Source organism: Orcinus orca, chromosome 14 (assembly GCF_937001465.1).
Source record: "Orcinus orca chromosome 14, mOrcOrc1.1, whole genome shotgun sequence".
In the NCBI taxonomy this organism is placed as follows: domain Eukaryota; kingdom Metazoa; phylum Chordata; class Mammalia; order Artiodactyla; family Delphinidae; genus Orcinus; species Orcinus orca.
The window spans coordinates 8,320,025-8,441,427 of NC_064572.1; the positions used below are offsets into that span (position 1 = coordinate 8,320,025).

At 47.2% G+C, this 121,403-nt stretch overlaps 2 protein-coding genes and 1 pseudogene across 8 annotated transcripts; 1 reads left to right on the forward strand and 2 right to left on the reverse strand.

Moving 5' to 3' along the window:
• The first annotated feature begins 31,961 nt into the window (after window positions 1–31,961).
• Window positions 31,962–75,231, forward strand: COG2 (component of oligomeric golgi complex 2). Of its 7 annotated transcripts, none has more exons than XM_033408932.2 (18): window positions 31,962–32,153; window positions 40,557–40,718; window positions 41,844–41,909; window positions 44,106–44,186; window positions 46,045–46,148; window positions 49,013–49,121; window positions 50,152–50,331; window positions 51,993–52,117; window positions 55,690–55,816; window positions 59,133–59,272; window positions 63,531–63,592; window positions 64,815–64,966; window positions 66,590–66,787; window positions 67,644–67,716; window positions 68,017–68,159; window positions 69,764–69,903; window positions 71,126–71,309; window positions 73,630–75,231. In XM_033408932.2, exons 1-18 carry the CDS (start codon window positions 32,082–32,084, stop codon window positions 73,864–73,866), a joined length of 2,355 nt encoding a protein of 784 aa, XP_033264823.1. In that variant the 5' UTR covers window positions 31,962–32,081; the 3' UTR covers window positions 73,867–75,231. The 7 variants fall into 7 exon arrangements, with proteins under 7 accessions (XP_033264823.1, XP_033264825.1, XP_004281614.1 ...); XM_033408934.2 differs by having other exon boundaries at window positions 68,020–68,159; XM_004281566.3 differs by lacking the exon at window positions 73,630–75,231 and adding an exon at window positions 72,855–73,534.
• Window positions 75,232–77,056: 1,825 nt separating this feature from the next.
• AGT (angiotensinogen) lies at window positions 77,057–89,065 on the reverse strand. The gene is made up of 5 exons (XM_004281588.3): window positions 88,856–89,065; window positions 83,331–84,188; window positions 80,035–80,302; window positions 78,267–78,411; window positions 77,057–77,601 (listed from the first exon to the last, which is right to left on the reverse strand). Exons 2-5 carry the CDS (start codon window positions 84,157–84,159, stop codon window positions 77,410–77,412), a joined length of 1,434 nt encoding a protein of 477 aa, XP_004281636.1. The 5' UTR covers window positions 84,160–84,188; window positions 88,856–89,065; the 3' UTR covers window positions 77,057–77,409.
• A 27,274-nt stretch (window positions 89,066–116,339) lies between these two features.
• Window positions 116,340–116,819, reverse strand: LOC101281195 (60S ribosomal protein L35-like; annotated as a pseudogene).
• Window positions 116,820–121,403: the final 4,584 nt, after the last annotated feature.

Consider the following 121,403-nt stretch of genomic DNA (forward strand, 5'->3'; position numbering starts at 1 on the left):
TTGGACTACATATGAGGTCTCAATGTCACAATCACCTTGCACTTTAAAAAAACTATGACAGTGTTCTCTTCCAGATACGTAAACTCAGTCTTCAAGACCTTTTGCTCTTGTAACTTGGTCATCTGTTCGCAACCTTCAAAAAATTAGAGGAGTGATTGGTTGCCAAGGTAACCCATCTATAACTGGGAAAAAAGTCGCCCTGCAGGAAACAGATGTGCAGGCCTGTGTGGATGAGTCATCCTTCTCCACGCCTTTTCCCTCACCGTAGAAGGGAACAGAGCTAATTCTGGGGAGCTGCGTGGACAACTACACAGAGAACCAGTTCTCCTTGAAAAAGTGGCTGGGAAAATTCTGACACGTGCTACAACACGGCTGGAGCTGGAGTGAATTAAGCCAGACAGGAAAGGACACACACTGTAGGAGTCCACTGATATGAGGCACCCGGAAGGGCCAAATGCACAGAAGCAGAAAGTAGAATGGTGGCTGCCAGGGGCTGGCAGGGAAATGGGAGTTGCTGGTGCATAGTTACAGTTTGGGAAGGTGAGAAAGTTCCGGAGATGGATGGTGGCGACGGCTGCACAGCAATGTAGATGTACTTCACGCCACCGAACTGCACACAAAAAGAGTTAAATTGGAAAATTTTGTCTTATATATTTACCACAATAAAACAAAAAAAGAGATGAATGAAGAAATCTTTCTAGTTAATCAGGAATTCAGAGGAAGCAATTGATGCTTTCTTGTTCAAATACTATAATCAAAGAAGTAGAAATTCTGTAAAGACACACAGTGGGAAAACATGGCCCATGAGCAACAGATAGGGGGTCTCCCTGTGACAGGTCGAGGACACCTTGGTCCCGTGCAGCAGTGGCTGAGGATCGAACGCACTCATGTTTATTTAATCCTGTCCCGTAAAGTGTGAGGGAAGAGTCCCTGCTTCCCTTGGAGCGGCTCTGTCAGTGTTCTGTAGGTCTCCAGGCCGTACATCGGGAAGACCAGTCGACATGGTGAGGAACGCTTTCCCAGATGCTGGAGAAGGGGAGTGGCACATGCACAGCACCTGCCCTGCACCTGCAGCCTCTTTGCTCTTCATTAATCCTCAGACACAGGAAGCACACCCGCGACCTATCTCAGGAAGGTTATGAGAGAGAAGGAACTGCCTGGAGGTTACATCTTCTAAGAGGCAGAGACAGATTTAAATCCACCTGATGCTCTCGAGGGCGGCCCCCTCTGAAACGGGCAGCACGGGTCTGGCTTCAGCTTTCCAGACTGAAGTGTGCTACAACCCCCTGGGGTCCCCTCCCCCACCGTGATTACGTCCCAGACACTCCCTCCGTGAAGGATGTTGGCCCTTTCCTTGGTTGGTGATGTGGGATCTGTGTAATCCTGGAGATTTCCAGCAAGAGGAACTCAAATGCTAAGAGGCTGGGCTGAATATCCCCAGTAAAAAGGGTTCACCGGGAGAAGCTAGAAGGGAACCCCCCAAAACAAACACGTTCAAGCAAAAGGCAAAGTTCCCAGCATTGCACCAAGCCCTCCCTTCTCTCCACCTAGAGTTCTCGCCAGGCTGCCCGGCAATGCAGGTGGTGACGGTGCTCAAAGTGAGCTGCCCTTTGGCAGGACATAAGGTGTGGCATTTGGGAGAAGCGGGCTTCCTCCTTCGCGCAGGGCCTACTTCAGAGCGCCTCTTCCGGCATCCAAACCCCAGGTGCAGTGAAGTCCACCCTGACAAGTGGCATCATACAATCCCCTCCGATTCTGGAGCCAGACGCGTCATCACCTTCCTTAAGTTACTCCAAGATCCCCAGAGGGCCACGACTTCCGGCAGAGGGGACCTGATATAAAGCGCCAGAGCCTCTATTTCTCCACCATTGCTCTCCAGAAAAACCCGTGCAGATGTTGTTTTTTTCCAAGCGAAAGAAAGGAGCTGATTTGACTAGACCGGGGAGAAACGTTGTGAAAACAAGTCCGGGAACTTCCTGTAACGCAGAGACTGGATGCTGCCTCCTGGAGGCTGAAGGCTGTCGGGTGGCAGCAGCTACAGTTCACGTTGTCTCGGCATCAGCAGGGACAGAAAGCAGGCGAGGAAAGAGGACCAGAGCCCTGGGCCGGGCGGCCGGGTCAGCGTGGGTGGTGGCTGCAGAGCGGTGGGTCATCAGTGAAGGGCTGAGATGGTCAGGAGTCAGGCCTGGGGCAGGCATCCGGGGACCCGAGGCGGGGTGGGGCCGGAGGGTCTGCGGGACGAGGCAGCGTGCTCGTGGTGAGGTGGGAGGGACTTGGGATCACGCAGAACTGGAAAGCTCTTTCGTTGTAAAACATAGCAAACGTGATAGATGCTCAATGTCAAAAATCCTAACAACAGAGAGGCGTGAGCGTGAAACTAAAAGTCCCTGCCTTCCTTTTCCAGCAATTTCCCTCCTCTCCCCGGGGATGACCACTGTGTAAATACGCCTCTCTGGTCTTTCTTCTAGGTATTTGGAAACACGTAGACGTCAGTCTTCCAAATCAGATGTCCTATGAAATGCTAGATTCCTTTATTAGTATTTTAATCAAGTCAAATCTGAATCCAAGCCCCCATCCTCCATCACCGGGGCTTTCCCACTCCAGAGTGGCACAAAGATCCCAGGGTCCTGTGCCAGCCGAGGAGTTACCAGCTGCTGTGTGAGCCCACAGGGTCCCTTGAGGTCCGGTGCCTCCCAGGGTCCTGTGCCTCGCTGGAGGCTGGGACACTGGCGTCTTTGACAAACAGATACCGGTTCCCTGGGTCCAGCCCCACAGGGCACATCAGGCTCTACCCTCACTGAGGTGTGCCATCCTGCGGGCCATATCAAGTTTCCCTCTGGGCCTAAACCCCTACCTCCTGCTGCTTTTTAGTTGGAGGGGTATCTCTGTCTTGTTCTTGCCTCTGAGGAGGCATTCTCTCTCTCTCTCTCTTTTCTTACCTTCAAACCGCGCCCTTGTATAATCTCTTCACTGAATGCGTTGCCTTCTAAGGACCTCTGTTTTCTACCTGCAAAAATCACTAAAGCAAGAAATTACCAACCGTCTAAGCACCTTGAGGAAGGGAGTAAACTGCGAACAATGCACAAAATAGCAGAACGCACACAAGTACTCCAGGATTACATAAAGGGCCCGCTGCACACGGTAGCCCACAGCTTGCTTCTTTCATTGAAGAATAGACGAGACGCATTTCTTTGCCGGTATATTTAGACCAACATCTCCTTTTCAAACAACTGAGCAGAATAGTATTCCACGATTTACTTAGCTATTTCACGCTTAATGGAGATGTCAGCTTCCCTTAAGAAAAACCCCACACTCTCAGTGCCATACTCATACACACACCTTTAAGTGCACATGCACGTTATTTCTCTAGAAGAGAAACTTCGAAGTGGAATTACCGGATTTACCGGATCGGCGGCATATACTCTTTATATTTAGATAAATATTGCCACTCCTTAAACATACCGAGCCAGTTTATACTTCCACAGGTTCTGAGCACACCTGTTTCTATATCTCCTCACTAATCCTGAGCCTTATTAGTCGTTTTCCTTTTTTGAAATCCATTTTGTGGGTGAAGAATTGCATCTCGTTATGATTTTGTTTTGCATTTCCCTAATTACTAGAGTAGTGGAGCATCTTTTGAAGCTTACTGGCCACGTCTATTTCTTCTTCATGATCTTCTCCTAGCTTTAATCTATTAGTTAAAAAAAATTCTTCTCTTATTGATTCTAAAGAGAATGCACTTTTCTAATTCATGAAATTAAACCTTTGTCTTAACGTAAGTTACAATTTTTTTAAATTCCAGTTTGTCATTTATCTGTCAGCTTTGTCTGTGGTTGTGATTCTGACTTAACTGGTAAAGGGTAGGAAAAGTCGGTAAACATTGCAAAACTGCATAAGGTAATTCCAATCAGCCAGGTTTGAGAAACACCAGTGCAGAGAGTAAAACACACAGGGACAGGGAACCAGAGAAAGCTTCCAGGTGTAGCTGACTTAGTGAGCAGTCTTAAGTCACTGAGCTATAAACATGAGGCCACTTTTATACCAGCCCTATAGCCTCCCTAGTTTTGCCTTACTTTCCATTTCATTCACCATACGGAAGCGAAAGGGAACGACCAAGTTTCTCTCCAGCCGGACACCCTTCAGTGGCACCGCATTGCCCTTATAATAAAACCCAAACTTCTTCCCCTGACTCCGTAGGTCCTGCATGATCTGGCCCCTGTCTATTCAACTTCATCCTAAGTCACCCCCCCCCCTTTGCTCTCATCAGCCATTTCTTCCTGCTCACTCAGGGCCTTTGCACCTGCTGCACCCTCCCTTCCCGACTCCCGCCCACCTCTCATTTGCACGGCGAGTGCCTTCTCCTTCTCTCTCCTTCACAACCCTTCAGAGATGTCTAAGAAGACTACCCCACCCCCTTCTCCACTCTGTGCCCTGTTTATTTCCTTCACAGCCTACCACGACTTGTCATTATTTAACGCACTTGTTTATTTTGTTTGGGAAGCAAGTATTCCCCCCGACATGGGGACTCCATGGGGGTGGCCACCAGGATATTCCACTGCCTGGCACATTTTGTGGCACGTAGAGGTCGCTCCATCGCTGTTTGTTGAGTGATGGAGTCACAGCACGGCCCCACCGGTGTTTCCTCCAACTCCAGCCCCTCCCCTTGGCATAGAACAACGGCTGAGGAGAAGAGGATGAGGAGCCCCTCCGGTCCCCTGGTGTAACTTGTGCTGACACTGTCCTCCCCTATGGACCGTGCCTCTTGGTCTCCCAGGTGACGGATGTGCTGGTGAATCTCGACAGCTGGTGGGCGCCGGGGCCTCTGCTCCTGCTTGGAAGTACCGGAGCCGGGCTCTGGCCCTCCCTGCCTGCCGCCCTTGACGCGGCAGCACCTGGACTCCTCTGTCTTGGACAAATAGCTCCTCTTCTGGCTCAACATGGCCTCCTTTCACCTTCTGCCCATCGAAATGTGGGGAGTGAAGGGAACGTTCCCCAGAGGCATTTTGTCTCCCTTCGGAAATGGACTTAAAGCCCCAATAGAAGGCAGGTATGGTCCCCCCTCGATTTTTCCATTTCCATCACCACATATCTAGGGAGACCCTAGGACAGTTCAAAGGATCCAGATGCCAGACCTTCACTCTGGTCTTTTCAGAAGCTTTAGACCCAGCAAGGGGAGGGGCGGGGCTCGTGGTCTCAGAGGGAGACACCCCACGGTGCTGTGTTATGGGCCCAGGGTCTGCTCGGTATTGGAGTGCTATCATCCTGTCACTTTAGGTGGTTTAACATGCCCGCCTTGACTGCAACAAGTTGTCACATCTCTTTACAGTGACAGCCTGCAGCCCGTCCGTCTGGAAAACGGGAATTTTACATCCCGGTGGATGCTGAGAAGATTGACCACCAAGTACTTGCTGGCCACACCTGGCCCGGCGGGAGTTCTTGACTAGGAGACGGCATTGGCGGGCGATTCTACACGCCGCTTCCAGGGGACCACAGACAAGGTTGTGGGTATGATGACTGGGAATTTGTCCCTTGACCTGAGGCTTCTCCTGTTCAATCCTGGGTCTTCTGAGAAGGGCATATATATGAGAGAGCCAAGGTTTGCCCTTTGGGATGTAACCTCTGAAACTTAATCATTCCCCTTTTACTGAAGCCCAGTAGATTTCCTGGTATAACCCACAAGGCTCCCTAGTCCCCAGGGGACAAGATGTTGATTGCCTGGAGAGGCCCTTGGGAATATGGCCTTTGTACAGCAGTGATTAGTATCAGTCACTTCAGCTTTTTTCCAATTCTAAACTGTCACACAGCCTTAGGGGAGCACAAAAGAAGTGTCACCAACACACCCTGTCCCTCCTACGCTCCTATACCACCACCTGCTTAAACCTCCCTTAGATTAGCTACTCTACAGCCCTTCACTGGGGCTCTGGAGAGGGTCCTAGCTCGACCTTCATTTATCCTGTGCCCCACTGTGAATGATGGCATCACTCCCAGGCCCCTGCCCCCCAATTCCTGGGCTCCAGCGGGTCATGGAATTTATTGTTTTAAGCCTAGATTCAGTGCTCTGGCTTAAGGCTGAAAAAAATTTTTTACATCCAAAATAAAAATAACTTTACTGAGCCTCCTAAAATGCATATCATTTCAATTGAATTACCTATCTTATTGAATAAAGGGATTGAAGGAGAAATCTGGGAATGCTCATTAGCCACTAAAATGTCAAAGTTCTGCTTTCCGTGAGAAGCAATAACGAGGAAGCAGTTTTTCTGGGTTTCGTACAGAAATTAGATCTGGACTCTCCCAACACTAGGCTGACTGGTGATAGCCCTTTACTGCTTTCCCTGTTCTCTCTTTTTTTTACTTGTATTCTTATAGTCTTTGCTTTTTATTTTTTTTACATCTTTATTGGAGTATAATTGCTTTACAATGGTGTGTTAGTTTCTGCTTTATACCAAAGTGAATCAGTTATACATATACATATATTCCCATATCTCTCCCCTCTTGCATCTCCCTCCCTCCCACCCTCCCTATCCCACCCCTCTAGGTGGTCACAAAGCACCGAGCTGATCTCCCTGTGCTATGTGGCTGCTTCCCACTAGCTATCCATTTTACATTTGGTAGCGTATATATGTCCATGCCTCTCTCTCGCTTTGTCACAGCTCACCCTTCCCCCTCCCCGTGTCCTCAAGTCCATTCTCTAGTAGGTCTGTGTCTTTATTCCTATCTTGCCGCTAGGTTCTTCATGACATTTTTTTTCTTAGATTCCATATATATGTGTTAACATGCGGTATTTGTCTTTCTCTTTCTGACTTACTTCACTTTCCCTGTTCTCTTGGCAATTACATCCACCCCCGTGGAGTCAGCTGTTAACTGACGATGACGGCTGTGATAACTCCAGTTCCTCAGCTTCAGCCCAAACCTTTCCAGATCTCCACGTGGATGTCCTGTGGAAACAACTGCTCAGCATGTCCAAGTGACCTCATCCCCTAAGCCTTTGGAATCTGCCACCATTACAGCTGCTGCCTGGGTTCAGACCCTCTACCCTGGCATCCTTAATATCTCTCTTACCCCCCCATACGGCATTCTAGCCCCTCGATTCCACAGCATGGTGGGTGTCTGTGTCCTCCCTGTTGTCTCCTCTTCTGCCAGGAGCCCCTCCAGGCTGCCCAGGACCCCCATGCTCCCACGTCTCTGCCCTGGGTCACAGTTCACTTGTCCAGGGTGGGCACACAAGGCAAGCTGGACCACCTGGACTCCTACTCCAGGATCCAAACTGGGTCACAGAAAGATGATTTCTGGTGGAGGGAGGTGTAAGGATGAAACTCTAGAGAATTTCGCTGCCATGAGGAGGAAATGAAGCCAACACACAGAGTCAGGAGGTGGAAAATCATCTTGGGGATAGTTGTATTTTTGAGGTTCAGATACATCCCCGCCCTTCCTTGGTGTTTGTAGGTTTGTGTGTTTGCTTGCTTTGGGGAGGAGAGTTTGTTGTTACAACAAAAAGAGGAGAGAAATGTCTTATTTGTCCCCCGTCTGCCCCCTGCCCCCGCACCTAACACAGAGCCTGGCACGTATTAAGTACTTGAGTAGCATTCTCAACTGCTTGTCTCTCCCTCTAGGATAAATCTTTGAAGACCTAAAGCCATGTCCTATTTGTACGCCCTGCACCAAGCACACTGCTTGATACATAGACAACGCTCAAGAATGTTTACTGCCCTTGTCTTAAGGGCAGGAAGAAACAGCTGATGTAGAGTAGCGGGGGGCCGTGATAGAAAAGAGGTTGACCTGGAGCAGTATTTGATGGTAGAATCAACCCACCCCAATGGGACAACATGGGTGGTCCGAACAGAGAAAAATCAGCAGATCTTCTGGTTTCTGGCTGCCTGGCTTTGGTAGCTGTGTGGATGGTAGCACCCTGCAGTGTGTAGAGAACACAGGGGAGAAGCATGTTTCTTCTTCTTCTCTCAAGGTCGCCTGTGCTTCTCTTTGAGCCCAAGGAATTTTCCAACACTTCCCACTGTGCCCCAGGGACGTAACTGCAGCCATCCTCGCAACAAACACCCATGAATATCTGCTGTTTACAACACAAGTAGCTATTTTTGGATTCCTGTTGGTTAAAAAATATAGCCCTCACATTCCAAATTATCAAAATTATAAAAATGAATAAAGTCTTCTTATTTAACTAAAATTTTTACTGGGAAATAATGGTTTTTAATGTGAAAGTTCAAAATTTTATCAAATGAATAAGTTCAATTAATTTCATGCACTTGAGATGCAGACTCAGTCCCTGAGAGACGGGGCTAGAGATGGGACTGCAGGCACGTGAGGGTGTGGACAAGTTCCTGCCACCGCATGGCTATGATTGAAACCCACAATTTTCCTGCTTTTAGAGAATAACGAATCTCCCTGGGTGTGTTTTCTATCTTTGTTTCCATCTGTCATTTGGGGTTCTTTGGAGATAAGTCAAGCTACCGTCTCATATGGACAGTATCAATGCTAAATTGAAAAATAATCATAGGCTGAAAGGAAATTAAGACTGTGTCAAGGTGTGTGTGTGTGTGTGCGTGCCTCTGTGTGGTGAGAAAGAAAGAGTGGACCAAGGAGAGACATCCTAAAGAGAGACTCCCATTTCCCAGCCACTTGTGGAAATCTACTTCAGGTCACCTGGGACCAGTTGTGAGTTATGGCCTTGGGCAAAATTCCTGTGTGCAGTCAACAAATGAATGGGTGGCACCTTGAGATGGGCTGGCCTTAGCTGAATCCATGTCTGATATGGCAATCTCTCCTCAGACCAAATTCCCACTGAGGTTCCTAGGTGGGACCTGACCGAAGGAATGGATGGATCCTTGAACGTCTCAGTCCTCTCATGTGTTCATTAAATGTTCATTTAGTTAAAGAAAAGACAATATTCTCACAGAGTAGCTCTTCGCATTATGATGGAAGTCTTGGTTTGTAGGTGTTTTCATATAAATACGAAATGGCTATGACTTTTTATTCCTGAAATGCATATTTAACATGCAAGCTACAAAAGTTAGAAAGAATATTAAAGTCATATTTGGGGGGGTTCATGCCATGCTTTGCTAAGGTTAAAGAGTAACTCTTTCCTTCCCTCCAATTTTGAGGCCATTTTTAAAACCCTCTATGGCATGTAGCTAAACTCAAGCTGCCCTTCTAAGACCTGGAGACCCAGAGGCTAGAAACCAAATTATTTTTACCTTAGAGAAATGAACGATCACATAGGTGCACAAGGAGCTTTGTATAAGGATGGTCTTTGCAGCATTTATTTACAGTAGCTAAAAACAAACAGCAACCTGAAAGCCACATAATTGTGGCTTTAGGGGAATGGCTAAATAAACTTTGACTTATCTATGCCATAGAACACAACAAAACAGTTAAGAAGAACGAGGTGGAGCTCAGGCACTTATTAATAAGGACCCACCTCTAAGACATAGCAGTAATAATAAAATAATAATAAAAAAACCCATACTGAACTCTTTTACACTATTGGTGGGAATGTGAATGATTCCTCCTTGTGCACCTATGTGATAAGGAAAACAGTATGGAGGTTCCTCAAAATATTAAGATCTACCATGCAATCCATCAACTCCACCTCTGGGTATACCCTCCAAAAAACGAAAGCAGGGTGTTGATGAGATGTGTGCATGACCGTGTTCATCACAGCACTATTCACAATGCCCAAGATATGGAAACAACCCAAATACCCATCATCGGATGAATGAATGAAAATGAGGTGGGTTATATATACAATGGAATGTTATTCAACCATGAGAAAGGAGGATATCCTTATGACAGCATGGATGGGCCTTGAGCGTATTATACAAAGAGAAATAAGCCAGATGGAGAAAGACAAGGAGTGGATGATATCACTCATATGTGGAATCTAAAACAGTTAAACCTGTAAAGAACCGAGAGTAAAATGCTGGATACCAGGAGATGGTGGGGAGAGGAATTAGAGTGATGCTGTTTAAGGTCACAAACTTATAACGAGCAGTAGATAAAACATAGAGATCTAATGCACAGTATAATAAACATAGTACTCTTGTACTATAATTATGTAATGTGATAAATACCCCTATATCAGCCACCATACTACAATATATAAATGTATCAAAGTAACACTGTACACCTTAACCTTACACAATGTTACATGTCAAATTTATTCAATAGTAAAAAATTAAAATAATGCATACTATTTACATTAAAAACACACTTACACACGTAAAACAATACTTTATAGTTTCTACGTAGAAGGTCTGTAAAGGAAACTTGATAAACTGATAAAAGACTCCCTTGGAAAAGGCAGGGGCAGAATTGGGATTGAGAATGGTGGTGACAGGGGAGCTTAGCCTTTTATGTAATGTTTTCGTTTTTCACAAAGAAACTGTATCCATATATTATTTATATAGTTCAAATTTAAGCCCTTGTAAACAATCACAGTATTACGAGGTTAAAACATTTATTTCCTGCCTTGGTCTATTTAGCCAACCCTTAATATTGTCCTAAAACTCAGCGAAGCTTCTCCCTGAGGCTTATTTACTCCAGAGGTTCTGTTCTAGCCCTGCAATGGGAGAGGAAGGGTAAGCAAACTAGAATCTGAACTAACTTTCCACGTGGAATAAAACAGTTCAGGAGGGCTTCCCTGGTGGCGCAGTGGTTGAGAGTCCGCCTGCCGATGCAGGGGACACGGGTTCGTGCCCGGGTCCGGAAAGATCCCACATGCCGCGGAGCGGCTGGGCGCGTGAGCCATGGCCGCTGAGCCTGCGCGTCCGGAGCCTGTGATCCGCAACGGGAGAGGCCACAACAGTGAGAGGCCCTCGTACCGCAAAAAAAAAAAAAAAAAAAAGCAGTTCAGGAGAAGCCAAGTCATCTTCAAGGCTGGGTCTTCCCTCCCACAAGACTTCCATAAGGTGACACGGGAGACAGCTTCTTCGTAGCAGGTAAACATTTCAAGTTCTGATCTTTTGTATATTTCAAATCTCCAGACGGAGGAACAATTGGCCACATTACAGCAGAATGGAAAATGCAGAGACATCCTCCTGGATGTGGGAAGCAAAGGAGGGAATGGAAGTGAGCTTTGCAGCACCGGGTGCCAAGCTGGGGGAACGCCCTCAAACACCTCGGGCCCCAGAACAAGGTGCCGATGTGTAAGCTTTCAATCCTCACCAAGAAGAGGGGGCCCCAAACCAAAGCCCCTTCTTTATGAGAAATCTGACCCCTTAAATATAACCCTATGTGACTTTTGAAGTAAACAGATCCGTTGGAAAAAGTTTCTCTGCTGGATTTGCGACTTTTCACCTTGTTTTCATCAGAGCTTGTCAGGAGAGTTCAAGAAATGCTGAGAAGGCAATAGAATTGAATTTTCTGTGACAAGCACAGAGGACAATACCTGTCTCAAAACCTTGAGTGACAGTAGGTGATGATATGGTGGAAGACAGGGCATTGCTGTTAGCCAGGCCACTGTACAGATGTGAAGGCTGAACTGGCTGGAGCAGGGCGTGCTTCGAGGAGAGGCAGAGGCAGCCATTGGTAGCCCTCCCCTCACTGCTTCAAGCTCCTCTCCATTTGGCTGAAGTGACCTCTAGGGGATTTTAAGGGCCCTTCCTTTTCTCCCTTCATTTTTCTCTATTTTCCCGTTTGGGAGCCATACATTAAAGACTAGGACATTCAAAAACAACTCCGTATCTGGGGGAAAAAAAAAGAAAGAAAGAGAAAAGAAAAGAAAACAAACAAAACTCAAGACAAATAATGAGAACAAAAACAACAAGTAAAAAACAAAGAAAGCAAAAAACAAGAAAACAACAAACCAAAAAAAGGCCCCCAAACCAAAACAAATAATAAAAACAAAACTAACAACAACAAAAAAAGAAAAACAAAAAATAAATGAAAAATAGCAAAAAGAACAGGAAGCAAACACACAAAAATGACAAAAAAAGAAGATAAAAATGAAATAAAACATCAAAGAAACCAAAACAAAAGATAACAGCAAAAAAGAAAATACAAAACAAAGAAACAAGCTAAAAAGAACACATGATAAAATAAAAATAGAAAAATAAAAATATATTTAAAACTAAAACAACAAAATAAAAAAAAAACACAACAACAACAAAAATTCCCTGGGGCCTCCACGGTCAGTGTCCTTGACCCCATGGTGAGCTACAGCTAACCACCACCTCCCCAAGAGGCCCTCCAAGGCCTCTACGTAGGTCTCTGGACCCTCTGTGTCAGCCCCACCTCTGTGTGCGTTCCTCCCACCATCGTCTGCTTCCGAAGCCATCCCGGAGTGCACGTGCCTGAGCAGGCGGCAGGGGCGCAGGCATTGCTGGGCATGGCTGCCGGGGCTGGAGCAGCTGGAGGAGGCTTTCATGGGGGCTGCTCATGGGCCTACCTGGGCTTGTGCAGAGGGAGCTTTGGTGGGGACAGTGCTCAGGCCCCCTGGGGCCTAGGTGGACAGGAGAGGCTTTGGCTTGAGGGGCAGGTGAGGCCGCTCAGGCACGCACCCCTGCTATTGCCCATGGGGGCCAGGGCTAGCGGGTTGGGAAGGGCATCACAATGGCGGCCCTGCCCCTCGCGCACCACTCAACCATGGCGCCTTGCTTCTATGGTGGCCCGGGCTTCCTCCACATACCTTCCTGGCTGTGGAGCTCCTCACTCCCGTTCTCTCAGGCTGTCTCTTCACCACCAGCAGCTGACCCCTCCCTGTGTCCACTCTCTAAACCCCACTTTCCAGAACCCAGCCCTCCTTCACACCAAGAGACACAAGAATCAGGCTGGGTGCACAGGGCTGCAGCAGGGACCATGCACATAGGTCTTATTCTGTCCTGCCTTCCACAGACCAGTTGCTGCATTCCCCTCTGATCCCCCAAAGGTCTCTCTCTGTCCCAGCTGATACTTGCACCATGAGGGGGCTTTTCTGAATGTGGAAACCTTTCCTCTCCTTCAGCTCCTCCCCAGAGGTGCTGGTTCCATCCCATTTCCCCTTTTCTTTTTTTTCTTTCTTTCTCCTACCTAGTTGCACGGGGATTTTTCTTGTCCTTTTAGGTGTCAGAGGTCTTCTGCTAGTGTTCAGTACGTGCTCTGTGACAATTGTTCCATTTGTAGATATATTCTTGATGTACGTGTGAGGAGAGGCAAACTGCATGTCCTCCTATTCTGCTACCTTGACTCCATGCATGAAGCATTAGCTGTAAATCCTCATTCCAAGTTTTGATCAAGATGTAGCAATGAGATTTTGGACCACATATTGCAACATGTGCAATCATTAAAGGTACTAGGATCAGCTCATTTTGAATTTAATAAATCTTTTAATAGTTCAGTGCCAGAGTTTTTCTACATGCAATGCCCACCCAATGTTACTCAGCAAGCAGAAGGCAAAGCCAGGATTCAAACTCAGGACCTCTGATTCTCCCCCTCGGGATTTTGCCATCAGCCTTTCCATGAAATATGTGACAGCAAAGATTTAGAGGCTAGGAAGTCCAAGAGCAGAGTGCCAGCATGGTCAGGTTCTGGTGAGAGCCCTCTTCCGGTTGCCGACCACTGACATGGTGGAAAGAGTCGTGTCTACTTTTTGTATCAGGGTAATGTTAGCCTTGTAAAATGAATTTGGAAGACTTCCCTCTTTTTCTATTTTTTGAAGAGCTCTAAAAGAATTGATATTAATTCTTCTTCAAATGTTTGGTAGAATTCACCTGTGAAACTGTTCCTGGACATTTGTTTGTTGGGAGGTTTTTGATTACTGACTCAATTTTCTTACTATTAATAGGTCTGTTCAGATTTTCTATTTCATCATGATTCAGTCTTGGTAGGTTCTATGTTTCTAGGAATTTTTCCATTTCTTCTAGGTTGTCCACTTTGTCAGGATATGATTGTTAATAGTAGTCTCATGATTCTTTATATTTCTATATTTCCATAGTATCCGTGTAACATCTCTTTTGTTTTGGACTTTGAGTCCTCTCTCTTTTTTTCTTGGTAAGTCTAGCTAAAGTTTTGTAAATTTTGTTTATCTTTTCAAAGAACCAGCTCTTAGTTTTATTGATCTTTTATGTTTCTAGTCTCTATTTCATTTATTTCTGCTCTAAATAATTTTTGTTATTTCCTTTTTTGTACTAACTTTGGGTTTCTGTATTTGAGACCTTTTTTGTTTCCTGAGGTAAACATTTACTGCTGTGAATTTCCCTCTTAGAACTGCTTTTGCTGCATTCTGTATATTTTGGTATGTCACATCTCTATTTTCATTTGTTTCAATGTATTTTTTAATTTCTATTTTGATTTCTTCTTTGAACCACTGGTTATTCAGTGGCGTGCTGTTTAATCTCCACATATTTATAAATTTTCCAGTTTTCTTCTTGTAATTGATTTCTAGTTTCATACCGTTGTGGTTGGAAAAGATGCCTGATAGATTTCAATCCTCCAGTTTAAATTTATTAAGACTTGTTTTGTGGTCTAACATATGGTCTATCTTGGAAAGTGTTGCATGTGTATCTGAGAAGAATGTTTATTCTGTTGCTTTTGGATGGAATGTTCTGTAAATATCTGTTAAGTCCACCTTGTCTAATGTATCATTTAAGGCCAAAGTTTCTTTGTTGATTTTCTGTCTGGATGATTTATCCATTGGTGTAAGTGGGGTACTAAAGTCCCCTACTATATTGCTGTATATCTCTCCCTTTAGGTCTATTAATATTTGCTTTTTATATTTAGGTGCTCCTCTGTTGGTTGCAAAATATTTATAAATGTCATATCCTTTTGCTGGATTGACCCCTTTACAACAAGTAATGCCCTTCTTTGTCTCTTATGACGGTTTTTATTTTAAAGTCATTTTGTCTGGTATAAGTATAGCTGCTCCAGCTTTCTTTTGGTTTCCATTTGCATGGAATAACTTTTTTCATCATTTCCCTTTCAGTCTTTGTGTGTCCTTTCATCTAAATGGGTTTCTTATAGGCAGCATATAGATGGGTTTTGGGCTATTCTTTCATATGTATTCTTGTTACTAATTAGCATCCTTTCTTTTCAGCTTAATGAAGGATCGTTAACATTTCTTTTAAGACCAGTTTAGTGGTGATGAACTCATTTAGCTTTTGCTTGTCTGGAAAACTATTTATCTATTCTTCATTTCTGAATGATAACTTTGCTGAGTAGAGTATTCTTTAATGGAATGTTTTCCTTTAGCACTTTGAATATTTCATGCTACTCCCTTCTAACCTACAAAGTTTTTACTGAAAAATATGCTTGTAGCCTGGCTGCTTTTAATCCTCTTTTCTTTTTCCTTGAATTTTGGAATTTTCATTATAATGTGTCTTGGTGTGGATATCCTTGGATTCCTCTTATTTGGAGCTCTGTGGGCTTTCTAGATCTGGATGTCCATTTCCTTTCCCAGCTTAGGGAGTATTTTCATCCATTTTTTCTTCAAATAAGATTTCTTCCCCTTTCTCTATCTCTTCTTTTTATGGGAGCCCTATGATGTGAATGTTAATCCATTTGATGTTGTTGCATAAATCCCTTTAGCTATCTTCATGTTTTTCTTTTTTTTTCTTTTTGCTGCTCTGAGTGAGTTCCACTGCCTCATCTTCAAGCTGACTGATCCTTTCTTCTGCTTCATCTAGTCTGTTGTTGAATCCCTCTAGTGTATTTTTCAGTTAAGTTATTGTATTCTTCAGCTCTGTGACTTCTATTAGATACTTTTTAAAATATTTTCCATACCTTTTTTGAAGTTCTTACTGTGTTCATCCATTCTTCTCCTCAGTTCAGTGAACAACATCTTTATGTCTGTTACTTTGAACTCTATCAGGTAAATTACTTATTTCTATTTCATTAAGGTTTTTTTCTGAGGTTTTATCTTATTCTTTCATTTGGAACATATTCCTCTATTTCTTCACTTTGTTTGACTCTCTGTGCTGGTTTCTATACAATAGATGAAACAGTTACTTCTCCTAGATGTGAAAGTGTGGCACCATTTAAGAGATGAACCTTGTTGTTCAACCTTGCCCCAGCTCTTGGTTGTCTCTCAAAGCTTTGTGTTTTTCCAACCAGCCTATTATATTTTTAATAGCTCCCAGTAGTTGAGGATGTGCTAAACCTGTCAGTGTCCTAAACGGGAGGACCTCAGCACCTAGTTTCAGGCTGACTAGAAAGCAGACTCTTAGGCATCAGCTTTTAAAGGTATGTAAGTATATACAGTCTTGTGGGACCACAAGCTTAAGCCCTATTGGCCACTGGAGCCAGGCAATCTGCCTTGGGCAGAAGTTACAGAAATTGGGGCTCTAGATGAGTATATAATCTCTTTTCTGGGTAATACTGGTGAGCTGGGGCAAGGCAGAGAGATGGCACCAAAAGAGCATCCACAGACTATGTTCCTGGAGAGCAGCTCCATATGTCCCTAAATGTGTGCCAAATCTGAAGCCTGCCCCTCCAGCTGAAGCTCCAAGATAAGCAAAGAGACCTCCTTCACAGAAAAACTGTGTAGTATGCTTCATTCCACTGTCTGTGCAGTACTCTGGGGGCATATCCTGCCAAGAGCTGTCTCTTCAATTGCCACAGTCTTGTGGGACCCCAAGGAATGCAAGCCCCACCTAACCACTATAGCCAGGTGATCAAGGGGTGTCATTTGGGCTGCAGCTACAAACACTGGGGCACCAGACACATAAAAACCAGGGCACTAGACACATAGAAAGCTTCTGCCCCATCCCCCAGAAGACAGTGGTGCTCTGGAGTGTGGCAGAGAATGAGTGCAAAGATAACACCCACCCCCCAAGGTTTCTGGAAAGGATTTCAGTAAGCCCCTAAATGTGTGTTTAATTATAATCCTGCCCCTCAGGCCACAGTCATGGTGATCAGCTAATAGACCTCCTTCAAAGAAAGACCCAGCTCCTGGGTCTGCTGCCTCTTGCTGTGCCCTGGGGATGATAGTTGTTTAAGAACTCTTTCTCCATTGGTTACAGCCCTGGTGACCCATTAGTACAAACCCTGCTATCCACTAGAGCTAGATGTACAGGTGTCCCCTGACAACAGTCATAAAATCAGGGCACCAGACAAGGGTATGAGTGCCTTTCAGGTGACACCAGTTATTAAAGTTCCATGGGACCAGGAACACAAGCACCCCCAGCCTCCAGAGCCAGGAAATAAAGTGGTGTCCCCTAGGACACAGCCACAAGAATTGGGGCACCAGATAATACAATAATAAACTATCAGAAAGAGAAATTAAGGAAACAATCCCATCTATAATTGCATCAAAAGTAATTAAATACGTAGGAATAAATTTAATAACTACATGACATTAACGAAAGAGACTGAAGAAGACACAAATAAATGGAAAGGTATTCCATGATCATGGGTTGGAAAATTAATATTGTTAAAATGTCCATGCTACCCAAAGCAATATACAGATTAAATGCAATCTTTTTTTTTTTTTTTTTGCAGTACACGGGCCTCTCACTGTTGTGGCCTCTCCCATTGCGGAGCACAGGCTCTGGACGCACAGGCTCAGCAGCCATGGCTCACAGGCCCAGCCACTCCGTGGCATGTGGGATCTTCCCGGACCGGGATACGAACCCATGTCCCCTGCATTGGCAGGCAGACTCTCAACAACTGCACCACCAGGGAAGCCCTAAATGCAATCTTTATCAAAATTTCAATGGCATTTTTCATGGAAATATAACCAAAAAATCCTAAAATTGTATGAAACCATAAAAGACCACTAATAGCAAAAGCAATCTTGAGAAAGAAGAACAAAGCTGGAGGTATTACACTCCCTGATTTCAAACTATATCACAAAGCTATAGTAATTAAAACAGTATGGTATTGACATAAAAACAGACACATAGATCAAGGGAAAAAGGTAGAGAGGCCAGAAATTAACACACACTTAAATGGTCAACTAATCTATGACGAAGGAGTCAAGAATATATAACAGGGAAAAGACAGCCTCTTCAATAAATGGTGCTGGGAAAACCAGACAACTACATGTGAAAGAATCACACTGGACCACTTTCTCTCACCCTATATAAAAATAAACTCAAAATGGATTAAAGACTTAAACATATGACCTGAAACCATTAAACTCCTAGAAGAAAACATAGGCAGTATGCTCTTCGACATCAGTCTTAGCAATATTTTTTGGATATGTCTCCTTAGGCAAGGGAAACAGAAGCAAAAATAAACAAATGGGACTACATCAAACTGAAAAGCTTTTGCACAATTAAGTATTGGGAAAATGAAAAGGCCATCTAATGAAAGGGAGAAGATATTTGCAAATCATATTCCTGATAAAGGGTTAATATTCAAAATACACATCAATACATACAAATAAACATCATAAAAACAAACAACCCCATTAAAAAATGGGCAGAGGACCTGATAAGCCACTTTTCCAAAGAAGATGTATGGATGGTGAACAGACACATGAAAAGATGCTCAACATCACTAATCATCAGGGGAATGCAAATCAAAACTACAATGAGATATCACCTCACACCTGTTGGAATGGTTATCGGCAAAAAGACAACAAATAACAGGTGTTGGTTAGGATGCGGAGAAAAGGAATACTTGTGCAGTGTTGGTGGGAATGTAAATTGGTGCAGCCACTGTGGAAAGCAGTATGGAGTTTCCCCAAAAAAGTTAAAAATAGAACTACCATATGATGCAACAATTCCACTTCTGGGTATTTTTCTGAAGAAAAAAGACCACTAATTCAAAAAGATATATACACCCCAATGTTCATTGCAACATTATTCACAATAGCCAGGACATGGAAGCAATCTAAGTGCCCATCAATAGATGAATGGATAAAGAAGATATATATATATGTATATCTTCTAGTTACAAAATTTCTAGTTACAAAATAAATGAGTCACAGGGATGAAGTGTAAGCATGGGGAATATAGTCAATTGTATAACATTTTATGATGACAGGTGATTACTAGACTTATCATGGTGATCATTTTGTAATTTATAGAAATATTGAATCACTATGTTGTACACCTGGAACTAATGAAATATTGTAGGTCAATTATACTTCAATTTTAAAAAACTGACAAAGTCACCTAAAGCAAGGAAAGTTTGAGAAACTGTCACAGCCAAAAGGAGGCCAAGGGGACATGACTACTAAATGCAATGTGGTGTCCTGGACGGGGTCCTGGAACAGAAGAGGGGCATTAGTCAAAACTAAGGAAATCTGAATAAAGCACGGAGTGAGGATTAAGGGTACAGGAGAGAGGTAAGAAATCTGAAGGGGACGGCTGGCCCCTGCAACCCAGGGACAGGTGTTCAGTCTTTATTCTTCAGTTTTCCTGCTAGTGAAGTGGATGTAGTACTACCTACTTCAAAGGATTTTTGTAAGGACTAAATAACATGAAAGTGCCGCGTACTCCACGAATATTAGTTTCTCTCCTCTCAGAATCTTGTTCAGTTAGTCCTTCTTTGTACCTCTCAGGCCTGATTTATTCGTATGAGAGTTTGGGATCAAGTCTTCATTTCATTCATTCATTCAGCATATTTGAGTGCTTACTGTTAGTTACTAGCCCTGTGCTCGGCTGTGGAGGTACAGGGGCAAGCGTCTGGAGGGCGTACAGACCCCAGTGGGATGTGCACTGCGCTGTAAGGGGGAACAGGGGGCTGGGGGAGCACCTGCACAGACCTCCACGTCTCGGACCCCACAGGACGGGAGAAGTGCACAGGCCAGGTGAGGGAGGCCAGCACAGCCAGAGTGGGAAGATGCTGGGTCCGGTGGAGGTGCAGAGGGAGGGGTCTGCGTCAGGCAGGGCCTCCGTGAGGCTTTTCAGGGAGGTCAGCCCCACGGTCCCCAGCTCAGCGGTGGTGTGGCCACACTGAGACAGCTCAGTGCACGCGGAGTCTGGGCTCTGTCCACAGGCCCTGGGGAGATGCTGCGGGTTTCTCAGCAGAACGTGTGTGATCATATTGGTGTGTGGTGGATGCAGTGTGAGGACTTGGTCACGCAGGCTGCGGCGGGGGCGAGCAGTCAGGACGCTACTGTAATGACCTCGGCGCGCTTCCACGTGACCTGCCCTGGGTGACAGCATGGAGGTGGAAGAGGAGGAGGAGGAGGCAGACTGGACAGGTGTGCGGAGGAGAGAAACACCAGCGGTTGTGATGGATTAGATGGGACAGACGAACACCGGGGAAGTGACCTGGGCTGCCAGGGTGGCCATGGATGAAAGAATGGATAAGGAATTGTGTCATATATTTATAAAACAATGGGATATTACTCAACCATAAAAAAAATGAAATCTTACCTTTTGCAACAACGTGGGTGGACCTTGAAGGCATTATGCTAAGTGAAATAGGTCAGACAAAGACAAATTACATACGACCTTTTATATGTGGAATATATATACATGTATATGTATGTGTGTATATATATGTGTGTGTGTACATATATGTGTATATATATATATATATATATATACATGAAAACCAAACTCATAGATACAGAGAACAGATGAACAGGTTGGTGGTTACCAGAAGCAGGGAGTAGGGGATGGGAAAATGGATAAGCTTTTGTTTTTTTTACTTTAAATAAATTGCATCTTAAAAGGGGGGAGGGGACGTTATCGACCACTTACTCTCATGGTTTTCACTGCAAATCTTGCAATTTTGGGTCCAGTTAGATAGATAGAGAGAGAGAGAGCTAGAGATAGAGACATTAATGCACACACATATATATTTACCAGAGAGAGACAGAGAGATTGATTTATTATAAGGAACTGAGTCATGCGAGTAGGGGGGCTGAGAAGTCCCAGGCTCTGCCATCTGCAGGCTAGAGACCAGGAGAGCTGGTGGTGTGATTCAGTCCGAGCCCAAAGGCTTTAGAACCAGGGGATTTACCACACTATGAATCCCAGTTTGAGGGCAGGAAAAAATGATGAGATGCCTTAGCTTGAGCAGTGAGGAGAAAAGGGGTGAATTCCTCCTTCCTCCACCTTTTGTTCCGTTCAGGCCCTCAACGGATTAGATGGTGCCCACTTGCACTGGGGAGGGCCATCTGCTTTACTGAGTCCACAGATTCAACTGCTCATCACATCCAGAAATACCCTCACAGACACACCCAGAAATAACGTTTGATCTGGGCACCCCATGGCCAGTCAAGTTGACACATGCAATTAGCTATTGCAGTATAAGTATATATGTATATGTGTAAAAATATATATATACCTATCTCTACCTACATGTACACACACAATATGAATACATGTACTGGGTCTCAAAGTAAAACTTATTTCTTACTGTGGATCGAGTTAAAAAACAGAAAGCCGAGGAAATCCTGACATAGCCCCAGACAAGAGGGGCCAGGTTTTTCTGTAGCTCCCATGACACGAAGTCCACAGCCTGGACTAGGTAGCACCCTCTTGTGTCCCTTGGGGAGGGAATAAAGAAGAAAAGAAAGGTCATGGAAAGGGTTTACACTGGGTCAGTGGATGGTGGTAAGATACATTTCACATTTTAAAAGATCCCTTTGGTTGCTATGTAGAGAACAAATAGAAGGAAGGCAAAAATAGAAACAAATTATTCTTCAGTATTTATGCAACACCTGCCCTGTGCCAGGAGATGGAATAAAGAAGAAAAAGTTGCTGCCCCCCGTGAAGTTCCATTTTAAGAGGAGAGCCAGACAATGAGCAAAGCAATGTACACATCTATCAGAGAAGGTGTGTTAGGGAGCATTCTAAGACAGCCTTGTGACAACTCTCCCCTTCTGTTATAGGTCTTTTGAGAGTGGACAGAATCTAGGACTTCCTTCTAACCAGTAGAATTTGGCAAGGTAAGGGGCTGTCACTTCTGTGATTACATTCTATTATATAAGACTGTGTTTTTGCTGATTGGAGGGAGAGGCCCTCTTGCTGGACTTGAAGAAGCAAAGAGATGTGTTTCAAACCACCTGTGGAGTGAGCTGTGTGGCAGAGAACTGCAGGCAGCCTCTAGGAGCTGAGGACGGCCTCCACTTAAGAGCCAGAAGAAGGCCCCCTCCGCCTCAAATCATACAGGTCCAAGGAAATGAATTCTACCAACACCCCAAGTGAGTTTGGAAGAAGGCTCTTCCCTAGTCGAGCCTTCAAATGAGAATGCAGTCTGGTCAACATCTCCATTTCTGCCTTGAGTGAGACCCTGAGCTGAGGACCCAGTTAAGTGTGCCCTGACTCCTGGCATACAGAAATTATGAGACGCTACACGTCTGCTGTTCAAAGCTACGAAGCTTGTAGTCATTTGTTATGAAGTAACTGTTAAAAACAGGACAGTAGGCCCCCAATGGAGTCGCTTATGCTAAGCCCCATGTCACCAAACCAAAACAACGGAATTACAACTTCTGCTCTCCCTGAAACGGAATCTTAAACCAGTCAGTCAGGAATCACGTGGTCAGCACTAGTGAGGTCATCTGTCCGATAGACCCCTGCCCTCCCCTAAAGGAAAGCCACCTTGCAATAACCGATCTCATTTTTACTTAGAATAACTTCCTTGTTCCTGCTCCCTTCTGCCTATAAAAGTCTTTTACTTTGTACAGCTCCTCGGAGCTCCTTTCTATCTGCCTGGTTGGATGCTGTCCGACTCGCAAATTGTTGAATAAAGCCAATAAGAGCTCTAAAACTTACTCCGTTGAATTTTGTTTTTTAACACCACAGAAAACTAAACCTGAAGGCCCTCATCCAGGGCACACCGATGTTTAAAGACAAGGAAGACCAACAAAGAAGACTGAAAGGGACAAAGTGGACACAAAGGGAGGGTCAGAAGCGCCAGGTGCACACAATATAATCACATATAGCAAGTTTAAATGAATGGACTGCCTGTCGTTTAGGACCGACAGGTGGAGTCATATGAGACCTGAGAATTAGATCCAGGGCCACTGGATTTGGCCCTGTGGTGGTTATTAGTGACCTTGTGAAACACCTGTGTAAGCGTGGTAGCAGGGCCAGAGCCTGACGGCAGTAAATGAATTTAAAAAATATTTGAACGGGAGCAGTGGCTGTGAAGAGCAGTGGCAGAGTCTGAGTTCTGTTTTGGAGGCAAGATCAAGATAAGGGAAAGGGAGGAATCGTCCCGGGGGCTGGGGCTTTGGCCCCTAAGCAGGTGGGGGTACCAGGGAGACTGGGAGAGGGCCAGGAGGAGGAGGAAGCAGGTTAGAAATTATGTTGAAAGTAAGATGGCTATTGTGTATTCACATGGAGCCGTGCTGTGGGCAGTGGGGCATACGGGTCTCAGCTCCAAGGAAAGGCTAGGGTTTGAAGTACTAACTTCAGTTTATAGAAAGTACTTCAATCAACGACACTGGGTGGAATCGTCTAGAGCTCAACGACACTGGATGGAATCATCTAGAGCAGCGGTTCTTAAACTGGGGGCTGAGGGTAGGGGGCTTGTTGCAGGGCACGTGCAGAGACACTTTGGGATGTCATAGCTGAGGGAAAAGGTGCTAGAGGCATCTGGTGGGTGGAGGCCAGGGACGTTGCTCAACACCCTACAGGGCACAGGACAGCCCCACAACAAAGAACAATCCAGTCCCAGGTGTCAACAGTGCCCAGGTTGTGCAACCCTGATCCAGAGAGAGCACGGCTACAGGAGAAGACCCAGGATCAAGCTCTAGGGTATTTAGGAGTGTAGAGGCCAGTTAGAGAAGAAGGGTGAGAATGAAGGTCCAGATGGTGGGAAGAGAAACCCAGGACAAGAGGGCACTAAGGAGAGAAGGGGACGTGAGTGCCTGGAGCCCCGAGTGCCTCCCTGTGCTTGCTAAGAGACTCTGTGCACCACTGCAAACAGTTCTAGGTTGACGCCTGAAATTTTCATCACAAATTTTTCATCGTAAGTTTACATATTCTTATTGATTAGAGGTTGAAATAGTAAACATTAAAAAATGAAATAGGAAAGGATTGACTTAATTGAAATAAAATTTTCCTGTTACAATTTGAGTTTTTAAAAATACCAACAACCTAGTTTTCTACTGTATCATGTACTAAGCCACACTGAATCTGAAAGAAATCAGTTGAAATGCTTGTTTGTGTTTTTTCCTATTGTATCTGGAAACATCTTAATCCCTCAAAATAATAGAGTTGAAAAGAATCAGTGTCACTGACCCAAACTGATTCTGCTTTTCTGATTTCACAGCCTTTCAACATCGGCCCAAATGCCCTTTTTCTAATGCTAGCTTTCAACCTTAACTAGAAGGAGAGGAAGCCCTAAGGGTGGGAGTCACCAAGATTAACCACTGAAGGAGGTTAGTTGAGATGAAACCAATATTTCAAATTTGGGGTCACCCCAAGGCACACGCTGTAATGAGATTTGGAAGGAAGGGGGTGTACTGCTCTCTTGTAAAGTGAGAGAAGAATTGTGATGCCTGACTTGGGCATATCAGGTTTACTAAAGAGCATTAGAGGAGTAGAGGATCTGGAAATGGACTCCCTTAAAATGATCTGTGCACAGGATTCTTTCTTTTTCAGTTGAAGTATAGTTGATTTACAATGTCGTATAAGTTTCAGGTGTACAACACAGTGATTCAGTTATACACACACGCACACACACTTATATATTACATATACATTCTTTTTCAGATTCTTTTTCCTTATAGGTTATTACAAAATATTGAGTATAGTTCTCTGTGCCATACAGTAGGTCCTTGCTGGTTATCTATGTTATACATAGTAGTGGGTATGTGTTCATCCCAAACTCCTAATATATCCACCCCCCCTTTTCCCCTTTGTTAACCATAAGTTTTTTTTTTTCTATGTCTGTAGGTCTATTTCTGTTTTGTAAATAAGTTCATTTATCAGATGCCACATATAAGCGATATCATATCATATGATATTTGCGTTTCTCTGTCTGACTTCACTTAGTACGATAATCTCTAGGTCCATCCATGTTGCTGCAAGTGGCATTATTTCTTTTTTATGGCTGAGTAGTATTTCATTGTATATATGTACCACATCTTTTTTTCTTTTTGTCTGCCCTAGGTCTCAGCTGCAGCACGTGGGATCTTTGTTGCCATGTACAGGATCTTCAGTTGCGGCATGTGGGATCTTTAGTTGTGGCATGCGAACTCTTAGTTGCAGCACATGGGATCTAGTTCCCTGACCAGGGATCGAACTCGGGCCCCCTGCATTGGGAGCACAGATAGCCACTGGACCACCAGGGAAGTCCCTGTACCACATCTTCTTTATCCATTCCTCTGGCGATGGGCGCTTAGGTTACTTCCATGTCTTGGCTATTGTAAATAGTGCTGCTATGAACATTGGGGTGCAAGTATCTTTTTGAATTGTAGTTTTCTCTGAACATATGCCCAGGAGTGGGATTGCAGGATCATATGGTAGCTCTAATTTTAGTTTTTAAAAGAACATCCATACTGTTCTCCATAGTGGCTGTACATTCCCACCAACGGTGTAGGAGGGTTCCTTTTTCTCCACACCCTCTTAGCATTTATTAATTGTAGGCTTTTTAATGATGGCCGTTCTGTCTGGAGTGAGGTGATACCTCTTGTAGCTCTGATTTGCATTTCTCTAATACTTAGCAATGTTGAGCATTTTTTTCATGTGCCTGTTGGCCATCTGTATGTCTTCTTTGGAGAAATGTCTATTTAGATCTTCTGCCCATTTTTATTAGGTTGTTTGTGTTTTTTGCTATTGAGACTGTATGAGCTTTTCCTATATTTTGGAAATTAATCCCTTGTCAGTTGCATCGTTTGCAAATATTTTTTCCCAGTCTGTAGGTTGTCTTTTTGTTTTGTTGATAGTTTCCTTTGCTGTGTTCACAGGATTCTTTAGAGAGTTTTCAAGTGCATGTTACCCTAGTTGGGCAACCACAGGTATAGGCAAACATTTTAGAAGTTATACTGCGAATGAGAAGATGTTGGGTCAAAGGAAGCTTTTTGTTTTTTTTTAAAGATGGAAGCTGGTTTGTATGCTGATGGGAATGCTCCCTTAGAAAGGAGATGTTGATGTTAACTCTGGGCGTGGAAGCCTTGAAAGGGTTGGAAGGAATGAATCCTAAACACAAGGAGGGCCCCCCTGGTGAGAGCTGGGAAACATGCTCCCCCATAATAGTCTATCACGGCTCTTCTCCATCAACCTGCTTTATCTTTAGCAAACACCCTCTTTTTCTTTGTTTATGATACATTTCTCTGATTACAACGTAAGGACTTTTCCGTATTGTTCATCCCTGAATTACCAACACTCAGGGCAGTACCCAGCACACAGTGGGTGCTTAATAAATATTTCTTGAATAAATGTTAAAAAAACAGATTAAAATGGGTACAGATGCCGCTATAGATTTTATCTGATGGTGAGGATAAGGGAATTCCTGCCTAATTTGCTTTTATTTTCTCAAAGTTGACAGTAGGCATGAGCTGAGAGTGAGGGGGTGTTGTTCAGAAGGGGCGGGGTTAGGTGTTGAGGCAAACCCCTAGGTGGGAAATGGTCATTTCCATTGGAAAGGAAGCAAACCACTGGAGAGACAGGGGAGTCTACAGTCAGGGCTGAGCATCCGTTTGAGGTCGTGGTACAGCAGGTTGGCTCAGTTGTGTGAATGATTCCTGGGTGTCTGGCCTATGCAGCTGGCATCTGGTGAAGCCATTTATCAAGAAACAAAATGAAGGAGGATAAGCAGGTCTTTCTGAAAAGATGATGAATCAAGGTTTGAACGTGCTGAGTGTGAGGCACCGGTGGGACATCACCGTGAAATAGCACAAGTAGGTGGTCCGTTACTTGGCCATGGTGGGGAAGAAAGAAGTGGATAGTGGGGAGGCAATAGGAGAGGAGCTGCCTTGTGGGTGGGAGCTGAAACCAAAGGCATAGTTAAGATCACTACAGGAGAGGGTAGCACAGAAGAGGAAGGTTAACTGAGCCTGGAGGAACTCTGGTGGGAAAGTCACATCATTGGTCATGCACGACAATGACAAAGCAGGTCACAGCTTCCCAGGGCCAGATGCCAGGTCTGGAGCCTCATTCATTCCCCACCTCTGGCGTAGTGCTGGCCACACAGAAGTTAATTCTAAAATTCACCCTGATTTGATTTCTCCGCACTTTCATTTACTAGAATCCTATCACAGCTTATTATTTGAAATGCTGCTAGGGGAAAATTTTTTTGAAGGTAAAATTATGACTTTCACACAAATATAAAATGAACACTTGTAAAGATATTATTTAATTCATTAATTAACAAGGAAGTCAGTAAGGCATTACCACCACTCCAAGGGAGAATCCAAAGAGTAGACACATAAACAAACAGGAATGCTTAAAAGAATTTGCTTTTATAGATGCAAATAGATGCAAAACTGGATTCCTCCAAAGGAAAGAGGGGGTCAGTTGTACTTCCCATGGACAAAATTCATTTGTATAGCTGCAGATAAGAATAATTTGCATTGATATCAATTATCTACAGTTTACAGGATTGTCCATAGCTCAAAGACAAGAAAGGCACACAACACTCCCACAGAATCGGCCCAGAAGGGTGTGCTAGAAAACACCTATGTTTCCTTTGAAGACTCTATTTTCTTTCATGTTTATTTCAAAGTCTTTCATGTTTTTCCCTATAATGTTAAAAAAAAAAAAAAGAGTTATCCTTACCACTTTTATTAGTTGGGTCTCTTATAAAATACACATGGAAGAATACTCCAGTACTACCATACCCAAACATGGGTACTAACTGATTAGGGAGATGAGGCTAAATTTGAGATACCTTAGGATTAATCTGTCTCTTAGTTAGAATGGGAAATTCTAAGATTCAAACCAAACCACCTCAAATCTACTCTGCAACATAGTGGGATATCAGTCAAATACAGAAGATGTTGAAATGGTCCTGTGAGCTCACTGCGAGCTTGCCAAGTTGGTTGGAGGCCTGGAGCGTGATGCTGGTTCCACCCCCGCCCCTGCCCCAGCCCATGCCTGCCTTCCTCTTGGAATGAAAGAGTGTCAGACTATATATGTAGCCTTCAGTTCAAGCGTATGATCCATATAAAAATGGAAACCCTCCTCTCCTGAGGTAGCGAACAAGGATGACTCCGGTTGCTGTTGGAAGCTTTTGCTGCTCTAGCACAACAGTTCAGGAGGGATCAGAAAGAAAGCACGTGATGATTACTGGAGAAAATGCTCATATGAATTCCCTGAGCACAGTATTTCTCTTTGCAAGTTTTAAGTGTTCCATGGCAAGTCTGCCAAAAGTGTGAGAAGTATAAATAGGGAAGAGTGGGAAGGAAAAATGGGGACCTGTCACGACGCCACTGAAAATAGGGAACTAAGAACTTTCCTGAGATCCAAAGTCAAAGGGGGCTAATATTTACTTAGAAATGGAGTAGCAGGCATGAGCTTTAGCATGAAATGAAAGGCAGAAGAGTGAAATTAGGGAATAGAAGAGAGAAACTTGAAGATAGAAAAATGTGTCAAATTGAAGTCCTGCTCTTACGAAAAGTACAGATCAAAGAATGAGGGAAAAGGGGACTTCCCTGGTGGCACAGTGGTTAAGACTCCATTCTCCCGAGGCAGGGGGCCCGGGTTTGATCTCTGGTCAGGGAACTAGATCCCACATGCATGCCGCAACTAAGAGTTCATGTGCCACAACTAAGGAGCCCTCGAGCCGCAACTAAAGAGCCTGCCTGCTGCAACTAAGACCCAGTGCAACCAAATAAATAAATAAATATTTTTAAATAAAGGAGAATGAGAGAAGAAAATTAGGATACGCTGACTGCTTATTATGTCTTGCACTGATTAGGAACTTTATATCTACTTTTAATTTAATCTTTCAGTTCCTATTTCCTATGAAATAGCTATCTCACTAAAGACGATATTCAAATGTTTAGCAGCACAGACAATGAACCAATCAGAAGCTGGCCAGAGGACCCCTGCTGAGCTAGGCCTTAACCCTTCATCAATCGGCTCCCCAGGCCACAGTAGGGATCTTGGGAAGGGCTCAAGGCAGCAAGGGGACAGGAAGCAGGCTCTAGACAAAGGCCACGCACCAACATTTGCGTGAGTGAAATGATGTGTACCAACTGAACATCAGCTCTGAGTGACACCTGTCCTCTGGGCAGGTTCAGGCTTAATCTCCGTCTTCACTTTGTCCTTTCCATGATGCTCCACTAGCATCAGGGGTCTTCCCTGCCGCTACTGCAGAGGCCGGAGATAGATGGGCTCCAGACTAGACATTTACAACCGGCCTCCAGGTCACACCTCCTGGGGTGAGAAGAAGATGGGCCGCAGGCCTACTGTTCACTACCAGCCTCTTATTTACATTTCCTGAGACAAGAGACAAATGGGCTCCTGGCTACGTATTTATGACCAGGCTCCTGTCTGCATTTAAAGATCTGCACTTTGATATAAGAAACAACAACAGGAATAGGGTAGGTAACTGGACATTGGACACTTTTATGGCAGGAGGAGAGAGGGGCTAAAGCCTGTTAAGAGATCAAGAGATCACACATTTCCCATCCTTGAGGCAAGGGAGACACTACCCATGCCCTAACGGCCTCATGGGGTCAAAAAGGCAGGGGTGCCAGACCGTAATAAGTGTTGCCTTTGCCCATGCCAGACGCCTGTGCGATGAAATCCTCTTGACTGAGGGGTGCATGCTCACCTAGGGGAGGGTCCCAGGACAAAGTAGCCATGGGGTCAAAGCAAGATGATTAGCCAAGAAGGCAAAGACCCAGAAGACTGACACCTTAGAAAGGATTTAAACTTCCCAAAGGCATGACTCTCCTGACTCTCTCGCTGAGTTCGCCCGTGCGTCTTTCCGCATGTACTCTGCTTTTCTAATAAACGCTTTACTTTCCTCTATACCTTCCGTCTCCTTGTCAGATTCTTCCTTTCAAGGTAGACAAGGACCGGGGGTTTAAATTCTAGCCGCTGGCCCCCGTGGTCTAGCGCTTAGGATTCCTGGTTTCCACCCAGGCGACCAGGGTTCAATCCCCTGGTCAGGGAACTAAGGTCTCGCTTCAAGCCGCTGCTCGCTCACTGCTGCATGCGTCCAGAATCACGGCGGGCAGCAGCAGGGACCCTTGTTCTCCTTTACCCCCTAATCCCTTCAGCATCCCCATGATTAGCATGCCAGACTGTATAAATTTAGGTACATTTCTTTACTAAAGGCCTGGGAACAATTTCAGAAGGCAATTATAATGAAGGAAGGAAAGAGTTCAAGTTCTAGTTCATTTAGACTTCTAGAAAAGGCAGGGTTTCCCAGACATTTTTACTTGGTCTACCCAGCACCTTCCCCGCAACCCCCCATCTTGGCGCCTTGGTTAAGGGTGGGCTTTGCAGTCTGCGCTTTCTGGGTTTGCAACTGTCACTCAGTAACCTCGTGGCATTGGGCTAAAAGTCACACCTCTCAGAGACAGTATTAGAACTGGTGATTTTTATTAGGTGTGATGATGGCATTGGGGGCTTGTAAGGAAGTATCTTTTTTCTTCTTTTTCTTTGATGTGTAAACAGAGGTATTTGGGGAGCAGGAAATGATGTGGTGTTTGCAATTTGTCTCAAAATACATTCCAGATGAAAAAACGGGAGTGGTAGTGCTGTGGTAGGAGAAGACAGATGATTGTTGAAGCAAGGTGGTGAATACGTGGAAGAGGGTGAGGTATCCTGTGCTCTCCAGACTTTTGTGTGCGCTTGAAAATTTTCATAATAAGAGTAAACAAACCAAAAACAAATAATGAGCCTTTCTGGCTCCACATTTTAAAAAGAATAGCAGGATGTACTTTTCATGATTGTAATTTATTTTGATTTTCCAGATAGATCCCACCTCTCATCCTATCCATCAGCTTCTCTAGACATTAGCAGGGAACATTCCCTTTGACAAGACTTGCCAGTCCCAGTGGTAGGGAGTATATTGTTTTGGATTCTATACCTACATTTTAAAAATGTCGCCAGTTTCCTATTTGGAGTAACTTGAATGCAAGTGTCTTATCTTAAGGTGTTGCTTTCCTCTGTCCCACTCCTTTTTTTTTTTTTTTCCCGTTAGGCTTGCCATTTCTTTTTTTTCATTTTCATACACCTTTATTGGAGTATAATTGCTTTACAATGTTGTGTTAGTTTCTGCTGTATAACGAAGTGAATCAGCTATATGTATACACACATCCCCATATCCCCTCCCTCTGGAGCCTCCCTCCCACCCTCCCTATCCCACCCCGCTAGGTGGTCACGAAGCACTGAGCTGATCTCCTTTTTAAGGACTCTTAGGGGTTAGCGTTATCTCCAAGGAGAAAATAGCCTTGGGAGGAACAGCCTACACCCTGGTGTATAAAGGCAACGGGCTGCAGGAAGGAAAGACGTGGCAGGGTGAAGAGTGTTTACTGAGGTTCGTGGTTAGGGTTATCAGGGTCTTAAGGAGAAAAAAAGAGAAATGAATCATCATCATTTGATCATGGTATTCACAGCCAGAGGGAGGGACAATGGGAAAAAGAGAAACACAAAGAAACCGTCAAAATAAAAGTAGGTTGTACGAGGGCAGGAGGAGGGAGAAAGTCTGAGGAATGGGGGGGGGGATGTAATCGCACCGATACTGGCCACAAACACAAAAATTTGCCCATTCCTGGTTTACATTAAAAATGAATATGTATGCACATGTATTTGTCGGCTGTGTCCCGACTAGGCAGGTGATGAGGCGCTCCTTTAAGAACCTTGAAGACCCAAAGTTGCACTCAGACAGCCCACCTGGATCTGAGCCCAACCCTGGACCTGAGAACCGAATGGCCGACTGCGGCCGTGGCTGTTCCCTCCGCCCTGGAAGAGCTTGCAGGTCGATTTTTGCCAGCGGGTCGAGAGGGAGCCCCGGAGTCCTCCAGCCCGTGCTCTTAGCGCTCAGCACCCGCCTGGACCGCCCGGTCGGAGCCGGCCCGAGCTGCAGGGCCTCCCTCCACCGCACGGGGGCAGCAGCACCTGCAGCGCGGCGGCGGCGGCGGCGGCCGTCCCGGCGCCCCTCTTGGCGGCGGCGGGCGGAGGCCGGCCCGCGGCGCGCTCGCTGATTGGCCGCGGCGCGGGCTCTGCCATGTTGGCGGAAGCGGCGTCTTCTGTACCTTGGCTGCGGCCGCCGAGTCCGTGCGCGCGGCGTCCTGCTTCCTCGCCTCGTCCGGGTCTCGGCGCTGAGAGGCGGCGGCGGCCGGCGGGATGGAGAAAAGTAGGATGAACCTACCTAAGGGGCCGGACACGCTCTGCTTCGACAAGGACGAGTTCATGAAGGTGCGCGCTGGGGCTCCGCTTCCCGAGCCGGCGGCGGGGGGCCTGCCCTCCTTTCGCTCCGGGGCCTCCTCGGGCCGCGCCCGTTCCGGGCCGGCCCCCGGCGGGACCTCGCTGCTCCTCGCAGTGGGTCTCTTGGCCTCAGGTGTGGCCGGGGCAGCCTGGAGAAAGCACCACTGTGAAATCGTGCGTAGTGAGCGAAAAGGCCTCGAAGTTGTGTGCAAGTGGTTTTGAGCTAAGTATAATAAGCCCCTGTTATTACCCGACCCCGTTAGCATGCAGTGCAGTCGGATTGCCAGTCCCCTGGCCAGACAGAAGCTTGTTGACCAGCGCCTTGCACCTAAAAGCTCAGTACTGATGCATTGACCAGATCTCTGAACCCACGCCCATACCGAGGGATCAGGTGGGGGGAAAAGGCACTAAATCGAAAGTTTTTCCTTAACGTTCATCTAAAGCTTCTGAATGAGATATTTAAAAGATGAGAATCTTCTCATTTTGTTGCGATACAACAAAGCAAGCTATTCTCCTTTTCTAAAGTTGCCCTACTGCTCTTTATAAGGTGACCTCGAAGTTGGTCTGCAGGTCATTGTAGGACATAAACTTACATAAGCAGAATAGCAATATAAACCGAAAACATTTTATGGATAATAAAGGTTCATCAGGCACAGCCTTGAAAATATCCAAGATTTGAATCAGAGCTAGGAGGAACTTTGCATATTTGGTGTAACCCTCTCGGTCTGTACTTAAACTACCAAGAAACATATTTATGTTTTATATCTAAGGATTGGGGGTTTTGATACCACTAAGTGGCTGTTTTCAGTGTTAAAAAGGTAAACGTTTTGGCTCAGTAGACGCTAAACTTTTAAGGAAGTGAGTGTAAGTCCCTTACTGTTCTTTTTTGATGACTTTAAGTCATACTATGCTTTTTCTTATTTTAGGTTCATCAGTCTCTCTCTCTTTTTGATATTTGCATTCAGATCACATCTCTGGTTTTTAAAAGTATTTATATCTCTTTTCTTTATGGCTGAGTAATATTCCATTGTATATATGTACCACACCTTCTTTGTCCATTCCTGTGTTGATGGACATTTAGGTTGCTTCCATGTCCTGGCTATTGTAAATAGTGCTGCAGCGAACATTGGGGTGCACATAACTTTTCAAATTATGGTTTTCTTCAGATACATGCCCAGGAGTGGGATTGCTGGATCATATAGTAGTTCTATATTCAGCTTTTTAAGGCATCTCTATACTGTTCCTAAAAAAGAACGAAATAATGCCATTTGTAGCAACACGGATGGACCTAGAGATTATCATACTAAGTGAAGTAAGTCAGACAGAGAAACACAAATATCATATGAATCACTTATATGTGGAATCTAATTTTAAAAAATGATACAAATGAACTTATTTACAAAACAGAAACAGACTCACAGATCTTAAAAGCCTACTTATGGTTACCAAAGGGGAAACGTGCCGGGGAAGTGATAAGATGGGAGATTGGGATTGACATATACTCACTACTGTGTATAAAATAGGTAACTAATAAGGACCTACTGTATAGCACAGGGAACTCTACTCAATATTCTGTAATAAACTATATGGGAAAAGAATCCAAAAAAGAGTGGATATAAGTATAACTGATTCACTTTGCTGTACACCTGAAACTAACACAACATTGTAAGTCAACTATACTTCAATAAAAATTTTTTTTTTAATGTGGTAAAAAAAAACAGTATTTCCATCTGGATTCTCTCCAGTGTTGCCGTATCATTTTTAGTATGCGGGGCTGTCTAGACCCAGGAATAACGTACTCTTGTTCTCGTACAGTGGTGTTTCTGCTAAACCACGGCAAGGAAGAGCGTAACTTGTCAGGGATGTGTGAAAGGGACCGCGGAGTGAACTTGCTGATCCAGGAACGCTTTGTTCCACGCCCTGGCTGAGAGCTGCCCTGGAGCGAGGGTAGAAAGAAAGACCATGATGAGAAGAGGCGCACTGGAAGAAGAAAAGGCACAAGCAGAGATCAGGGGCTTTGTTCTGACTTCTGATTTCAGGAGTCTCAGAATACAGAAAATGTAACTTGTCCAACTTTTGCCTTCTTCAAGGCTTCCTTCAGGCTCAGTACCAGCATTCTTTCGGACTTGCTAGCCCCACCATGTTTCTTGCTCTGAGACGGCAGAATGCCTTTGGCAAGAGCAGCTGCAGAAAGCGGAAACCTCAAAATATAAGTTCCAAAGTAGAACCTGCAGTAAGGAGAGGGCAGACTGGGAAGGTGGCTGGAATGGCCCTATTCTTTCACGGCTCCTAAGCCTCTGAACGTGCCCTACAGTTTGTAGTGCTAATAAATGTGACCACTTCACACGTAGAAGAAAAATACCTAGGACAGCTATCCTGTGTTAAACGTTGATTTTCTAGGTGAGACCTGGAGATAAAGGTTATTTGCAATTTGTGTTTCCTTCAAAGAGACATTTTATAAGTTTTAGTTCCATGGCAGAAATGGTGGGTGGAGAGCTTGCTGTCGGGGTTATATTTCTACCTCTGTGTCTCATTCAGCACATTTTGTAATTTGTTCCTGTGGGAAAGTTAGGGAATGTCCTATTTGCATTAGGAGAGTTGAGATTACTTGAAATCCAGCCGTTGGGTTGGAAACTGTGTCATTAGTCTGCCAGACATGACGAGGGCCTGTTAGGACAGTGGTAGCAGTTGCTCACTTAATAAACAGTCATTCATTGATCACCTGCTTTGTGTCAACCAGCAATCTAGACGGGATAGTACAAGGGTACATAAGATATGGTTTGGGCTGTTGAGTATGGTCACAGGAAGACCACCGTGTGTGCTGAGAAACTGGACCTAGTCCAGAGAGGCTGGAAGGCTGGCCAGGAGTGAGACCGCAAAGGTAGGAGGGCAGCTGGGAGGGTTGCAAGTTGGACGGGGCCTTGTGTGCTACACCGAGGGCCTTGTGCTCCATGAGCTGCCCTCACGGTTAAAGCAGATGACGTGGGCATGTCTGTTGCATTGGAGCAGCGTTAGAGGGCGCTGTGCCACTGGTTCCTTCAGGTGGATATCGGGTTCCAGCTCAAGGGAAAATTGTGTTGGATTTGAACTGATGAGCTAATATTTTGATACGGACCGTTCTTGCACATGTGTTTCAGTCCTAACTCGGTGTCTTAGTGGTACCTCAGACCTTTAGGAAAGTATTTAATAAATTCTTAATAAATAGCAAACTACCTTTCTGAACACAGAAAAAAAAAAGAGGCTACTAAAAAGTTATTTCAGTGGTCCTTGTGAGATCTAATGAGAAAGAGGAGGGGACAGATTTGTGGAAGATGGAGGTGATCAAAAGACAGGAGTGGCAGTGGAAGAATCACTTGGGGCAGAGGTGGTGGTGACATCATACCGTTAGCTTCGTCACCTTGCAGAAATCTTTAGCGCGCGTTGATAGCCAGCCATCAGATGAAATAGGACCTAAGATCTTGGTATCAGGGAGAGAAAGCGGCCTGCTAACAAAGATAAATTAGATCCCTTTACCTAGGAGTGCTGTTGGAATCGTAGCTTTCCCCTTCTAGCCCAGCGTACGACTTCGCTTCCTGTTTTATAGCAAAAATAGTGCCATCGAATGGGAACTCCTTCATCTTGCTGACGATGACGGCTCATTCTTGTATTTGTGCCCGTTCTCTTTCTCCTCCTCGCCTGTTATGTAGAGGGGTTTTCCTTCCTTCCTTCCTTCCGCCCGTGCTTGGAGCCCAGGCCCTCCTGCACTCTCCCCACTGGCTTTCAGACACTCTTGCTTTGGTCTCTTCCCCTTGACCCTCCTGCCTCTAGTCTGTCCTGTCACACTCTTCCACATTACAGCCAAATGGTCCAGTTGTTATTACTTCCTTCTGGGCTTTTTGGCCATTTGTGTGTCTTCTTTGGAGAAGTGTCTGTTCAGATCCTTCGCTCATTTTTTAATTGGGTTGTTTGTCTTTTTATTGTTGAGTTGTAAGAGTTTTTGTATATTCTGGATATTAGACCCTCATCACATATATGACTTGCAGATATTTTCTCCCATTCAGTGGGTTGTCTTTTCACTTTTTTAGTAGTGTCTTTTGACACATAAAAGTTCTTATTTTGATTGCATTCAATTTTTCTATTATCTTGATGCTTTTTGTGTCATATCTAAGAAATGACTGTCTAATTCAAGGTCACACGGACTTTCACCTGTTTTCTTCTAAGAGTTTTATAGTTTTAGCTCTTCTGTTGAAGTCTTTTGATCTATCTTGACTTAAATTTTCGTTTATGGTGTGAGGTTGGTGTCCAAATTCATTCTCTTCCATGTAGATATTCTCTTGTCTTAACGTCAGTTGTTGAAGAGACTCTTCTTTCCCCATTGAATGGTCTTGGCGCCCTTGTAAGAAATCAGTTGACTGTAAATGTATGGGTTTTAAGTTCTTTCTTTTTAAATGTTTAGGAAATCTACAGTGTAAAGTAAAACTATTTCTGAGAAATGAAATGTGGCAGTTGTTACATACCACTGAGTTTGGGGTTGTTTGCTGTCATAGCAAAAGCTTCCTCATCCAGTATTCACAGATGTTCTAAGTAATTTAGTCTTGTGCAGTGCAACGCTTGTTTAAGAACAAATATATAAATGGCAAGTTGAGCGCTAATATTACCTAATAGCATTTGTTTGTGAGAGTTGAGTTATATGATTTAGAATGTCACCATGAAGTTCACACCTGAACTTCATCCATCTGAATTTCATACCTTCAAAGATTATGTACCTGAGGCAAGCAGAGTGCTCTGCACAGTCATACAGCTGGTTAATAGCAAGGCCAGGATGTCAGGCTGAGGCCTGCCCACACGTTCTTGCTGCGATTGCTGTGTAACTATGAATGTAAGGTGTTACCTGGGGTCGTCTCAAGCAGCAAGATGTCTGGGCTAATTCTGGCTCTAGGTAAAGAAGCAGATGGTTTTCACTAAGTGGCTGTGAAATTACAGTTTGGTAAGAAATCCTCTTATCTGACACTATCAGAGCAGGTGTTTGGGTGATTAATTAAGAAAGTCAGTTTTTACAAGTACTCAAGGGATGGTGCTCGAGTCCTTAACGTTTTATTTTCAGTCATACGTGTGTACATTTATTCTCCATTGATGTGGCGCCAAGCTCTATTCTCTGAAAATGCGTCGCTGATTCGATTTCTAGATTGTCCTTTAAGTCGGAGGAGAACCCTAAGGCGTCTGCAAGGAATCCGGTATAGAGTCCTTCAGGGTTTGTGTGGCCCTCCTCCCAGCTGCCCTGCCTGGTTCATGGTCATGTGGTACATAATTGAGGAAGAGTCGGCTTACCAGCTTCTCGGTATCGGGTCTTCACGGAGCGCCATAGTTTTCATGAGAGCAGTTATCTTCTTGCACTTACATTTGGTTGGTTTATATAATGTGTAATAAAATTCTGTAATTTTGATGATAAGTACAAGTGACCTTAACAAGTTTGGGAATCATCACATCTGATTCTTGATGACTAAACAGCTCAGCTAGTAGCAGAGTCATAGGTGCAATAGACAGTAACCTGCTGGCTGTAGGCATGTCTGCCTACCAGGGGCATCAGAATGTTATAAAGGGAGACGGCATAGCGAACCTGTGAGACCAGTACTTGGAAGTTGGTTTTGAAAGATTCTGAACATCTGTTCAGTGGAATACTCACATCCATATAAAATGTCAGTACAAATTTATATGTATTATGGAAAGACATTGAAGTTATATTTCTATATGGGGAAAAGTAGCTTAGAAGAGGCTTATTAAGATTGTGTGTGTGTGTGTGTGTGTGTGTGTGTGTGTGTGTGTGTGTGTGTGAACACAGGAAGAGGTCTGGGGTTTCGCTGAAGATGGTGACGTAGGAGGATCCTGAACTCACCTCCTCGCATGGACACACGAAATCGACGGCTACTTAATGGAACAACCTCCTCTGAGAAAACCCCCCAAAACTAGCTGAGCAACTCCTGCACATCTGGCAAACAAGAAAAAACCCACATCAGAGTGGGTAGGAGAGGCTGAGACACAGTCTCACCATACACCCCTCCGCCAGTGTGGTGACCCACAATCGGGGAACTCCCATCCCAGGCTGCTCCCCAAGGAGCGAAGGGTGTGAACCCCACCCCTGGCACCCCTACTTTCAAGACTTGCACCTGGGAGATGAGCCCCCAAAACATCTAGCTTTGAAAGTCGATGGAGCTGGCATCTGGAAGACCCATGAGGCTACAGTGACCTGAGAAACAGTTCTTGAAGGGGCAGCATGAACTTACCCTCCCCAGGACCTGACACAGACACAGCAACTGAAAAGGGCCCAGACTTGCTGTGAAAGAAGCTTGTTTATCTTAAAGCATCGGCCTGAGGGGCAGGCTTCTAACCTCGCCCACGTCTGGGGTCTGGGGGCTTGGAGGCCGGCAGGGCCATCTGTGCTCTCTCTCTCCTTGCTCCGCTCAACAGTATCTCCTGGAAAGGAACGTGTGTACTTGGTCTGGCGCCCTGATTTTTGCAGCTGCTGCCTGGGGACACCTCTTAGGTCACCTGGCTCTGGTGGCCAGTGAGGTTTACGCTTGTAGGTCCCCAGTGTTCATTGCAGTATTATCTGCAATAGTCAAGACGTGGAAGCAGCCTAAGTGTCCATGGATGGATGAATGGATAAAGAAACTGATACACACACCACACACTGGGATTTATTCAGCCACGAAAAAGAAAGAACTCTTGCCCTCTGTGGTGGCAACGTGGATGGACCTTGAGGGCATTAGTGCTCAGTGACTTAAGTTAGAGAAAAGATGATCATGGTCTCACTTGTGTGTGGGATCTAAAAAGCAAAGCAAGAAAAAATGGACCCACAGGTACTGTTCACATGGGTGGTTACCAGAGGCAGCCGGTGGGGAGTGGGCAAAATGGGCGAAGGGGGGCAGATGGTACAGACTTGCAGTTAATTAGGTAAGTAAGCCTGGGCATGTGGTGTACAGCATGGTGACTGTAGTTAATACCGTGTTGTGTATTTGAAAGTTGAAGGGAGTGAACCTTTTTTTTTTTTCAGTCTGTTTAGAAAAGTTATTAAACAATAACAACTACGATAAGCAGCAACAGCAACAAATCCTAGGCAGTGGAGAGTTGGTACAATTATTATCACCCAAAGTGCATAATTTACATTAAGATTCATTCCTGGTGTTGTACATTCTATGAGTTTTGACAATGGATAGTGACCTGTATGTACAGTCACAGTGTTGTGTGTAATAGCCCTAAAGCCCCTCTGTGCTCTGCCTGTCCATCCTTTTCTCCCTCCGACCCCAGGCAGCCGCTCATCTTTTTACTGCGTCCATAGTCTTGCCTTTTCCAGAATGCCATATAGTTGGAATCCTATAGGATATACCCTTGCCAGGTTAGCTTTTTTTCACTTTGTAATCTTAAAAGTTCTCATAGCAAGAAAAGGAAATGTGTAATGGTGTGTGATGGATTTTAACTGCACTTACTGTGGTGATCATTTTATAATAGATACAAATGTGGAATCATTATGTTGTGCACCTAAAAGCCATATAATGTTATATGTCAACTGTATCTCAATTTAAAATATAATTTATATTTTAAAGAGAAAGTCAAAAAAATTCTGGAAGGATGTGAATCATGATGTTAAATAGTGAGAAAAACATTAATAGTGCCTATCTGTAGAGCATCAGGACTGAGTGATTTTTTTTTTTTTTTACTCTCTGTCTTTGGTGTCATTATAGCCCACCCTCCTTCTCCTCGGGTTCCACATCTGTGGATTCGACCAACCATGCATCAGAAATATTTGGGAAAAAAAATTCCAGAAAGTTTCAAAATGCAAAACTTGAATTTGCTGAATTAGCAACTATTTACATAGTATTAACATTGTATTTACAATTATCTGCATAACATTTACATCTTATTAGGTATTATGTAACCTAGAGATGATTTAAAGTATACGCAAATACTGCGCCATTTTATGTTAGGGACTTGGGCATCCCCGGATTTTGGTGTCCTAGGGGGTCCTGGAACCAGGCCCCCGTGGATGCTGCGGGATGGCTGTATTTCTTTGTTGGTTGAAAGTTTCACAGTGAACATTTGTTACTTTTAAAACTAAGGGAAAAGGAGCAATTTCTGTTTTGTGAGGAGCCTATTTAACGTGTGTAGTTAAAAAAAATTAAATCCCTTGTAGAATGTAGGCAACAGGAGAGAATGCTCTTGGTCAGGGGCCACCCTCTTGGCGCCTTGATAGTGCACAAGCACCTTTATGTCACGTGTACTGAAAAGGACTTTCTCGCAACGGCAGTAGCCTTTCAAATGAGTAGAATGGCGTTTATCTCTTATTCTTTCTCTCCTTTTATTTCTGTGTGTAAAATGTGATATCGTTGCAGTAATTCTTTTTTCTGGTTTTATTTTCAGGAAGACTTCGATGTCGATCACTTTGTGTCCGACTGTCGGAAGCGGGTCCAGCTGGAAGCACTGAGAGATGACCTGGAGCTCTACTATAAGCTGCTTAAAACGGCCATGGTCGAGCTCATCAACAAGGACTATGCAGACTTCGTCAACCTGTCAACGAACCTGGTAAACTTTAAATCCAGAGTTCCTACCAGTCAGTGTATTTACATACGTACTACACACTCTCTTTCTCACTCATGTTTATTCTTAAAAGTGCTGAGTGTTTTTAGAAACCTTTTAGTTGATTTTCCCCCAGAAACTTGGAGAGATTACTAATCTTATTAATAAAAGAACTAAACTTTCTTGATACACATTTTTTGTTTTGAGTTTAGTTTGATTATATTTTGAATGACTTATTAAGAAGTAGTGAAAAGTAAAGGATAACAATCTCAAGAGTGGTTGTTTTTGTTAGTTGCTAAGTGATTACCATGAAATCTCACTGGTTTAGACTAATTTGCTAGAGCAGATACCAATTATTCTTAAGGAAGTGCTTAATTTACTTTCAGGTACTGTGCTAGCCAGACATAGGTTGAGGAAACGTTGGCCAATATTGACCTTTAGGTGGCCTGGTTTTATAAAAACATAGGAATGGTTTGTGAGAAGCGCATCAGTTACTTGGAAAAGTTGTTTAGAAATGCTTGAGTTTTAATACTTGGAAAAGTCTTCTTGTTCATACTTTATTTTTTGTTAAATCTGTTTATCCAAAGAAGTATAGAAAGTCGCCATCTCCATGGGAATTTCAGGAAGCACTAAGAATAACGAGCTGTGTTTGCTTTTGGGAAGTACACCAGTAAGATAAATGTTCCAGTAGGATTAGAAACCCTGAAAATTTTATTTCCATTCTATTTAATTTGTATTTTTCTCAAAGGCTCTAATAATACTTAGGAGAGATATAGCTCATCAGACTTTCACATCAGCTGGCTGAACATCATAAGTACAGAGAGAGCTATTTTTCCTGTTAAAGTTTTTTTAGTTCATTTAAAATTTCATCCAGAGGCAAACTGTACACGAGGAATCTTTGATTTATTACGACTTTCCCTATTTGCATAGTTTCATGTATATCAACAGATTTTTTCACTTTCTGTGAGCAATATTTGTGGTAAGATAGCATTTCTGTTATTTATCTAGTTATTAGCAATATGTGATTGTACGGAAAGAATAACCTAAGTCTAGTACTGCTTTGCTCGTTAAACAGAAGCTTCAGTGTCACTCCTGACTGACGTGCTTGTGCCAACATGATTTTGCCTTTAGGTTGGCATGGACAGAGCCCTCAGCCAGCTTTCTGTGCCTTTGGGACAGTTACGAGAAGAGGTTCTGGTAAGTCCCCAGGTGCCGGTAAACAGTCTATATGTATAAAGCACGTTACGCTCGTTTGCCTTCTCCAAGAAGAACTCCTTTAATGTGTTAGGTTGTTGTGGTGGTGGTTTAATGGTCCATGATTATAGTACTCACCTTCAAAACTGGTGAAAATGATTCTCTACTTTTTGCATGTGATATTACAGACTAAAAACGTGTTTGGTTTGAAGACGACAGATCGTCAAAGAGTAGACACTTTTAAATGTCAGGGCGGAAAAGAAGGGTATTTCAAAATTTAACTTGTTAATACCACCTCCCCCATCTGTAAGTGGTCTCCAACTTAGAACTGGCTGACGTATAGTTTAAAATTTGTAATTTTACAAGTGTTTTCCCAGACAGTGTTTTACATGTGGTTAGGTTCCTGGACCAGTCTACAAAAGCTGTTCAACCCCTGTATGTAACTGAAGGATAATATAAATATCATGTAACGCCTAATTTCTGGGAGAAACTCTCTCCCGTGGGAATGGGAGTGTCTGCCTGTAAGCCTTGAGGACAGGGACCCCATCTGGATGAACAGTGGAGCGGGAGTTTTGGCATCACCTCTGACAGGAGACCGTGTGGCCTGCCCTCCCCTCACCCACTCGTCTGTGCTAGGCACCCCGGCCTCCATTGTCCCTTAGTTGTGATGCACTGCACCATCGCTTCCTGTGTGTGTCACCACTGGACCACGCCAGACCAAGTGGCCTCATGCACCTTGCCCCCGAGACCGCGCCTGGCATGTGCGAGGCTCTCAGTAGGTAACGTAGGTAAAGAGGCCCTGCCTGGGTAGAACTGAAGGAAATGCAGGGTAATGGGAGTGTCAGAGCTGAGAAGTCCCGAGGAGGGGAGGGGTAGGCGGGAAAGACTTCATAAGAGAGATAAGTGTTGAGCTGTGCCTTGAACTAGCAGATGTGTTTGAAAGTGTATGTTTTTGAATTTTACAAAAGCTCATTACAGTGCTTTTCCTTGGAGTGGAAGGAAAGGGGTTTGTGGCCCGCTGCTGGGCTGCGCGGCAGCTTCTGCGTGGCTCTCCTGCCTCCTCCTCGGTGCTCCCTCACCTCCCAGCCTCGTGGCTGGCGTCTCCTGGGCCTCAGCCTGTGGTAACCTCCCACTCTTCTCTGTGCGCTCTCCCCGCTCTGCTGACCTGTGCTTTGAACTTCCTGGGCTGCTCTCGCACCTCCGGGCTCTAGTCCTGCCCTGCCACCTGCCAGTACCACGTCACCTCCCTTATTCTGCAGCTGTCTTTATAGCCACGTTTCTCCTCACCAGCCACAGACCTCACCTGCCTTTTTGACCTCAACTCACGACGCTGCTCTGAGATTCTACGATCATTGAGGGATAAGACTGTTTCTGTCTAATTCATCATTGTAGCCTCACTGGCTACCACGGTAGCTGACATTTAATAGACATTTCATAATGTTTATTGAATGAATGAATTCACCTCTCTATAAAGCTTTTGTGATTTATCTAGTTTATTCTGATCGTTTCCGTTACCTTCATTTGGGCCTCAATTCTTCATACTTGGCTTAATTTATTAGCTTCTGGACGTGTTTCTCCACCTATGACCTCTGGCTTTTCCTGGCCATTCTGTTCCTTACTTCTTGATTCCTACCATCCCCCAAACAGCATTTCATCGGGAAATATCAGTGCTTCGGGATTCTCTAGTTCCCTAAAATGTGTAGAATCTAAAGTCCTCCTAAATCAACCCCTCCCTGTTTATTTCTACTCCTGCAAAATGAAGCCTGCAGTGCACCCGGGTGCATGCCTCACCCACCCTGAGTGTGCACCGTCAGTTGTGTCTTCCCACCTTTGTCTTCTGATAACCTCCTCTCCACCATCGTCAGCTTCCACAGGTTCTCAGGGTCAGACTCAAGTCCCATCCCCTGTGCCAGACTCTCCTATCCTTTGATTCAGATGATTTCTTGAACGACATTGACGGTACATGTATTATTATTCCTTCGGCCGTTAATCCTCCATAACCTTGGCTTTATATGTCATTTTGCCCCCAAACCATGAGTGCCCTCGACAGCAGTTGTATCTGATATTATGTATTTTTGTCAATATCTGCATAATACCGGCCCGAAGATAAAATTAAGTTCTGTGGAATTTAATTAAATGTGTAAGTTTCGTAATGTCACAAAACAGTTTCTGCTGTATGTTTTCTTTATTCTTTTAAAGAGTCTTAGATCATCTGTCAGTGAAGGAATTCGGGCAGTAGATGAACGAATGTCTAAACAAGAGGACATTAGGAGAAAAAAGGTAGGTTGCACATGGCTTCATGGTAGCACCTTGGAGTTAACGGCACTTCCGCGCATGTGGTCTGATTTATTTCTCTTGGTACCTTGGCAGAGAGGACGTGTGGGGTCTCTCCTTATTTTTAGGCATCAGTGTTCAGCAAAGTTTGCGAGGGGTCGAGCCAGAGCTGGAGCCCAGGTCTTCTCACTCCTGGGCTGATTAAGGTCCTGTTAATAAGAGAGGTGTGCTAAAGTAACTAATAGAAGAAAAAGACAGAGAAAATCGCGTATTCTTCTCGTGCGTTAATTTATTCATGACGGCATTAAAACTTTTAAAGAAAACTGTAGATTTCTTACGCTGCATGCCAGCTAAAAGCCCTTCCCTCATGTCTTCTCACACTTTTCAGTACTATGAAAGTGGTTTTTCTCAAAGCCTTTTTCTATGTATCTATATATACTTACACTTATAATGTCATGTCAACTGTTTGAAATAGTAAGACAGAATTTTAGATGTACCCAAGTGGTCACAAAATTAACATTCCTCAATTTTTCCAAAAGAAGAAACAGTAATAACTGGTATCTGTGAAACACTTTACAGTTTAACAGGCATATAACTAATTTCTCAGCACCCCTATAAAGAAAATATTAAAATTTTAGACATTAGGGAGTAAGTGGGCTTTCTAAGACCAACTCTTCCAGTGTTCTACTGCAGGTTGAAAAACTAGTGTGTTGCTCCCATTCTGCCGCGTTTATTTCTTCTTTTGTTTCCACTTGTTAACTGTACCTCTGCATGCACTGCTTTTACATTTTACTGGTCCTGTGTTTTAATTTTATTATCTGACTTTAAGGATGTAATGGCAGAGTTAGGATTAGAATTTGAGACTTCTGATTCTAGCCTGGTGCTCGGTCAGTGTTTTCTAAATTTATTAGCATATTTTCAAAATCTCAAGGGAAAGAAGCCTATTTTGAAACCTTCTGTTTAATTCTCCTTTAAATATCAGCTTTCGTCCAAAGATTTCAAGAATGCAGTGCCTTTCTAGAAAAGATTGTAAGCTTTGTGAGAGCAGGGAATTTTTGCCTGTTTTATTCACCCGTGTCCTCACTGTCTGGAAGAATGTCTGGTGCACAATAGGTGCTCAGGAACTATTTGTTTAATTTTTTTTGTCTTTTTTTAAAATTAATTTTTATTGGAGTATAGTTGCTTTACAGTGTAGTGTTAGTTTCTGCTGTGCAGCAGAGTGAATTAGTTATACATATATCCACTCTTCTTTCGATTTCCTTCCCATTTAGGTCACCACAGAGCATTGAGTAGAGTTCCCTGTGCTGTACAGTAGCTTCTAGTAACTGTTTGTTTAACGAATGACCTCCTTTTTGTTCTTTTAAGGATGAGAGTTTTTATAATATTCCTCAACCTCTTTGATAATATTTATTGTGTAATAATGTCTTTAATGAATTGACGCTTAGGCATATAATTGTGTCGTATACATGTAAATAGGATAAAGATGATCGGAAACTAAAATTAAAACATGAGAAAAGGGTCATAAGGAAATAAATGTAGTGCCTATACAGGGGTTCATTTAAGATGGGGAAAAGAAAGAAGAAATAAAAATGCAGGAAATGAGAAAACAAAAAAAGTCTAGTTTTTTTTTTTTTAACTATTAACTCGTAATAGAATATTGAAATACGCTTCTTCTGGGCAGCTAACATTAAGTTTTACGTTCTTGGGAATTCAGTGTTATGTAGAAGTATTCAAACTGTAGAGTGCTCCACACACTTTAAGGTGACTTTTGGCTTTGTATTTCCCTGCATTTAGAAGGGGAAATAAGATAATTAAGATTAAACATCATGATAACTTCTTTTTGGCTTCATTTTTATTTTTATAGATATGTGTGTTGAGGCTTATACAGGTTATTCGATCAGTTGAGAAAATTGAAAAAATCTTAAATTCTCAACATTCTAAAGAAACATCTGCACTAGAAGCAAGCAGGTAAGTATTTTTTACTAAATATCACATAAATTAGTACTTCACACCCAGGCTACTTTTTTTTTTTAGTTAAAACGCATTTCTGATAAAGAAGAAAAGCCAAGTCTATGGCTCAGTGTTTTTGAACGTAGCTTATGAAAAGTGGAGGGCATGAGATGGTCAAGTTTATAATACATCCTTCTAAAACCTTTGTGGTGATGGACCACTGTTCCAACACGTCACCTTACAGGGAGTCAGAGGAGTGTGCTTTCAGTGGAAGATTTTTATCTTTGGAATCGCCTTATGTAAGCACTGGCAAAATCCTTTGATCTTCCAGGTATGGAATGGCTTTTATCTTTCATAAATTTATGTAGACATGCCCAGAGTATCACCATTCATGTATCTTGCACTAGCATTGTAGCGTTAAGAAACAGTACAGGACACATTTAGTTAAAATTTATAAACGGGGAAAGAAACCTTGTGAAATTAGAAAAAAATGACCATTTCCTTTGTTACACTGTGACCGTCTTATTACCTTCCTAGTGTGAATTCTAAATCAGCCAGGTAGATGAGTGGCTCAGAAAATGAGTAGGTCACACCAGCGCCATGGTGCCTTGGGAGGAGCACAAGTTTGTGCTGCGTCTACCATTGGGCAGCCTGAGTCATGGCACCTCAGCTCCCTGTGTCACGGGCAGCGTAAGGCTAATAGGAACTCCGCTGGCAGGGCTGCCTGACAGCTTGGCAGCCCGCACCCGGCATGTCGTAGGCCTTCACACATCTAATTTGGGTCTGACAAGAGCTTCTCCTAAAGTCACGTGGACAGCCATAACATTTTTCCCTGAGTAATATTGGATAATCTGCTGCAAAGCCAACCAAAGCCAAATTGAATATACCTATACCAAAGTCTTACCACACGATAAAGGCATGTTGGATTTCTTAATTTTAGGGATCAAAATGTTAGATTTGGGAGCACCTTAAAGGCAGTACGCTCCATCTCTCTCAGTGTATAGACTGAGGAATGTGGCATCCAAGAAGGAAGTGATTCTCCTGTCCTGGGTCTCTACTTCCTTTCATAATCAAGATGTACAAACAAGTGGTCAGCACTTGCTGTCTCTGTCCCTTCAGCGCCCCCGTCCTCGCGCTCCTGCCCTTACCTCCGCTGGCCAGGGTCTCCGCTGCCGTCCTTTCTGACCCGTCCCTTCTGACCCGTCCGGTGGAGCCGTTTGTCTTGAGCTGCTCCGCGTCTCTCTCACCCTCAGCAGCATTGGCAGCTCCGGCCAACTTGTGTGCACTCGACATCCGCCATACCTGCCTCCCTGTTTTCTTTCCACTTGGGTCCGTTCCTACTCCCTTCCTCACTGATGTCTTTTTCTATGATACTATTCCTTTGCGATGTTCCATCTTTTTTTTTTTTTTTCTCCTTTTTGGCCGCACCGCATGGCATGTGGTATCTCAGTTCCCCAACCAGGGATCGAACTGTGGCCCCCTGCAGTGGAAGCGCAGAGTCTTAACTGCTGGACCGCCAGGGAAGTCCCTCAATGTTCCATCTTCAATGTAATAGATATTATGCTGTTTCTTGCTCAGAATCACCTTTGAGTACTTTTTAAAATTCAGATCAGCAACTTTGAGCTGTAGAGAGAGGAAAACCAGGGCAGTGTAAGTGAATGGTAACTACAGCATGCTTCTTAGTACAAGAAACGTTTAGATAATTTATAATTAATAGATCCACACTAGGTTACTCAGGAAAGAGGGATTAACCTTTTGGGTTGGTCTTGCAGGGGAATTGCTCTCCCTCTAAACTAGTTTTTTGTGTGTTTTTTTTTTTTTTTTTTTTTGCGGTACGCAGGCCTCTCACTGTTGTGGCCTCTCCCGTTGTGGAGCACAGGCTCCGGACGCGCAGGCTCAGCGGCCATGGCTCACGGGCCCAGCCGCTCCGCGGCATGTGGAATCTTCCCAGACTGGGCCACGAACCCGTGTCCCTTGCATTGGCAGGTGGACTCTCAACCACTGCGCCACCAGGGAAGCCCTAAACTAGTTTGAATGCTACAGATACAGGACTGGATAGACCTGAAATGGATAGCATTTCATTTCCTTGTGATGTGGACTTTTTCCCCTCACTCACTGATAGATCACCATTAGATATAGGATGCCTCAAGAGAAACCCAGCAGACGCTTCAGTGCCTTTACATTTTTCTTCTTTTGCTGTTTAGCTTCCTTTTGAGTGGTATTGTTGCAGTGTATTTTAGAGGAAAGAAGTGCATTTATTACACTTGTGGCAGATACACAATGAATGTCCTTCCACTAGGACCCAGAGAATACAGGTCGACTGCTCTTTCAGCTCTTTGGTACATGAAAATGTAGAGCTCTTCTGACTTACTTGATGTATTGCCGCTAGAGGGCCGCTTTTATTTTATCAAGGAGACAGCAGTGTTTGGTATTTTAGAAGTACTGGAGGTATTTTAGAGGAAGAGAGAATGAGACAGAGCAGTAGAAGGGGATTCAGGTGTAAATAATAGGATAGGGCAAGAGAGGGAAGGGAGGTTAAAGATGAAGAAGGCCATGGACAGGAGAGCCTGGGGGAGGAGGTGGAAACACCCGTCACACCCACAGTGGCCTGGTCCAGCTCCTGCTTCTTGCTTGGACCCTGTGGCTGAGGCCAGGCAGCGTCAGTGGCTTATACTGAAGTAGTTGCCCACTGTCCTAGAACATGCTGTGCATGTGACTTGTGAAAGCTGATGGCACGAAGGATGCTTTAGCTTCTACCTTGTAACAGGGGGCTGTGGAAAAACACAGTGGGTGCTAAAGCATCAGCATTGCTAATCATGTGATGTGTTCTCTCGGAAATTTAAAACCTTTAGGAGTTAAATTTCTCTAATTGTCTCTACTAGCCCACTTCTGACTGGACAGATTTTGGAGAGAATTGCCACAGAATTTAACCAGTTACAGTTTCATGCTGTTCAAAGCAAAGGCATGCCTCTTTTGGACAAAATAAGACCAGTAAGTGTTGTTTTAGATTTCCACACTTTGGTATTTAGGAATTTGCTAAATAATTTTGGTTTTACCTGATACAGGCATACCTCATTTTATTGCCCTTCACTTTATTGCACTTCACAGATATGTTTTTGTTTTTTGTTTTTTTTTTAACAAATTGAAGGTTTATGGCAGCTCTGCATCAAGCAAGTCTGTCAGCCTACCAGTGCCATTCCAACAGCATTTGCTCACTTCATGTCTTTGTATCACATTCTGGCAATTTTCACAGTATTTCAAACCCTCCACCAGCAAAATGATTACAGCTCACTGAAGGCTCAGATTATGATTAACATCTTTTAGCAATAAAGTATTTTTTAATTGTTTTTTTAGACATAATGCTATTGCAGACTTAACGTACTGCAGTATGGTGTAAACATTTCTCTTACGTGCACTGAGAGACCAGGAAGTCCCAGTGCCCCGCTTCACTGTGGTCCTGCTCGGTTTACTGTGGCCTGGAGCCACACTCGCAGCGTCTCCAAGGCATGCCTGTCATGCCTGTGATAATTGTTGATCTGCGGGATTCTGAAACTAGCTTTGAATTTTTTCCTTCGGTTTTTGTTTTTTGGACCCCTGCCCCCTAAGTGTCACACATTGTAGATTTTGTGTAAAGACACAGGCATATTCTCCGAATTATAAGGGTAAAATTAATTCTAAACTTCATGTAACTTGACACACTGCATGACGTAGTCAGAGTTAGTTTATCCGCAACTCTCGACTGGGCTTTAGATTCATGATGTTTGTCAGATTTACTCTGTAGCTTAAGAGGAAAATAACTTTTTTTCTCATTCTGCAATTCTGTCTAAGTCCTCCTTTGATATAGCAAAGATTTACTTATAAAGAGATGTGGGGTGGAGGAAAGATTCATTGTTACGCTCCAGAAAATGTTAATATTTTAATTTTACACATATTCTCTTCTAGTGCCGCCAGAGATTTGTTATGTATATATTTGAGTCTTTAGAAATTGTTCCAGCTGCTTTCTTACCTGTTTTTCTTGCAGCGTATAGCTGGCATTACAGCCATGTTACAGCAGTCACTGGAAGGCCTCCTTTTGGAAGGTCTGCGGACTTCCAGTGTCGATGTAATCCGGCACTGCTTACGGACTTACGCCACGATTGACAAGGCACGGGACGCGGAGGCGTTAGTTGGTCAAGTCCTCGTGAAACCATACGTGGATGAGGTTTGTGCACCCCCAGGCCTCCATTCAGCAGGCGTTCAGAGAGCGTCTGCTGTGTCCTGGATGCTTCACTGGGCGTGAGGGTGGATCAGAGGTCCTTCTGTGAAGATTCTCATAGTTACTGCAGCATCAGTTGTAAGAAAAGATTGGTCCCTGGTGGTTACAGCCAGCATGCAGGAGTCAGGCACCCTCTCTCGTATTTTCTAGTGATGCCGTAGCCCAGGGATTATCTTAATTTAGTAGGGTGCAGGTCTTCCCTAGGGAGAAGGTGTGTATCAGAACATTTTTAGGTCAGTTTTATGCTATGTAAATTATTTGCCAATAAAGTTTTTAAAACGAATCTTTTAACTACTGGTCTGGTGGGTAGAATGGAACAAGTAAAGCAGATGCCAGCACCGCAGCTCAAGTGCCTCGTGGTGGGACAGCGGGCCAAGAGCCCTGAGCGTGGAAGGTCTGCGTGGAGGGCTGTCTTCACAGACTGCTGAGGAGTGTGTGGGCCAGGAAGGTGAGAGGGAGGGAATATTCACAGATGAAGGGCTTTCATAGGCAAATTAGCAGCGTAATACCTTAAATCCAGAACTTGGCTATCCAGTGTCCTTCACCTACGAGGACACAGTTAAAATTTGGGAAGTAAGCACGTTCTGCCTTTGAGCAGCCAGAATATATTACAGATTGTACCATGTGAAGTTGCCAATACTCAGCATTTTCCGACGCGCAAAAATGGCAGCTTTGTCTGGTTCAAACTGGTGGAAGTCACAGGCCCGTCCTCAGTGTTTGCAGACTTTCTTCAGTGCCACATCAGTGTGGACGCTCTTTCTGTCCAGTAAGTACAAAGCCCTACTCACCATGACTTTGGGGTGAAAGTCTCCCATTTATAAATGGGGAAAATTGAATGTCATTGATAAAAATGAAACTTAAGGATTAATTTCAATAGTCCAGTCAGCTTCCATTAGGATTACTAAAAATAAATGATCTGTCAACTTCCTCTGTTTGTATCCTGTTGTATTTCATAGCTGTCTCTCTATAGGAGTGAAAAAGACAAATTACCTACACTATTTCTTTATCACTAAGTGAAAATGGTTACTAATTTATGCCTTTGTTTTTCATTGAACTGAACCTAATGTGCTAAATTAAAGAAACGTTTGACGTTTCAGTGGCATATTAAATAAACTGTGGCCACATTTTAATTTTATTTAAATTCGTATGTTTGTCATTCGCCTCTTGATTCTCAACCTTAACACAAAAGATAAAATAATAATAAAGTAAAATAAAATATACTCCCTTCCATCTTTCTCTGTCTCAAACCTTCCCCTAATCTGAATAATGATATTTAGAAGAAAAGGCCACGGTCAAGACAGCAAGGAGCTGTTGTCATGGGAAATCATTGTTTTATTTCGTTTTCAAGCTCAGGAGGGAAACAGGCGAATGTGTCTGGCTTTTCAGCTTCAGGCCAGTCTCTGGCACCCAGCCTGTGTCTCCCCCAGGTCAGAGCTATGCACCCGAATCCTGGAACTAGCTCTGAGTGAGGCTGTTGCTGTTAGGAAACATGTCAGCTGGGGAGGAGGGGGGCGAGAGGAAACACACTTTTCAGGTTTTCTTTGTTCTTTTCCCTGTGGTATGTAACTCATACTTGTCCTTTTTAAAAATGATGCTCCTTTTACTAGGTGATTGTAGAGCAGATTGCCGATGCTCATCCGAGTGATCTTCAGCTCATGTACAGGAAGCTCCTGGAGTTCGTTCCCCACCACTGCCGCCTCCTTCGAGAGGTCACGGGAGGAGCCACCTCAAGGTAGTCTGAGCAGCTGTTCTCAGAGCTCCCGCGGTCCGGGGCTGCGCCTGGGAGCCACTCGTGCCCTGCTGGTTGTTGCTGTCTCGTGTGGACCGGGTTCAGATGCCCTTTCCTGTCTGTGTGTGAGCACAGTGCTCCGAGTCTTACAGAGAAGGAAACTGTAGTGGGTGGAACGGAGGAGAATGGTGTGTCTCTCTTGAATCCACAGCCCATGCTTTGCCCTTTCCTACACTGTCAGTTCCCTAAACTAGGTTTGAAATAAAAGTTGGTTTCCTTCCATTATCCTAATGTCATAATCTGTTAATAAATATCAATTCAGTTTAATTCAACAAGTTTTATAAGATGTTAATTGTGGTTAAAGTCATCTTCAGTTTTCCCTCCTTTTGTCTGATTTCCATGGTTTTCAGTTCTGTTTTGTAAATACCCCACTGCCTTCCACCACTGCCACTGTCCTGGTCCAGGCCTTTGTCATTTCTCTGTCCACAGTAACAGGTTTTCCCCACCTGCTCGCGCGTCTCAGTCTGCCCCTCTGCTGGCACGTTTACCCACAGTGCTGAGATTCATGCCCTGTCTTCCTGAGTCTTTAGTGGCTTCCTATTGCTCATTGTGGAAAATGCAGGCTTCTTGATCAGCGCACAAGGCCCCTTGTGCTCTGGCCCCGGTGGTCCTTGGGTGGGGCACTCTGCTCTGTGGTACCCTCGCCCTGCAGTTTTCCAGCACACAGCTGCACTTGCCCACCCCAGCACACGCTGGGCGGGTCTGTGTTTTTCCTCGGAGTCCCCTCCGCCTTTCCTGATCCCTCTTTTTGTTGACCTGTCACTCCACGTGAAGCCCCAGCTCAGATGCCACTTCCTTCAAGAGACCATCTTTTACCCTGATGTCTACCTTTAATCCTGTTCTCTGCAGGCCATTGCACGTCACTCTCACTTTTTCCATCTCAACAGTGTGCTCCCCTCCCGCACGGCCCACACCTCCCTCCTGGCACAGTGTCTTGAAGGCAGTAACTACCCAGTGTTTGCAGGATGAAAGACTTAACCTATTTACAGCATTAGAAAGGCAAATGAGGTCCCTGTCTTCATGGAGTGAACATTATATTTGGTCTTGAATTTTTGTTCTTTGAAAAGAAAAAAAAATCTGGGGAACAAATACGCTGCTTGACTTGTGAAGTACCCTATTTCCAGTACACGATTTCAGATGAAGCCTTGTTTTGCCACTTTTGCTTAGTAATCATGAAGATTTAGTTGGATTTGGATTTGGGGTAAGAATTTAATAGAGGTCATGGGGTAAATTTAAAGAAGCCACAGTTATGAAACAACCAGTCATTAGATTTGACAGGCCTAGTCTTGGTCCTGAAATGTCAAGTTACAGAGCCTCACGTGCTCTTTTCCATGGTTTTCAGTGTGGCAGAATTCATGCAGACGCCTCAGAAATCTGAGGAATCTAAACTGTACCTTGGTGGGCCATCTGCATTTGCTTGAGGCCCCGTCGTCCCACCACTCCTCACCTTCCCTTGCTCAGCTTCTGCCTCCAGGTGCCCTTTAGAGCTGGGGACACCAGCGACGTTCAAGATTTATCTTCCGAAGAATGTGGGTTAGCTTTTCTAACTGTTGATCTCACAGATTTAAGTTTTCTCTTTGGGGCTTTAGTTAGACATTTACTTTGGGAATGAGGTGATCTTGTCCTTCAGTGTTGTTCAGATTATGTGCATTTGTATTTTAAAATCTTCAATTCTGTTCCTTCTTTCTTCCGATACCTTAATAGAGCTACTTCTTATTATGATTAAAAGTATATGATATGATACATGGAATTGGGTATGTGGGACACAGGCATCTTCTTTCCCTCCTGGACCCTCCTCCAATCCCACCAGTAATTTCTCATCAATTCCTACCTATTATAGAATGAGATTATCTGATAGCTCTTTCTGAACAGTAAAGCTGAATAAGCTATTTGTCTTGATAGTTTTTGCTAAGCAGGAAAATTATGAAAACTTTTTACTGTTTATTTTTAATACTTATCAGAATGTTAAATGCCAATTTGTTATCCCCACTTAGCTACACAACTCCCCGTTTTGCTAAAAAAATAAGACCGTATATTGCATGGATGATCAATTTTAAAGACAGTTATCTTAATATAGAGCATATCAATAACGGAGCAGTCAAAGTGGGTCGATCAGTGAGATGGTGTTGCTTAAAGCTACTTACAGGTCTTTAAGTTCAAGAGAAACTTAAGGAACCTGCTTTTTTTGTTTATGTACTTGTGTATTTAACCACTATTAACATAGCACTCATTGTATGCTAGGCACCATCCTAAATGCTTTACAAATATTAATCCATATAATGACCCTGTGAGGTACGTATCATTATCATCCCTGTTTTGAAGATGAAGAAACCAAAACAGGGGCAGACTGAGAAGTTAAATGACCCAAGATTTGAACTCACGTACTCTGACTCCCAAGTGCATGCTTTTATCTCAGTGTTGTCTGTCATCTACGTTTGTGAATTAGAAACCCAGAGTCCAGCCTTTTGGCTAAAAATGCAGAATAAAGCATGCACACGCAAAAAACATTACCGTTATCAGTTTTTTGTATTAAGATTTGTGATCGAGATTTTACGTAAAATAGTCATAGAACTTTAGAACTGAGGGTAATCTTAGGGATAGCTGAAGTTGTTAGTAATTGGGCAATTAGCGTGATTTATAGTGCTTTAGAGTTGAGTGGTGTTAAGGTTGAATACAAGACTGCTTTTCTTTTTTTTTTAAATATATGTGCTGTCCTGTAGGCATTATTGTTCCATTTACAGAGCACAGGCAGAGTAGATGTAACATAATTCTTCTTTTTTTAAAAAAATTTATTTATTTTTGTCTGCGTTCGGTCTTTGTTACTGCGTGCGGGCTTTCTCTAGTTGCGGCAAGCGGGGGCTACTCTTTGTTGCGGTGCGCGGGCTTCTCATTGAGGTGGCTTCTCTTGTTGCCGAGCACGGGCTCTAGGCGCGCGGGCTTCAGTAGTTGCGGCGCACAGGCTCGGTAGTTGTGGCTCGTGGGCTCTAGAGCGCAGGCTCAGGTGCTGTGGCGCACGGGCTTAGTTGCTCCACGGCGTGTGGGATCTTCCTGGACCAGGGCTCGCACCCGCGTCTCCTGCATTGGCAGGCGGATTCTTAACCACTGCGCCACCAGGGAAGTCCCACAAAGACTGCTTTTCCTGTGGTATTAAACTGCTTCTTTTTCAAGACAGAGTATAAACATGGTAGCCCATTTTAGGGGAGAAAATTGTGCCAAGTTAAGTCGATGTAGTTTTCCATTACCCTTGACCCCAGCTTGCTTACTACTTGATAGATAGATGTAGGAGTCAGGACACAGAGGATGTGTCAGGTTCAAGGTGAGAATGAGATCAAGGAGTGAAATAGAAGTTTGGGTCTAAGAACAAACTAATTGACAGATACCGTTTTTTTAAAAAGGTTGAAATAAATTTTAGCCTGAGGAACTTTTATTTTAATAAAAGCACCACAGTGGAATTTTGCTTTTTGGAAGTAGAAGATTCTGGTGTATTTGACTGAAATTTTCCTCTTATCTTACAGTGAAAAAGGCAATACTGTTCCCGGATATGATTTTTTGGTGAATTCTGTCTGGCCAGAAATAGTACGAGGATTAGAAGAAAAATTGCCCTCACTTTTTAATGCTGGGAATCCCGATGCCTTTCACCAGGTACCTTTTCCTCCATCGTCTTGATTCTTGAAGATGTTAACCTGAGACTTTAGGATAATCGTATCTTTTCTGCACAGTCTTGGTTCTGTGGTTTTAGGAAAAACCACAGTCTGAGTTACGTAGCAAGCATTTACCTTAAAACACGCACTGTTTTATTCAAGTCATAGATAGTCTCTGATAACTTCAAGGACTAAGAATATTTTTTAGAATGTAAAGTAAAATTCAGTCTAGATGCAATTGGGACTAGATCTGAATATTCTAGTTTTTAAAAAGATCCTAAGGACCATTAAAAACAAGGCTGTTTGCAGTTGTTTTCCATGAAAAATTAAGTTTGTAGATATCTACTGTATCGTTTTGAAGGAAAACGAAGTATTGGATTGGATTTTAAAATGCAATATGTAAGTGTCCTCTATAATTTGAAAGATTAGGAGGCCTCGATATTTTCATTTAAAAAAAAAAAAAATCATTTAAAAGACTTCATGGTTGATATTTCAGTAGACTCGTATGTTAATTTTCCGTTGTACCATTTTTTAAAGATAGTACGTAGTGTCCTGGAGAAGAATAAAGGCTCTCGGCCAGGTGGCCTGAGTCCGTGCCCAGCTCCCCTGCTCAGTACTCGTGTTGCTCAGCCCCTCGGTGCCTCTCCTCTCCTTCCTGCTCTGGATTTTGATTTTTGGGTTTTTGATTGTTTTATTCAACATGACAATCTTTGTCTTTCGCTTAGGTAATTTGTTAAATTTACAATGATCGTAGTGACTGATATATTTGGGGTTTCTTTGGTTCTTCCTATTTGTCCCATTTTTCTTCCTTCTTTTCCTTTCTCCCTTCTTTTTTTCATTCCTTTTCCGCCTTCTCTGTATTTTGGACTTTTGGGGATTTGTTTTCCTCATTTATTCTGTTTTTCCCCTCTACTAATTTGGAAGTTCTACCCTTTATTTCTTTATGTATTAAGTAACCTTAGTGGTTACTTAACAGAATCTAAAGCTCACTGGTATTCTTCAGCCCCCCAAACAGCACAGGGATCTTCGAGGACTTTGATGCCAGTCACCCCATTCCATAGTATCTATTACTGTTTCCAGGGTCTTATTTCTATTTTGATTTTTTTTATCCCCCAAATTGGGCGTTATTTTTATTGTTTTACGTGGTCATCGTTCTCCTCTCAGAATTATTCCACGTGTTTATCATTTCCTTTGCTTCCTGTTCCTTCTTGGATGTTAGACCTTTTTTCTTGGATCATTTTCCTTCTTCCTGAAATTCATCTATTAGCAGGGCCTGTTGATAATAAGTTTCACTTTTCTGTGATAAACCCTCAGTTTGTATGTCTGACAATAACTTTATACCTTTTGTGTTTGAAAGGTAGTTTTGATGGAAGTAGAATTCTCTGCACTTTGAACATTGTCTCTTGACTTCCGTTATGAAAATAGTTACTGTTGTTTCTTTGTAGTTATCATGCCGTCTCTCCCAAATCTTGCCTGCGACTCTAGTGTGCTGTTTCATTATGTGAATCTAGTGTGGGCTTCTTTTTCTTTATCGTATTTAGGATTTGTTGGCTTTCCTGGATCTGAGGATTGGTGGTTTTTTAATCAGCTCTGTCTCATTTTTATTCATTAACTCTTCAGTTGTGCTTTTCTCTCATTCCTCTATTATTTTCTTCTAGAACTTTTGATTAGACTTCCTCACTTTATCCTTTGTGTTTCCTGAATTCACTTTTTAATTTTTTGTCTCTTTGTGCTCATTCTGGGTAATTTCTTGGGACTTTTCTCCTAGTTCACTGATTCCTTCTTCAGATTTGTCTAAACTCCTTTTCACCTGTTTCCAATTTACCCTTATTTTCGTTTCTAGAAGTTCTGTTTGCTTCTTTTTCTAACTCTGCTTGGTCAAATTGCTTATTAATTTTTAAAGTGTAGAGAGGCACAAGGTGAGTGTGGTGAGCCTGGGGCCTGGTAGACTTCAAAACAGGGAAGACAACAAACTGGGAGCTTTATTATCCCAGAAATACCACCGATCTGTTCTCCTGGCCCATGGTACAGTGTACTGAACAATATGAGGTCTTGAGCATTAGCAGTTTAAGACCCTTTTCATTCCTCTTTAGAGAATCATTTTGATCGTGTTAGGCTCAGGAGATTTTTCAGCTCAGAAACGAAGCTTTCTGCTAGAGTGTCGACTTTAGAATTCTAAACCAATACTTAACGTTTGCGGGTACAAACATTTCTTGCAAGAAATGCTTTCAGCTTTCAGTTTTAATGGGACATGCTTTTGTGAAGAGAAAAATATTTTTGTATTTTTTCAACACCCATTGCAGGGGTATAGTTTTATCCCAAAAGGGATGAGTAATACCTTTCTTTGTCTCAACTCCACACATGTAGACCACACTCAGGGGATTCAGTAAGTGTAGCTCAAAACCAGTTGAAAGAAATTGAACACCTGTGGTAGTGTTACTGCACTAAAATTCCCACATAAGCACAGACATCATCATATTCAGGTGATTGGTTTGGTGACCCAGAACAGAGTCCCTCTTAATGAGAAGTACATGGGAAGTCCTGCAGTGTCCTCCCCAGAGCCTGGGGACTGGGGAATAGAGCCCTTGCCGAAGGAATGTGCAACTGCAGTTTTGCACTGCTGACTGGCGAGGGTTCTGTTTCCCCCATTTCCTTGCTTTGTTTCTGGGTAAATTCTCTCTGAGCCTAAGCAGAAGAGGAAGCGTCATTTATAAAATAGGGGATGATATAAAAGTAGTTACCGGGTAGGGCAGTTTTCTGGGTTAAAGTAAGAAAGACAATTTTAAGCACTGTGTGAGGATGATAAATATTAAGTAAGTGTTAGCTTCTGCTCTTAATGGTGTTTTTAGATTCCTCCTGTCAATCTTCACGCTGTGCCATCTATAAAAAGGATGTAATTACTCACATGGTTTGAGTCTGTCTTTCCTTTTTAAAATTTTCTACTTCTTCTTCTTCTGGAGAGGCAATGAAAATTATACCACTTAATCTGCAATCTCTTGTGATTCCAATGGACTGGGTTAGGGGTGCCCTAGAAGATGGGGGAGAGCTGTCGCTTAAAGACCACTGGACTTAGGATGCCTGGGTCTCCTGACGGGCTTGCCACCTAGGACCTTGAGCACGTCACAGAACCACTTCGGGCATTACTTGATCTTTAAGCGGGGACCTTGGAAGGAAGATCCCATAAGGTCCTTATCAGATCCAGAAACTATGATTCTGTGTGTTGATCTTTATCTTGATTACAGCTTTTTTCGCTATATGATCCCAGTTCTGGTTAGTTCACTTAAAATGAAAATGCCACCTGTTTGTTCTTATTTTAGAAATATACCATAAGTATGGATTTTGTAAGAACATTTGAACGGCAATGTGGATCACAGGCCAGTGTAAAAAGATTAAGAGCACATCCCGCCTATCACAGCTTCAATAATAAGTGGAACTTGCCTGTGTATTTTCAAATAAGGTCAGTAATTTACCCCCCACCCCACCTCCACCCTTCTAAAACAGAATTTGAGCACCAGTTAAGTATGTTGGCTCCAGCTAACAGCCCCTTCTTGATCATCATACTGTTCTTTGGGAAACAAAATGTAGAGTGGAAGTGCACAGAAGTATCGTGATTGCCAAAGTTCTGGCTTGTATGACAGAAAGATAAGTCTTACTCCTTGGTCATTAGACAACTGAGAACACTAGACTCAGAGTGAGCTAGACCAGGCCTGGCTTCATTCCCACGTGCTACGTCCTTGTTCGTCCTGAAGAGACAGAAAGAGCGGGTCACCTAGCAGCTCTTTCTCCCCGTTTTCCTCTCTCATCACCTGCTTCAAATAGCAGACCTACCCTGCATTTGTTGTTTTGCTCATCTGGGACATTTTTTGTCCTCAGAGGGAGTCGGGAGAAGTATTCTCTCTTAAAGTAGTCTCTGTAGCTGATTCCGTCTTAGCAATTGGTAGTAATTCTACCTATTGTTTTGGATTCCTTTATAATACTTTGTGACATTTTTTCTCTCTATTCTGGAAAACGCTGACACGTTTCTTCCAGATGTCATAATGATATCACCTGTGTCAGTAAGTGGTTCTGTAGACTGTTTGGGGAAATTTAGGATAAATTCTTAACAATATGTGTTCCCTTAGAAGAATAGGTGATAATAGCCATTTCTGCAGATTCTCTTGAGTGAGATCACAGTAAGCTCCTCCGTAGAACGGCGTTAACGAGAGCATTTGAGCTAGAATGCTCTTTCAAGACTCAGGCTTTTTGTTTAAATTGTTGGATGTTTTCATTAATTATGATGCAGTCCTTCCCCAGGGTTCTAAGGAATAATTACAGAGGGAGATATACTAAGAACTAGATACCTTGATTTGTAATTACTCGCCATGATTGAGAATGTATGTAATCATCTTTTGATAGTGAAATCGTAGCTGTCAGACTGTTAGTAAGATGCCCTTTTACACACAATACTGGGTTTTATGCTTAATTTTTCAAGGTTACATTATCCTGTAGGTAGGAAATTAAGGATTTTTTTTGTGTAAGATACTCATGGACTGCATGGGAAGTAGTCGTTACGTGATGATCAAAACTAAGCCAGGGCAAGAAGCCCTTTTGGTTTGTGAGAAGAATTTAAAATGGTGAAGCATCATTTTATAGCATAAGACTGCAGTAGAGAAATAATGTTTCAACTGTCCCATGTCTTTTGTAGTCCAGGTTCAAAGTTAGATTGCTTTAGATATCCAATGCCATCAGCCCATACTCCAGTCTACTGCCTCCGAACCCCTCTTTTCTAGTCGTTTTCCCCAGACCCCAGGGCCCCATGCTTGGTAATCTTGCACTGTCACCTTGCTTCCTGGAGCTCTGGGCCCCGCAGGGGCGGCACAGCCCGGCCTCGGCAGGTTCTCCTCTCATTATATGTTCTCTCAAAGCTGGAGATTGAGTCTTAAACTCTGTCGGAACTCAGCCAGTTCCCTGAAAGACGTTTTCACCTTCAGCAGATTTTAGCCATAGCATTCAAAGGGATTGGTTAACTTTTCTTTGTAAACAGTTTTATTTAAAATGTATAAAATTAAAAAAAAATTATGCTTGAGTTATGAAGTGTGGAACTTCATAACTTTCAATACATCTGCTTTTCCGTTTAAGAAATAAATTCAAGTAATACTTTATGGGACACCGTTCTGTTGATTTTTATCAGGCATTAGATTGTTTATTCTGAGGGATGACAGAATGTTTTGCGAACACCGCTGGGGTCAGAGTTGTAGTGTTACCTGATTCACCTCAGGGTCATTTAAAGTAAGCCTAAAGCCAGTGGGGTGATGATGTGTTGACATGTTTCTAGGAAGAAGTATTAATATTGCACCCTCAGTAACAGGTGGATGCTCCCGGGTCTGACTCTATGCCTGCATCCCCGTCACCTTCAGGAAAAAGGCAGCCCTGGCCCACACACACCGTTCTGTGAGCACTTGTGCACCCCTCCTGCCCCTGGTACCCTACTGTGTCTGCGCTTCATTTGTTCTTACAGGAGTATCGGAAAGTAGGGTTAGGACTCCGTTTCTCATAGGAAGAGATTAAATGTACACGTGCGCAGAACAGTCTCAAATGGTAGCGAATCAGTGGCTGCCTGGAGACTGGGCTGGTCGCCCTTTAAATGCCACAGGCAAAGCGTTAGGTCTTTTTTAATTGAAATCTCGCTAGAATGTTATATGCTCCCAGGACGGTCACATGTGTGTTCTGTGACTGTCACATTCAGCACGCGCTGAGCATGGTGTAGCTCCTTTATGACATGGAGTCCGTGTGGCACTAACGTACCTTCCTTTCCCTCCACCCTCCGCAAGTGTGTGCCTGCGCGAAGTAGAGACATGCGTTGGGAAGTGCGTCTCCAGACCCTCCCCAAACCCAAATGTAAGAATTTGGGAGTGTTTGTATTTGGGGTTGCCTTTCTTACAAATCTCCTATCAAGAGTAGAATAGCATCCCATATACACATGAAGACTACAGCACAACTTTTCAAATTCCACCAAAGTAACATCTCACTTTGTTTCTTTTCTAAGAAATATAACGTATCACTTCAATCCTGGAAGTTACTGCTCAGCAAGGTTGTGTCAGGGGCTGGTGCTGGGCTCCTGGCCCTTGGGGGCTAAGGGGACAGCTGGGTCACGTGACATAGACAGCTTTCCTTTCAAGGGTCCAACAGCTGGTCCCACGCAGTCAGCACGTCTGTGTGAAATGCACTGGTGTCGGGTCTGCTGCATTTTTCTTGCACTTTCTCATTTGTGTGTTCATCAGAATTGTCACAGACGTACATGTAATTTTATCCCGTGTCTTTACTTAACACTGAACTATACCTGCTCTTCTCATGGCTGCAGAGCTTCGAGCTGACCTCTCTTCATGCTGCGCTCAGCATGGATGTGCTGCGCGTTTACAGGCCCTTCCCTTCCTTGGGGCCTGGTGTTCCCGTTGTAAATGGTGCTGTGTTAGCTGTCAGGCCTTTTCCGTGTTTTGCGGATTTGGAGGAAAGGTGGGCTGAGGGTCTGAGGCTGACGCAGGTGCTGGTTTGCTCCCTCCACTGCGGGGCAGCCCCTCCCCGTCCTCACTGTGCTTGGGGCCACCGCCTCCTTCGCTGGGCCCCGGCGCTCTCTTCTGTTCCCCGCTTGCCTTCTATCACTTGCTCTCTCTCTGCCTCTCCCTGCTGCTTGGAGAGACTAGCCTTTCGCAGGCTTCGCGGGGCAGAGGGTGAGTCCTTTCCCTCCCTGTGGTGTAGGGACGCTGCAGGCACCGGCCAGCTCCAGTGGCCAGGGCGGTCCAGAGTCCTCCGCTGTCAGCCACTCGCACCTTTGTGGCGGACAGGGTGGCTGCTCCTTGTGTGAAGTGCTTTTACTCCTGAAAACCAGTCTCTGAACTGCTTTTAAAAAGCACGTGAGTGCTATCCAAAAACCAGAATTACGACTTCAGTAAATTGAAGCATGTGTCAGAATTTATTGCTAGCAAAGGAACTAGCAGGTGACAGAAGAGTGTATGGTAAAGAAAGTATGAAGATGGAAGAGCTATATAGTTGGGAAGAAAGATGCTATGTAAGCAGCTAGTTGAGGAAATACACACGCACACACACACAAAGTTTTCATTTCAGAGTCATAAAAATGTGTCCACACTAGTCATTAAAATAGAAGTCTGTGACAGGATGGTATGAGGGCACAAGTGGGCCAGCAGAGGAAAAAGAAAACCCATCAGGAAGCAGATCTTTAGCCTCGGGCCGGCGGGCCAGTTACCATGACAACGTGAGAGACCGGCAGCAGGGCAGCAGATGTTCGAGGAGCGCCAGGCAGAGAGCTGTTCTGGTGTAACTGCCTCTACCTTCCGTGATCTTTCTCAAGCTGCGATCAAAGACACAGAATACAGCTTTCCCATTTCTTAGTTTGGGGGACATTCACTTTCTTCTGATAGGGCTGATGTAAGGGGATTGGAAAAACCAGTCTTACGGCCTTGAAGTGATTACCTGATTATAGCTGGTGGGACTTGCCAGAAATGGCTTCCTAGTGGATTAATTGAGACACGTTTATTTCCTGCTCGGTAAAAAAAAGTCTGGAGAACAGGCATCAGGGCTGGTGCGGCATCTCTGACAGTGCTGGCCTCACCAACAAGCCAGTGGAGGAAGGTCCTGTTTCGTGGGGAGAGGGGAGGATGGGTGGGACAGCCGCCTGCAGCAGAGAAAACAACAGTTTACACCTCTTGTTTTTCTCTCAGATTTAGAGAAATAGCGGGATCCTTAGAAGCAGCACTTACAGATGTCCTGGAAGACGCACCAGGTAACTTCCTCAAAGTGACAAATGACAGGCTGTCACTGAGTTAAGTAGGCTCACCAAGTCATCTTGGGGATCTCAGTACCCTGGGGCACTTTCACCTTTTCCTGTCTTCCAGTAAGTTAGACCCAAAGGTGTACTTTAACTTCTTTTTTTAAAAAGGGTTTATAGGGCTTCCCTGGTGGCGCAGTGGTTGAGAGTCCGCCTGCCGATGCAGGGGACACGGGTTCGTGCCCCGTGAGCCATGGCCGCTGAGCCTGCGCTTCCGGAGCCTGTGCTCCGCAACGGGAGAGGCCACGGCAGTGAGAGGCCCGCGTACCGCAAAGAAAAAAAAAAAAAGGTTTATAGAGCTTCTTGCTGTACAGAGATGATAAAAACGCTGCTTTAAGAACACAGGAAGGAGACCTCATTTTCATTCCTCAGTATAACATGTCAAGGGGATATAACCGCTGCTGTGCTTAAGGGAGCAGCCCTTTTTGTAGCCAAGTGGCCACGCTCCAGTTCTCTCCGAAGCTGAGGTGAAGGACCAGGGTGGCCTTCCCTCTGGGCGGGGTGGGCGGGGGGGGGGGGGGGGGATGGCTCACAGCGGGGGCTCCTTGCCCCGGGCCTCCAGAGCCCTTGGGCCAGTCCTGGGACAGTGCGCAGGTGACCGGGGTTAGGATACACTTCGCAGACACGTTTGCATCATTTGCATCCCTACAGCCTCGTTCACCTGTGTCACGTTGTAGCCATGCCCGGTGGCCACTCACCTAGTAGGTGGCTGTTCCTATAGCCGCAAGGGTCTTGGGGCAGCTCCACTCCGCTTTCTGCTCCCTTTCGTGCAGCCAAGTTCCATCTAAACTGCACTCTTTTAGCCTCAAAGTTAGTTTCCAGCTGTTTTTGCCCAAAATGGCCATATGTAATCGACATCCTGTGTTGAAATAGCGTATTCAGGAGGGAAGGAGAAGACAGGACAAATTCAGAACCGAAGGTGAATCCCTTGCCAGTGGCTGCCTCTCCAGCTTGTGCTTGTTGATCTGGTACGAAGTGTCTGCTGGCTGGCGATTCTGAACGCCGCTTATGTCTAAGGCTTGTCAGATGCCTGGGAGGGGAGCCATGTAAAAGTAGAAGGACCTCCCTAGAGCTTTGCTGACAAGAAGGCCGCTGCCTTCACCCTTGGGGTGTACGTGGAAGATTTTAGCCGTTGGCCCTTCAGCTGAGATTCCTTAACCGTGTGTTTTTTGTCTAGCTGGAAGTTCGTATTGCCTCTTGGCTTCTCACAGGACGTGGAGCAGCCTGCAAAGGTGTTGGTCTGACCAGATGTTCTTGCCGTTGCTGGTGCATCGTCTGTGGAGACTCACTCTGCAGATTCTCGCGCGGTACTCCATGTTTGTCAAGGAGGTGAGGGCTGGCGGGTGGCTCATCCCTAATCGAGGCTGAAACGAATTAAAGATGGGTGAAGCCGAACGTGCTGAGAGTCTTAAAGGCCGTGTTGTCATGAGAGGTTGATGCGGGGACTGCAGGCCAGCTTCTCAGTTGCTACCCAATTCCGCTTCTGGGTTTCCTTTTCACTCGTGCGTGTGGCCTCGAGGGGCGTCTGCTGTCACGTGGTCAGTGCTTTGTCGTTTGGAAAAGCCCTCCCCGGCCACCTCATTTTTCCCTTCTGAAAACCAGGATCTTTGTCTCCAGACTAAAACAGAAATGAAAATTTCTAATGAAATGATTCTAATGAAAATGATTTTTAAAATGCGTACTTTAGTACCTAGTCTTTGGAAGTATAAAAACTCCAAGTGGTTGAGATTAAAAGGTAGTAAAATTAATTAACCTTCCCTCCATTTCAGAAGTAGTAGTTGGATGCATTAAGCGTCCGCACGCCTCTGATGGTTCATTAGATATTGTGCGTAAAGCCACGGGAGTACTCGTGTGGTCCCCTGCTGAGCCCCCAGCCCCGCCAGGCCCTGCGCCCGCGTCTCAGAGATGCCTGCTGCACGGACAGCTCAGTGACGGACGCACCCCCCGGCCACGGCAAGGTGATGAGTATAAAAGAGATGTGAGCAGAAGCTTAGGGAAGACGACACGAGGAAGGCCTCATCCATGGAGAGGAAAGCACTCTGTCATCTGGAGCAGAGGGTCTCAGCGGAAAGAGCGCAGGCTTGTGACAGCGTCAGACCTTGGCTCTGCCACTCCTTATCTAATTTCGTGGTCTTAGGGAAATTGAGTCTCAGATTCTTCATCTGTAAAGGAGGAAAACAGCTTCTATCTGTGCTTGTCGTGAGGAGTAGAGAGAGGTTTGACCAGCAAACTGATAACCCAGGGGCCTGGCAGACAGGGGCGCTCCACGGCAGTTCCTTTCCTCCTCCGCCTTAGCCTCTCTCTGCTCAGAGGGGTCTCAGGAGACCACCGTGCTCCATGAAACTGTTCACGAAGACCGTGCAGTTCCTGGGCACGGTCGGGTTGGTACACTTCTGTTAGGCCTGGGCCTGCTACGCCACGCCCAAGCAAGATGCTAGCCAGCAGTTCTTCTCACATCCAGAATATTCCGTTCTTTTCTCGATCCCAGTGCACGTCTCGTAGGCTTTTTCCCTTGTAGCAAAAATCCGTTATGCAAAGAACACTTCTGTCGTTTGTGTTATTTGAAGCATAATTAAGGTTTAGATTTTGATTTTTTTACCCTTATGATGATGATAAATTTATTAAGCAGATACCGTACATTATTTACCTTAAGCAGTTAATTAATTTTTTAAAACCTATGATGTTCCACATCTTAATTTTCCTTTAGTTTAGGGGCCTGTGGTTTCATTTCTGCCTGTTACTTAAGGAGGGGAAATGCACATGGGGTTGCAGTTTGTCTTGTTTCTCTTTTCCACACCTGCCTGGGGAGAGGGCTGTGGTGTTTGTCATGAGTAAACTTTCACGGAATCCTTTGTAGACAGCTGACATTTTATGGTGAGTCACTGACCTGTATAAATGCGCATGTATCTTGCTGGTGGAAACACATTTAATCGTTGAAACCCTTTTGTTCAGCTTTTACTCAGGCCCATCTCTAATGAAAGTGCCAAGGATGTTAAAAAGCCTTCGGGAACTGGCAGCAAAGATCCTTCCGTCGCCCAAGGAAACTGCGAAGACCGAGGAAGCGGCCCTTCCGAGACGAAGCCCGTCGTCCCCGTCTCCAGCACTCAGCTTGTTTACGTGGTCGCAGACCTGGACAGGCTTCAGGAGCAGGTGAGCCTGTGTCCCGGCGGAGTTCTAAGTACCGGCTTCAGTGGTTGCAGCGGCTGGCCTCACGGGGCTTAGAACTGTGGGCCCAGGGCACCCTGAGAGCACGTCCGTTCACCTCGCTTCTGGGTGTTGCTCTCGTTTCCCTGCCCAGCGTGCTCGCTCCCCCGTGCTTGCCAGTCCCGCCTAGGATGTGCTAGCCCGGAGCCTCGGCTTCCCTTCAGCAGTGACGCCACGGTCTAGCAGCACGCCAGGCACCGCCGTTTTTTGCATTAGCTCTGCTTACTCTGTGCAGGCATGACCTTTAGTGGTTGGATTTTAATCGTTTCTAATTCACTTACCCAGTATTTCAGGGTAATATGTAATCTTCAGTTATACTTTGAAAGTGCTGACCTATTAACACTTCTTCCTGTTTTCTCCAAATAGAGTCCATGTTCTTGCTTTTACCATTAACAGAACTTTGTGGGATGAATGTGTTTAAGCGCTGTGATATGCAATTCTGCTTTTCTCAAGTTTGAATATTTTGTGGTGCTTGGACAGATATTGTATGTTTGGAGCAAAAACGTGGTCTTTACCATGTGTTTTTTTGGTACTGGGGAGAGCTGCAGAATAGAAAAGGATTTCGCATGTTTTCTGGGTCTGTTAATAGCCGTGAAAATGCTATTTTCCATGCTGTTGGATTCTTTCATAGTGAAAGCATTAATTAGGAATTTTGTTTTCTTCTGATGAAAACCACTGGAAGTTCTGAGTTTAGTTTTATCGTTCATTAATAATATTCTAGAGTTCGTAGATGCATAAAGAATTGACTCTTCCTTTGATTTATAAAAAGTAACTGAATATATAAAGTGCATATTTATTTCAGCTTCCAGAGCTCTTGGAAACAATCAGGCCAAAACTTGAAGTGATTGGCTTTAAGAATTTTTCTTCTATCTCAGGTAAAAATGAATCTTTAGATTCAGCAAATCTTTGAATAAGAAATAATTTACAATAGAATTTTAGAGACCGTAGGATAAATTTTAACTAACCATTTTCTTCTCTAGTTGTAAGTCCTTGGTGGTTTCTGTATTCTGTTCTGTGTTTATAACTTCCTTGAATGAGATATTGTGTTTAATTCTAATGATTTGATTTGATTTGGTTTGTTGTAGTATGCTCTCTAAATATGTTGACGGTGTTTAAAATAGAATTCACCCCTGGGCCTGGATAGTGTGATTAAACACATGCTTCTGTCTGTGCAGCAGCCCTGGAGGACTCCCGGCTATCTCTGTCTGCCTGTGTGCCTGCCTTGAGTGACAGAGTCACCCAGGACTTGAGTGAGTCTTGCTTCAGTCACCTGAAAAGTGCCCTGGAGGTTCCCAGGCTGTACCGAAGAACCAACAAGGTCAGTGCCCTCACTGAAAAGGGTTTCGAGGTTGGGAAATGTATATCAGGAAGGCCAGAGAGGGAGGAACTGGTTAGGCGAGGGACAGAAATAGGTGCTCGGGGGGAGAATCCGTCTCCTGGAGAGAAACCCTATTCGTGAGAAGGGGGCTCCTCAGTAGACGTGGCACAGACACAACTGAGGTAGTTGGACTGGCACAGCACGGACTTCTGGCCTTAAGGAAAAACCGTATCTTCAAAGGAAGCATTTTAATAGAATACTTTTAAGTCCGACCCTTCTTTTGGTCTTCGTATCTTATACTTGAAAAGATTTGAATTTACCTTATTTCTTTTATATTGTCATTGGAAGTACCTGCTTTCTCCTGTCTTTTACTAGGTAAGGTATAAAAAAAAGCTGCATTAAAAAATATTAAAGGCATTTATAAGGTGAAAAATTAAGCTCACACTGGTGTTCAGAGTCGAGTTCTGTGTCCTCACTTTGTAGAATGGGGATTTGGGGGGATTTGTTTTTACCAGCGTTTTAATTTTCCCTCTTGAACTCCCATTTTCATGCGTTTATTTATGCTCATTTCATTCTTGTCAGTTCTCACTTATTTTCCCTCTAGATTTTCTTTTCTCCCAGTTGGATAGTTGGATTTTAGGCCATTTACAACTGAAATTATTCTCAGGAACTGTGAGAATCTCCTGCAGCATTGTGCTCCTTTGGAATATCCCGGAGTTCCTACAGACACGCCTGGGCGGGGCCGCGTCTTTGTTGTGCGCTGAGCCTGCGGCCTAGTCTGCTGCTGTCTGGTCTGCTGCTGTCTGGGTTACTCGTCCCGCCCTGCCCGTGTTCTGGGTGCAGCGAGCGGCTGGGCTGAGTGCTGAGTGCTGAGCTGAGACCCAGCTCACCTCCGCTGGGGCTGTTCTCCTTTTCCTTTTAAAATCTGGGACACTCCAGCAGAATTCCCATTTCTAGCAAGAGTACCTTATCTCCCGATTTTCTGGTCTGAAGTGGGAGAGACCTATTTTATTTTGCCAAATTCATTACTTTTCCTTTAGGAATCTAGCAACTTTTCCTTTTCTCTTCAACGGGGTGTTACATTTACCGAGCGCTTGCATCTTAGGTCAGACACCGTGCTAAAGACTTTATACCCTCATTAGTCCTACAGAGTGAGCGTCCGTGTCCTTACTCACGGATGAAGAAACCAAAACTAAGAAAAGTCAGACACCCTAGATCCTAAGCTCTCACGTGGTGGTCTGTTGGCCAGCAGCGGACGGTCGCTGGTGGGAGCTTGTTAGAAATGTGCCATCTCAAAACTTGGCCCCGTTCCCCTCCCTGCAACACACACCGAATCAGACCTGGAATTAACGGGGTGGCCAGGTGATCTGTGTGGACAGCAGGTTAGGGAGCCTGAGTCCAGTCGCTCCGGGCATCATCCTCCCCGGCTGTCTCTCCACGGCTCCCTCTTGGTCTCCAGGGGTCTTTCTGTGGACAACGCTTGTATGTGTCTCAAAACTGGTACCTGCGTAATGCCCTTTTGAACGTGAGGTTTGGGTAACTTACTCTCTTTCTTCTTTTTTTTTTTTTCTGTTCATCTTTAACCCCTACCAACGTTATTCCAGGAGGTGCCAACGACAGCCTCCTCTTATGTGGACAGTGCTCTGAAGCCGTTGCACCAGCTTCAGAGCGGGCACAAGGATAAGCTCAAACAAGCCATAATTCAGCAGTGGTTAGAAGGCGCTCTCTCTGACAGCACGCATAAGTAAGTAACTTAAAAGCGGACTATTCTGGACTTGCTTAGAAAAGCCCTAAGTCAGACATCACTGGGACCATCACAGGCTGCTTGTAGATAAGGTAGTAAGAACATCCAGTGGCCTCATCGCTGGACAAGGCAGGGTGCGGGCACTCAGTCCCTCCCCGACTGTGCTCGCTCCACCCCACCCAAGGCTCTGCCTGGCCTCTCCCAGCTCACACACCTTTCAGGGCCCAGGCATATTGCACAATCCCCCCGGCACACTGCCTTGGACTGTCCTTAACGTCGCTTCATGCAGGAATGTTCTGCGAGTCCAGGCACGCTTTCTCCTTTCAGGTCCTTTCTCTTCAGCTCTGTCAGTCCATGATGGCTCCAGTCATGCCACGTAATCAGCAGACTTGCGCTGGGGAGACCCATGTAATCAAGGAAGCGGAAACACTCATTGTGCAGTGTAATTACAACTGCTGAAGGATGGGTGTCAAAATCCTAAAACTAATGAGAACAGGGGAGGTGTTCAGTATCACTGTGGTCGAGCATCTCTTCATTTCCGATTCCCCCTACTTTTCCCCAAATCCAGCACTGAGTTATGTCAGAAAGTATATTATTTGATTTTATTGTTGGATTTTTTTTAATTATTAATTTTGCAGTACTATTTTGTTTCTTTCGACCAGTTATGAGTTAAGCAGCATTTGTGAGTTAACTTAGAACATAACAATGAGTTATAATACTGTTTCTGTGGGGAAATATATTCCAAATAACCAGCTTGTAAACAAAATTTTGAAATATAACTCATTAATAATTTGGAAATCATATTGAAAATATTTAAAGGCAATTAGTTTTATTTAAAAGTTCTGAAATACTTTTTAAAAGATGAGCTGTTCCTAGAACTGATGGTAAATGAGTTTGTTCCTTGCATTGGGGAACGAGCTGAAGCTGTTCACCCTTGATATGAGAAAGACAGTTTGGCCTGTGATTCTCGCTTAGTGTTCAGGACTGAAATTTTAGACAGAATTCATGTACATAGTTGTTATGTTCCGAGAGGATGCAGTGCTAGACAGTCAAGACCCTGTTTTTCTTTCAGTCTTGAGAAACAGTATTTACCATGGCTGGTTGTTTTTTTTTTTTACTGGAATTGAATTTTTATCTTAAAAATCCCTGTTTTGGTCCACAAAGCTCGCGGGCATGTTTGGCGTTGTGTCTCTTTCACCAGTCTGTGTGTCTCGTGCTCAAGGTACTATGAGACCGTGTCGGACGTCCTGAACTCCGTGAGGAAGATGGAGGAGAGCCTGAAGAGGCTGAAACAAGCCAGGAGGACCGCTCCCGCCACCCCCGCCGGGCCCAGTGGCGGCGGCATGAGTGACGACGACAAGATCAGGCTGCAGTTGGCCTTGGACGTCGCATATTTAGGAGAGCAGGTGACCCGAGCGCCGCCGTCCTTCCAGGGGGCCTGATTCCACATTCCGAGGGCCTGGCAGCCAGCTGGTGGTGCACCTGAGCCCAGAGATGCTGGGAGGAGCCGGGAGCCCATTCCCGGTGCTGGAAAAGAGGGCTAGGGCCCCAGACGCTTGAAGGAAGAGGATGGGCCCCTAGGGAACATGAGAAAGAAAAGACAGGCTTTTTGAGGTCCAGGGAATTGACATCCTCTTGGCTCGCTGGCATTCATGTTCCCGAAGCCACTGGGGCTGTGCCCATGGGCAGAGATGGTGTCCTTTTGGTCCACTGCCTGGAACGTGCCTGATACGTCACGGGTGCCAGATGAGGGTCTTTTGAGATATTTGTTAGTTTGACTTTAGGAGAAGAGTTAGGCCATTGACTTCTCAGTGCGGTGCTTGAAAAATATCGCAGCACAGCTTCTTTGCTTCCCTGCCTGCGTTTTGTAGGTTTTCTATAAAACACAGATTTTTGTGTCACGGCGTGTGGACATTCACGTAGGTACCATCACGTAGGGGCAGGTGTGGATTCCGCGCACGGCCTTCTGTCCTCACAGACTGTCAGAGCTTTGGGGTGTTCAGAAACTGGCTTTGTCAACTGCTTAGGTTTTCTATAGCAGTAGATCCTCAAGGAAGACCTTTTTGCTAGAGAAAAAGTGGGATCATAACATTCCCATCAGAAGATGCCTTGTTTTCTAGTCACTCTTTCATACGGTTCAGGGTCATCACTAAAAATCTAAATTTTCCCCTTTCGGGTGAATTTAGAGATGCATTCTGGCAGAAGTCCATTGCCTTGTTTCTTTATTTCTCAAGAGAAACTTAGAAGTCTTTTGACAGGCAGGAAAGTTGGTTATAGACACATGAAGAGCAAACAAGCAAAAGAGTTGTGGGCCGGGGAGGGAAGGAAAAGGCAGTCCTCGACCCCAGCCCCCAGACGAGCCACAGCACGTCGGCAGAGACTCGATACTCCGTCTGGGTTTTTCCAGGTCCGCTTGTGCACGCGTGCGCGTGTAGTTCCTGACAGCTGTTGGGTTAAGGTGGGAGGGACGCTGCATGCTGCGTCTCTGGCACTGAAATAATCCACAGCAGCTGCTGTGCAAAGCTGTCTGACTGCATCAGCTTCTAAGAAAGGCTTGTGGATGACACACTAAGAAATGAAGGTCTTAGGCCAGTTGTTTTTTGAAAATGCTTCAGTTAAAAAATCACTTTATTATTTCTCTTAGTGTGAATTTTCTCTTCCAGTCCGCAAAAGAGGCTCTTATCCTGGTGAGAGTCTGATTTAATGAACTGAGATAACTTAACACTGGCTTCTTAGAATGACCCCCCGAAATAAATTCTACAATAAGGAAATTTTTTTTTACTGCATTTATTTGAAAGGAAGAAATATCCTACCAGTCACTAGGGAGCTGCCCTTTTCTGGTTCCGTGGAGGGTGAGGTGAGGGTGCGTGTTTTGTTTCCTTCTTTGTAAGGGTCTTCTCCACGTTCAGCTCACATCGCAGTAACTTGATTCATCCCCGTGGCCTTTGCAGATCGAAAAGATAGGCCTGCGGACAAAGGACATAAGAAGCTTTCCAGCTCTTACAGAGCTTGTTGCTGCTGCGAAGGACCAGGCAACGGCGGGGCAGCCTTAAGCATCTTGGAAGAGCCCAGGGGAGAGGAAGTCGGGCCTCGCGCCTGCACGGAAGAAAGCGGCTCTGTTCTCTCATGGCCTGCAGCCAAGAAGCGCTTGCACGGGGTCCCAGCAACGCGCCAGGACGGCCTCCCACCGCAGCATATTTGGGTTTTCTTTCACCCAAAAAGAATACAAAAGCCTTTTTCCGTTGTATGGAAGATAGTTTTTAACTAAGACATTTGAAACTTTCTACTATAGTTTACAGAGCAAATTATTTTATTTTTATTGTAAATCTTAGCGTGGCAGAGCTGATTTCTAAAATATGATTGAAGGAAATATATATATGAATATAAAAAGTCGTCTCCCTGATCCTGCAGTTAGAAGTGGCCAGCTGCAGAGGGGTGACCATACTGTGTGCAAACGCCCTTCTCCACAATGCAAGTAACTGCCCACTTGCTGACTTTCTGGAAGACGCAGTCCTGGTGGCTCCCCCTCCCCCGTTAGGCGTTCAGGAAGAGTGCAGGTCACCCAGGCCTCTGTCAGGAGCAAGAACCAGCGGGGGGATTGGTCTCCAAAATAAAAGAAGAGTCTGCCAAAGCCTGTGTACCTCTAATGTGTGAATTCCGCACAAGTCAGATGCTCCTCCGCAGTCATGCCTCTGACGACACGTCCCCTCTTCTTGGCACCTGCAGGGTCCTGTCCACCCAGAGCCTCCCTTCAGGCGCGTGGCAGTTCTGGTCCAGGGGAGGGTGACCCGACGCACCTTCCCGGCAACCAACGCCTGCGTGTCGGGGAGGGAGAAGAGTTGGGAGTGCTGGAAAGAGGTACTGAAAGTGCGTGGCTGGTTCGTCGGTTCGCAGGTTCACACGCGCGTGCGAGCGCTCGTGCCGGGCCGTGGCATGGGCCCCTTCAGCCCGACGACGATGTGAGAGCAGGTACGCCTCCTGCTCTGCCTTTGCGTTTCCTCGTGGCTCAGTCTGGTCGAAGGTTAGCTCTGTGGGGGAGAAGGGTGACCGGGAGTTAAGGGAGCAGACCTGGGAGGCATCAGCGGGGATTGGGCGGTGGAGCCAGAGCAGGGGCGGGGGAGGGGAGGGGAGCCCCCGGGAGGGCAGCGGGCGCAGCTGGGCAGCGCTCTGGCCTCCTCCGCTCCCCGCAGGGAGGGCCCCGCCCTTGGACGGATGGGCGTCCTAACTCTGCGCAACATTAGGAAGCTGGCCAGAGGCGCAGGAGGGCGAGTGAGACCGTGGGAGGGACTGGTGCGAAGGGGCTGAGCCCGCTTGGCCGGGGGCGCCGGCGCCCCATTGTGCGCTGCTGGGCCCGTGGGCAGCAGGGGCCGGGGCGGGGAGAGCCGGCCCCTTGGCGCCGCCCCGGAGCTGCACGCACACCTGGGAGTTGGGGCGCGGCCTCGTGCCAGGAGGCGAGCCTGCAGCTCGGCGTGACGGGGTGCGCTGCACGCGCTGCATCACTGCCTCCGCATCGCGCGGGCTCCCTCGGGGCCTCGGCAGCCATGTGGCCCGGTCTCAGTCAGCGATAGGCTCTGGCGCTGTCCCCATCTCCCTGGCTGCTTTGCCTTTATCGGTTGTTTCAGGACGTGGTGGACAGGGATACAGTTTATCAGCCCCTCCAACTCCAGCACTGTTGTTCCCAGTTTGCAGGTGAGGAAACAGAAATTAAGGAGTTGAGTCGGTAACAGGTTTGGGATCCGATGACATCCCTCGGGGGCCGTGAGGCGCGTTCCCTGGCCGTCCTTGGGCCGGGGCTCGTGCCCAGCTGGAATGTCAGATTGAAGGGACCTATAGTTGTCAGGTGATGACCTTGTCACTGGATAAGCACTTCGCAACCCCAGGAAGACTCACGGTTGGCTGCAGAAATGTGTAAGAGAAACCAACCCCTACCGTTAACCCGTTAATCCTTTGTGTCAAGTGGTGCACAAGACGTCGGTCCTGAGTATCCTTGCAGCGTCCTGAGCCTTCTGCGCATCTGAGAAAGAGCTCCAGAGCGGAGAGCGGCGAGTCCGTTAGTGTCCTGCCGGAGCGGAGAGCGGCGAGTCCGTTAGTGTCCTGCCGGTTGCTTTTGGAAGTGAGGCCAGAGCACAAGCATCCTCGTCCTCTGGCTGCCGTGGTGCGGCTGCCCCAGGTCTATCCAGGCGACTTCAGCCAAAGCTGGGCACCCAGCCCCCTCACAGATACTGGTCAGATGCAGGAAGGCATGTGCTGGGAGGATTGTTTTGAAAGGCAGCTCTGAATCCAGTAGCCAGCACCTGTTTTGAAAATAAAAACCCTTTTTCATCTGAAGTTGTTTTAGGAATTACAGAAGACACCATGATGGTTGTGGTTCTGATTTGCAGATGCTTCTGTCCCCTCGAGACCCTAACTCCAAGTGGTGGGTCCTGACGGGTGGTGGCCACGTTCCCGTCTAGAAGCATGTGCTTGGAGGGGAGGTTTTGAGCATCGCTTAAAGCAGTGCTAAATTCTAGGTGATCCCCGGGCCTCCTGCAAAGATACAGATTCCGACTCAGGAGGTCTGGGCGGGGCCTGTGGGCCTGCCTTTCTCCTAGGCTCCCAGGGCAGTGCTCCCCCGGACGCTAGCGGAAGACCCTGCCCTTCCTGTGCAGCTCCGCGGGGCTGTCCTCACTCCTTGCCCCGTGGCCCCGTGTCACATCTCCCTTCTCCTCCTCCAGTCTCTCTGTTCCTCCCTCTTACAAGGAGGCCTGTGACTGCACCCAGGGCCCACGCAGATAATCCAGGATCACCTTCTCGCCTGAAGACCTTTAATCACATCTGCAAAGCCCCCTTTGCCATCTAAGGTCACATTCAGAGGTTCTAGGGATTGGGACCTGGGCGTCTTTGGGTGCCATTATTTAGCCTGCCACAGCTGCCCACAGATAGGCACCCCCTTCCTGCCGTACTTTTGCGGAGCAGGACTTCCAGACAGGGAGGTCGTGGCCTTTGTGTGGACTGAGAGCCATTGACGTATTGGTGGTGGTTATTCAGTTATTCATTCAGGTGTTTCCCATTTTACAAATAAAGGCAGGGAGGCCCAGAGAGGCAAAGTAACTGGATCTGAGGCACACAGCAGTTCGTAAGTGTTGGAGCTGGGCTTCCTGCCCAGCCGCCCATCTCTGGGATGCCTCTCATGTGCCCGGCGCAGCAGACTAGACGGCTGGGAAGGACAGCGGTCTCCCCTGACATTGAAACTGGGGAGAGGTGTTTAGACTACAGAGGGGGGCTTGGGCGTGTGGGGAGAGAAGCTGAGCTGCTGTCCCCTGCCGGCCTCGGTGGTCGGAGGAGCAGACGCCCACCCCGTTGCCACAGTTCCGTCCGGAAGAGCCGGGCCCTTGGAGCGGATGCAGGGGCCCAGTCTGGGGTGGGCGGGGCAGCTCCTACAAGCAGAGCAAAGACGCCGTCCACTCCCAGCCCTCGAGCCTCCGGCTCCTTCCCCTGCTCCTTGGCCCTTATGGGTAGTGGCCACACTTCAAGACAGCTTAGTCCTTTCAGTGTTCATGGAAGGCAGGGACTGAAGGTGCTCTGCGTGCATTTCACAGTTCGGGGCGAGCAGCGTGGGCCAGCCTGCGAGGGCCCACCTCCCTCTCGGGCTCTGCCTGAGACTTAGAAAGTGGGGCACAGGCAGGCACTCAGCAGACGGAGAGGGATGTGCCCACGTTCACGGGTGAAGGTTTCTCTCTCCACCTTCCGAGCCCAGCCTCTGTAAGCAGCAATCCCGGGACGTGTCCGGGAGGAAGGGCCTGGCTGTCTGCCACCCGGTGCTTCCCAGCGGGCTCCGCGCAGCTGGTCTGCACACCTGGAACTTGTCCAGATGAGGCGAGGACAGCCTGTGCCTTCCACGAAAGCCCCATCCAGACACGGCTCCAAGGCCGAAAAGGCCCTTTTGTCGGTACAGCCTGTCAGTTGCCTTGCACACATTAGTCCCGCTGCTGCTGCTGAGTGAAAGAGGTTTTCATTTTTGCTTACTGTTGCAAGACATTTATTAACACCGCAGTGATAGCCAGCCATGGGATTACAGTCTAACGTACATTCAGACGCTTGTGTTGTTTTTCGTAATGTGTTTTTCAAAAACCACAAGTATCAGGGGAAAGAAAAGCTGAGAAACCCAGAGAAAGGAACGCATCATGGACCACTTGCAGGTCATCGTCACACTCAATAAGCCAAAGGTGAGCCTGGGGCAATGAGAAAGGGATGTTTTAATTTTAAAGCCCAATTTCTGTCCTCGATGAAAAAGGAAACCATTTTGGGTTTCAAAAACAAGCTGGCGTGTTCAAGCTCTTTCAGGAGCAGTGGCCTGTACTGAACACGGGCTCATGGCCCTGCATCCCCCCAGCCGCCTGAGAAGGATGCTCATTGTACACAGCGCGCGTTTCCCAGGAGGAACGGCCGCTCGCGGCCCCAGGTGGACTCCATGGAAGAGAACGGGGACGGGTGGTGACACCGGCGGTGACACACGGGCAGCGGGCCTCACGCAGCGCTCAGCGGATTGGACACGCGGCCCAGGAAGTGCAGGGCAGCCGAGTCTCGCTCCAAGACGGCCAACAGGAATGGGCTGTTCAGGGTCACCTCCAAGACCTCGGGCCCAGCTGGCTGTGGTGCAGACTCCGTGGGCTGCTCTCCCTCGTCTGCTTTTAGCTCAAAGAGAACGCTGTTCAGCACCTGCAAAGCAGCAAGCCTGGGGGTTGCTCCTGAAGGCCCGGGCCTGGGGGAGGACCGCTCTCCAGCCTGCCCGCCCTCCCTCTGCCTGACTCACACGATGTGATGGCTCCTCCCCAAAGTGTCCCCCAAACCCGCCCGTCTCCACCTTCCCCTGCTGTCCCGGGCAGGTGCTTCTCTCTGCGAACTCAGCGCAGAGGGCTCCGGGCCCAGGACTGTGAGCCACCCGGCCTCCCCTCCCTCCCAGCGTGCAGGCATTTCTCAGTTGCGGGCGTCCATCGCCCCCTGTGCCCCAGGACCGTCCATCTGCTGCTAAGTGCGTCCCTGAAGCCAGGAGCCGTGTGGCAGGGCCAGCAGCCGGCCTAGAGGCACTAGTCTCCGGGTCCCCGTCCCGACCCTGCTGTAGGATCTGGGGAGGACCCGAGGCTGGGCAGGTGGGACAGAGCCCAGAGCACGTGGTGGGGAGAGGTTTGCCGCTCTCCAGCTGTCCCTGGCAAGCCCCAGAGAGCGCCGGTCACTTCTCTTGCCACCCTGGGCCCCCAGCCGCCCGGCCACGCCCTCCTCTCTCTCCTCCTGCCCCCGGGCCGCCTCTGTGTCCCTCCCACCCGTGCCTCCTGACTCCGGGAACACAGAGCCCACGTCAGGCACAGACGCCAGCGGCACGGTACCTTTCCAACTCTGAGGTTGGCATCGCTGATTTTGCCCAGGTTTGCCTCGGCGCCCAGCAGGGCGGGCAGCTTGGTCTGGGCAAGCAGGTCCTGCAGGTCGTAGGACCCTTTCAGTGTCAGCTGGGGCATGGTCAGGCGGATGGCCCTGGGGAGATGACACACGGTTACCAAGCTCCAGCTGTGAGGCCCCAGGCCACACCGGACTCACGGAAAACCCGGGAAGCCGGGTGGCATGTGTCCCCGAATGAGGGGGCGTTTGCTAGCCTCACCCAGCTAGGGTGTCTCGGGAAAATTTTCAGCAACAAATACAATTTAAAAAACCTTCATTTTCTTTGAAATTCTGTGGGAGGGATGTACAGTATTTAACAACAGTGCTCTCTGGGGGTTGATGTGAATAGTTGTCTATTCTTTTTTCTACTCCTTTTTTAGCTTGGCTGCATTGAAAGCATACTCGTTGGTTAACTTTAAAACGCTGTCCTCTAAAATAACGTGTCGTGTCTTACTCCCTTTCAGTGGTGAGCTCCCCGTGGGAGGGGGAGAAGGTACGATGTCAGCCTCTGTGCTGGGCATGTCACTTAGGTCAAGTCAGTTCACCTCCATGTACTACCTCTGCCTTCCTTGGGCAACCCTGAGAGCCCATAGATGTTTCCAGCGATGCACCAGACCCTTACAGGGTTGACAGTACACCCATGTCCAGAGCAGCGCTATTCACAACAGCCAAAAGGTGGAAGTGACCCAGGTGTCCATCAGCGGATGGCTGGATAAACAGACCGTGGCAGATACCACACTGGAATACTACCCAGCCCCAAAGAGGAAGGACATTCTGACACGTGATACAACATGCATGAGGCTTGAGGACGTTATGCTCCGTGAAATAAGCCCAACACAAAAGGACAAATACTACGTGATACCACTTATAGGAGGTACGCAGAGGAGTCGAGTTCACAGAGACCAAGTAGAAGGGTGGTCGCCAGGGGCTGCAGCGAGGGGAAATGAGTTGTTAGTGATTAATGGGGACAGAGCTTCAGTTTGGGAAGATGAAAAGTTTCTGGAGACATGGTTGGTAGCACAAAAACGTGAAGGTATTGATGCCACAGAGATATACACTATAAAATGGCTGGGGTGGTAAATTCTATGTTATGTGTTTACCACAGTTTTCAAAAAATGACTTAAAAAGAGTTGACCTCAGGAGGCCCTCTGTGCCCCTTGGTGCCTGTCTCAGAATCTGGACCCGCTGCTCTGGGCCTGATACGTAAGCAAGTCTGATGCCCCAGTCGCAGTGGGAAAGAGGAACAGATGACCCAGGCAGCAAACTAGGGGAGTCCTGGAGTCAAGAGCAGCACCCCAAGAAAGCCCGCCTACTCCCAGGGCTCTTGAAGGGGTCCCAGGGCTCCAGGAAAGTCAGCCCCCAGGAAGCTGTTGGAATGCAGCGGGTCACACACGGCAAAGGTCCCCTCTCAGAGGGAGTACTGACCGTGGGCCGCCCAAGCCTGCGGGTAAACGGAAGCATGGGGAAAAGCGGGTCTCCTCCCCTACCTCTCCTGCACCCAGAGGGGGACCCAGAGAGCTGGGTCCACGGATGGAGGGTGCACTGGTGGGGGGAGGGTGCTCAGGCACCATCGCCACCCTACCTGCTGGGCGCCCAGGGCTCGGCCCACACCGCGCCCGTGGCCACCCATGCCCCCCACCGCCCGGGCAGAGCCGTCATGCAGCTCCCCACTCCAGGGGCACAGCCCAGGAGGGTCCAAGCAGTTTCCCGGAGCCGTACCGGGGAGAGAGATTCTTCATCAGGGTCAGGAAGTTGTGCTGGAAGGTGAGGGCCTCCACCTGCCGCAAGTCGGGAGCGTGGTGCGGCCGGATGAGCAGCAGGCAGGCATTGGCGCTGAGGGGCACGCGGGTCACGGAGAGGTTGTTCTGGGTGTCGCTCCAGTAGTGGAAGGTGCCGATGCCCGAGAGCATAGGGACCGACACGGAGGTGGTGTTGTCCACCCAGAACTCCTGGAGCCCCGGCAGCAGGGAGAACCCCTTCATCTTTCCTGGGGACCCGGCAGGAGACAGGAAGGGAAGAGTCAGGAGAGGGAAGGCGTGGGGCAGGGCTGGGCCGCAGACCCCCTTCCCCTCCCCTCCCCTCCCCCTCCCTTTCCCCAGCCCAGGCTGCTCTGCACTTTCCTGGCCCCCGAAGTTCAGCCCCAGGACCCCTGACCATCAATTCTTCCTCCAGCAAAATCCACCAACTGCCACTGTTGAAGGCGTAGTCCACACCAGGCCCCAACCTGAGGCCCACAAAGGAACTGAGCTCGAGGACCCTACTGCGCTAATAACCAGGTAAACTCAGACCCAGAGCTGTCCTGGCCCCAAGCCTGGGCTCTGCCATGCTCACTTTAAAAAACAAACAACAAACCAGAGGAACCACTTTATTTCTTAGAGCCGTTTAGGTTCACGGCAAAATTACCAGAAAAGTGCAGGTCTTTCCTGTATGTCCGCTACTCCCCCCTCCCCAGCACACAGCCCCCCTACAACCAGCATCCCCGCTAGACGGTACGTTGGGTAACACTGAGGAACCGATGTGGCCACATCATCGTCACCCAGAGTTCCAGAGTTCACACAGTTCACGCCTGGTGCTGGACATTTTACAGGTTTGGACAGACGCTCAAGGCGTGTGCACCGTTCCACCAGCGTACGGAATCGTTTCACGTTTCTCGGTGCTGCTGGGGACGGACAGATGATCCGGTGACCAGTGGATGTGAGCAGAAGTGCTACGTGCTACCTGTGTGCTGCGCCCTGAGGGGGCCGAGCCCTCCCTGCCCCCTGCCACCCCCAGGGGCGGGCTGTGGCATGGGGCTTGCTGAGCTGAGCTGTTGCTGAGCAGCTCGCTGAAGGCGCTGGCACCTGGGGGCGCACCAGCACATCCCTCCCTCTGCGGTCATCCCAGTGCCCTTGAACGGCCCAGTGTGGTTGTCCCTGGGAGAACAGGTGAGGTTGAGAGATGAGCCCATCGCAGAGTGGCCCTGGGACACCTGGCACTTGGGAGATCTGAGCAGAGGTGACTTAAATGAGTCAGGGGTCCCTTCTTATTGAGCCCGAGGTCTCCAAGGAAAGAGGGGTGAGGGAGCTGGGGACAGGGAGCCTGGGTCTTGTGAGGAGGGAGTGGCCAGGGCACCCAGCCTCTGCCCTGTCCTCCATCCTCGGAGCCCTGTGTGTACAGACAAGCTCGGCTTCGGGAGGGCTGCTCACGAGGAGCTGCAGTGTCTGTCCTCTGGCTCCCCAGGGCACCTCCACGCCGGCCCACAGACATGGCAGGCGGCTGGTTAGTGTATAGGGAAAGAAGGACTAAATTTTTTCCACCAACAAACTAAAAGGGAAAGAAGGATGCTGCCTCCAAAAAAGATACGGGAGTCTGAAACGAAGGTGGCTGCCCGCTACTCTCTGCTCGACTGAAGAACACAGCACCCTGTTCTCATCCAGAGATTAAGGACGTCTCGCCAGGTTAGGAAAACTGGTGAGGCCCTTTCTGGCGCCAGTGGCTCTCTGGCTCTGCCTTTTGGGGGGCAGGCCTTTCGCATTAAGCTCTCCTCCCGGGCTCCTCTTAGGGACGGCGGGCCGAGCTCACAGGCCCCCTCCACCCTCCATGGGGTGCGGCCACCCCTGGCTGCATGGCCCCTGCCTGGACTCTGCTCCCGGGACCTGTCAGCGCGGGGACCTGCGCCCTCCTGGGGTTAGCACCTTCCCCCTGCTCCCAAAGGCAGGCTGGAGGCCTTTTCTTTGTAGATTTTCAGCCTTCCAGGATATTGTCAGAGTAAGGAAAGGACCGCGCTCTGTTCAGCCTTCGCCTGTCCCCACAGCCCTGCCCTCCGACCGCCTTCCTTGTCTCTCGGCTCTGCTAGGTTGCACGTCCCGACAGCACCTCACGCGCAGCCCTCCTCAGCCCGCCCCTCCGTTCACAGAGCCGAGACCTCAGGGCCTGCTCCCAGGAGAGTTTGCCGGGCGATTGCGTAACCTTCCAACCACTCTCCCAGCCTCCAGTCCCCACAGTGCAGGCCAGGGATGACCTCTGCGCAGAAAGTCTGCCACTCAGCTCCCAGACACCCACAGCTCCAAACTCCCAGCATCACATCCAAAGTCTCAAAGTCTGGCCCTGACCCATCTTTGTGGCCTTGCCTAACACTGTCCCATTCTCTCCTTCTGAGCTCGGGCCAAACAAAGCCACTCCTGTTCTGGTTCCTCGCCCTGACCTTGGCAGCCTTGTGCCACTTTCCAGGCCTTCCTTCTGTCCTCTCCCAGGTGACGCCTCTCGCCGAGTACGCTGAGCCCCGGGCCACCTTCCCAGAGCGCCTTACCTGCAGCTCTGGGGCTGAGGCACTGGTCCGGGGGATCCAGCTTTCTGGTAAACCACAGTCAGCAAGCTGGGGGCGGGGCCTGTGCAGCCTCCCTGCTTGTCCCCTCTGAGGCGCCAGCTCAGAGTCCTACAAGTACTACATCCTCAACGATTGTTTTCGAATGAATGAACAGCCTGTGTCTTAGGCATTTTTTTTGGTGATAACCTCTCTCAATATGAAAGTGATGTAAGCAAACTGGTTATTTTTGCATGGGACAGTGACCTTCTCAAGGACGAGAGCCCTTGATCTTCTCAACAGACAGGAACCCGTCCCTTCTGAGCGTGGAGCTGGGCCACGGCCACGAGACGTGAGTTTAGAACCTGGGACCAGTCCCTTTGTTTCTCTGAGTCTGTTTCCTCACTGGTAAACGAAGGCAAATCACACCTCTCACTGCATCACGAGGGGATTCAGTGATGAAAGTAAAAGGATGCAGTGCAGTAGCTGCACATAGTAGGGCAGCAACGGGGGAGGCGGAGGCTCGGCCAGTGCCCATCCACGGAGCCCAGTGGGGCAGCCACTGCGTCCTCCGTGAGGGCGGCCCCAGGTACTTCTCCACATCTGCTACCCTGCCCCTCTCCAGGCCCAGCCCTGCTCAGCTGAACTGAGACGTCGGACACGAAGTCCGTACAAAGACCTGCCACCCTCCTGCACCGGCCGGGGGCAGAGCCCCCCCGAGGGCTGGCCTTACCTTGGAAGTGGATGTAAGTGTTGAAGAGCAGGGTGCTGTCTGGGTTGACCCCTGTCAGGGGCCTGCCCATCTCCCACCCCGTCACAGCCTGCATGAACCTGTTGATCTTCTCAGCAGCGAGATCTGGGTCCGTGGACAAGTCTAGCGAGCGGGAGAGGGTGACAGGGGAGATGAAAGACAGGCCCTGCACGAATGGCTGCTTCAGGCGCAGGCCAGGGGCCGTGAACAGCCCGACCACCGTGGACAGGAGCAGCCTGGCCTGGCTGCCGGCCCCGCCCTGGGCCACCAGGAGGCCCTGGATGGTCTGCAGGGCGGAGAGGACCTTGTGACCATCCAGCCGGGAGGTGCAGCCCTGATCGTCCCCCGGGACGCCCAGGAACGCCTGTAGTCTGCTGGCCGTGGGGTCCAAGGCCCCCAGGTAGAAAGAGGTCAGGGTGCCAAAGAGAGCCACCGGGGAGAGCACAGCCCCGCTGGCCGCGCTCCGTGTCTCGCTCAGCATCTTGTACATGTGGAAGCCCATGAAGTTGAGCAACACCCCGACCTTCACGGCCCGCAGCCGCTCTTCGGCCTCCAGCTGCTGGGTGGCTCGAACCAGCTGCTCCCGCAGGGCCTGCTCGTCCACGGCGGACGACTTGGCCTGAATCGGGACAGGTGTGAAGGTTGGGTCTGGGGGCGACTCCGCCCTGGGTTTCTCCAGCTGGTCACAGCTGCTCTTGCTGTAAACAAGGAGGTGGAAGGGGTGTATATACACCCGGTCTGCAGGGGCCAGGCGAGCCCAGGCCAAGAGGCAAAGGACGGAGGCCCCCAGGCTCAGGCCAGCAGGAACCATCTCTGACGGGGTGCTCACTTCTGCAGACCCTGAAATATTTTGTGAAGGGTGAAAGAGGATTATTGAATGCCCTCTAGCCATATTCCCTACAACCAGTCAGCACAGGAGAAATCCCTCCATGTCTTAACAAATGTCGAGAGGAAGTGGTTCAGAGCTCTGCGGAAAATATCTATGTATATGATCCCGGTGCAAACCGCACTGTCGTGGGCTGAGTCGTGCTTTCGTGGGGTTTTATTTGGGGGCTGGGTTTGGGTTTTGTTTTGTTTACATTTTAGAGTGGTGAGGATGCCTGAATATGAAGACATTTGTAGATTTTAAAGAAAAAATATGAAATGGCTCATGAAGTCAAGTAAAAAATGTAAACAAATGTTTTCACAAAATATCGCAAGAATATGTGAGTGGCTTGTATTATTTTTACCTCGTGCTAATTAGTGATATGATGCTTTGGTCAATAATTACATGTCTAACAGAAGAGTAATCTGGAAACATTTTAACTTATTTTTAAAGGAACACTTTGAGTAAAAAAGTATCATGATATTTATGCAAACATTTAAAAATCCAAATGTTGAAGTTGATGGGAGACATGTTTACATACTGAGGTATGGGGAAGTCATTCTGGCTTATCCAAAGTGGAGCTGGGTGGCCACTGCAGTGGTGGTTTCAGACATGTTCCTGCATCACTGGACCTTGAATTTTCTGAACTCTATCAGACTCAAGGACACCACCAGCCATTCTCAAAATCCTATCAGCTAGCAGGGGCCAGCTGCAGCGTTATGGTCTCAAGGTCTCCCCTTGTAACTGTGCAACCTTTTTGGACCCCAACCGATCCTTGCTAAACAAACCCCCTTACTTCTTGCCAGTGCCCATCCTAATTCTTGACCAACAGCTTATGTAATTTTGCAGTGTTTGCCTTTACAATCCTCCTCTATTTTGTTGCCTGGTGGAGCCCAATTCAAGTGCTTCCTGTGTCCTTGTCTCCCTGCTATAGTCCCCAGTTTGGCTCAAATCAAAGAGTTTTCTATTCCTAATATAGATTGTTTATTGCTTATTTTCGTGAACAAAGTCCTGACCCCCAGTGTCTCAAAGTGTGACTATATTTAGGGACTTCCCTGGTGGTCCAGTGGTTAAGAATCCGACTCTCAGTGCAGGGGACGCAGGTTCGATCCCTGCTCGGGGAACTAAGATCCCACGTGCTGCGGGGCAACTAAGCCCACGCACCGTGACTAGAGAGAAGCCCGCTCGCCGCAACGAAAGATCCCACGTGCCGCAACTCAGACCCGACGCGGCCAAAACAAAAAAATAAATAAATATTTTAAAAAATATATTTTAAAGTGACTATATTTGGAGACAGAGTCTTTAAAGAAGTAGTGTAGGTTAAATGAGGCCATCAGGGTGGCCCTAATCCAATCTGACTGGTGTCCTTATACGAAGAGGAGATTAAAACACAGACAGGGAGGACTGCTCGAAAATACCAGGAGAAGACAGCCAGGAAACCGTCCTGCAGGCCAAGGAGAGAGGCCTCAGAAGAAGCCACCCCTGCCAACATCTTGATCTCGGACTTCCAGCCTCCAGAATCAGGAGAAAATAGATTTCCGTTGTTTAAGACCCCAGCGTGTGGTACTCGTGGCAGCCCACGGCACTAATATGCCCACATGGTTATGGCTATCAGTTTTCCCCAGAGAACAGAACGTGGGGCAGACAGCAGGTCTTTGTGGGCCTTCAAGCCCCAGGGTAGGTGGTACACCAGCTTGGAGTACAAGACTAACACACACAGAGGTTCTTCCTGTGCTATAAATCGGCCTGGCAAGAGCAATCCAGCTGTGTAGTATCCCTGGGGAATGTTCCCCTCGTTTCCCAGCTCTGGTGTATAATCTAAGAAAGGAGACCTTATATTTGGTACGTGACAGTTCACCAAAGCCCTTTCCCATAGATCATCCTATCTAACCATTCCACGATCGCGTAAGGAAGGAATTGTTTCCCTCCTTTGCAGACACACAAAGGGGAGTTCTAAGGTGTGGAGAAATGTTCCCCAGGTCGTACAGCAAGGATGGAACAGACAACCGATTCCAACCTACTTTACTCTACCCCGGTTCTCAGGGGACTCACCCGGGAAGCCTTAGAGAGTATGAAGCCCTGGGCCTCCCCACCAGAGATGCTAGCTAAGTGGCCCTGGGGAGGGGTCTGGGGAGGGGATTTTAGTCTCCCAGTGGTCTCAACACGCAGCTGGGACAAAGCACCGTGGGCTCAGCCCGGGGAAGCCCAGGCATCCCTCACCTGCGTCAACCCCACACCAGCTCCCTCTTCCCTGCGAGTGGAATCCCCGAGGAGCTCTGTCACCCCGCCAAGCCCCACCCACCAACAGCCCGATTTCACTGGTCTGGGTTGCGTTCTCCCAGGCGACACAGATGTGCCGCAATGGTTTAGAGCCTCTCCCTAGACACGGGTCACCCGGGGCGGGCGGGACAGTCTCCAGCACCCTTTGGGCTCAAGAGCCCTGCGACCCTGCCCCAGCCTCACCTCTGGCCAAGAGCACGGCAGTGGGCCGAACCCCTGGGAGAGGAGGCCCCTGGGCCGCTCTGCCCGTTTATTCTGTGATGGTTCTCACTGACAGGGTGAATGCCGCCTGTACGGCTTCATTCAGTTCTAGCCATTTTTACCGACACCTCCCTCGTGGTTCTGAAGGGGTGTGCTGTGCTACCAGGCTACTGCTCAGCTTCCCCACCCCCCCCCCGCCACCCCGCTGCCCTCCCAGAGCTGGCCTGGGCCTCCTTGGAGCTGTGGGACATCGCCTCCGCCTCCAGGTCACCTCGAGGCCTGGAAGCTTCCTGCACACCCATGCACGGCCGGTCAGCGTGCTTTCCTGCCCCAGGCGTGCTGACTGCACCTGCCCTCGGCATCCAGCCCCCACGCGTTGTGTGCTCGCCCTGCTCTAGGCGCCGGGTTGCCAAGGGAACTTTGACCTCTGGTCTCAGCCCCTGCCTCCCCTCCTTCCAAGGCATTTGACACAACCCACTGTTCTCACGACACGGAAACAAGGGACAGAAGATTCTCCCCTCTTCATAGGCCCTCCTGGTACGGCGGCCCAAGTTGCCGGGTGACGTCTCGTGTAAAAGGATGTAAAAGGCCACAGCAAGTCAGGTCGCCGGGGAAAGCACTGGGGCCTGAGCGTGCGGCACCCTTTCAGCGACCGGCCTGAGGGTCCCGGGTGGGGGCCAGGCAGGTGATCGCAGCCCCCTGCTGGCGTCCTGGAGGCACAGCACCGTTCCAGGTGACTTCCGAGCCTGCCGCTGGCTCTCACTTGTGGTCCGTGGCCGCAGCCCCCGTTCTAAGTTGGCACCCGGCCGGCCTGGCCTGACGCCCTCTCCTTGGGTTCCATTCTCTTCCACCCACCCATCCTTGGCCTCCCCCTTCACCAGCCCCTCCTTCTAGGCTTCCCTACTTCTCAGGGCCCCGTGCGTAAGGGTAATGGTGAGGACGGCAGCTAAGGCATGTGTAAGGAGGATCACTGTTGTAGCGATTTCAAGGATCGTCCTCCGACCCTCACAGCAGCCCTACCTTCCTGCCCACGCCTCGCCGCCGCCAGATCTCATGCTGCGACTGGCCCCGGCACGCCAGGCACTCTGGACTCACTCCCCCTGCCCTCCTTTCCCTTCCCCATGCCCCTGGTCACCTGCCACACTCTGTATCACTCAGTTATTCTTTTATTTCTTCTGTTTAGCGTGTACTGCGACGCTAAACAATGAATGCAAATCCCACAGGAGTGAGGCTCTTGCTCTGTTTTGTTCACGTATGTGTCCCACATTCCCCAAAATGTGTCAACAAGTACTCAGCAAGTAGTGGCTAAATGAATGGGTTAGTGCTGTTTTGCAGAGGAACAGAGAGGTTCAGAGACTTGCTCAAGGTCACACAGCCAGTAAGAGACAGACCTAGTATTCAAACCCAGAGCCCCTGACTCCACAGTCCACACTCTTAAGCACTAATCTATACTACACGTGAGCCAAAATAATAAGACCGGGTCTTTTTCGTTTATTCTAAAGTTTAGGAAGCACTTTCAGGTTGTATTAGCACTCTTAATTTATCGCACAGTCCCTGAGCAAGGGAGGCCAGGCGTTGCCATTGGTTCCATTTTATAGATAGGCAAACCAAGGCTCAGGGAGCCCGGGACCAGAGCCAGCACTGCCTCAACAGAGCTGCAGGAGACGAGGCCACCACTCCCCTGAGCCCTGTGCGGACGCAGCCCGGGCTCACTGAGCCTGCCCTTCCCCCCAGCTCCACTGCCTGCACAAGCCTTGCTGCCCCTCTGGCCAGAAGAGGACCCAGTGGACTGTTGACCACAGTGAGTCTTCTCCCAGGCCAGCCCCGCAGGACCCAGCCCTGCTCAGAGGGACCGGAGGACCCAGCCAGCCTGCCTGTCGCTGACGGGAGCAGGTCCCCTGGTGAGACCCAGGGTGGGCTCAGAGGAAGGACTGCCTAGGCCTGGGGGAAGAGACAGCCTCAGCGTCTTCAGCGGTAATGTCCGCCGCAGCCCAGGTTACCACTGGCCCCTGGCGCCTGTGTCCTGGGTGCTGTTTAGCGGTGGCCTTCCAGCAGCTCTTCCCCTGCCCCCAGCAGAGCCCCCAGCTTTCTTCCCACAGCGACAAGCCCCCCGCAGGGAGAGAGCTGGGGAGGGGTAGGTGTGGAGAAGGCTCCCGCTTACCTTCTGCTCTCGTCCCCAAGACAGGGGTGGCCTCTTCCTCTGGCTGGGCCACTGAGGCCCTATTTATGTCTGAAGGGTGGGGACCGTGCCGTTCCCAGGCTGCCCTGTGCTCAGGCTCGGGGGAGGGGTTGCATCACGGCGCTGGGCCATGGGGGTGGGAGCCTCAGGCAGCTGCCCGCCTGGGGGGACAGACCCCAGGCCAGGCGACTCTCATGCTGGGCCTCCGTCCAGGAGGCCAGGGAGATCGATGCGCGCTGTTGCCTCTGACAGACTGAGCCGGTACACAGTCGAGTTACACATTTACTGAAGTTGTCCCGAGCAGAGGCTGTTGCTGTGGGACACAGGAGTGTCCCGTGTGGTGGTGTGATGCGTCTCGGCCCCCAGATGTGATGGCCCGAGGCCAGCCCCCCAAGCCTTGGGCCGGAGTCCACTTGGGGTGTGCTTCTGAGAGGCCCCAAAAATGTGCGGGCTCATGGGCGCAGCGGGAAGGGGAAAGCCCTGCTCAGGTGGCCTGGGGGTGGCCTGACCAGACGGCCTTGAGCGGCCCAGCCGTTGTCCAAATAGCCACTGGGCGCCCACTCCACGCGAGGACCTCTGACAGGCACAGGGAGAAACACACAACCAAGCAAAAACATCTTCTAGAAGCTTGTGATTTACCTGGGGGACTATTAGACGCTAACTAGACTCAGACAGGTGGGAAGGTGCCCACAAAATGCTTTCAGATCAATCCCTCAAAGCTGGGGAAGGTCTCAGGGTTCTCCCTGTCACCTGAGTCAAACCTTGAAGGATAAATAAGTTGGGCTTGGAGGTTAAAGAAGCGCTTTTCAACGGTAGAGACAGATATGACAGTAACAGAGGTGGGGAAGCATGGGGCTTGTCTGGGGGTCACCAGCCAGCCCAGGGGCTGGAAGCGGGGGACAGTGATGGCAACCAAACTACTGCTGCTCCTGGGCTGCGCCCCCCACCCCCCGGGGATGGCGAGAATTCCCCAGACACAGTTTCAGGCCAAAGTCTGCAGGAACTGGAGTTGACACACAAGATGCCAGCCTGGGTCTGGGCTGTGTAAAGTGAGTGACAGGGAAGGAAGGATGCTGGTTAGAGCCCGAAGACCACTTCGGAGGGTAGAGGCGATGCCCGGAGGGGAGGGATCGAAGACCTCTGAGCACAGCGGGGGGCATGAGGCTGGACCTCTGCTTCGAAAAATTCACTCTAACAGCGATACCGTCACAGGAGGTCTGGAGGAAAGACGAAGAACGTACAGGCATCACGTTTCCAAGCTGAGGCTCCTGAGAGAATGATGAAACCAATAACCCCCGAGTGGGACATGGGAGGTACAAGAGCTCTGGGGAAGGACTGCTCAGAGTTTGAGTTTGGATGGGTTTCTTCTGAGGTTTCTATCGGAACCCAGTGCTGAGCACTTGGGGAGACGGTTCTGACGCTCCAGAGGGCGGTCCAGGCTGGGGACACAGACGCGGGAGACAAGTGCACCACCAGCGCGTAATCCAAGGCCAGTGGGAGGAGGTGTTTTACCCAGGGAGAGTCAAAGTGAGGAGAGGAGCGGCTAGGGAAATCCAGGGGGAGAGGGAATGGGATAGGAGTCAGCCAGCCTAGGAGGGGTCCAAGGGGGCAGTGCAAGAAGCTTGAGGTGGAGTTCCAGAGGCCAGGGGGCAGTTCTGATAAGTGAGGAGTTACAGCCTGAAAGAGGTCTTCTGAGCAGGGTGTCACATGGCTTAGAGTCATTGGGACTGAGATGTGTCCACACAAAGCATTTTTGATCAATCATTTACTAACCCTTTAGCGCTCGTCAAAGGCCAAGAGGAGGTGGGTTGAGGCCATGGGCAAGTTGGAGAGTGGCCTCAGGGAAAGATGAGGGAGGGACGAGGCTCAGATGGTTTGAGAAGACAGTGGAAGGAGAAGTGGGCAGATTGAACTGTGAGCTCCTTTTTTTTTTTTTTCTTCTTTTAGATTTTTTTTTTGATGTGGACCATTTTTAAAGTCTTTATTGAATTTGTTACAATATTGCTTCTGTTTGATGTTTTGGTTTTCTTGGCCGCGAGGCACGTGGGATCTTAGCTCCCTGACCAGGGATCGAACCCACACCCCCTGCACTGGAAGGTGAAGTCTTAACCACTGGACCTCCAGGGAAGTCCAGTGAGCTCCTCTTTTATTGAAATGTGATAATGAAAGAAGAGGCATTATTCTGTATTCTCAACTCTAAAAGAGAAGGAAGAAAGAATTAATATTTATGGAGCAGTTGCTGCATGCCAGGTTTATAAATCTTTCAACATGGCTGCAGTATAAATTTTACTCTACTCACCACCTAGGGAGAGAAAACTGAGGTCCAAAGAGGCTCAGCTATTTGCTAAACGTCACCCAGAAGGAATCCAGGTCTGTCTGACCCCAACGCCCATTCTTTTTGTACCACTTTTGTTCATTTGCCCAACAACAATTTATGGAAAACCTATTAGAATACATGCCAAGAATGGAACTCATCTCTGAGGTGACAACTGGAAACAACTCATGCACAGTCGCCACCCTCATGAAACCTACAGTTTTGCAAAGTGTCAAAATTAATCCGTAATTGCATAAATAATGATTTATTTGCAGTTGGGATAAATGTTAGGAAGAAGAAGAGTCGTGTGCAACCTGAGGATAGAACAGGAAGCCTGGTCTAGGCTGTACGGTCAGGCAGACTCACTTTGAGAAAGGAGAAGGCAGGGCAAGGCCTTGAGGATGAGTGGGAGTGGCCCCGGGGGGCAGTGCTGGTGGGGCCCGGACCTGCACTGGCCGGGGTCAACCTGGACCCACGTCTAACAGTCTACGACTCTCTCAGAGACAGGACGGACCAAGGGACAACATAGTCCTCTGGGCAGGTCTCTGTCCTGCTGGGCTGGGAGCTGCCCCTCACTCCTCTCTCTGCCCTGAGGGACCACAAGCACCCTTCTAGCCCTAGGAGTCCCTTATCTACCTGTCAACTCACCTGGCCGCACAGATTTCCCTGCCCTGAGAGAAAGATGCACCAGCCCAGGGGAGGGTCTGGGCTGAGAAGAGTGCTCTCCCACTGGGCAGCCCACTTGCCCCTCAGCACTTAGTTTGGGTGTTACAGATAAAATCTAGATTGTGCTTGTTGATGGCGCATTGCAATGGGTCCTAGCCCAGCTCTCAAAAGGACCACAAGTGTTTCACAAAAATGACAGTACCAAGAGGTGGTGGGAGACATCCGCTATCTAGACAAATCGTCATGCACAGGTTTTTATTAAACTAGTGAATTTGGGGGAGGGGCCCTGAACCCCAAATATGTGTGTAAGTAGGTTTTACTGCATCATCTGGAAATGGCCCAACAGCAGTGGGAAAACTGAGGTGTGAAGAGTTGACTCTTGGGACCACAGAACTAGAAGGGGCCTCCCGACAGTGCCGCCCTTAGATCCCACAAGCCATGCTCCAGGGCACCTTCCTCTAAGTGTTCCAAGCTCTCGGTGCCTGGGACCGGCAGGGTGGCAGGACCATGACCTGTGTGGCCCCTGGCGGCTGCTTTTCCCCTTCAGGGCACTCATCCCCCAAGTGGCACCAGGGGTTGACCAGATGTCCAAGTAGCTCCAGGACCCTTGCCTACGGAGTATCCCAGGTCTAGGAAGGCCATCTAGTAACGGGGTCACTCTTGCTGCCCGGCACAAGGTTTCCTCACTGTATGTGTGTAGCAGGATGTGGGGTGTGTGTGTGTGTACATGTATGATGTGTGTACATATGAGTGGTGTGTGGGTGTGGTGTGACGCGTGTGTATACGTTTGGGTGCGGGTGGGGTGTGGTGTGTGATGGTCTGTGTGTGTGATGTGGTACGTGATGTGTGTGGTGGGGTGTGTGTGTGTGCACTGTATGTACGTGTACGGTGTAGTGTGGCGTGTGTATGTATGTGTGTGGTGTTTGTATGTGTGTGGTGTGGTGTGTATATGTATGTGTGGTGCTTGTATGTTTTTGTGTGTACGCACGTGTGCAGTAGGGTGTGTGTGTGTGGTGTGGTGTGTGTAGTGGTGGGGAGCTGGGCATATTGACTGGTGTTTGCCCATGCCGTGTCTCTTCTGTGCACATGTCGCCTCCCTGGGTCACCCAGAATTTTGTCTCCCGGCCTGTTCCCCAGCTTCTCTGTCAGCTGGAGGGGAATAGACACCACGTTGCCCAGTTCCTTCCTCTCTTCTCCAGGCTTTCCCTGGGTCCAGGCTCTGCTGGTCTTGCCCCCTCTATCCATCTTATTGTTTGTGGACTCACCGGTTTCCCAGTTCAAGCCTGGACCAGCTCCTGCCTGTGCTGGGCGGCCAGTCCTCTGAGCCCTCAGACCAAATGCTCTCCTCCCCATCTCTAGCCTCAGCCGTGCCCACCCACCCCCCAGACCCAGGTCACCTCCAGCTGCTCCGGGAGCTTCTGTAAACCCTGCCCTGGTGTAGCTCCACTTGGCAAGGGCCCCCCTCAGCCCTGAGGGAGCCTGCCACGCGATCATACATCTTTTAGTATATTTGAAGCAGCTTCTCAGGGATCGCAACCCATGTCAAAGTTCATTTCAGCCTTGTCCTGAGGAGTGGGGCTCTAAAACAGGGCAGAAAATTCTCTCTTGGTGATGACATGTTACAGGGGAAAAATAAGGAAATAATCGTTGTTGGGTTGGACGCAATAAAAGGACGTCTGCCTACATTTTCTGCAGGATTGGTTCAAGGCCCTTCATCAACTTTCAAGGGTGACTATCAGATGGGTGGGTTTTCTAAGTGAGGCTTTTAAGCTCATTAAAATAAATTAGAAAATTGCTAGAGCATTTTATCAAGAATGTAAATTATCCCTGGAAAGAGCAGCCACTTCCAACGAACCACAGACTTCTGACCCAGTCAGATTTAGGACAACTTCTGTGCAATAGGTGCTATTTCTTGTGCTTTCATCCCAGCAGTGGATGTTGGGGACAGTTTATCTGTGGCTAAATAAAGACTTGAATGAAAGTGAGCGCTGGCTGTGGAGGAGGCTTCTCTCAGAGTTGGACCGGGAACCCAGCCTGGATACAGTTGGCAGACGCGGTGACATACTGGTCAGAAGGTGCCCCTCGGGCTGACGTCTGTGTGGCTCAAGTCTATTCTGTGGTTGTGAGATGAAGCTTGATCTAAACCAGAATCCCCACCTTCCCAGCTCCTGACCAACCAGCCAGTCACGGGACAAACACACACAGACTCCTACTGTGAAGTAAGACAGAGCCAAACCAGGAGAGAAGGAGGTGCTTTCTTTATATATGTGAGGCAATCCTGCTTGAACCAGCTAGCACGAGGTAAGGAAACAAGGAGGGGTCAACACAGGAACTGGGTTTCCAGTTTTGCGTCTAGGAAGAAACATTGTTTCACAGGGGATTTGTTTCTGCCTGGACCAGACTGTTTTACCATGAACGTGCCTTGTGCAAGACCCATGGCCACGAAACTCATCATTTACTGGAACCAGAGGATGGGGAGGGGCTCGCTGTCCTACGTCCAGGGTTTTCCGTTTATGACAAGGACAGTTTCCACTCCTCCTGAGTCCTCATTGCTTCTCCCTTGCATCAGGAGAGCCGGGGCAGACCAGAGGGCTCTGCGTTTGTAACATGGGCTCTTTAGGGGAAAGTCCACTTCTTTCTAATAAACACTCACATACAAAGAGTTTTCTCAGTTGGCTCAAATGAGCTTTAGATTTCTGGTAAATACAACAAAACAGTCCCAGCTCCCCCATTTCCCCAGGAGGAATCTGCTCCCCTGTGTAGCCCTTTTAGACCTCTCAGAATGCTCCGGGCCGTGCCCTGCAGACTGCTGCAGGCCGCCTTTGTCTGGCAGAAGTGTGGCTGCCACTTCAGACACAGCAAAGCATGGAGTGGAGAAGATGGTGATTTGGGATAATGAGATCTGGGAAATTTTGTGATTGGACCATAGCCAAACTGATGGCTTTTCTTGGTCGCCAATTACAGTTTTATAAATAAGAAGTGGGTTGTTTGTCCCTATCAATTTTAACATGAGGCGATACAATTAGTGAATTCAGTTGGATGTTCTTTTGAAAAGTAGTAATAAAGTTGTTGTTTTTTTTAAATTGGGGTATAGTTGTTTTACAATGTTGTGTTAGTTTCTACTGTACGGCGATGTGGAGTTTCCTGTGCAATACAGTGGGTTCTCATTAGTTCTCTGTTTTATACATATTAGTGTATATATGTCAATCCCAATCTCCCAATTCATCCTACCCCCTCCCCCGCTTTCCCCCCTTGGTGTCCATACATCTGTTCTCTACATCTGTGTCTCTATTTCTGCCTTGCAAAGTGGTTCACCTGTACCATTTTTCTAGACTCCACATATATGCGTTTATATACAATATTTGTTTTTCTCTTTCTTACTTCACTCTGTATGACAGTCTCTAGGTCCATCCACATCTCTACAAATGACCCAATCTCATTCCTTTTTATGGCTAAGTAATATTCCATTGTATATATGTACCACATCTTCTTTATCCATTCGTCTGTTGATGGACATTTAGGTTGCTTCCATGACCTGGCTATTGTAAATAGTGCTTGGCATAAACTTTATTACCACTTTTCAGAGAAAACCATAATTCAAAAAAACACATGCACCCCAAAAACACATTCTCCCCCTACACATTTCTCCTTTGTCCACATCCATGTAGAAATTGAGAAAAGTAAATACTCACTTTCTTAGCCTCCTCTGTAACCGTTAGTGACCAAATAAAAGAGTTCTGGCCAGTGGGACATAAACAGAAATCTGTTGAGGGCTTCTGGAAGTGCTTTTGCTTTCCTTTTATTGGCAGAGTCACTGGCTCAGACTCTACCCCTTCTTCCTCCCTCAAATGTTGATGTAATGTCTGGAGACAAAGCAGCCATCCTGCAACCATGAAACAACAAACGTAAGAACCAAAGGCCAACAAGTCAAGAATGATTGAGTGGAGCGATGGAAAAACCTGGACTTTTGATTGACATATAGAGCTGCTACACTAGTACCAACAACTGCCCGTCTCTTGTCTGGACCCAACTAGTGGCATTTTTAGACAGTTATGTGCAGCTGAAAACATCCCTAAAAAATACAACTTTTACTCCCACCCAGAGGCCAGAAGAGCATTCTTTAAAAATTCGACTCCATTGAGTATAGTATATTTCCTGTCAAATTTCAGCCTCTTTGTAATGGGTTTTCTGTTTCATATTTGTTTCAGTTGGTTTTAATTTTAAGGGAGCATGCAAAGTATAATGAAGTGTAGCAACTTCCCAATTAAGTTCAGAACTTAATCTGCTGTGCGCAGATGAGGTTAATGCCTCTAAACCTTGAATGAATAACAAGGTAAGTGTCATACCTTGCTTTGCTATTAGTTTTTATTTTATCATATAATTAACCCTGTGATGAGGGTCTGGACAATCGTTCTGCCTTCACTTTCAATAAGGTGGGAATATGGTTACCTTCCCTATATCCATTCCCAGGAGGTTTATGGTTCTTAATTTAGCACTGCAGGGGGTTGAGGTCTCCTAAGAAAACTAGGTATGACTGACAATCACACATTGTTGGTGTACAGACTTCTTCTTCTTCTTTTTTTTTTTTACATCTTTATTGGAGTATAATTGCTTTACAATGGTGTGTTAGTTTCTGCTTTATAACAAAGTGAATCAGTTATACATATACATATATCCCCATATCCCCTCCCTCTTGCGTCTCCCTCCCTCCCACCCTCCCTATCCCACCCCTCCAGGCGGTCACAAAGCACTGAGCTGATCTCCCTGTGCTATGCGGCTGCTTCCCACTAGCTATCTATTTTACGTTTGGTAGTGTATATATGTCCATGCCTCTCTCTAATGTGTACAGTCTTCTAATAACAGCTGTCATCCTGAATGACTGGGTGAAAAGAAACCATTTCTAATGTGTATTCCAGGACCTCCCTATTTATCGTATTCTATGGTCAATCTTGGCAAAGAAAGGATACTTTTATAAAACAAATAGAATGAACATCTATTCCAGGGATTGGCAAACTAAAGCCCACGGGCCATATCTGGACCATGTGTAAATAAAGTTTTATTGCAACACAACCATGCTCAGTAGTTTTCATACAGTCTATGGCTGCTTTCAGGCTACAACAGCAGACTTGAATGGTTGTTACAGAGAACATATGACCTGCAAAGCCTAAAATATTTATTACCTGGCCCTTTACAGAAAAAACTTGCTGACCCCTAACCTATTCTGTTAATTCAGATTGCCAGTGACAGAGGCAATAAATCTAGACTTGTATATTCTCTCCTTTTATTTAAAAATTAGCATTGTAAACATGTACTGTATTTACAGCACTTATTTCATGTATAATTTAATTATTTCATTCCTACATGAAGGGATGACTACTCAGGGAATTCTGAATATAATGACACACACAAATTAGATAACATGTTTTATTCAACTCATAATGAATATGACAGGTAGAAATAGTCTACACAGCCTATCCACAGACAATGGCTAAAACTGCACCTTACACACTTTGTCACCAACTGAAAATTGATTTTAAAAAATAAAAAATTGATTAAAAAAAATTTAAGCCTTAAAAACTGTATTTGACCAAGGTGGGGTGGGAAACAAAGAAAAACAAAAGGAAATTTTGTATCTGGCCATAAAGGAAAACTTTCAGTGACAGAAGTTATAATCAGGAAAATTTGATAAGGACAAAAGCTAATTGATTAATCAGCTCTTCATTATAAACTCTAAACAGAAAAGAATTTATCCTGACGAAAAGTACTTTTGAAAAATCAAACTGGAAAATGTTTCATTAATTAATTTTAGAAAAATAAAAATGATTTAACCAATATATAGAAATTGATTAAGGAATTAAATTGGCTTAATGGGTTTTATTCCAGAAAATACATTTTTCAAGGAAAATTCATCAGGAGTCATATAAAAGTGCATACAATATTCTTATTTAAAATGGCAAGACTTCCCTTGTGGCGCAGTGGTTAAGAATCTGCCTGCCAATGCAGGGGACACGGGTTCTGAGCCCTGGTCCAGGAAGATCCCGCATGCTGCGGAGCAACTAAGCCCGTGCGCCACAACTACTGAGCCCGCGAGCCACAACTACTGGGCCCAAGTGCCACAACTACTGAAGCCCATGCGCCTAGAGCCCGTGCTCCACAGCAAGAGAAGCCACCGCAATGAGAAGCCTGCTCGCCACAACTAGAGAAAGCCCGTGCGCAGCAACGAAGACCCAACACAGCCAAAAATAAATAAATTTATTAAAAAATATAATAAAATGACACATTCTTGGGTGTCCTGTTTGTTTTGTGGGTGCCTCCTTAGTTCAGGAGTGGCCCTGGACAGGCCTGGGGAGACATTTCTGTGTCAGTAGAGTGAGGTGCTGTGAAAGCAGATATAGAAAGTACTATTTCTAAATCCATTTCTCCATTCAGACTCTCTGGCCCTTATACTACTGCAAGCAAGGTGGCTGAACTCCAGGTGTTTGCTTTGGCGCTCACGCAGCTGGGAAAAGTCTACGGAGGACAGTTCCACTCACCGTTTAATAAGTTTAGATAAGACGTGGCTGTTGAAATGGAAAAATGTTGTCACCCTTTTCCCACTGAAGCACAGCATTGTTTGTGATGGTAGAAATTCTGTGCTGTGAGCCTGAGATGCTATCTCTTATGAAACCAAGCTCCAGAGATAATATTTATTTAATGATCGGTTTCTCTTCTAGGAAGAACATGCAGAGAGATTTGGAAAGAGACATATTAGTGTCTTCCTACTGCAAAGGAGGAGAAATCGGAGGACTCAGCCTGGGGGAGGCCGTCACTGCGGGTCTATGGGGAAGGCTGGCGGCCACAGCAGCAAGGAGGGGGGTTCCCAGGCACCGCTGGGCGCCCCCAACACCCATGATGTTGTGCAGAGAGCTAAATGGTTCCTCCTGCCTGAACATCTGTGTGAGGAGAGCACCCACCACAGTCCCTTTTCTCCTCTTCACCATTAGAGGCCCAGCTGCCTTACAACTGGTCCAATGGCAGATGGTCAAACCAACTGGACGTAAGGCTTGGCCTTACATGTCACCCTACCAGCCAAGGTGGGAGAGAGCTCGATTTAGTTTGCACTTACAATATTTTAAAAAGCAACACCAAACGCAAACAGTTAGTTCGATTGACCACTTACATTATTTTATCATATCCTTAATCAGCAGTAGGATGTCTGATGGGTGAATAAATCTCTTCTGGCATCCTTTCTAAACATCCTTGTTCCATAATTCAATAAAGAGTCATCTGTGGGTGTTCTTCAAACTGTAAGACTCCCAGAGGTCCAGATGACCCAGGGTCAGCCACCCCCTTCTTCCTCCTGTCTTCAGATTTACCTCCCCTACTCTTCCCACAACAGGGCCTCACTGAGCCCAGCTACCATGTCTCCCCAACACTTGTCTTCCCACCTCACTATTCCCTTGGATCTCAAAATATTTTCCAAGACACCTGGGCTATCTGAGTAAGGAATAAGGAATTTGGACAAAACACCTGGAAGTCCTCCCTTCTCTCTCTCTCCTAGATGGTCATGTCCTGGCGTCCTTCTCAAGTCAAGGTTGCCCTCTCCGTTGTCTGTACCATGAACGATGAATGGTGGCACTTTTGGGCACCCCAGTGGGCCTTGGAGAGCCCGAAAACCACACCAGTGGTGCCCAGGTATGATACCCAGAAAGGACTATCTCTCCTCCTAAAGATGCTAGACAATAGGAAAATACAACTCCCCTTAGCTCCCTGCCCCAGACATTAGTGATCCCCCGTGCCAGAAACTGCTTCTCGTACGTGAACCCAACTGGGCCGTCCCCCAGGCCAGGGCAGAGAGAGCATCTCATAGCACCAACCATCCAATTTGGGAATCCCAGATGTCTTCCCCAGGAGGCAGATATCCAACTGCACTCAGTTCTTCCACGATCATAATCTAAAACTATCAATCAACTTAACAAATATTTACTGAGCACATATAAACAGACCACAGTTACAGAAGAGATTGGAAAACTGAGAGCTAATACTATATACAGCTTCATGCCATGAAGGGGGAAAACCTAAATGACATGTCACAATTCTCTAGCAAAATCCGCATAATCAATACAGGCTCAAGAAGAAATAGAAATCCTAAGTAAATAACCGAGGAGGATATAAAAAGTTCAGTCAAAGTTCTACCCCCCAAAGGACACCATGCCTGAGTGGGAAGATGGCAAGTTCTCTCCACTTGTAAGGAACCAACAGTTCTCCTCTTCTGTGAATAATTATCGAGCACCTACTCTGTATAAGATCTTGACGTAGGGCCGGGAGGCATATAAGATAGGAAGTTCTCCAGCCTTTAAGGGTCTTACGTCAAGCTGGAGAGGTAATATTTATACACATGAAGATATAACTGGTGAAATATTAGCAACAGCAATAAGATACTGCCAGTTACCAAGCACTTTTTTTTTTTTTTTTTTTTTTTTGCGGTACGCGGGCCTCTCCCCGCTGTGGCCTCTCCCGTTGCGGAGCACAGGCTCCGGACGCGCAGGCTCAGCGGCCATGGCTCACGGGCCCAGCCGCTCCGCGGCATGTGGGATCTTCCCGGACCGGGGCACGAACCCGTGTCCCCTGCATCGGCAGGCAGACTCTCAACCACTGCGCCACCAGGGAAGCCCTACCAGGCACTTTTGATGTACTTGACATCTTTACCAAGCACTTTACATCTACTTCTTCATTTCATTCTCCATAACACGGTACACAGAACAAGGGTAGCGTGTACTTTTTGCCCTGTAGCTCTTTCAGGGCAGGGATTATGTTTGCTCTTGCATCCTATATTCTTTAATTAAGGTCCGGGAACATACCTGGCACATTTTTGTATACCCTGTAATCCCCAGTAGAAAAATTCCTATCTCTGGTTTGTTCTGAGGATTAAATTAGTGAACACAGGCAGGGCTTTGGAACAGAGCCCGGCTTGCAGGGAATGTAGTTTAAGCATTAGCTACTCTCGCTCATGAAAGGTCAGCTGGTGGCGTAGTTCTCAGCCAGCAAGCTGGGGGAAGAGAGGAGGTCCCCACGGACCTAATTCGTCCAGGCTCACAGCAACGGCAAAGCAAAAGCAGCCTGACCCTCCCCCGACCTGGAGCCCGCGGCTTCTGCAATTTCTCCATCAACTACCTCGCAGGGCTCCCACTGCCGTTTGGCGGCCACTTTGCACCCGCTCCCTGGCCTTTCACCCACATTCAACAGGAGCTTGATGATGTTCGCTCCCTGTGCCCCTGGCCCGGGTTCCCAACATGCAGCGGACCCCGTGTACGGACAGATAAGAGTCTAAAATTCTTCCTGTTGAGAATGGGGAAGAGATTCCCCTCCCATCCTTTTCCTCAGGGCATTTACCTTAGAAAATGCATCACTGTAAATACCTTCTGTTCCTTTTGAAATACAAGCATTAAGGGAGATGGTGCCCTCTCCTCCAGTTCAGTGGGCACCTGCCTCCAAGCTGCACAACCACTTCCTGCCATAAAGATGTGAGAGTTTGTTTCTCCTCTGGATGAGGCCAAGTAGCCAACACAGGTGGCTCTCCAATTACCAGGTAAAGCCGGGATGAACTCGGTGTGACCAGTGGCGCAGTCAGGCCCCCTCACGCGAGGACGAGTTACTGTTTATCATGAGAACATATGTGTGATTGGTTGTATCTGCTCATCTGCATAAAGAGTCAAGGTTGCTTCCTGTCTTTGCAGTCCCTTAGCGGAACGCCTGTGATGCCCGTCACACTCTGGTTTAAATGCTTATTCAATAATAACAGTGTTTGCTTTCCCAACTGCTTGGTAGAGAGGACGTCTGGGTTGGGAGAACTTCGTCCCCAGCAGTGCCCCATAACTCTGCCTCGTGTGTGCCTGGCCTGTCCCGCAGGCCTCCTGACTAGGCCCCCTGCTTCCCCTGCTGCCCCTTCCATCTGTTACTCACTCAGCTCTCGGTGTAAATCAAATCACATCATATTCCCTCCCGGAGTCAAAGTCCCCAAAGGCAGCCATTCCCGTGAGCCAGCTGCTGCCTCTCTGTAAGCCTCACCCTACGCCTGTCCCTTAAGGCTGGGCTCCAGCCACGCTGACTGTCTCTGTCCCCTGAACACAGACTCTCAGTGCTGTCCCGCCCCCCCGCCCCCAGCGTGCTTTCTTCCTCAATCTGGAGCAGAGGTCCCTCGCCACTTGAATCTCAGCTGGAATCGCACCCCAGAGGAGCCCTGCCTGCCTCTCCCCTCTCAGGACAGCCTTACCTGTTTTTTAAAATATTAAAAAGATTTTTGGCCACGGCGTGCAGCATGTGGGATCTCAGTTCCCCGACCAGGGATCGAACCTGTGCCCCTGCATTGGTAGTGCGGAGTCTTAACCACTGGACCGCCAGGGAAGTCCCAACCTTACCTTCTTTACAACCATTGTCATCACAGGAATTGCGTTATTGATGTCTGGGTTAATAATTTATGTCTGAGCTCAGTGAGCTCTCTGAGGAGTGATTTTGTTCGTTGCAATATTGCCACATCTAGAGCAGTGTCTGCCTAAAGGTAAGCCCAAGAACTGGTGTGCCCACCAAGTCGTGGGGCAGGTAGAGCTGGGGCAGGCAGCCTGGGCTTTCTGGTGACCTGGTGGAGGGCTAAGCCGGCTCAGCACAACTTCAGAGAGGCCCCTAAAACCAATCTCTGACGGGCTCAATCGAGCAATTGACCCATTAAAAGTCAGCCCCTCGTTGTGAAAACTCCTTCCAATGGAAATGATAGAATATTACTATCAACTCCCAAACTCAACTCTTTACTAGATGCTTCCAGGCACGCTTCTGTGACAGCTGGCATCAGTGACAAATACTGGCAGGAACTGGTACCCAGTGATCACCTTTGGTCGTGAGGCTGTTTCTCTTACTAAGCGATTTGTGTGCCTTTACCTACATCCCAAAGGCTGTCTCATTTGCCACAGTTTAATAAACCCAGTCATACCAAAATGGTATCTTTGCTTATTGTGTGAAAATAGGAAGGCTTTGAAGGAGTGACTTTCCTCTTTCAGGCAGCAAGGGGGGACGTTCAAAGGTTCTTCCTGAGTCTTTTGTGCCTTCGTGTTTTTCATCTCAAAATAATCTGCAAGCCGGAGTGACACATCTTGGGGTGGCGGCCCTGAGCCCCATCAGTTCCCTCCTCTGAAACTTCCCTGGAAGTTTCACACACACAAGCTGAGCTGGTGGCTGTGGAGAGAAAAAATGGTATATAACCAAGTAGTAAGGGATCTGCAGAGGGAGAAAAAAACATAGATTGGAATGAGGATCAACCAGGAGACAAGAACAGAGTTGCCACCTAAAGACCGTCCCTTGTCATCTGCCTCTACAAGGATGATGCCACCAGCCACTGCCATCGCTGACCTTCAACACTCCCCGAAAGGAGTTCAGGGCGGAGATCAGGAATGCGGTGCTCTGTGCTCTGGGAAAAACTGGCAGACCAGGGCTTCAGATAAATATTTTCAGCAGAAGATTTTATGAGCCCAATTCTAGCATCTGCTCACATCTAAGAAGCACTAGCCTCACGAGCAGAAACATTTGCTCCCCGTGACTAACAGCCTTCTGCCAAAATGTGCGCTTAAGTGCACACGCCCCCTTCACCAAAATCGCATGTATATTGACTTTCTCCCCTACTTCTTTGGAGCAGCTCCTCAGAGCTATGTGAGAAGCTGGCTCCTGGGCTATAGTCCTCATTTTGCCCCAAATAAAACTGAACTCACGACTCTCATACTCTGCATTTAAAAAAAAAATTTTTTTATTTGGTTGCACCGGGTCTCAATTGCGGCTTGCCAGCTCCTTAGTTGCAGCAGGTGGGCTCCTTAGTTGTGGCATGCATTTGGGATCTAGTTCCCGGACCAGGTATCGAACCCGGGTCCCCTGCATTGGGAGCGTGGAGTCGTATCCACTGCGCCACTAGGGAAGTCCCTTGTGTGTTTCTTTTTCAGTCGACAGAGCACATTTCCTTACACCCCACTGACCCAGGCCGTCACCCTGGGAATGGGCCAGCCCAATGAAATGTTTAAGCTTCATTTATCTAATGGAAAATGCTAAAACTTTTTTTACATCTTTATTTGAGTATAATTGCTTTACAATGGTGTGTTAGTTTCTGCTGTATAACAAAGTGAATCAGCTATACGTATACATATATCCCCATATCTCCTCCCTCTTGTGTCTCCTTCCCACCCTCCCTATCCCATCCCTCTAGGTGGTCACAAAGCACCGAGCTGATATCCCTGTGCTATGCGGCTGCTTCCCACTAGCTATCTATTTTACATTTGGTAGTGTATATATGTCCATGCCACTCTCTCACTTCGTCCCAGCTTACCCCTTCCCCTTCCCCATGTCCCCAAGCCCATTCTCTATGTCTGCGTCTTTATCCCTGTCCTGCCCCTAGGTTCTTCAGAACCATTTTTTTTAATTTTATTTTTTTTAGATTCCACATGTATGTTATAGCATACGGTATTTGTTTTTCTCTTTCTGACTAACTTCACTCGGTATGACAGACTCTAGGTCCATCCACCTCACTACAAATACTTCAATTTCATTTCTTTTTATGGCTGAGTAATATTCCATTTTATATATGTGCCACATCTTCTTTATCCATTCATCTGTTGATGGACACTTAGGTTCCATGTCCTGGCTATTGTAAATAGAGCTGCAATGAACATTGTGGTACATGACTCTTTTTGAATTATGGTTTTCTCGGGGTATATGCCCAGTAGTGGGATTGCTGGGTCATATGGTAGTTCTATTTTTAGTGTTTTAAGGAACCTCCATACTGTTCTCCATAGTGGCTGTATCAATTTCACCACTATTATTCAAGATAGTTTTGGAAGTTTTAGCCACAGCAATCAGAGAAGAAAAAGAAATAAAAGGAATCCAAATCGCGAAAGAAGAAGTAAAGCTGTCACTGTTTGCAGATGACATGATACTATGCATAGAGAATCCTAAAGATGCCACCAGAAAACTATTAGAGCTAATCAATGAATTTGGTAAAGTAGCAGGATACAAATTAATGCATAGAAATCTCTTGTATTCTTATACACTAATCATGAAAAATCTGAAAGAGACATTAAGGAAACACTCCCATTTACCATTGCAACAAAAAGAATAAAATACCTAGGAATAAACCTACCTAAGGAGACAAAGACCTGTATGCAGAAAACTATAAGATACTGATGAAAGCAATTAAAGATGACATAAACTTATTTTTGGTAGATGTAAGTTAGACACTACTTGCCCTGTTTGATTCACATAAAATCAACTTTTCCCGCTATGATTACACAGGCTCCTCCTTGCTGGGCAGTGTATCTGGGGCACGCTGCTTTGGAGCACCCCAGAGGCCAGGATGTTAACTTCGAACTGGAGTATTTTCAAAGTTTGCATACTGGTATTGAACTCTTGTTCTATTACCATGGAGAGATGTAAGATTGCCTTTTCCAACTCATAACCTCTAAAGCTTGGGAATAAGACCCTCGATGCTGAAAAGAGCTTGGAGTTGTGGTACACAAGGAGATTCTCTACAGTTTCTTTACTGGCACAGTTATGTAGCAGAACTTCATGAACAAAGAAGCCCAGGTTTGTAACTTGGCTGGCATTTGGGGTAGAGGATTTTGTGACAGAAGAAGCCAAGTGCCCATCATCCAGACCATTGAGGTGGGAACCCTCTCTATACTTTGTTGCCACATAAAATTAAAAAACCAGAGCGGTTTGCAGACAAGGTTAGAATGGAATCTGTAATTCCCAGTGTCTGGAGCATTCTATGGCCCTTGTCATTGGTGTCCCCAAACCTCCATTTCCCATGTGCTTCTGTCAATCTTTGAGAACAAAACAGATTGCAAAAGAGCCGGTACAGGAGGCCTGTCATCTGGTTTTGGCAGCTGTAAAGTTTGGTTCTGTCATGTAACCAATTTTAGTCCAGGGTTTTTTTTTTTTTAATATTTATTTATTTGGCCATGTCGGGTCTTAGTTGCGGCCCACTGACCCACTGTGTCGGGTCTTTGTTGCGGCATGCGGGCTTCTCTAGTTATGGAAGGCGGGCTTCTCTCTAGTTGTGTCATGTGGACTCCAGAGTGCAGGGGCTCAGTAGTTGTGGCACGTGGACTTAGCTGCCCCACAGCACGTGGGCTGTTAGTTCTCCGACCAGGGATCGAACCCACGTCCCTTGCATTGGAAGGCGGATTCTTAACCACTGGACCACCAGAGAAGGCCCAAGTCCAGATTTTTGATCCACCCATATATAGGTTGGGTATTGGCCAGTTTAATCATGGGGGGTAGTAGCTACAATACCCAAGTTGTTCAAGGGTGGCTGTGAGTCATTTGGAACATGTGGTGATTGGGCAGACGTTTGTGTTAGAGTTACTCACAGCTTTCTTGAGAGGTTTGAGGATGCCACCTGTGGGCTCAAACTGCAGAGTTTGATTGCAATATTGTCCTGGAGTGTCACCCAAGAAAGGTCCAGGGTCATGTTTGTTTTCAATGCAAAGGGAAAAGTTTCCACCTATGGCCCTTATCTGGGTAAGGGACAGACAGTCCTTGGGCTTCTATAGAGTTTTCTGGGGTCCAAATGACTGTCCCAAAAGAAGACAGAACATGACACTGGACCTTTCCTGGAGTGTGTTTTCTTCTAAAGGCCCTGATGTACACCCAGTCTCCTGATCTAAAGGGATGGCGAGCCTTGTCAGTCGGTGGCGGCCATGCCCCTTTTATCTGTTGGTGATGTGCTTCAAGTACACTTGTTAGTTCTTGTATCTAGGTAGTCATAGCATTGATTGCTCACGTAAGACTCCATAGTGTTCATTTCATCCAGGAATGGAAGGTTTACAGACGCCAGTAGGCATTGGTTGTCCAAACACTAGCTCAAAAGACATCAATCCATGCCTCCTATTTGGAGTCTTCTGAGCTCTACAAGGGCCAAGGGCAAAGCTTCTGATCATTTAAGTCCAGTTTCTTGACAAAACTACCCTAAGTCTTTTTATGTCTACATTTTTATGTTCCACTTGCCCCACTGATTGAGGATGAAAAGGGTAGGAATTTTTTTTTTTAATTTGGTTGCACTGGGTCTTATTTGCAGCACGTGGTCTCCTTAGTTGTGGCATGTGAACGCTTAGTTGTGGCATGCATGTGGGAATCTAGTTCCTAGACCAGGGATCAAACCCAGGCTTCCTGCATTGGAAGGTGAAGTCTTAACCACTGGACTGCCAGGGAGGTCCCTCATTTGGCACCCTTTTGTATCCATTTGTCTGTTTCAGATTGCAGGGCATGTGCCCGATAGTCAATAATGTTAGTCAGGGATAAAGGCTGGTTTAAAAATTGGGTGGGGAAAGGATCAGGGGCTCCCTATAGAGCTGCATGTTTAGCAGCTCTGTCTGCCCTATCACTTCCTAAAGATACAGCCTCTGTGTCCTTAGTAGGGGCTGAGCAAGGAACAATAGGAATTTTAGAAGGCAGATGAATAGCTTGTAATAGGGCAGCAGTTATGTGCGCATTAGCAATAGGAGTTAATGATCTGCGGGATTTCCAAATTGTGGCAACAGCACGGCAGACTCCAAAAGCATATCTGGAGTCTGGGCAAATAGTGGCCGTTCTCCCTCTCGCTAATGTACAAGCTCTAGGAAGAGCTATGGGTTCAGCAGCTTGGGCTGATTTCACAGTCGACGAAGAATAAGCCTCAAGAGTTTCAGCAGGGAAGCTATGGCACAACCAGGTATTATGTTTTCCCGGAAATTTCGCTTAGAGGAGTCCTCATGAAATAGAAGTGAGTCCGGATTGTTTAAAGGGCCATCTGAGACATCATCTCGTGGCTTAGAGACCACTTCTGTGGTTGCAGGGCGATCATATGGGAGAGAGTGGGTTCTCTGTAATCTGGGAGGTGCAGCGGAGGACCTGGGGTCAAGGGGTTACAAGACTGAGAGGATGGAGGGTTAGTTAGAAGAGCCTGCCCAGAAGTGATCTGTGCTGTGTAGAGAGGTGTGTGTCCTACGGACGCGTAAGACGGCAGACACAGCCTGGGGAACACGGAGACGGATGCGGTCTAAGGTTACAGCACTGGTGGCAGCTGCAGCCACCATATGGGGCAAATCTGATGCTGTGGGATCTAACTGCCATGAGAAATATGCTATAGGACAGATCCAAGAGGCACAAGCCTGTCCTACGATGCCTGCAGCAATCCCATGATTTTCATGGTGGTATAGATAAGGAAGCTTGTCAAAAGTAGGTAAGAGCTGGGGGTGTGGATAAAGCTTATTTTAAGGCTTCAAAGGAGGTGCCTGTCTCTGGAGGCCAGGAAATGGGCTCTGGAGTGCTATCTGGGAGGCGTGCCTACAGAGGCTGAGCAAGGGCTGCAAAATTAGGCATCTATCTGCAGCAGTAGCCACCAGCTGCCCCTAAAAACTTAGGTAACCATTTGTTCATTTTAGGGAGAGGGATGGACAACAATGACTCTCCAGGTGTTTAGGGTGAGCCTTTGAATGCCCTGAAATATCTCATGTCTTAAGTAGGTAACAGAGGTTTGCACCCATTGAAGTTTAGATCTGGAGGCTGTATGGTCTCGTTCAGCAGCTCCCTTCAGGAGAACAAGGGAGTCTGTAAGAGCTGATCACAAGGTAAAAGGTCGAGACTTCCCTGGTGCCACGACGGTTAAGACTCCGCGCTCCCAATGCGGGGGCCCGGGGTTCGATCCCTGGTCCGGGAACTAGATCCCACATGCCTCAACTAAGAGCCCACAGGCCTTGACTAAGAGTCCGCACGCCACAACTAAGAGCCCACACGCCTCAACTAAGGAGCCAGAGAGCCTGCCTGCCGCAACTAAGACCAGGTGCAGCCAAAAAATTAAATTAAATTATTTTTTTTTTTAAAAAAACAAAGTAAAAGGTCAACATACTGAACAAACATTGGAGCCTTGGGTAAAGACTACAGGATCTGGTTTGCCTTAAAGACTTGGGAAAGTGCTGAGGGAGACTCACAGTATCCCTGAGGTATGAGAGTCCATATTGTCTCCCTTTAAAGGTAAATACAAAAAAAACAGAATGCGAGTCAGGGTGCAAAGAGTTTGAGAAGAAAACCGAACAGAGGTAAATTACTGTAAAGCAGGAGTCTGCGTCAGCAGGAATTATTTCTGTGAGAATAACAGCTGGACCAGGGACCACAGGACGTCAAGGAATTGCCAAAGAGTTCATGGCTCTTGCGTCTTGTACAAATGGATAGATTTGGTTCCTGTCAGAATCCAATTTGACTTCTTTCTCTGTTGGCAAGATTGGGGTGTTACAGGGTGAGGAAGTAAAGACTAGTATACCCTGCTTCAAAAGGGAGTCTATTGTATAAGCTACAATATATAAGCTATATTGTACACCACAGGGAATACAGCCAATATTTTATAATAACTAAAAATGGAGTATAACCTTTAAAACTTGTGAATCACTCTACTGTATACCTGTAACATATACAATATTGTATACCAACTATACTTCAACAAAAAAGGGGGAATCTATCAGAGATTTAATTCCTTGCTTTGTAACCCTAGACAGAGGGATTAGGTTATGCTTGTGATACCAAGCAGAGCCCTGTGGGGCTCCTGGGCATAAAGCCTTTCTGTGTCCCCCCACTTCTTAATTACAGGAAATAGGCTTCATTCAGCCTCCAAGACCTTCCCTGAGTTCCAGGGGTAGGTTCAGACCGTTGCTAATCAGGGAAGGGAGGGGATGCAGAGACAAGGGAGGAACAGTCAAGAAACAATAGCGCAGTCTTGGGGCAGCGGCCTGGTTCCCCCTAAGGGACACACAGAACAGTATCTTTTGGGCTCTTTATAGAACTAAAACCCCCAATAAATGGAAGATGAAGCAATCCTCCTTCCAGAGAGAAGGTCACTGGATTGATAACCTCGGAAAACCAGAGAAGCTTACCTGGAGACCACCTGAGGCCAGATTAAAGGAGTGCGGGGTCCTGCACACACCCTAATCTCATCAGCAACGCCACCCCTGAACTATTTGCTATAAAACTCCTCACCAAAACCTCCCGGCTCGGGACACATACTTTTTGAGGGGCCTGAGCCCGCGGTGTTCCCCTTTGCCTGGGAAAGCAGTAAAGCTCTTCTTTTCACCCAAAACTCTGTCTCCAAGATTCGATTCAACACCAGTGCACGGAGGTCGAGGTTTTGGCATCAAATTCAATAAGCCTATTCATGATAAAACCCAGAGGTAACTTGCCAGGTTTAGAATAAATCTTTACCATGGATGCAAGAGGCACCCCTGGTGAGGGGGCAGATGCAGCCCTCACGATTCAAAGGTTTACTCCCAGAAAGAGTCTAAAAAAGTAAAGACCTTCGTTGCATAAGTGGTAAGGATGGTATAGTGAAAATGGTGTCCCTGGTCTCCCACAAAAATGTGTGGCACCTTTGCCTATAAACCCACTAATTATGTGGCACTGGGCAGGTAGGACTTTTCCAGCACTAGCAAGCAACAGAGTTTCCGACAACGAAGGCCCCTTTCAGACTGGGACCCCTTGTGAGAGCTGGAATGGCTGGACACAGAGGGTGCTGTGTTTGACTTAGTGTCTCAGAGCCCCAGTCTACTGGAATGGCCACAAGGTGCACCCCGCAAATGCCCCTTCCAGACGGCGCAGACAAGAGGGAGGGTTCTCACTGGCCAAGAAGCCAAACTCTTCAGGACGTAGAACAAGACAGAAAGGAAGACTCCAACTTTATCTTATCTGCACATTAACAGTTTGCCTGGGTCTTGAGTTCCTTGGAGTCATGCTAAGGCCTGGGAGGGTGGGGACTGGGTAACATTCTACAGGGTACCTTGTTGCATGGAAATTTTCTTGAGGTTGGTGGGTGACCTAGTGTCAACCTGACAGGTTCTGTGACCAGCTTACCCCCTCGCGGGTGTCTTCTTGAGGGGGTGAGCACCCTAATGTCTATTAAATGCTTGCCTTGTACCCACCAATGGGGCAGCTGTGGCTTCCAAGATGTCCCTTAGCTTTAACCTCGTGGGTCTATCAACCCACAGCAGTGTTTGTCTACACAGACTCGTGGTCTGTGAGGTTGGCCTGAACAACAGGCTTACAGGGCCTGTGGCTGTATCCCACCCTGTGGAATTTCCTTCTTATGACAAATGACACAATACAGACAAAGAAAGACAGTAATCATCTCTGGGGGGCTGAGGGGCAGGGAAGATGAACACACCAAGAGTGCTCTACCAAATTCCCAACCAAGTGTCACTGAGCCAGGGAATTAGTTCCACAGATATTTTCTCCTGCTAGTCTAAATTTAGAGACAGAAAGAAGGAGATTCTCACCACATTCGTGCCCCTGAACCCCACGGACAGATTCTGGGAGGCCGGCATGCTAAGAAGTATCACCTTCTGCTGGCCTTTGTCAGGTGTCCCAGCATCTCTTCACCTGCATCCGTCTTCAGGAGGAAGCAGCTTTCCACCCAGAGAAGGCAGTTTTTCAGCCAGATGTTCCCAGCCAGGGAATTATCCTTCCAACTACGCCAACTGTGGAGAAGGGGAAATTTCCCCTCTTTCCCCTCCTCGTTCTTTTGTCTGGCAATTCAAATGACCTAGGGAGAGTAACAGGAGAAACTTAACGACGTTACTTGTGCACAGGAAATGTACATAAGTGTGAAGAATTCCAAAAGCAGTGAGGCCAGGCGAGGTAAGGAGAAGGAGGTAGGGGTTTGAGGCCTCAAGGGGAAGTAAGGTAACTCACAGAAGATACAAAGTAATGTTTGGTAAACAAATGTTTAATGGGCCATCCTTTTTTTTTTTTTTAATAAACAGCTTTATTGAGATATGATTCACACAGCACAGACTCACCTGTTTCAAGTGTACAATTCAATGGTGTTTAGTACATTCACAGGTATGTGCAACCATCACCAGGGTCACTTTTAGTACATTTTCATCACATCAGAAAGAAACTCCACATCCTTTAGCTATCACTCCACCTCGCCACACCCACCCTCCCACACTCCCCCAGCCCTGAGCAACCACTAATCTACTTTCTGTCTCTATAGATTTTCCGATGCTGGACTTTCATCTGAATGGGTTCATATCATATCTTAGTCCGTTTGCGCTGCTGTAACAAAAATATCAGATTGTGTGGCTTAAACAGCAGACTGTTCTAGAATCTGGGGAGTCCAAGCTCAAAGTGCCAACAAACCTGGAGAATCCATTTCTCGGTTCAGAGACGGCCATCTGTTCACTGTGTCCTCACGTGGGGAAGGGACAAGGGAGCTTTCTAGAGTACCTTTTCTTAAAGGCACTAATCCCACTCATGAGGGCTCTGTCCTCATTACCTGATTACCTCCCAAAGGCCCACCTCCTAATACCATCACATTAGAAGTCAGGTTTCCACATCTGAATTGGGGAGGGACACAAACATTCAGTCTATAGCACATAACATGTGGACTTTTGTGACCAGCCGCTTTCACTTCGCATAATGGTTTCATGGTTCGTCCATATTGTGACATGTATCAGTATTCCATTCCTCATTATGACTGACTAACACTCCACTGGATCGATACGCCACATTTTTTTATCCATTCATCAACTGATAGACACTTGGATTGTTTCCACCTTTAGGCAATGAACGATGTTGCTATACACTTTCCCGAACAACTTTTTGTGTAGACGTATTTCATTTTGGGGGAAATATGCTTAGGAGTGGAATTGCTGGGTTATACAGTAACTTTTGTGAAATAAAACTCACTTTCTATGGAAAGACCAGAAAAATTTAAACACACAAAATCTTCCTTGCACTTTGGCCTCCTCTCTCCCCATGCTGTGCCTTGTGTGTCTGTATTAGGCATCGACCAAACCTCCCATGGGCAGAAATACCTGCTCAGCCATAAAGAGCAAATTTCTCCCAGCGTCGAGACAACTTCTTAAAGATAACGTTCCTTCTTGATCTCGTAAGGGACCACAAAGCGCTTAGCTCTGGACTGTAAACTGTGAATAATATCTCATTTTCTGTCCAGCCCTCTGCCTCAAAAAACTTACATAACTGTGCCTGGACTGCTAATGGGCAGGACAATTCTCGGGGTTTTCTGAGATGCTGTTCCCGGGTTAGAAACCTCAAATTTGGCATAAATAAAATTTTCCATTTCTTTCTTAGATCAACTGATTCATTCTTTTGTCAGCTCTGTTTAATCATCTGAGGAACTTCCAGACGGTTTTTCCAAGTGGCTGTACCATTGTACATCCCTACCATCTCACACATTTTTAATTACCTACATTAAACAGGAAATTATATTTATAAATCGGTCATACTAACTGAACTTGTTACTGTAGTCCTTCATACCATAGGACTCAGAAGAAAAACAGTCCTATCAAAAAAAAAGATTATTATGTTCCTTTATGTCCTCACAGCTATGACTGACAGTCGGTGACTTTATAAATTATCTTTTCATAGGAACCTAAGCTAATAAATTCCTTTTGAAAGTTGGATCATAAAGATTGCTATAAGATTTTAAGAAAGCCATTAGCTTAAAGAAGACACACAGTTCTTTCCCTGAGCCATTCATCCACAAAAACACAGTGTGTTTGCTGCCTAGTACTGTCTTCCCAAAGTGGGAGGATACGTCATTTATGAGAATCTGACAATGGTGTATCAAAAACAGGAAATATAAAGTGACAAAAGAAAAGACACAGGAGGAGAAGCTGAAGATAAACCTTGACCACAAGAAGATGAGAATTAAATCAGATCCACGTCACATAGCTAAATACGCAACTGTACTTGTACGGAGAGCGCCAATGAGATACTTTTAATGAAATCAATTCATTTGATAACCCAGAAGTATTATACTTGGAGAAGATAAAAATCTCTATAATGAAAGGATTTTCTTTTATGTCTCCTTCTGCTGTAGAAGAACTTCACGAACTTTGACCTCCAGTAGCCAAGAACCTGATTTGTCAGCGGTAATTCACGTTAGCCATGCCCTGGCCACTGTGCCCCTGCTTCTATGCATCAATGACCTCTCCAGTGTTCCCTGAGATTAAAAAGAATAAACGCCCAAACATTAATATTGTTGATAATAGGATACAAGTGAGGAGAAGGTATCTCTTTTGTTCGGCTTATCATTTTGTGTTAGAATCTCAAAAATCACAAGAATGTTAGAACTGGAAACCATATGGGAGATAAGTGGTTTTGGGGTTTTTAAAACAATATTTATTTATTAATTTGGCCGCATGGGTCTTAGTTGCAGCACGCGGGATCTTTCGTTGTGGCACGCGGGCTCTCTAGTTGTGGCGCAGGGGTTTAGTTGCTCCGTGGCATGTGGGATCTTAGGTCCCCGACCAGGGATTGAACCCACATCCCCTGCATTGGAAGGCGGATTCTTAACCACTGGACCAGCGGGGAAGTCCCGAGATAATGTGGTTTTTAACTCAAGGGGAAACAATCTCATTTGGGAATCTGGTGAAAAATGTGGACTTCTTTCCTAGAAAAATGGGTAGCAACCATAAACAGTATCAGGGTTGTTAATTAGCCATCCCTTATCCTGCTTAACCAGTAGCGTTGTGAGTGACACCCTCACCTGCAGGATTCTCACAGAATAGATGTCCTTAGAGGCTGTTGATGGGGCAGAAAAAATCGCAGGTGGTCAGAGACTTCTGGAGATTAGCCTCTCCGGGCAGAGGCACGCAGATCGCCTCCAGGGGCAGACAGCAGTTGCCAGTTTAGAAAAGTATGTATTTAGGGACCTTAGGGAGCTGACAGTCCCCAGGGAAGGCAGAGACTCGGGCTCGGAGGGAACGAAACCAGAAAAAACACTCGACCCCATCAGGAGGCTGCGTTAGAGAGATGGCATTGTCACTGCTGCTCGCAGAGACCTTGCTCTCCAGCCATCCCTTCCCTCCTGCTTTTCTCCATCACTGGCTCTGGATCAGCCTCGTACAGGAGCATCTGATGAGCTGAGCCCGAGTCAGGAGGCCAGGCCCCCGGGAAGACCAGGGAGTGCGATCTGCTTCCAGCCCTGGGACATGGGGCTTATAAAATGGGCAACTCTCTAGTTAGGAAGAAGGATGCCAGGCAGCCCTAACACAACTTCCACTGTCTGGGAGGGGCTGGCTGAGACTTAAGATTTGGGGAAGCGGGACTTCCTTGGTGGTCCGGTGGTTGGGACACTGCACTCCTAATGCAGGGCGCCCTGCAGGTCGGGGAACTGAGATATCACATGCCACGGGGCAACTAAGCCTGCATGCCACAACTAGAGAGCCCACGCACCGCAGTGAAAGATCCCACGTGCCGCAATGAAAGATCCCACATGCCGCAACTAAAGATCCCGCATGCTGCAACTAAGGATCCTGCGTGCCGCAGCTGGTACCCAGCGCGGTCAAATTTTAAAATATATATATAAGAGTTGGGGAAACAACTGACATTGGAGAGACCTGGCGGGAGCTCCTCATTAGGGGAAAATGTTGGACTCAGGCTGAGCCCAGGGGAACGGCAATGCATGGTCCCCAGTAAGAAACTAAGATGCGGGTTACACCAGCCTTGGTCCTTCCCCAGTGGACCAGAGGTCCTGCCCCGATGCCCCGGATGCATAAGATCTCCCCCTGTTCCCATGCCACTACTGGAAAGGAAGGGAAAGGAAGACTATGGGAGAACTGGACTATATAGGGTGTTTAAACTTTCAAGTGACTGCTAATTTACAGACAGAGAGAGAGAGGGAGAGACTAATCCAAAATGAAAGAGTGTGTCATACAGCAAAATATAAGTTGAATTTTTAGTACTAGACAGAACGGGAGCTTCAGAGCAAGAGGAGATAACCTCTATAGTTTAAAAAAGTAAAGATAGCATGTTTGCACCCTAAACCATGGGGCGTAAATGCCCAGGGTTCAAGTCACCCTAACAGCTGTGTGCAGGGGCTTTTCATCTCTGGAATGAGATTAAACGGCAGGGGGAGAAGTGCTGGGGCAGAAGTAGCTGGGCGGTACTTATCCTTTGGCAACACAAGATTGATTTTTACTTTATTTTTAATTGAAGTGTAGTTGGTTTACAATAGTATATTAGTTTCAGGTGTACAGCAAAGTGATTCCATGACACATATATATGTATATACCTATATTCCTTTCTTTCTGTTCTTTTCCATTATAGTTTATTACACGATATTGACTATAGTTCCCTGTGCTACACAGTACATCCTTGTTGTTTATCTATGTTATATACGGTAGTGTGCATCTGTTAATCCCCACACTGGAGTTTTGAGGAGTAGCGTTCCTTCTCAGGGATGCAGGGGCAATTCCACAGTGTCAGCTGGGTCCAGGGGTTTCCTGGGGAGATTAGGCATCTGGAGGAAGCTGTATCCCACAACAGAGGCTTCAGGCAGCTTCAGCGGTCCTGGGAAATGGAAGGGAAGTTCATGGTCTGTGTGACTCCCAACTGGAATCCCTGTAGGTCAACAGAGGCCCAAGACTGGCCAGAGAGCATGGGGGGATTGGGCGGAGATGACCTCTCACCCCATGATGCGCTGCCTTTTTTTTTTTTTTTCCAGTTTGTTTGTTTTATTGACACCTGGTTGCTCAGGCTTTGACCGCGTACTTCCGGAGTGGGTACAGCCTCTCCTTCCGCTGCTGCTTCTTGGTCTTCAGGTTCTCTTCGTGTTTGTTGAGCCGGCGGCGCATGGCACGCGTTTTCTTGGGCCGCAGATCCAGGGGCTAGTACTTCTTGCCCTGATAGAATTTCCTGAGGTTCTCTTTCTGAGTCTGGTTAATGACGGTGAGCACACGGGCGATGGATTTGCGAACAACACGGATCTTGGAGAGTTAGGAAGCCGCGCCGCCTGTTACTTTAGCCACGCGTAGCTGGGACAGCTCCACTTTCAGGTCCTCCAGCTGTTTCAGCAGCTCCTCCTTCTTCTTGCCGCGAAGGTCTCGAGCCTTAATCTTGGCCATGACTGTAGAGTCAGCCTCCGCTGCCTTCTCGGAGGGAAAAGGCTGATTCCCACGCCGGAGAAAGTGGGCTCCTGGGGGGGGGAGGAGTGCACAGCCCGACGGGGGGATGGCGTGTGTTCCAGGGGAGGGAAGCAAGTCCCGCCTGGCAGCCAGGTTTGCTGATATGAACTTGGCACGAGGAGCACAAGCTCTCACCTTCTAGGGCACACGGTGACACTCATGACCACCACTGAACCTCCTTTTGCAAAGCACAGACTTCTGGGGATGGCCCAAAAAGGGAGACAGAACTCGCCTGGAACAATGACATCATTGCTCCGCTCTGAGCTTCAAGCTGGGCTTTTAAGTCTATGGTGAGGCTTTGGAAAGCTGAGCTGTCGAGTGAGAGCAAAGGATTTCTCAGAACCCACAAAATGACTTTTTTTTTTTTTTTTTTAAGATCAAAGCTTGGAGGCGTAACTGGAAAGTAAATTATACAGCAAATCGCCAGGGGACAGCAGTTATAAGGTCAAGGTCATTCCTACCTAAGAGAGAAAGCCCCCTGGGGCCGGGAGATGTGAGGACCTGAGGTGGGGAGGGCAGAGACCCTTCCCCCTGCCCCCATGTGCCCCTGGGGAGCGCGGAGGGGGCAGAGTCACTGCAGACGGTGCTTACCCTGAGAGGACTCCGCTTTGGCCTTGAGACAGTAATATTTAAAACCGACTGAGAACTTACTGCATTGGACTGAACACCCTGCAGAGGCCCAGGAGAGACGTGCACTCCGTGCAGTTTCCAGGCTCCAGGGCCACGGGGAAACAGGTACTAGAAAAGAGGGAACTGCATTTCTGTACATGTGGGACACAGGGTGTGGCTTTTGAGACTCCCGGCCCAGCTCTTACTGCAGAAGCTGACGAGTCTCAACCGGGGTATGTGGAGCTCCTTTGCACGCGCTGTGAGCGCCACGTACCGGGGCACAGGTGGCAGGTGACGACCAGGACAGCCAGTAAGGGAAGAGTGCAGAGTGTTCCGTGCTGGGGGGATACAGCCACCAGGGTCCGATGGCGGAGGGACTTGGAGTCTGAGAGAGGATGACGCGGCATCGGCCAGGGCCTCCTCCCTCTGTGAAGCTGCCCTGAGGTCTCACCACCACTGGGCCTTGCCCGTGCATGGGCGTCTCAACGTAAAAAGAAACTCAACCAAGTAAGTCTAGAGTGTTACAAGCAAACACGCGTTCCCTGTACTCAGTCCACCACTCTCGTTATGCCTCGTGTAATTTCCAAGAGAACTTTATGCAGCTGTAAACGCCATCCTGGTCCCCCTTTCTCCACAAATGGGAGTGTCCTCTGCGTGCCGTGCTGACCTTGACCTATCGGAGACCTTCCGTGTCAGCGTGGAGAGCTTCCTGGCTCTGCTCCGTGGCTGCCTGGTATCCCACTTCGTGATTGGCTGGGCCGTAATTTTTTTAACATTCCCTCCAGTGGTGAGCGCTGAGTATCTTTCAACTTGTTTCCAAAGTGAGCAATGCTGCAATGAAATGGATAAGCTTGAACATCTTCACTTTTCAGGGGTGCACGTTCGTCTGCAGGATAAGTTGCCAGGAGGGTGTGGCTGTATTTAGAGAATGTGTGCATTTGTAATTTTGATAGATATTAATAAGCTGCTCTCCAAAAACATTGTACCCGTTCACTCCCACCAGCTATTAGGAGGGCATTTTTAGCTCAACAGACCCAAAGGTTTGAACCTTTCTTCCAGGCCTGCCCCTCTTTCGCTCGTTTGCTCAGGCCTGAAAGCAGGAGGCCCTATCTTGGCCCCCCTGCCCCCCATGAGGAAGCCTGGGCAGTGATTCTCCGAAGACAATCTGTCCCTTCCTCTCACCTTCTCTCCTACCACACCTGCCCTGCTCACCTGGACACCTGTGTGAGCCTCCTGACTCACTTCCCCCCTCGTATCTTCCGCCACCTCTTCTCCACACGCAAGCAGCGGGGCCCAGGCTACCCCCATCACCGCAGGCAGGCTCCTGACCGCCTCCCACAGACACCCAAAACAGAGCAATGCCCGCTGCGGGGTCGTCTGTTTTGCACACCTGTCAAAACCTGGTGCTGGTGCTGTCTGCTCTGCTACTGTAACTCCCGGCCCCCTGGAGGCCAGGACAAGGTCTCTGCGCCCAGGTGAAGGTTCAGAGCGTTGTTCTTGGGTTTTGCCCAGAGGCCTCACAGACCCACCCAGGGGGCTTCTTACATCCCACTGCCCTGATACACACACACACACACCACACCACCCCCGGGCTTACTCGGGCCTCTTCTCTGGAGAAAGAGAAACACAGCGGCCTCTGCAAGCTGAGGGTGTAGAGAAGAGAGAAAGAAGGGACAGGAAGGCCCCAGGGCCAGGGTGAGGGTGAGTTAAGCTGGAGGTCACTTTAGCAGTTGTTCTGTTCAGCAGAGGAGAATGCAGCTAAAGTGACGAGTGGGCACCGCAGGGCTCAATGCCACGCATGCCTCTAGGCTGGTGACAAGTGGGCAGGCCTTGCGACAAGCAATGTGCACCGTCCTGTCCTGTTTGTGAGCAAACCCACGGGCCTTGCCCTCCGGGCGGGCAGCGCACTTCCGTGCGTGTGTGCCGGAGCTGCACGCAGGAGGCTGAGATCCCACTGGCCTCCAGAACGCATGGCTCAAGGTCCTCTAAACATTCCATCCAGAGAAGAAGCAAAGGTTTGGAAGATTCACCTGAGAGGCTCAGGTACGGTGTCTGCTTCCCAAGTTCCCACAGCAAACGGGCAGCCAGCTCTGACCCGCCGGGCTGAGCTGGGGCCGGGCTCAGGGGTGCTGGATGCAGCCCTAGGTCCAGGCAGTAAGCTCTGCTGAGCGCCTGCACCTGGGACGTGGCCGGGGCACGGGCGGGGGGTGTGGACAGGTGACACCTACAACAGCACTCCTTCCTGCGGACCCTCCCCGCAGACCCTTGCAGGGTCCTGGCAGCTGGCCTGGCCCCCTGCGCTGGGATGATGTCCCGGAGAGCAGGGGTGTGAGATGACCTCCAGGAGACTAAGGCACCTCTAAGCGCTTTGAGTGTATTTCCCGCTTGCGGGTGTTTCTGCTTTAGTCACAAATGGCAATGCAGGCTCTGATTACCTAGTGACTGAGATGGGCTTTAAATAAACACAGGTTCATCCAGTCCACAGGAGAGACCAACACGGCAGGACAGGACCCCTTGCCTGGAGAGGTAGGGGCACGGTATACGGACATGCATCCCTGGAGCCTGGAGAGGGTCCAGCACCACGGAAACCCTTTACGACATTGAGATTGTGTTGGATTTCACTTCAAGGTCCTCCCCCCCCCCCCCCCGCCCCGGTCTCGGGGTCGTTTGAAGGGGAAATTCGGAAAAATCTGAGCTGGGGATCATTTCCCTGAGCAGGGCGTCACGGAAATGGATGGCCTCACGCTGCTGCACCTGTCTCCCTGGCTGCGCTCCTTAATCACCTGGAACGGAGCTGTCTTACAAGACGCCGGCAGCTCCACTGCCTCTGGCAGAGAATTATTCCAGAATCCTTTATGGTGTGGTCAAAGAAACATAAGAAGCCTTTACTAGAGGCGGCAAAAGAGGCTCAGGAAGGGGGCCCTGAGATCCGGTGTCTAGGGCAGGGCAGGGGACGGGCAGGGCAGGGGACAGACAGCACAGGGAAGGAGGCACCTGCGGCTCCTGACCCGGCCCGTGGAGCCTGCCGGCTGTTTGTTCCCAGCCGCCCCTCGCGGCCCTCACAGTTGCCCGTCATCCGAGTCACTGAGGAACCGGGGCAAAGAGGCCCTGCCCAAGGTCACCCCAGGCGAATCTGGGAGTCCAACCCAGATGCCCCCAACTTCAGTGTCTGTACATCCCTGTAGACCATATGCAGGATTCTCTGGACAGGAAGTATGTGGAGGCAAGTGAACGTTCCTGGGAATTGGGGGTCGCGTGAAAACTCAGGCCACAGGCTTCTAACCACACCTATTAACTCCAGACCCCCTGACTCCACGGTGAAGCCCTGAGAAGCCCCGGGGCTTCACGCAGCCGCTCAGATTTTTATTAAACTGCTGCGCCAGCACATCATTTCTTCTCAAACGTGACAGCCTGTTTGTAGAGTTGGGCAGGGCAAGGAATTTCATTAATATGATGTCTGCTTCTGCAACTGTTTTCCAAGACCAGCTGCAGGAAGGATGGAGACAGAGGCATCCTTGCCCTGGAGGAGGGGCGGACGTCCCCTGTGAGTGCGCCCATGTCGGGGGTCAGAGCCGTCCAGCTCCGGCTGGATGAAATCCAGCCCTTCTGCTTTTGTAAGTAGAGTTGGACGGGGCACAGCCTCGCTGTTTGGTTCGCACAGCGTCGTGGCTGTTTTGCTCTACAACCCAAAGCTGAGCGGCTGCAACACAGACCACACGTCCCACGAAGCCGGGAAGATTTACTCTCTGGTTCTTTGCAGACGAAGTTTGCCAACCCTGCTCTAAATCAAGATGGGAGGCTGTGAGAAAGCTGGCCGTGCAACACGGATTATTGTAATTCACTAAGCTCTCTGCCAGCTACAGAACACGGCGACTCTCTGATTTGAGGTGGTTGAGATCACCCCGTGCCCTCTCCCCACAGCAAAGCCCGCGCTGCCTGCCACCTCCTGGACCAGTTTGGTATCTTGCGCTCTTTT

Coding starts and splice junctions, on each gene's coding strand:
- COG2 (XM_033408932.2), top strand. CDS start 32,082: ATGGAGAAAAGTAGGATGAACCTACCTAAGGGGCCGGACACGCTCTGC. Junction 66,788..67,643: donor TGGACAGGCTTCAGGAGCAG/GTGAGCCTGTGT, acceptor TATTTATTTCAG/CTTCCAGAGCTCTTGGAAAC. Junction 71,310..73,629: donor TCGCATATTTAGGAGAGCAG/GTGACCCGAGCG, acceptor TGGCACCTGCAG/GGTCCTGTCCACCCAGAGCC.
- AGT (XM_004281588.3), bottom strand. CDS start 84,159: ATGGTTCCTGCTGGCCTGAGCCTGGGGGCCTCCGTCCTTTGCCTCTTG. Junction 80,303..83,330: donor CACTTACATCCACTTCCAAG/GTAAGGCCAGCC, acceptor CCGGGTCCCCAG/GAAAGATGAAGGGGTTCTCC. Junction 78,412..80,034: donor ATGAAGAATCTCTCTCCCCG/GTACGGCTCCGG, acceptor TCATCTCCCCAG/GGCCATCCGCCTGACCATGC.